Source organism: Ruditapes philippinarum, unplaced genomic scaffold, assembly GCF_026571515.1.
Source record: "Ruditapes philippinarum isolate M1 unplaced genomic scaffold, ASM2657151v2 ctg242_1_1_1_1, whole genome shotgun sequence".
In the NCBI taxonomy this organism is placed as follows: domain Eukaryota; kingdom Metazoa; phylum Mollusca; class Bivalvia; order Venerida; family Veneridae; genus Ruditapes; species Ruditapes philippinarum.
In genome coordinates this window covers 75,146-207,152 of record NW_026855075.1, presented here as the reverse complement: position 1 = coordinate 207,152, position 132,007 = coordinate 75,146, and the positions used below count along the sequence as shown (strand labels likewise).

At 32.0% G+C, this 132,007-nt stretch overlaps 3 protein-coding genes across 3 annotated transcripts; 2 read left to right on the top strand and 1 right to left on the bottom strand.

Moving 5' to 3' along the window:
• The first annotated feature begins 11,142 nt into the window (after positions 1-11,142).
• On the top strand, positions 11,143-17,377 carry LOC132742026 (segmentation protein even-skipped-like). The gene is made up of 3 exons (XM_060730304.1): positions 11,143-11,584; positions 15,182-15,342; positions 16,486-17,377. Exons 1-3 carry the CDS (start codon positions 11,296-11,298, stop codon positions 17,125-17,127), a joined length of 1,092 nt encoding a protein of 363 aa, XP_060586287.1. The 5' UTR covers positions 11,143-11,295; the 3' UTR covers positions 17,128-17,377.
• A 43,828-nt stretch (positions 17,378-61,205) lies between these two features.
• LOC132742025 (homeobox even-skipped homolog protein 1-like) lies at positions 61,206-66,863 on the bottom strand. The gene is made up of 3 exons (XM_060730303.1): positions 66,389-66,863; positions 62,078-62,238; positions 61,206-61,813 (listed from the first exon to the last, which is right to left on the bottom strand). The coding sequence occupies exons 1-3, from the start codon at positions 66,657-66,659 to the stop codon at positions 61,217-61,219; spliced, it is 1,029 nt and encodes a 342-aa protein (XP_060586286.1). The 5' UTR covers positions 66,660-66,863; the 3' UTR covers positions 61,206-61,216.
• Positions 66,864-81,987: 15,124 nt separating this feature from the next.
• LOC132742024 (multidrug resistance-associated protein 1-like) lies at positions 81,988-129,966 on the top strand. The gene is given in 34 exon segments (XM_060730302.1): positions 81,988-82,132; positions 83,666-83,842; positions 85,438-85,569; positions 85,967-86,095; positions 87,501-87,626; positions 88,531-88,592; positions 88,937-89,074; positions 94,923-95,168; positions 95,611-95,732; positions 95,735-95,823; positions 96,064-96,160; positions 96,493-96,716; positions 97,400-97,537; positions 98,280-98,426; positions 98,790-98,874; positions 99,247-99,313; positions 99,678-99,804; positions 105,625-105,801; positions 106,586-106,753; positions 107,214-107,400; positions 107,907-108,015; positions 108,820-108,961; positions 109,444-109,675; positions 109,990-110,134; positions 118,838-119,003; positions 121,019-121,109; positions 121,374-121,482; positions 122,103-122,226; positions 122,996-123,097; positions 125,598-125,744; positions 126,459-126,617; positions 127,310-127,476; positions 127,936-128,130; positions 128,801-129,966. Coding segments are annotated over 34 exon segments (4,683 nt in total). The 5' UTR covers positions 81,988-82,087; the 3' UTR covers positions 128,913-129,966.
• Positions 129,967-132,007: the final 2,041 nt, after the last annotated feature.

Here is a 132,007-nt window from a genome sequence, read left to right as displayed (position 1 = left end):
ATTAAAAGCATTCATAAAAATTAAAACGCTTTCAAAAAGTTTTTTCCATGAAAATGGTAATCCCTTTTTTCAGTTTTCCCTTCAAATCAATATCCTCAAAAACAAATTTAAATAGGGGTTTTTCTCCCCCGGGGGCCCGGTACATTTTTCCCATTCAAAAACCGGTTTTTAAAAGTACAAAATTTTAAAAAAATTTTTCCAAAATAGTACCCTTCTTTGTTGTTTTTGTATACAACAGCCCTACCGCCCGTAATAACGCCAAAGTTTAAAGAATAAAAAGAGATTAGTGAAATTTTTAAAAAAATTTAATATTTTTTTTCAGTCTTATTTTCAGGAAAAATTTTTCCCAAAAATAATTTTTGCAGAAATTATATGTTTTAATTAATTTTATAAAAAAAATTTTGTTAACCCAAAAACCTATAATGCATTGCATAAGAGTTTTGGCTTAAAACAAAAAGGTTTTTTAAAATTTTTTTTAATTTTTCTTTTAGAAAAATAAAACGGGTTTTTCCTGAGATTAAAACCCTGAAAATTTTTTAAAAAGTACGTTGGGTTTCCCCCTTTTTTATTTTTTCAAAATAGAAAACCGCAACATTGTTTTCCCCTTAAAACCCTTGTAATCTTGGACGGCTGGTATAACGGTTGTTTCCCTTGGACCAAAAACACTATTATCACGGTTGTTTTTTTGTTTTTTTTTTTGGATAAAAAAATCTTGTTTACATACACTTGTCTAAATACATGTTGTAAAGAAGAAATGAATTAAAACTTTTATAAATTTTAAGGAAAAATGAACTGCTTGTAATTTCATTTTACTGTTGGCATGATATAAGGAGATCTAAACTCTGGATAGTTCTATCTCCATAAAAATTCCTTAATCATTACCACGCCAAATATCTTAAATATTTCATATTGGACAAAACCATTTATCATTTTAAGATTCATGAAAATTTTGGAAATACATTTAAATTTGAAGTAAAATATTTGAAGTGAACAAAGGAAGTATTTTCACATCGCAACCGGCACTAACAATGCAAGTTAATTACCAAAATAGATGGAAAAAAATGCAAAATTAGCCCTAACTGCGTTAGTCACGCAATAGAAATATGGTGATTAATATTGCAAAGTGAGCCATACATCGCACCTAACATGGTGGGGGTTCTATGTTGTTGTTTTTTGTTGTTGCTGTTTTTTTTTTACAAGTCTTACATTGGAAAAAATATGTGCTATTTGAATACGAAATTATTTGCCTGGAATATTGTGTATGTTTATTATTCAAATATTGAAAGTTAAAACGAAAAATTAGGAATTACCATTAGCGGGGACCCAGTATTACCGTAAACAAATGCCACGTGATCACCCTCCCTGACTATGTAATGACTAAATAGCGAACAGTGCAGACCACGATCAGACGGTCACAGGATGTGCTAGCTGGCATTGGTCTGCACTGGTCGCATGGGTAAAACCGACATGTTGCCGACATTCATTGCTAAGTCATGGATTAGGCATTTTACGTAGATTATACCGTATGCGTAACTGACTCTAAAAAGGAGAATATATTTGTACTTGTAATCACGAAGTTTATATCGCAAAATAAAAGTAGTCCTAATACTTTCTATATATCCCATAATTCTTAGATTTGCTGCGAAAATGACAACCTATTCCTGGCAGAATTATCTCTCAATAACTACAGAAATTGTTCGCTTCACGTTGTAATCACGGGACAAATTACAAGCGGCTACAAATGGGGTATTAATCATACCAAGATAGCTTTTGTGACATTTTCTCGAACCCTGGAATATCGAATCCGAAACTAATGCCAGTTTAAGATGGCTTGATCTCCTGATAGTGTCCTTTCTCCTAATTGTGAAATCCTCTGATTTACTTGGACAAAATAAGTAGCTATTCTTAAGACTTTAACGGACATTATTTGGTCACAAAGTAGTCAATTCAAGCGTCGTTTGCTGGAATCGTTTCATTTAATGGGCGCCTAGCGAATAATTGTTATGTCTGATCAACTAACCGACAAGGAAATGACATCTAAATGATGTAGTTTCTCGTAGGAGTTGTTTCCCTTTAGTTAATACTATTATATCGTGCTATTAAACGCAACATTAGATTGCTTAAAAAACGTGCAGATTTTCATCCTTATTTAATAGAGGCCTATTATATATAAAAGACTTTTTCTTCAAAATCACGCTGTTTCCCCCATAAAATCTAAACTAATGCCAGCTTTTTTACTTCCCAAATTAGCAATTTTAGCGATAATTTTTCCCAACAATCAGGAGGCTAAGACCTCTTCTCTTCCAAATTAAGCGAGAAAAAAGAGAAAAAAAACCCTGACATCATTGATTCTATGATATCTAGGAAAATGAATCAGGGGGGATATAGGGTAGGTACAATAACACTCAGTTTGTTTAATTTACAAAAACATGAGCAAAATAAATATGTAAACATATAAAAGAAATAGGTCACTGTGATGATTTCAATGCGGGAGAAAGCTTAAATATAATTGCCATAATAACGATATACATGTAGACAACATATTTCAGTTTTTACACAAAACTTTTCATTAGTTTATGACACTATGACAGAACTAAAGTGGACATCTGGACTGAAAAAAGTACCTTAATGTGCATGTATGTGTGCCGCTTTACTTAATGCGTATAATATTTATAATTAACCATGACATTATCTACTTTAATATATATTAATGTGTATAATTACAAAAGGGGACTTTTGCATTATTTACGATTATTGCTTAAGACAGACCATCTGTACTGCGTAGTGTAAAAAACGCAGAAAAATAATTTGTTTTCCATACCTTGATACTTTATACGGTATGAAAACGTGTTGATGGAACAGGTTATTATTCTATGAATGTCTATTTTCACCAGTATTATCTATCAAACTGTCAACATGTTCTAGAAGAAAAAAAAGTTTAATGGGACGATCCAGAAGAATTTACCACACTATTTTTACAGAAATAGTTATAATGGATACATAGTACATAAAAGATAGACTGGTTATGTTAGATATGTAAAAACACTTATTATTTGTGAAGAAATGACTTAATGGTAGATTTAATCATTGCAATAGTTATAGATAGAAAGAAGTGGATGTAGATTTGTTTTAGGGAGGTGGATATAGTCGAGCATCCGTCCTACGCCCCCTCACTCCCCACCATAACGTAAAACAAAGTGCCCCGATAATGTTGTTATAACTTTTGCTGCAACCCTTTTGTTTACTTACATTTATGTATGATTGTGCATCATTGTGAAATGTTGTTTGTGTGTACAGATAAAAAACAATAAATTATAATTACTCTTAAATTCAAGAATATACGCAATTATTTCACAATTTGGTAATTGCGTGTTTATGGGTTTCATGACAAGACTTCTCTATTTTTTAAGCTACAATGTAGTTATATACTGATAACGATTTTGAACTATTTGAAACTGATAATTTGACTTGATAAATTATTTATGATTATGAAATCCTTTTTTAACGTATGATGCAATTTAGAAAAATAAGTTGTGTATGTAGAAATGGAGTTTAAATTCTATTTAAAAATAGACCAGGTGAAAGAAAAGACAACTGGTTGTTACAATTTTTGCATTCCTGCTGCATTCCTTATTCTTTTTTTTTTTTTTTTTTTTTTTTGGTCCATTACGTTCCATTATCTGTTCATGATGTGAGCTCTTAACGGTGATGCTGTCAGACTGACCTGTCCATTAATTAATGTTCGGACATTATATACATGTCTCATCTCACCTTAATACGTCCAGCTCGATGGTCGGGGAAAAATTTCATGTCCGTAGTACAACGCATTTGTCATAATGTGCAATTAACATGGTTTAGTACATAGCATTTTGTACATTGTTTCACATTTATTTTGACGGCCGTTGATATATTATAATGCACGAATTTCGCGCGTGGTTTCTCTTAATTGAGTAGATACGGGTTTTGTTAATTAAAAGTACATTGTAATAATTGTTGCATAAAAATATGTTGCTATATATGGTGCGCTGTGGTAAATTGAGTATGGTTAGATAAAACATACAAATACAAAAACAAAAATGAAAACATAAAAAAACGATATAAATGACTTCAATATAAGAGTAATAACCTCAAATCAAACAGACGTATTGTTAAAGGCACAATCGTTATGCCTCAGAAATCCATGTTTAATAATGTTATAATAATTGATTTTGAGTATATTAAATGTTTATCAACTGAAGAAAGTAGCGCTGAATGTGCAGTAAATTGTCATAAAGGTAGTAAAATGTAAACAAAGTAGTATTTAATTTCAGACTTCCATACAAAATACTCATTCAAGATGATAATACGCATTGCCAACAGAGCAAAAGAAGTAAAAAGATGGTTCATCTGTGTGGCAAATGAGTATTTTTGAAAACTGTAACAAGATACTAGGAAATAGAAAGTTTCTTAACAATAAAAATGAATGCATTTCTGAGGCAAAATGGGCCTTTAAGTAACGTTATTTTTGTTGTGTTGCTGTTTTTCCCATACCGGTCTGTTAATATGTAATTTGGTCAATACAGCAAATCTGTAACAACCTGCATTTGATAAATTATTTACATGTTTTTCGTTTCTCTAAACTCTTAAACATGAAAATGAATAAAAGCGATAGACAGACTTTCTGTATGATGATGAGAATGTGTCACAGTGTCACGGTAGGAATCTACGGAACCCGTGCATGCACGGACGTTATGTATCACGCACAATGGTCATCCTGTTTCTTTAACAAGAATAAAGAAATATTTTCTTCTTTTTTTGTGATTTTTCTCCAAAAAATTCATCATTACCTTAAAAAATGCACGGTTACCTAGTGGAAGGAGACGATAATCTGAACTGGCTATCACGCCTCCACTTTGAACGATCTCATTTTAATAATGAGTCAAATTGAAACTTTCTTGATAATGTATTAGTTTTAATCAACTTTCTTTATAGGAAAACACCACCGCTTTTCTCTCTTTTCTATCTCCAAAAGAGTTCAAAGGCCTAAGGAGTTTTTATGACAAAGCGTTATTACGAATTAGGCCTTCTAAACGACGCTTAATTCCTTTACTTAGATGTTTCTATCGCCTAAGATCAAAGCGATTTTCGCATTTTCAAAGCGAATTTAAACACATATATAGTAGCGTATAGACTCATCTAAACAAAATTAAATTTAATTCATTTATTTTCTCTTTATTCCTTCTTTTAATTTCAATTTCACGGGTGTGATCCGGTAAACAGTAAATTTATTTTGTCAATGTGTCGCATTTGAGATGCTTCTGCTAAATACCCCATATAATTTTATGTATGTTAGATTAATGCTTAATTTCCCGACTTCTAAAGACTACTGTATCCATGGTTAAGACTTATTAAACATCCATTTTTGACATTAAAGCCCACGGTCGTGTGAGAATATATTGAATTCGAAGCAAAATAAGCAAGTTTATTGGCTCATAATTTGTTGTTTGGTCATTTCAACGGTCTCACTTAATATAAGCAGGGTGATAAATAGCCCGTAAGTGCCCGTATGTAGAGAAAATGAAGTCTTGAAAAGAGAGTGCACAAAGGTGTGTCCGACTGTATGTAAGAAGTTTCGTGCTAGATGGTGCAGGAACCTAAGACTTATTCCATTAAACTGGGCAAATATCCTGTTACAAAAACAAAACAAAAACAAACAAACAAAAACCAAAAGAAAACAACAGAAAAAAAAACGCAGCAGCAAAGAAATATAAAAAAGGCACTAGACCACCATCACTAACTTTGTGTTAATATATTAAATAAATTAAATCAGCATTGGAAACATAAAGATTAAGCAGTATTTAAATAGCACCAGAAACATTATACATGTACCACGCTCAGGTGAAATATAGATAGAAACTCCATAAATGTTCACATACAGTGACGGAAAAATCGCCTGAAAAAAAGTTGCTGTACCAGAAATCTTCTAAATTAATTTATGCTAGATTGAGACAGAATAAAATGTTATTGTCGTTAACAAGCTAAAATGTTCGATTCCCGGGCTGGTCAACTGTAATTTCTAATAAGACTTTCGGATAGAGGTCCCGTGTATGAGTGCTTAAACACTTGGCACGCTGAAGAACCAGGAGAAGCTTCATGAATTGGGGCATCTTTTTGTATCTTGCACTATCCTCCAAAATCTTAAAAGTCTTTCTGGAGAACTTGTCCACATTGGCAACCGGTGACGAGTAAACACACACACGCACGCACGCACGCACGCACACAAGCTGAAATACTAAAGTCATCAACTGATGAGGTACGCACTAACATAAACATAGATGAAGTATGGAAAGTAGGATGAAATGGATGAAATTATCTTTCTATAACAGATTCACACAATCGGGAAAATTCCTTCTTGACCACCCAAACAACGTAAAAAAGAAAAACCACCCGCAGAATCCCTGACCCCCGGGGGCAACATCATCCGGTCCATTACCATAACATGATCATAAAGATCGAACACAAAACCCTATTGTTATATAATTAACGACCCTCACGTAACAATGTCCAACATCTGTTTGAAGTACCGCAAGGGTTTTTGTTAAAACATATTGTCCTTTTAACGTCAATGTCCCATATTACACGACAGGGGGTCCGAACAGTTAAAATTTATGGTTTAATTGGTTAAACTCATCAGGGGAGAGAATTCTTGTTTAAAGTGGTCCACTAACTGATTCTTTTCGATAAAATTTCGATGTGTTTAACAGAGATAATGGCTGATAAAGGGTATATTAGCCGAGCAATAATATAGGGCCCCATCAGGAGTAGGCTCATAAAATTTATTGCGCTTTTTGAATTCGGCGTTTTGATTATAACAGTGGCAAGGGCTGTAGAGTAGTATCAATTACTGGCAAATTGATAGATAAAGAAATGCCTTAAGTGTTTTATTATCTGTCTGGCAAGTATCACCAGAACTACTGATATCCCGCCAAAAATAAATGAATAAAATGAAAAATACAGAATATATTGTAAAGTATTTATATAAATAATATTAACTTAATTTTTGTTATAATAACTACTTGTATTAAAATGCTTGTATATGCATACGTGTATAATATGCTTTGTTGCTTTTTTCAATTTAAATATATATGTATATCATTTACATTGTCAAATTGAATTAGAGAAAAACAGAATCCCTAAAGAACGTCCAGAATGACAAAATTGAAAATTGTTGCAGACTCGCTTTGATTGAGCCTGTTCATGGACGGTACTGGTATACAAGTTCAAGCTACCGTCCACGCCCACTACAATCGACTTAAGCAGAATTCAACATTAAAACATGAAAAAGTTATTGGAATTCGAGATCAATCCACAAGAAGATTTCTTTCCTCCCTTTTCTTGTAGATGTACTACAAGACTCTTTGTGAAATATGCACATCTATATCAGCTGCATTCAAAATATGAGAAAAAAATTCTCATCCAAAGAAACAAAGTGATAAAAAAAACGTCTTTTGTGTATTGGCGTCTCAAAAAGCATCATTTTAAGGCACAATATACATGTATTTCAATTTGATCAAAATAAGTTCAATTTAATCAACCTACAATTTAAATTAACCAAATAGCTCAATTTGACCAGAATATACATGTAGTACAGTTATCAAATAGCTGTATAGTTCAATCTGATCTATTTATATACTAGTATTCAATTTGATTACAATATTGTTCAATTTTTTCAAAATATAGTTCAATTTTATCAGTTATTTATATAATACAATTTTATCAAAATAAAGTTCAACTTTATCAAAATAAAGTTCAATTTTATTAATATAATGTTCAATTTGATATATACAAAGTTTTATTTCATCATTGTCAATATATTATCATAATCTTATACATTATATTGTAGATGTACTTTTGGAAAGAAAACATAACAAAACAACAGTGATAATAGTCAGCATCCGAGTTTGTTTTAAATAATCTTATATTTTGAAGGACATTTGTTTATCCTGAAAACTTTCAAGTTGCAGACTAAGTAATTTTACCAAAAAAAAAAAATCAGTCAAGATGATTTCGTTTCAGGGGCGTTAAGTCATTTACCGAATTTTTGTTGTCTCCCTTTGTCTGCGCGATACTCATGTTAAGTAAGGGTCTACGGGATCAAATGTCATTCACTTGAATTGTATCTGGTTATTTCTGATTAGTTCATCGAGAATGTTGTCAATTTCGAGACTTGTGCCCAGCCCAATAATGCCCTAGAAAAAGTCTTTTCTTTTTTATTTCTCAAAAACGGTTTATTATTATTTTATTTTTTTTTTGTTCCTGTTTTAGTTTCCACTCTGTAATTCATTGGCCCTTTACCTGCTTCACTTGGTAGAATAGTTTAAGTGATTTAGTATTTTGTATGGAAGTCAAAATACTTTTTTGTTTACATTTTTTTCTACGTTTGTGACAAATAATTTCACATTCAGCACTACTTAAATTTCTTCACGTGATATGCATCCAACATGTTTTTAAACGATTATCCAAACATTTTACAATTCATCTTTGCCCTTTATTTAAAAGAAAAACTTAGTTCTTGGTCCACGTAATTGATCATCCATTTAATTATCGCAATGTTCGAATTGTGTAAGAATGCCAAATAATTTGAATTTGCTTATTTTTATCAAACATAAACTTCTTAGATCTTCTTCACAACTAAAGTATTATTGTAAGCTTTTATTATATATATCTGAACTTTCTGATTGAAATAAGCAATATGTATTCATATATTTAAATAGTGAGCATGATTAAGAAAAGAAAAAGTAAACGGAAGTAGGAGGGGATCAAACCAGAGTTCGGTCATAAACGGCGGCTGTTGTAAAATTACTTTAAAGTTGTGTAGATCAAGATCTGTATGTTGTACAAAAGAATTATCTAACCAGAAAATTTCACCATATTTTACAGCCTGCTCTATCAAAGGATGTTGTAAAATTAATAACAAGAAAATGTGCTAATTGAATAACTTTCATTCATTTCATTCCGCCATCTTGAAAAGATCTTATCACGTGATTAAATCATGTGATCTGCTTGTAGTTAAATTTTATCAACATTTTAATCAATGTTAAATTTTCAAATAACAATATGTAATTGGTGTTAATTGGCATGTAAATGTTCTTTTGAACATGCCGATTTCTTTTTATTGAAAATAATGACCACAGGGGATAATTATCGTGTGACTGCAGCGCGCGCACATTTTATGCTGAATAGAAAATAACAACAATTCTAAGTATCTATGCTTAGATATATGTTTGAGCTCGCAGATTTGAAGTTTGAATCTTTTCTTAACCTCATCACCATCTACTCCTTTTTTTCCTTTTCCAGCAAGTTGTCTTTATTATATAATATTTATATTACTTGACCATCATTTGGGAGAGCCTAGCCACCTAAAGGTCCTTCTTCTACAAATGAATTAATATTTGACTACTTGTTACTCCAGATCTGGTGGAAAATTTAAGCTGATTATTACTGCTTACATGTAATGTGTCAATATTCCAAACAAAAAACAACAGCAGCAGCAACAACAAATGTATACATTACCAGTGACTGACACTATCATTATTTATTCAAGACTGTGCAATTTATATTGTACAATAATATAATTTCCACTACAATGGCCCTTCAAAGTCCAAATGATCCAATAAACCAAAGTGAATGTCAAGTCCACTTATTGTCGTTTTCTGTTTAGAGAATATTTTAACCTTGCAGTCAAAATCCAAAATAAGTGTCCGTGTGTGAATTTTTGTTATTCATTATATTTTGCTAAAATTATTAATAAATAGAATAATTGAAATATAATGTATGCATATTTGTAGGCACAATGTATATTACCAAAGTATTTATGTAACTTTGTGCAACAAATGTGCCATTCTAAAAAAATGAAATGTATTTATATTCTCTACTACTGGGGTATTCTAAATTAGTATATTGATTGGAACTTTCAAAAAAACCTAAGTTAACCCATTTACCTATTTGAACCGAGCATGTCTAGCCTTTGAACCAGGCCAGCATGCACATCTATGCAGTCTGACCAGGCTTTATACTGTTAGGAGCTTCGGTTATATATTTTTATAGTGAAATCTCTAAAACTCCAAATTAACTGTTACAAAATAAAAACAGGGACATTCCAGTATATAAATTCACCAGGTTGATATTATTGCGCCAATAATTCATCAAGTCTGAACGCCGTATTAGCTTGTATTAACCTATCTTAGACAAGTTTCATTAAATTATTTATAGTCACTTATATTGTGGAACCTCGACGTAGAATGATTTAAATTTACATACATGTATATGAACTCATATTTCGTTCAATTCTACCAGACATATTTCCAGTCCGGTCTTAATGCATTAAATTTTATTCACATATAACGAAATGAATTTAGAGGAAAAAAATGTTTAAAATATTCATTTCGGTATATGTATTTTATACCGAATTGTTTTATATTCCACTCGAATTACAGCACATTTATAATTGTCATCAATTTCAAGAAAGTTAAAGCTTTAAAGAGCAAAGCGGACTTCAATAATATGCAAATAAGTACAAAAATATAAGAGAAAATACTCTGTATAAAGTTGTTATAGAGAATTTAATTATACAGAAAAAAAACTCATCAAATTTGTGCAAATTCTCTTAATTAAAAAAAAAAGGTGTTTTTTTGCTATTGATCTATTATCACACTTTTTAGAAGTGCAATCGATAATGTCTTTGGTCAATCTCTTATTTCACGTAATTATTAATTGTAAAACATTTTTTCTACGAGATTTTAAAATGTAATTATAAGATACGCTTGTTTTTAAACATTTTGAATGGAATATTAATGAGACTGTTTTCGTGTAATTAGTCAGTAGACCACATATTAATTTTTACAACCTCAATATCGTGTGAATTACGTGATAATTTCACTTTATTACATGTAATGAAGCTGCGCTCCGCTCATCGATGAAACAAACACCGCCCCCTACGGCGATACTCGTCCATTATTGGCCATTAATTGTCTGTTAGATCGTCGCTGATTGGACAATCATTGATGCGCGAGGGGAAATGTCTCGTTCTGTCATGCGCAGAGCACCGCCCACGATTTTACATAAAAATGGACGTTGTCATTCAAAGGTATCATCATTTCCTATCTAGTATCATATATACAAATAGTGTTTGAAATTGACAAAAAAAAACTATCGAAAGTTGTTTGATATAATAGCGTGACACTTGTGAAAAGATATATCAGTACATTGGACTAAACATATAACTTGGGTGTTAAATCAGAAAAGTGCTTACTTATAATGTTAACTATGAATTGTGAAATATCGCACACAGACTCCAGAACAGACGAACACTCAGATTGCGGAAGTGATTTCGAAAACACATCACACGTTGCAGACTATAGATTGGACACTAACATGTCTCTTACAATGCCGACGAGTGGTCGTGGAATCCGTCGGGATTACGATACTCTTGTTTCGGATGATTCGTCGTGTGAGGGTGACACTGAGCAGAGCCCGCCGGTGAAAAGATTCAAAAGTGAAAATGAAGACCCATCTGACAGTATGTCCTCACAGCATTTCTCTAAAGGTATGTATTAGATTTATAATTACTACAAATTTCATAAATCCTTCAAAACTAATATTTTGGAATGGTCTTGCTTTGATTTTGGATGCATCCATCATAAAATAGTAAATATTTTACAATAGAAATTAAGGATCTGAGCAACCACTTGCACAGAATATGTCAAGCTAAAGACGGGTGGTATGAGACTAATGGACAGTGGTCAGCATTGGATGAATTAATCATAGCTTTACCAAGATTTAGAATTACTATTTCAAATTTAAACTGTCAAAAATGTAAAATTGATATTTTGCATATACTATAATAGGGGGAGGTATATATTTCTGTGATCAGCATTGGAGAGAATTAATCATAGATTTACTAAGATTTGATCAATTTTAGAATAACTGTTTCAAATTTTAACTGTCAAAAATGTAAAATTGATATTTTGCATATTTTGTAATAGCGGAAGTATATATTTCTGTGTCCAGCATTGGAAAGAACCAATCAAAGATTTACTAGAATTTGATCAATTTTAGAATGACTGTTTCAAAATTTAACATTCGTATACGTAAAATTGATAATTTACATATTTTATAATAGGGGAAGTATATATATTAATGTAATCGCATTTCAGAGATATCAGATAGTCTCATACTGCGTATTCTTCACGTTGTTTTAGCAACAAAAATATGTTCAGTTATTTTTCATGATTAATAGTAAACGCTTCAAAGTACAGTAGCTTGTGAAAAGTATTGTAGTATTGTACAGCCTCAATTTTTGACGTGTTTCATACAAAAAAAATCAGCCTCGTCTAGAAAACAATACTTTTTCTTTATTGATTGATTTGCTATCAAACTGTTCGGGTTCCCCATGTGCATTCTATACCAATGACTTGGTAGATATCAGATTTTAATGCGTATACTATTATATTTATCTATTCTTTCGATAAAACGATATCAAAATTGAGATATTTTTTTAAGTTTATTGCAATTGAACATTCTTTAATTATCAAAATTGGAACAGTGAAACATTATATGAAAGAAGAGTGCTCTTCGTGTCAAGGAAAGAAATAAAATCTACAAATAATTATTTTAACATCATTTCCTAAATATAAACAGATTTTATTTATAAAAAATGTTACTACATGAGACTGTCTTATAATAAGTTAAATATTTTATAATGTTCATATTGAAAATTTCAAAGATAAGTCGGCGGGGTATGGATAATGTAAAATATCTAAACACCTTTCTCTCTGACGCCAAAATTCATTTAGTAAATTAATTATTTCTCTTTATTTTTCATAAATTAAGATTAATTTTGTAGATTATTCAGATCTATATGGGTATGCTTTTTGGAAAGAAAATATCAAATTCCCTGTGAAAATTTGAATTAAAGAATCAGAAATGTTCTGTTACATATTTTCTCCTTTTTTAAAGGCCCATTATGCCCCATATTTTTTGTTGTCCTTTAGAAGGGACAAAAATCTGTGGAATAATGTTTTTTAATCTTTTTAAAGCATATTTATTAGATGCTAATTATAGATAATAAGAAATGTTGAATGTGAAATTATATGTCATTGATACCTCAACGTAAACAAAGAAGTATTTTGATATCAATTCAAAATTCTAAATCACTTAAACTATTTAACTGTATGTTCAAAAAGTATTTTTCGGAAAATGTTACAGGACCAAAAAAGGGTTTATGAGAAATGAAATATTGTTTATGTTAAATGAGTCTTTAAATGGCTCGTCTGATAAAACAATTTACACAAATAAAGTTTGGCAAATCAATCATCAATATATCATAAGGCAAGCAAAATCTTTAAATATTAGAAGATCTAACCCTACTCTAAATTCTCCGCAGTTTCACTCGGCACTTGAACGCTATTATTCCGTTTACCTTTAAATCTTATTACATATTAGTTGCCTGGCAACTATACAGAATATAGTAATTAGTAAGATTTCTTAATTTACAACAATTGATATATTATCACACTTAAAGAACGTTTCTCACGGTCATTTACTTGCCAGAATATATATATTATGAAGACACAATCCCATTACCACAGGTCCCAGACCAATTTCTCTTACAACCACTCATCAACCATTTGAATATTTTATTATTATAATAACTCGACAAATAATTACTAGGGCAAATTTTGGACAAATTTCCGTATATGTCTTTGTTGCTACTGATTTTCGAGTCGTTATGGATTTTTATTTTTCAATTAGCACGTGCTTGCGAGCACGGTGAAGATAATTTCCCAAGATTTGACCAATCTTTCCCAGTGTCATTAGTTAACGCAGGTGAAAACGATGTGTTACATGGCCTAAGAAGCCTGGGAATACAAGAAAATTAGGGAATTTTACCAACCTTTCGAAATAATTAATGCTCTGGGCGCAAATCTTGCTTACGGGGATATTTGCTAGATAATTAATAATAAGGATTAATTATTAAGACACCGAAATATGTAACATAGGTGATAATAAGAAAATTACTCTCAAGTATGTAAAGTTACAAAAAGTAATTGCAATTGAAAATTAGCAATGCTAAACAACACAAAGGAATGCATCGGAAAAGTTTAGAAGAAAGTTGATTGAATTAAATAGTCGATCAATTATAAGTGATTAAAGGTGATTGGCAAAGAATAGATCAAAACCATTTTCAATTTCGCCGGTTCAATGATCCGTGCATGGCGACACATTATAGCAGACGACAATAGCACGTAAATGGACAACAAAAAGGCGCGTGCTAATGTTTTCTTTGATAACAATAAATCCTTGAAATAAAGATAGGATCAATCGATTAGAGGTGATGATTTTAGGAAGAGGGGTCTAATCCCTTTGTATTTTACTCTCAGGTCTAAATTATTTTATTTGACCGTACACAATATACCAAATGAGAGTAATCCTTCAAAAAGGAAGACAAAATGGCCGTGGCGTCCACTACAACGATTGTGTATTCGTTTGTCTCCGCCAATGTTCGTAAGATAACTAAAAACTGATTGAATACGTAACGTGAGTTCTTTAATCTATTCATTACCCGACGATTGATACTAATTAACTTGTTTTCAACCTGTTGCCGCTCATATCTTCATGCAATCAAGACAATCTGATGTTTTTGTGATGAACCGTGAATAAGATGTATGTAATTTAACAGGCGCCATTAATATAATTATCCCCCCTGCTGAAACTCTTCTTTGGTGGAAATTCTTAGTTCCGGACAGGTCTAAGAAGTAGCTAAATCGGTTTCAGATGAAATCATTATCGTCTCTAAACGGTCTCTCGAGTACAAATGAAGATGAAAATGACCGTCCGTAAGGGTTTTATAGCTATTAAATTGGCTTCAATCTGGACAGAGTGCAATCGCGTTATTTCTCTTCATTTAACACGAAGGTGAATATATTATACGCGAAGATAAGTTAGATAACTGGTCAAGATTAAGATTTCTTTAACTTGATTTACAGGATTTTAATTACTTAGACATACTTTACATCCCTGATCAGCAATCATTTCCGAAAAACAAAATAGTTAGGATTTTCGAGAGATTTTCGTTTAAATGTTTTGATGTTTTGATAATTTAAATCTTAAAGAATTAAATATTTCTGATTCTTTTCTTCAGATTCTCTCCTGGATGACAACGGCGTGAGACGATACAGGACGGCATTTAGCCGAGAACAAATTGGCCGACTGGAAAAAGAGTTCTTTAAAGAAAACTACGTATCCCGACCACGACGATGTGAACTAGCTCAAGAACTCAATCTTCCAGAGAATACCATAAAGGTAAAGATCATTTATGATAAAATATCCATTTAGTATTCGACTAGCTTAGAAAATTTGAGACAACGCTTTATATTTAAAAACTGGGACCCAATAAATATTTATTTTTGGTCCCAGATAGAAATATTAGAAAAATGAAATTAGATATAATAAAAATGTTGTTAGTTATTATTATTTTTAATTTTCAACAGTATTGCTTATATATTTACCGCTGGACATTTTTTAAAAGTTATTATAGCAATTTAAGGGGTTTTAATCTATTCCATCAAAATATATAGTAAGCATCCATGTGAGACAAAAAAAAACAAAAACAACAAAAACCTATTAATGTAATTAATAAAATAAAATTTTGAAATAATTTTCAAACTTTAAGAGAGAGAGAGAAAAAACCACCTTGCATTTACAAGATGCATTTAGCATGTCTAAATCTTGTGGGAATTTTGAAAATGTTTCTTCCCCTTTTCCTTTGATGACCCATTTGGCGACGTTTAATAAGGCTAATTTGTTGAATATCACGTTTTAACATCGAAATTTGGTTTTGTCTTTTTATTGCGCACATTCAAAAATTAGAGAATTTAAACATGGCCATTCCCCTTCTTTGAGCTGTATGATAAAATCTTTCAATTATCAGGGTAAAATGTCATAAATGGTGCGAATAATGATTTTATGGGATTCATAACTGTTTGTTAATTTTATTCCCGAAAATTTGATGGTTGCCGTTCATAACCGAGCGTCTTTTTGGCTTTAATTTGAATGTCGACATATGTGCGAGTCTTTTTACATTATGAATAATTTAACAGATTTTCTTTTCGTAAATTATACGTAATTATTGAAAGCCCATCAAAAAAATTATCGCTGTAACTACTACATAATTTCAATATGTTTTGATTTTAGTTGATAGTGAAAAAAAAAATTGATCGTTTGAATGTATAAAATTTACACTTTCTTAGATAGTTTTCGTCGCATTAAATGGAAGATAAAAGTAAAGATAAAAGTTAAGCGCAAACAATTAGGAGACTTTCTTTTCTTTGCCTTTAATATTTTCGAAGTTACGCACAAATGAATTAATTGAACATGTAAATAATAACAATAAGATTTTTTATTTTGATTTTATTTCTATTTTTTTATTTTCGTATTATTTTCTAGGTATGGTTCCAAAACCGACGCATGAAGGACAAAAGACAACGTATGGCTATGGCTTGGCCCTATGGCATCGCTGATCCACATTTGTACGCCTACCTTGCCGCAGCAGCTGCCTCCTACCCATATGGACTCCCTCAGTCATCACCAGTCGGTTATTATAATACTCTCGGACTTTCTCGTCCATCTGTACCAACAGTATCACCACCTGTGACGTCACCGAACATTGGAACGCTCGGACAATATCCATTTCCAAATCCACTGCGCCCGAGACCGGAAGCGCTTCCGGGAATGTCGTCTGCGTTTCTCAGCCGATCTCCTACCATGTCTCATCATACTCCATATCACAGTTCACCTCTTCTCAGCGGGCACACTGTACACAGAGGCCACCCATTAGACGGAAGCCCACAGTTGATGAACACAAGTGGTACACTGAACTCTAGCGGCGGATCAATATCTCCATCTCTAGAAGACACTTCGATAAACTCTGTCCACCATGGAATAAATCCACTATCCAGCACTCCATCCTCACCGAACCATATATCACCGAATTCCACTTCGCCGGCATTACCTAGCCCACAAACCATTACCAAAGCGCCCTCTTCCGGCCAGACGAGTACTGCACCAGCTCTGTTCCGCCCATTTTAACAATGTGAAACGAAAAGCATTAAACTGTGTGAAACAAATTTATTTACTTACAGTAAAGTTATGACAGCGCATAATAATATTAATATTTTAATGTTTTCAAACTGAAGTATGCACTTCTTATTTACAGTGCACGTGCACAATGATGGTATACGGAAGCTGGGTCATACGAGTTATTTTTTTTATTTGTTAAACTTTGTTAACACTTTTTATGTTGTTATACGTGTAAATAAATTCTAATTTGAAAATTTAATATTTTGTATGTTTTTTTTTTCATTTATTTTTTAATTATTTTTATTGTGTTCAATGTACAACTCCAATTCAGTGCTTAAAATAAATATTACGTTTCTATTCTATCACCATTTCAAACGAAAACTATCATTTAGCTTTATAAAACTATAAGATTTTAGTTACAATAAAACCAGAAAGAATTATATTAGTCCATTCAAAGTCTGAATATTTTCAATCTGACTAACGTTTCGATCTTCTTATGTTTACATGTGTATCGAGTCCCAATAATTTAAATATGGATGAGGAAGAAAATGACATTTTTATATTAGAATCGAAATGTTTCCAATGACGATATTTCTAAACAAAATTGTGTGATATACCGATAATGCATATCTGCCATTACCTCATCCCGTTTTTCCAGACCAATCATTTTTTTATGCAAAAGCGAAAGGACAAAAACTGAAAAGCCCTGCAACGCCTTTCACTCAATTCGGCTAAGAATGGTACAGAAATCGACTTTTGATATAATTTTGAATATACACAAGTCTGGACTGACACTGGAAACCGTTATATTACGTATGGGGAAAATAAGACGAAAATGTTATCTTATAATATTGTAATTGAAATGTTTCCAAAGATGGTTTTTTTTACTAGATAGAGTTTTATGACAGAACGATCCATTTCTTCATACGGCAAGACCTTTATAGAAAGGCCAGGGAAAGTATAGAGGGCATGTAAACCCTTTAAAATGGTTAAAATTCCAAATATTAATAAAAACATGTTAATACAAATGCTTGTCAATGACCTGCAGTTAGAGATTGTGTACAAGTTAGAGATTGTATACAATGTGGTTTTGATGATACAGAGGTGATCTTTTACATAAGGTTGAAAAACTTTTCTTGAAATTGCAAATACTTCTGAAACATTATTCAATCATAAAATAAGTTCTATGATATTTAATACAGTTTCAGAACACGGACAGAAAACCTGTTTTTAAAGGCCATCATTTCATTTTCAAATTTGTTTAACTTATGAGCAATGTGACTTGATTATATAGGTAACAAATGTCAGCAAAACATTTCAAAATTACAGTTAAGCTAAGTTTTACCCCTAGATCTGTTTTAGTGTAACAAGGTCTTGAAACTAAACATTTGCATCTGATTTTTCGGTAGAACTCTACGCTGGGTTTCATAATCCATCGGACAATAACGAAATAGAGAATATGATTCTTTCCCCTTTTCTTTCATTAAGATAGAAATTTGTATCATTTTGATGTAAGGATTTATTTGGTTTCTTTCACAAAATGTTGAAACATGAATCACTCTCTGACTTTTGCACGCTATATTCATTGTACTTTTGATCTACCTATGTTAGACTATTTAAAAAAGACATAACTTTTCGACAGACATCTAAAACCGATTTTATGGAGACATAATCGTAAAATTTAAAATGTGATAATCGATTCCCGCCGTTTTTAATTTTACTTTGATGAAAACTTTCAATTTGTTAACAAATTCTTATCCACCTTGATCTACGTACTGATTACATATTGAAACTTATTGCGATATTGTAACCTTTGGCAAAAAGTTGTTTTTATAACCAACAGACACTGCTTAATGGTTTATTGCCCTCTATCATGGCGAAATCATTGTTATTATCCGCCATGATCTCTTTACATCTTAAACACCGCTCATTGCCTTATGTACCTAAACATAAACACGTATGTTCGAAATTCCTAAAATGTGTAATTTAGAATAGGTGGGCAGTAAAATTTACAAAATATCAATTGTGCATTACGTCGATAAAAGGCCCGCAGTGAATACTGCTGAAAATTGATAGTCCCGCACTGATTGTTTGCTTCGCCGTTTATTGGTCAGTCGGAACAATGTTAATTATCCTTTATTATCCACGGAGATGGTCATCATCAAAGAGAAGGTTATATGGGCTTTAATCACATTAGTGAAGATAAAAGAGAAATTTGACTTCTTCCACTTGTGTGGTGTAAATTAAATCATGCCATGATGACAATTAACGACGTAATTACGTCCCTTGGGAAGAGTTACCTGCCTTATCTCTTACTCAACGTGGAAAAATAGGCCTAGACCTAGGCGATCGCTTTATTACTAAACTCTTTTCTACATCTGAATCATCTGATATTATAAATTCATTTCTGCAGTTTATGTTATTCTCCCCGTCTTTAAAATAATATGCGTTTCTTAAAATATAAAATGAAAAATGGTACAGCTTAGTGGTACACTTTGATCGTTGTCAATTTATGGTTGATTCCAACAGGGAGAATATTACTCCATGATTTCATAAGATGTGAAATAAATGTATGTTTGGTAAAAAATAAGTTACTAGCATATTATGAGGAATACCTTACAACTAATCGTAGATGTTGTTTATATCAGATAAAATATAGCTCTGTGCTTGATATAAGGAGATTCTATATATTCAAATCATTAAATATAACTTGTTGGGATTGAATTTCTACTAAACAGAAAGGTTACATTTGACTTAGGTTAATACATGTATATGAAATATATTGGCCAATGTTTTTAATGTGCTATAGAAAATTAGAAGTACGGATTTAAACAAATAAAAAAACAGATAAAAGCAATTTAGTTTGTGTACATTATTATGTATGGACCATAGTTTTCTTTTTCTCTTCTAGCGTTCGTTTCAACTAGAATTCAATATTGTACAGTAGTAAAAACAAGTGTACACAGTTCGTTATATCAAATCAAACAATATTGATGATCAAATGAAGATATTAATCACCAATCCGTCTAATAAACTCCCCTTTTTATCCGAACTATAAACAATACAATTCAATTGTCTCGCAGTTAATCATGATCGCGAAGATTGGCGCATATCACACCAAAACAACTGCAGTTAAGTTATTAATGTCGGAATTTAAGTTTAAGGACATGTAAAATGCGTTGACTTTAGTTGTGTGATTCGTCTATGATCAATCATATAAATAATTAATTTTCAACATTTTGTTTATAGGGTTTTATATCGCTGCATAATTATGAGTTTATTTCCCTTTGATCAAAATGTTTTTAGAACGTATTAATAACCGACGTGAAACTGTCGCGCGGGAATGATTTAGTGTACTATTCTAATTTGAGGAGGATGTGCTCAATGGCAGATATATACATATTTTTAGCAAATTAATTAAAGGCCCATAAAGTATTAAATGAATCATTCGTCTATTGAAATTATATGTAAATATTTGGAAAAAAATATTTATATCTATGTTTGATGAAAGACCTAGCTTTACTTTAAAGACAAGAAATGCATTGTAATAATCCATAAAGAGTTTATTAGCAATAACTGGAAATGTCGAAGGCAATTTGCAATAAATTGAAATGTCGAACGGATGGGAGATTGTCAACTTAACAATGAACGATTTGTCCCAGTTCACCAGCTAGCTTTATTGTGTAAGCTTCATTCTCAATACCGGCAATCGTCCGGCATGTTACAAAATAATTTTCGATTGACAAGTGTCGCTGTCGTAGAGAGAAACACGCACTGTGCCACGGCCATAGTTTCAAGTACGATAACTCGGTAGTCGTTCGTTATTTATGTTTAGGAACAGTATAAATATTCATCTATCTGTGACCTCCGATATGTATCGATGAATCGGTAAACTAGTATGCGATTTGAAGACTGTCTACGCCCAGGCGATTTTTGCCGCGGCCGTAACTAAATCAACGAATTAATCCATACTATTTTCCATATCTGATTGCAGGTTGTCGACGTTTCAAAAATTTAGTACCGGGGTCATAGTTTGAACAAGGTTATGACTCTGTCGTAGAGCCAGTACTCGGCCTCTTAGTCTTAAACAGATTTGTGCCGAAACCATAGTTTGAAAATGAAAAGTCTTAGACTCTAAGGAATTGGGTTTTTTTTATTTCATGGTTGATTGATCTTTCCTGTTTAGAAATAAACTATGATAGTTAAACAAAGCATTTAAAATGAAATGAAAAGAGCGTATTCTTCTTCAACATTTTGTGGTTTTACGAATTCAATATAGATACATGTACATCTATCTTTTTTTTTCTTGTTGTTGTTTGGTCAGGGCAATTTTAACAAAACATGGAAACAACTTAGGTGGGTGATTTCGATTAATATAAAACCTTAAAAGTTTGGCGAACAAAATTCAATACCAACATTTCTAGATAAATGTACTTTAAGCTCAAATAGAAATAGACTGTTTAAGTGACTGGTACAGTAATTGTTTTTTAAACTTTTAGAAATGGTAAAGTAACTTTTTGTGAAACGGTAGCGTAACTGTTTTGAAATTGGCCAAGTTAAGATAAGATAAGATAAGTTTTATTTCAAGTCGGCAAGTTTTCAACAGTACAACATAAGCTCTAGGAGCTTTTATAACCGACTGTATATAACATAAAGTATAAGATCAACAAAGATAAAACAGCTACAATAAAAAAATGATTAGACATGATATATATACATCACATACATAAATTTAAATAGACCTTTTTAGATATTTTTATAAAAATGAATCAGATGCTAAAAACTAAATGATAGTTAACCCAATTCTACATCATTAGCTTGTATATTAAACTATGCTTACAATGTCTAGTATCTAAAAATTTTACTTAAAATTCAATAATGTACCGATTTAACAAGTTATTTTTTATTTTTTTCAGGAATTGGTAAAGTTGTTGTTTTAGAAATGGAAGAGTAACTGTTTCAGTTTATTGGCATAGTAGCTGTTTCAAATATTGGTAAAATCACCGTTTTAAAAATTGTCCAAGTTACAGTTTCAAAAATGGAAAAGCAACTGTTTTAAAGTCTAATAAACCAGTACTTCACTATTTGTAAGATAATCAATTGTTTCAGAAACTGATAAACTTCCTGAAATTGGTCAAGTACCATTTTTCAGAAATAGTAAAAATTCGGTAATATATGCTCTTCTTGAAGTTATTTCTTTTGTTTACTTGAAGTATTGACTGTTACACCCATATGTGGACCACAGATGCGTCACTTGGAGTCCTTCGTGTAGTCATATAGGTATCCTATAACAATAAATGTCATCAGGAAAATTACAATAAATTTGACAAAATAATTGTTTGACTTATTAAAGTGAACTAAAAAAATAGTGATAAGTAGTGAAATTGACAAAAAGTCCTCAGTGTCAATACTGCTGACACTGACGTTACGCGACGTAACGCCAGTCACTGGACGTTACGTTCATATCAGGAGCGTACTAAGACAGACATTGAGACAGATTTTGTGGCCAAACCTGTTATCTACGTCTAGTAAGGTGTCGGTGAAAACAGTTAAGACAGGTGTCAATTATCATTTTATTATATATTTTACGACCATTTATTTTAAAACAGTCATTATAATATGAATCATTACTATAAACTTCCACAAATTTTTTTTTTGATATATCATTTGAACTGATGTAAGCACTACTGTGATGATCCGTGGACAAACCAAATTTAATATCACAGCAATGCAGAGCAAAGCACAACATTGATTATTCTAATATATTCAAATCTAAAAATCACACCAGTTGTAGTTTATACCCAAATCTCGCTAAATATCTTGCATGGATTTGTCCATCTTTCATTTTGGAACAAACCATTAAATTTCCAAGGAAAATTTCATAAGCAGATCATGATCAGACGACAAGGTTGTTCGGTCTGCACTGCTCGCATTGGTAGAATTATACAGTTGCCGCCAGCAGGCTTAAGGTAAAGTAACAATTTCAATAGAAACCTTATTTCACAATTTCCGAGGGCTCGATTATAAATATTGAACATCACTTATTGATAGGTGTGTTACGTTCATTATATAACTATATATAGTGACTACATTATTTATAATGGCTAGTATATAACGGGTATTTGAGAGCACGTGCTGTATAAGAACTGTGTCGCCATCGTTACAAATGCATCCTCACAAAAGTTGACAAGGTCATTTGTTAGCAGAAACAATTGAACACTTAATACGAGTCCAGTTTAAGCGTGCACCGTAAGAACCACGTCGCCATAGTTACGACGGTCCTCGCGCCAGGCAAACAATTAGTACAACGTTTACGTCAGAATCGGACTGTAATTTTTGGTATTTATCAAATAAATGACAACAATGGTCACTATTTTGACGCCTATGGTGTTGGTAGCTTGTGTTAAAACATAGATATGTTGTAGACTTGTTTACCATTTTCTTACATATACGTATATAGTCCATGCTGTCTAGTTGTTTACTTACTTGAAAATTTATGGCTTTAAAGTAGATAATGTAAAAAAATCTGTTCATTTACTTAAACCATACTGTTTGTAAATTTCAATAGAATCACATGTTAGTATAGTTTGTAAGAATTTTTCAAATCGTAATCAGGAGAAGATTTTACCAAGAATTGCTATTAAGGCACTTATTTTAAGTTTTCCAGTAACTGAAAATTGAGATGGACAGTTAGATGTATTAAACACTATTTGTATAAAAGTACATATCAATATTCAATAGGTGAAAGGCCTTTATGCGACTTCGTTTCTACTTTCTTACAACTCTGAAGCCACAGAATCATTGCATGTAATATTTATCTTGATATCATTTAATCTAGACCATAAATAAATTTATCATTCACATCCTATATTGGTTTAAACATATTTATTAAAGCTCGACTTGCAATTTATATTAATCAGTGTCGTGTCCGCTTCCTGGAACCAACCAGTACTGTTGTCATATGAAGAAACATGGTCGTGACCCGAGTAGGGCTCGACCCCATGATATCTGGCTTGAGAGGCCGACAACTTAACCACAAGACCACCGCTCCCCTCATTCTATATACTTAGACTTCTGCATACAGAATTAGAATCACAGAAGGAAAAGCTGTCGTAACCATAGTTTGAAACTAAGATATCGGGGCATAAAGTATTCAACTGGTCACCAATCCCCCTTATTTCCGAAAAAAAGATTGTCCGAAACCAAGAAACTATCAAGACAGAAATGCGCACGCGTCGAGTAAGAACATTGTCTCCAGTAAAACCCGTTATGAACGTCCCGATCTAGTTAACGTTTCATTAACGACATTTTTCACTAAATGTGTCAACATTGACTGTAATGGACAATAATTAAATGACTATAGTGCTAAAATTGTAATGATATGTCGATTTTATTGTATTGTGATCGATCACTGACATTTTAATTACTGTATTTTGTAATGTTTATATTCATAATTTTCAAAAATCAATAAAAAAATAAATAACATTAATTGAGTTCTTTTCAAATTTTTGCTTAACAGGAGTTAAGACATATATGAGCTTGTACTGAAAAGTTGTTACGCTGATTTTTAAAAATATAGTATTTTTAAACGATCCCTTTTATAGTAAGAGTACACTTATGTCATTTACCAGATGGTTCATTCTTTTTAGAATAGATGAATAATAACAATTTTTAGTTTTAGTGTAGATTGATACATTTGATTGGAAAAACAAACACATGCGGTAACTTGTATTCATCGCAAATGGTTTATGTTATTGCGAAATAAGACTCACAATTGCCGAACCTCCACGGACATACCCGACTGTTGCACCGGAAAAGGAGCGTGCCAAGTCAGATTTGTGTCGCCAGAATTACAACGTTCCGCGCGCCACGTAATAATTAAAAAAGGCGTTAAACGTGAAGGACAAATCGTGTTTTCAATATTTGTAAAACAATCACTGCCAATAATAAAGGCAAAGGGCATTACATTTGACGCTTATGGTGCAAAGGTTATTTTGTCTATAAGAAAAATATGTCAAAAATTCGATAGTCAGAACTTCTATTTGTCGGGTAATACATGTACGTTATTTCATACAGTTTAATACAGTAGATATTTTCACTGGAAAACAATTTGAATATCAAAGGGCAATTTCGCTTGCCTGAAAAAGTTGTTTCATGTTTTATATATCGACATCAATACATTAAAGTATATTAACATGTATAATTGTCTCAAAAATATCATTTATAACAAAAAGATTTAAGTTGCGAATGAAATATGGTTTACTAGAAGATCGTTGTTCGCACGCGCCAAGTAAAAAATATTGTCTCCCTAGTTAACGTTTCAGCAAAAAACATATTGCACTAAATGTGTCAACATTGACTGTAATGGACAATAATTAAATGACAATAGTGCTAAAATTGTAATGATATGTCGATTTTATTGTATTGTGATCGATCACTGACATTTTAATTACTGTATTTTGTAATGTTTACATCATAATATTCAAGAATTTATTTGATTTCTTGCTGAGAATTCCACGTTATGTCTTTATTATCATTATAAGTATCTGTTTTATATTTTAGATATGATTTTTTCACTCAAACAAGTAAATTTTAAATAGTGTGCTATGTGCGCCAAATTCACGCTGGTCATCGTTAATTCATCGAAGCCTGGCCGGACTGATTGCCGAACATTTACGGAAATACCCGATATTTTACAACGTAAAAGAAGCGTGCCAAGTCAGATTTGTGTCGCCGGAATTACAACGTTCCTCGCGCCACGTTAACAATTAGCATCACGTTAAACGTCAGGGACAAATCGTATATTTTCAATATCTTTTGAACAAAAACTGCAAATTATGACGGCAAAAAGTGTATTTCTGACGCCTATAGTGAAAATATTATTTTGTTGTTAAATTGACGTTATATCTATTCAATAATACGTTTAATGCATTCAGGTCTTTTTTATTGTAAATAAACTCATTTTATGGGTATTTATTAAAGAGCTTTCGTCTCCGTAAGGCATTACATATGATGTTTAAATGGAACAGTGCAATACAACCTGTTTGCCCAAATAAGTGACGTTACATGCCTTTTTATACATAAAGGCCAATCATAATATTTTTAAATATTGTATATGTTATTTTATTGCTTGACTTTGACACAATAATATATATAATCATACCATGGATGACGAGCGAAATGCTCAAGTCTAAAAAATAAAATTCATGTTCAAAAATGTATGCAAAATGCTGTTGTCCGATCTACTAGTATATCAACATTTTGTACGGCAACATGAACAAAAGCCAAAAAAAAAGAGAATACACTGGTCTCAAAAGTACAAATAAAAGTGCATAGATTAAAATTATGGAAGCTATAAGGTCATCAGCAAAAATATAGAAACAGAGCCCTTTAAGATTAATGCGCACGTGTAAAATAAGAATCTTGTCTCCAATAAAAACCCGTTACGAACGTCTTGAGGTATAGCTATCTTTTTAGCAATAACATTTTTCACTAAATGTGTCAACAATGACTGTAATGGACAATAAGTAAATGACTATAGTGCTAAAATTGTAATAATATGTTGATTTTATTGTATTGTGATCGATCACTGACATTTTAATTATTGTATTTTGTATCGTTATCAACATAATTTTTAAGAAATCATTTGATTTTTTTGTTGTTGAGAATTCCATATGACTTGTTTGGTTATTTTTTTCATATTGAAGATATGAACACTTTTTGTCCGACAAGTAAATTCGAATAGTGCGCTCTGCTTAAAATAATTTGAACTGCTCTCGGTTAATTCAATGAAGGTTGGCGAATGGTTGCCGAACATTTACGGAAATACCCGATACTTTACAACGTAAAAAGAGCGTGCCAAGTCAGATTTGTGTCGCCGGAATTATAACGTTCCTCGCGCCACGTTAACATTAAGCATCACGTTAAACTTCAAGGACAAATCATATTTTCAATATCTATTGAACAAAAACTGCCAATTTTGACGGCAAAGGCAAAGATTATGACGCTTATGGTGCAAAGATTATTTTGATAAAAAAAACTGAATGTCAATAACTTGGGTGTCGTCAACAAAGTCCCAACATGTATCAAAATATTACGTTTTTAAGTGTCTTCGTTCTTTATGAATACGGTTGAAATATAAGTGTACAGTATTAAACAAAGTCCAATAAACATATTCTTGCTTGGTAAGTTTCTTATAACTATAATGACGGCGAAAGTATATTTCTGACACCTATAGTGAAAAGATTATTTTGAGGTTAAATTGACGTTTTTTATTCAATAATACTGTTTATGCATTCAGGTCTTTCTTTTAACTGCAAAGAAAACTCATTTTATTAATAATAATTACAGACTTTTCGTCGTTGTAAGGCATTAGATATGAAGTTTAAATGGAATATTGCAATATGACCTACCTGTCCAAATTAGTTAGGATATATGCTGTTTTACATAAAGGCCAATCATAATGTATTTTCTATACTGTATATATATTATTTTATTGCTTGACTTTGACACAATAATATATATAATCATACCATGGAAGACGAGCAAAATGCTCAAGTCTAAAAAATAAAATTCATGTTCTGTTCTGTTCTCTGTGCTAAATTCAGTTGTCCGATATCAACATTTTATATGACAAGATGAACAAAAGCAAAACAGAATATAATGGTCTCAAAAGTACAAATAAAAGAGCATAGATTAAAGTTATGGACGCTATAAGGTAATCAGCAAAAGTTTAAAAACATAGTCCCCCTAAGATTGTTGCGCGCACGCGTCAAATAAGAATCTTGTCTCCAGTAAAACCCGTTACGAACGTCTTGAGGTAACTTTCTTTTTAGCTAAAACATATTTCACTAAATGTGTCAACATTGACTGTAATGAACAATAATTAAATGACTATAGTGCTAAAATTGTAATGATATGTCGATTTTATTGTATTGTGATCGATCACTGACATTTTAATTATTGTATTTTGTATTGTCTGTAACATAATCTTCAAGAAAATTTGATATATTTTTGTTGAGAATTTCATATTCTGACTTTCTAGATTATTTTCTTCATTTTTAAGATATGAAAACTTTTCGTTCGACAAGTAAATTCGAATAGTGCGCTATGCTTAAAATAATATAAACTGCTCACGGTTAATTCATTGAAGGCAGGCGATTGGTTGCCAAACATTAACGGAAATACCCGATACTTTACAACGTCAAAAGAGCGTGCCAAGTAAGATTCGTGTCGCCGGAATTACAACGTTCCTCGCGCCACTTTAACAATTAGCATCACGTTAAACGTCAAGGACAAATCGTATTTTCAATATCTATTAAACAAAAACTGCCAATTATGACAGCAAATGCAGTATAACTGACGCTTATGGTGCAAAGATTATTTTGAGTTAAAAAATCTTAATGTCAATAACTTGGGTGTCGCAGCCGATTTGAAAATATTACGTTTTTAAGTGTCTACGTTCTTTATGAATTTATGAATACACTTGAGATATTGAGACTTTAGTATTATATTGTCCAATAAACAGATTCTAGTAAGGTATTTTGTCTCTTTTTACTTTTTTAGAAAATAAGCTCATATTGCATTTTATACTGTGTAAAAAAGATATGTACGATCACCTACTGCACATATTAACAGGGTTTTTTTTACGAATGATTGTGTCAAAACTTTGCTATCAAGTTTGCACCTAATGTTTTATGAAATAAACGTATACACTTAACAAAACATGCTCATACATGTATTTGCTTACGAAGTTATATTACCCTTCTTCTTGAATTGATGTTCAAGAAATGATAAATATGCATTAACATTTTGTTTTAATGTCAAAGTGATTTCTTTTTAATTGGCGAGGACAGGCAAGCAGTATGAGCAGTATAACTTCATATAATTTGTATGTTGTTGCGCACGCTTCAAATAAGAATCTTGTCTCCAGTAAAACCCATTATGAACGTCCCGAACTAGTTAACGTTTCATTTACGGCATTTTTCACTAAACGTGTCAACATTGACTGTAATGGACAATAATTAAATGACTATAGTGCTAAAATTGTAATGATATGTCGATTTTATTGTATTGTGATCGATCTCTGACATTTTAATTACTGTATTTTGCATTGTTTAAAACATAATTTTCAAAAAATCATTTGATTTTTTGTTGTTGGTAATTCCATGCTATGTAATTTTTCATTATTTTCTTTATATTGAAGATATATTAAGTCCTTTTCTCCCACAAGTAAATTCAAATAGTGCGCTATGTTCGCAAAATTCAAACTAGTCGAAGGCTGGCGAATGATTGCCGAACATTTACGGAAATGCCCGATACTTTACAACGTAAAAAGAGCGTGACAAGTCAGATTTGTGTCGCCGGAATTACAACGTTCCTCACGTTAAACGTCAAGGACAAATCATATTTTCAATATCTATTGAACAAAAACTGCCTATTATGACGGCAAAGGCTGTATAACTAACGCTTATGGTGCAAAGATTATTTTGAGTTTAAAAAAATGAATGTCAATAACTCGGGTGTCGTCGACAAAGTCCCAACATGTTTCAAAATATAACGTTTTTAAGTGTCTTCGTATTTTACGAATACGGTTGAAATATAAGACTACAGTATTTAACATGTCCAATAAATAAATATAGCTAGGTAATTTGTTTCTTTTTACTATTTTAGAAAATAAGCTCATATTGCATTTTATACTGTGTAAAAAAGATATGTACGATCAACTTCTTCACATATTATTTACAATTAAGTTGTTATTTACGAATGACTGTATCATTACTTTGATATCAAGTTTGTATGTACTAATTTTTTTGTAACATAAATTGATACAATAAACAAAAACATGCCTTTATTTCTTAATGAAGTAATATTACACTTCTTCTTGAATTGATGTTCAAGAAATGATAAATATGCATGAACAGTTTGTTTTTATGTCAAAGTGATTTCGCAAGCAGTGCGAACAGTATTCGTGTAGTTTGTATTTGTTGCGCACGCGTCAAATAAGAATCTTGTCTCCATTAAAAACCGTTATGAACGTCCCGAACTAGTTAACGTTTCATTAACGGCATTTTTCACTAAATGTGTCAACATTGACTGTAATGGACAATAATTAAATGACTATAGTGCTAAAATTGTAATGATATGTCGATTTTATTGTATTGTGATCGATCACTGACATTTTAATTACTGAAAATTTCAGTGCCTCATTGCGTAATATTAATGTATTGGTCTGTGCATAACTGATAATGAAAATATTCTGTAGACCTAAGCCATTTTAACAAAAGAAATTATTCGAATGGGAAACAAACAGTTTCAATACATCAATATATCTTAATACGACGAAAGACGAAAATTGTCAATCTACCCAAACCCTGTCTTACAAGTTTCATATATTCTTTCTTTTCCTGCAAATTAACATAAGAAAGACAGCAACCCCTTGTCGTAACCCGTTCGGTCGTGTAAATAAATTTGAATACATAAAATATTTCAATACGTACAAGAATATAGTGGGAACCCTAAGTCCACCAACGCTGCAAAATTGAAGGCTCAGTTTGATTGAACCATATGTGGATGTTGTAACAAACTAGTTTTTATTACTTTAGATAACGATACATATAACCATGAAATTTCGTCAACTTTGAATGATTAGTTGATGCCAACAGCTGGGTACAATAAAACGCCCATGTTTAAATTAGATGACGCCAATTAAAAATGTTAATCAAATTCTGAATACCAATATAACTATATTTTGTCAAATTTATTTTTTCTCTATGACAGAACATAATAGCACTTTAAAGCATCGCTTCAAGCTTAAATGGCAAAAATCGTTAGTTTCAGACTTACATAAACATTTTTATGCATTGTATCCATTTTCTGTTCTAAAACTTTCAATTTTAGCAATCAATGGTCGGACAACGGCGAAACAATGAACAAACAAATAATTAAATATAGTTTACTATTGATAGATAACATTGTGAGGACCATTGTTTTCATTTGAGTTATTGTTTAGGTAAAAAAGTCAAGCAACAAAACCACGCATCTTGAACATTTTCAGGCGGTCACGTGGTGAATTGCATTAATTTATTAAGACTTATGATGAACAATAATTTGAATAACAATAGAATAAGTTATTGTTAGTATAATTAAGCTGATGATATATGCCGATACTAAGACAGCAAATACTAACAAGACTGACAATGATTAAAATGTAACTATCAACCAGCTGTCATATAGTTGCATCACTATGTCATCACCTTTGGTAAGTAAATAAATAATACATATAAAACTGTCCATCTGTGTGCATATATTTCTATTATCTTGTTATAAGTGGGAATATAATTGATTTTGCCACCGGGAATAGACTAAATGATGGATCGGGGACCAGTTAATGATGCTTCTGTGACGAAAGTCAACTGGACGGTTCGAACAAGGTTAGAGGTCAAAACATGTTGGTCCATTTGTCCTCGGTTAGATTTCCAGACAGGTTTTGTCAGTCTGATCATGATCATTACATCGTTACCATGTCAACATGTACACGATTCTTACACGTTTTTAATATCGGTACATAGATTGTTTTATTTATACTGTCAATAACATCAGATTCGGTCTCTTTCATATCAATCGTCAACACATAAAGAGATGAATTGTGAACATGTATTTGCATAACTAAAACATATGTATTTGCATAGCTAAAACACATGAACACTTTTAATGTATTGACAGGAAAATTTATAATTGGGCTTTCATTCTTTGATCCGTTTGCCGAAACATTTCAATCATAATGACATCTGTTTATATTTGAGCATTTATAACTCTTTGATCTCATTAAGCCACGTTATCTGTCTACATTAGGGAATTGAGGGAAAAAAGGTAATTGTGATCATTAAAAGGTGTTGTTGCGTAACGTAATAAAGATTAATTACTTTACATCCTTTTTTTTATAAAATGAAAATGCTTTTAAATGCTTTTAAAATTTGTACATCATTATAAAAAGTTTCTGATGATGGTATTTTTTTCTTGCTATTATAAATACGTATACAAGTACGTAGGTACGTGGAAATAAACCGGACTTTGCAGGTATTAGAAGGCTTAAAGCTAACTTTTCTGCTTTAAAGGGCATCTAGTGAGTAGGTTTTTTTGTTGACACAAAAGGACTGGACGTGTGTTTTTTCGAAATTTGTACAGTATATCATTGGATGTAGTACTGGACTAATTACAATAACCAATAAGTGCAATATCATACGCTCAATCCAATTACCAATACAATCATTTTTATTGTACAAAATGATCAAAAACTGAAAAGCGTTTAAACGCATTTAACTCAAATCAAGCTTAGAATCGTACAAAAATCGAGCTTACATTTAATTCTGAGTATATGTTTTATTATCGTCTGCAATTTTTTTACTGCTTTAAACGCCCCTGGTAATCTATGTAAGAATGACTTTTTACCATTCGACTTTATTGGAGATCCTTTCTGTTTTTAGGTCCTAGATTTGAAAAATGGTCTAGCTTTAGTTTGTGTCAACGCATTTAAGATCTTCAAGAATTGGACTTAGTTTGGATAAATCTTTTACGTCCAGTATGAATAGTTAGAATGTTTTCATAATTTATTTTAGATATGAATGTCAATATGTCACCGAAATATGCCCACTTATCATTTTGAAAGTCAGCATACCTATGCTTGCTTGGGGGTATTTCAAAAATATTTTTCTTCGTTGATAATCAACCACGCCCGTATCAACCATACCATTGAAATACATGTATTTTGTTAATGGGCTTGTAATTTCACGGAGTAAAAGTGATGAAGTAGTAATAATATGCTGATGTTAAGCTCATTCTTTGTATACATTTTCAATATATGGCTGGTGTATAACGAGAAACATATACATGTGTAAGTTAAATATTTCATCATCATCTTTATTATAATTTTTATCATCGTCATCATCATGATCACCATCATCATCACAATCATCATCATCATCATCACCATAATCAATCATAATCATCACCATCAATTATCATCATCATCATCGATCATCACCATCACCAACATGATCGTCGTCGTCGTCATCATCATCATCATCATTAGTTTACATCGACAAGTCTACAGAACTACCTTCTGAATATCGATAAACAACACAACCCTTGATTCTGAATTCTGAATTTTTAAAAGAACAAACGGGCCATGCCACTGACCTACCCTGAGCTGTCACATGACAACTTCCCCACGTTAAAGGGTGAGTTGCAAATGGTTTCAAGTCTGTGTGCATTACCTCCTTGGACGTCGAGGCCGGGGAGTATAACACAATTTTTTATTACAGAAATGTCATTAAAATGCTCCTTATTTGTTTAATTATAGTGAAGAACACCCATCGAAACATATGTCAAATAACAGATTATAACGACATTAGAAGCTCGTTTGTAAAAAAAACTCCATTACATAATTATTTATCATAATCACAGTCGCTAATGTTAATTACAAGACGGATTGCACCTAATTTTCATTACCTAAAAAAGAACAACAAAAAATCTTGCCCAACATAATGTCTTTTGAAGAATGAAAAAATGTTTGAAAATTATCAAAATATTTGCTTTCTGAAATGATCGACTGTGTTTAAATGTTGTTGTTTTTTCTCTATATATATTTAAGTTCTCTAAATCGTTATCCACAATCAAGGTGGATACATAAATAATAATGATACAAGAACTTTGCACATCAATTTATAACAATTTTCTAAACAAGAAAGGTTTTTTAAAAAAAGTTACACATGGTAATAAACCTTGTTTGAATATGTGGCAGAATTTTAAAGTCATTTTGCGTTATTTGATATTCTTAAAAATTTTGTAAGGATTGAAATGAACAAATGAAAATTCAACTTATATTCATTTCTTTCCTGTAAAATTTAAAGGAAGTCAGATGGTTAGCAGACGGCCTTTGGCCGAAAAATCAATACTCTGCTGTAAACCATTCTCGAAAGATTACCATTTTTTATGCTTGTTGAAATCACCTCCAGTTTTTCTTGACCTTAGAATTTATTTACGATATTCTAGTTTCAATGGTGATATTCTAGCGTTTACTGGCAATATTTTACTATTCACTGACGATATTCTAGTTTTAATGGTGGTATTTAATGTTCACTAACAATATTTTAGAAATCATTGGCGATATTTCAGAAATTGTTGACGAATTCTTGATTCACTGGCGATAGCAATACATTTTATATTTCAGGTGTTCAAATAGAAACAACTTCTAGCGTTTGCTGGCTATATTATACATGTAGTTTAAATAGTGATATTCTAGCGTTACAAAATGTAAATAGATGGCAATATTTTAAAATTCATCGGCCATATTCTAGCAATCACTGGCGATATTCTAGTGTCACCGGCGATATTTTAACATTCACTGTGGTATTGTAGCATTCGCTGGCGATATTCTAGTATCACTAGCGATATTCAAGTGCAAGATATTTCAGCACAAGCAAACATCCATTTAGGCTTAGGTTCAAAAACAACTTACCAGAACAATTGAGCACAGCATTTCTCTGCAAGAATCGCTTTTACGTGATGTTTAAGGCAAAGAAGGCCACATAAAGATTTCTTATCAAAACATGCATCTATGTGATATAAAATAGACCATACCGTGGCGGGAAACTGGTACAAACAGTTTTCACGATAACAAATATTTATTTATAAACGTGTACAAAATTTGATAAATCATTGTGAATTTCTTAATGTGTATTTGTTTTTAATGTTTTTCATGTTTCACATAATTGCTGTTCTCTTTGTCATAATTAAACTTCTATATCAAAAGCGGAAATGAGTGATCTATGCCATAATTATAGATGACAAAAACATTAGTTTAACATTGATTGTTTCTATATAAGATGTGTAAAATGTGGTTTATCAGTTGTAAGCGTCTAATGGAAATGGATTAGTACATTTTTAATTATATATATATATCAACGTTTTTGATGATGCTTTTTCAATCCTGAAAAAGTTGTTTTTCCTTTTGCGGCCTATTTCGGTTGTCACGATTATAATTACTTCGAAAATAAATGTAATTTCCTACGTTTTCACATGCAATCCGTGCATGATGTCTCGACTTTGTAATTCCTTTTGAAATCTCTAATTTCTGACAGAAAAAAAACCCCACAACAATCAAATATGACTATCGCGACACACACAACGCATACACGATGGTGAAAATTCGAAATAACGAAATCACGATGGTGAAAAGTCCAAGGTACGATGATGAAAAGTCGAAACTACAATGGTGAAATGTCGAAGAAGAAAAAACGAAATCACGATAGTGATACGTCGATATAATTTCGTGTTTTCACCATCGTACTTTAGTCCCTTCACCATTTCGACCTTTTTTTAAATAACCATCGTACTTTCGACTTTTCATCATCGAACCTTTGGCTTTTCACCATCGTGATATCGTTATTTCAGCACAAGCAAGCATCCGTTTAGTCTTAGATAAAAAAAACTCACGAGAACAATAATTTTTTAGAACAGAAGTTCTCGTGATTTCGTTATTTCCACTATTCATTATCGTGGTTTCGACTTTTAACCATCGTACTTTCGACTTTTCACCAGCACGATGATGAAAAGCTGAAATAACGAAACCATGATGGTGAATGGTCGAAAGAACGATGGTCTAAAACTATATCCACCTGCACATCCGTGCGGTCTGTTCATGGTTATAACTGTTCGTTTTTTGTCAGATTATAATTTGAAATTTTACCTTGATTTAATAAATGGTTTTGTTAAAATTGAAAGACGGGCCACTCCATTTTAGATATATAAAACATGGTAAGGATTAATGTATATGCACATGTTGAATTATATTTTCTAATGCGCTTTCCATTGTTTTGTTTGTTTGTTATTTATTATTATAATTTTATATCATTTTGTTTTTGGTCACAAAAACTACTTAGTAAATGTATCTACTATTTCAATCTTTTAAACTGACATTACTTTGCAACTTGACAATTTAAAGAAAACAACAACATCAACAACAATATCAACCCCAAGCATTGAATAGTGGTATCATAATTACGCATGTGTCAACATTGAATGTGTGCATTGTGGTGGCGAAATTTCGTCATGCTAAGTGTATACGTATTGTGTTAAATAAAAATAAAACATGTTGTGATTTAAAGGATAGTCATTAACTTTATCATTAGTGTGCACATATGTTATAGGGTTAAAAAGAAACACTGTATCTTATGTTAATGAGCAAACAGACAAGAAAATCATCAATCTTGTTTTAAAGTGTGGTTAAACGGTCATAACCAGATTAAATGATTGAAATTGATCAGCATGTTCAATGCTGATCTAGTTTGTCTCCATTCAACGTTTTACATTGCTTTGATTTAAGATACAGTATATCTAAAATTAACATTTGAAGTAAATTCAACAATTCGCATACGGTGAAGTTTAGAGTTTTTTTTAGTGACATCAACTCCTTTATTTTCCTCCCTTCCTCTATTCTGCATTTTTATTGCCTTTATTGAAACATAACAAAAATTAAGAACATGTGAGGTAAATTCAACATTTCGCATACGCTGAAGTTTAGAGCTTTTCAATGACACCAACTCCTCTCCTCTTCTCTCTTATCTGCTTTATTCTGTTCTGTTCTGTTCTGTTCTATTCTTTATCGTTCCATTCCAATTATTAACTTCCATTTTTTTAACAATTTAACATAAAAGCCGCCGACCAACAGCAAGAATTTAGATAAACCAAAAATCAAACCATTTTTACAAGGACAGTCTTTTACTAGTAAGAACATGATTATTAAGTGTATATAAGTGGTATGTAACATTTTGTGGCGTTTTTTTTGTTCGCCATATGAACAACAGTTAAAATTAATAACAGAAATAGTCCCCACTTATCATAGGTGTCAACACTGAAAGATCGCCTATAGGTGCGAGTAAATAAATGACAGCGTTTAAGGGAAAAGACAGCCCCTCAAATATCAACTTGAAACAATTTAGAAATTTGACAGTACCAATTATTTCAATAATGCCACTTTTAAGAGAACAAATGAGAAGCAGAATATCATTAGAATGTTATTAACAACATATGATGGTTGTTTTGTGAAGGTTTAGAGATATGCCTACGCTGCAGTCATGCTTTCAAAGAATGCTAACGCTGACTTTGGTTTTAATGAATGTATGCTGTACTGATAGATCTAACTTTATACCTTACCAAGCATAAGTTTCGTCCTTTTTTAATATTAACATAAGTTTAGAAACAGTTTGCTATAAGTGTTTAAATAAAGATAATAGTGTTTATTTACGGAGAAAAAAGGAAACAAATCGATATTGAAAACTAATGGAGAGAAGGGACATCTTTGTTCACTCCATGTTGTGCGGACACACCTTAAAACCAGTTCAAATGTAAATGCAATCTGACTAAAGTTCAGATCAAATTAAAGTTATTTCTTGAATTTCACCGTATTTCGCCTTCATTGTGATTCGGATTTCCCGAAAAAGCTTTTGTTAGCCATACAATCAAACCGTTCTTTACAGATAAGCATTAGACAAATTATTATAATATCGCTGTCCGTGGAAGCAAAACAAATTGTTGATTTCTGTTAGAAAAAAATGTTTCAAAGAAACTGAGAATAATAGACTCAATTTTTAATGTGCAAGGATTTTTTTTGCCAGTTTACCTGCTGGCTATATTGACAACACGACATCGTGGAAATTATCTACTCTGAATTGGGTTCCCAGCGTTTAAAATTAGAAACTGCATCCCTTTTCAAAATTGTGAAAGCTTGCCGATGATTGGTTGTTTGAAAAGTCACGAGAAGGTAACCTCCTATTGGTGCCCATCATATCCGTAGTGTTAATTAGGAGCTGATTTTAATCAAATTGAATGTAAATTGGTTTCTACGTAGACAAAATTGGCATCCGGTATGACATACGGGTTAATCTACCAACGCTAGCTGGACAACGATATAGCTACTTTACATTAAAGAATTCGCCCGACTTTAAAACTTGGAATACATTGAGGGAGAAATTAAGACAATCAAAAAATTAGCTGGACTCTTAAGATAAAATAATTCACCCTTTTCCGAAAAAACACACACACAAAAAAAAACCAACAACAACAACATAAACAACAAAAGATGAGCTCTTCACCTGAAGGAGAGATCATCCCAATCAGAAAAGTTAAGTTGGGCCACTTGAAAGTATTCACCTTTAAAAAAAAAGGATGTGTCTTTCTACAACTTAGTAAACTTTCCTACTGTCCTATTACAATTAATACATTCACTTTTATGATACAAATTGGACCTTTCTTTAATTTGTCTCTGCCAACTTCGTAAGCCACAAATGGATTCTGTCGCTTATCTGTTTTCAAATACATAATTATACTTTTAAGCGACGCGTGTAACAAATGAAGGTTAAGTAAGTATTATGACTGGGTTCGTAAATTTTGAAGGTATACTTTTATGAAATATTAAACGGATTTTCATGTTGAAATGGCTATTTTTGGACGATGCATTTTCATTTTTGTTTTTTTTAACAGCAATTATTCTCTTAAAATCTGAATTGTTTTATTTTCCTGGCGTTAAACGATGTTCAAAAGTTTGGTTTGTCTCTGAACACTTCTTACATTGTCAAGTTAAGATATTGAGCTAAACGGAAACACTGGAAAAAATCTACAAAGATATTTAAAATGAACTCCACCGAGGTCCAAAAGCCTTTAACATACATCATTAAAGCACTTAAACAGACAAATATGCAAAAGAAAATTACTAAATATAGTAAGAAATATATTGAAAATCGTATTTTATGCTATTCTTAATCCGACTTCAGTAAAAAAAATGCGTTGAAAAGCTTTTCGATATCGGGTAATTTTTCACCATTAAAATAATTAATCTGGAAAACGGAGTGATACTTTCCACACAAGTAATTGGTCGTTACCTACATCAACTGCAACATTAATCTCAAAAATATATTTCCAGTCTCATCATGTCAAAAATTAACCTCAGTGGAGTATCTTTAAATGCTTTGTATTGGCTAAGAGAAAGAATCCATAAAGAAAGCCCAAAAACGGCAAAACTGAAATTATTGCAGACTCGGTTTGATTGAGCCTGATCACGGACGGAACTGGAAAGAGCAAGCAATATTCTACGATCCAGGCCCCCTAGCACCGGCTTAAGCAGTATTCTGATTTCAGTAAATGTTAACCTATGGAAGCGAAGATCAACAAGGAAGAGCAACGTGCACGAAACGAAACGCTCATTGACACCCAATTTCAAGCTATACAGGACCACCGGAATGTCACACAGTAGAGCACCAAACAGGACGAAGTCATTGTCTATTGTAACATTTAGCTGTATGCCAATTTAAAACCTTGTTTCGCTGCTATATCAATTACCCTGCTGTAAAATTAAATGTTTCCTTAGTAGTTGAATATCACGCAATCTCTCTTTATTTGTATTAACAATCCTCTTTCCGTTTACTTAACAGCTATGCATTTGCAAGATTTATGGTGTTTATTTTTTGCACGTAGTGCGACAAGGGGCAATTTCGTGTCCTCTTCGTTTTGATAGTTTCATAGCGCAACAACAACAGCAAGATTAATCTTGGTCACAAGAGCAGGCAGTTACTGTCTTTTTGTTTGAGCTACAATACTTTGAATATAACAAACGTTTATAAGTACCAGTTATAGCATTTATGGGTTGGTAGTTACAATAAGATTAATTGTAAATAAGATATACTGTCATTTAGTGGACAATCAGAGGAATATGCTCCTCTACTTGTAAATATTAGAGCAAGAAAAAGGCTTATGGCGTATTTTATTTCAGTATGGTTATATTTTTGGGGTATTTCTGTGTTTTTGTTTCCAATTCTTTTAGTGTCGCTTGAGCCAATGCTTGGGTGTCGTTAGAGCAAATAAGCCAAACCGTAAAGCAATGAATAAGAAGAAAATATAACAATTCTGGCATATCATTTTCCAAAAAATTATATACATAAAGATTATTCAAACATAGCTTTAAACAAAATTTTGAGAAAAGAAGTTTAAAGATAAATGCGGAAACAGTGTTGGCGGCCATATTTTTAACGGATACCAGAGCAAAGATTAATGATGGGGAGTGTAGGAGAACGCAGCATCAATCAAGAACGCTGTAGGGCAGTATCTAGAAAACACGGGCAACATCACAAAGACAATCCTACTATTTTTAAAGTTATAATAGGAAAAAAAAAACATGTTCTACAATAAAATACTGCATGCAGTTTGTTTTCAAGTACACTAAATGGTCAAAAATAATATGTTAGCAATGACGTCAGAATAGACTGTGATTGGTTAAAATGTAAGGGTCAACACTGGAGAGCAGCATTCACGAACAGCGTTTCTTAAGTCATGTTTTACAGTCGTGTAATTAATTAAGCCTAGTGTGGTTGTTTCTAAAATCAACATTTAACCACTTTCATGTTTCCAAGTTGAAGTCTGCTTAAGCCGGTAAGGGACATGAACGGTAATTTGCACTTTCCAGTACCGTCCATAAACAGGCTCAACCAAACAAGCCTGCAACATTTTCAATTTTGTCGTTTTGGATGTTCTTTATGAATGCTGTAATTCTCTATTTTGTAGATCTATATTCCTAATCTTTCGACAAAGTAATCTGTTAAAAGATTTAGATTTCTTTTTACCTTATTCAAATACTGACCCAACTTAAACACTGACGCGATCAACGCCAGTTAAAATATACCGTTCGTTGGCAGTTTTTCTTTGTTATACTAACCATCTCATGCAGATTTTAAAATGGCGTTTATAATATAGTAACACGGGAAGAAAGGAAATGTACCATTATGTTTCATTACTCTGACCATGAACATAGGTTAGACTATTATTAAAAACTGTCTTCACATCAAAGGAAAGCAAATTAGATGATAAACAAAATTTTCGCAAATGATTGCAAAAAAATCTCAAAATACTGTTTCCAGAAATCCCATTATGTGTAAGTGTCTAAATCAAGAAAGAAAATGCGTGTTTCTTTCACGCCTTGTCCAATTGCGTTTCTTACACGACAAATGTGAATTCAAATACAAATTAATTTCGATATTATTTCCTTGTGTTTTATTTCATCCGAAAGTGTTTTCTTGAGACAAAACATAATGATTTTGACAATAGTGGTCTCGGTTTGTTACCTTAAATTATGTTAATAATTTCTAACATTAGTGAGTTAATGTCCAAATGACATATCTGTCAGCTCGTCTTAGTTTTTACTACGTGATATTTTCTGATGGTTTATGATTATACTTTATTGAATCGCACTCGATTATTGCATACGGAATGTGTTCGAAAAGATCATGCGGCTGCTGATTACGACAGTCGTTCTTGATATTTAAACACAATAATAAATCGAGCAGCGCTGAAGGTCAATTTAAAAAAGATCTACTAAAAGTCAAACACTGAAAGAGATTTCCGTTGTTTGATATCGAAATGCAAAATAGATTGAAAGCTATAAATCGTTAGACTAAGGTAAGGATTATATAGTTTTTCCTTCTGTCAAATGCACAGTTTCAGCTACATATTGTCCCTGTCATCATCGTTGTCAGGAACTTTCATCTTGTCATCATCGTTGTCAGGAACTTTCATCTTGTCATCATCGTTGTCAGGAACTTTCATCTTTTCTTTCATCTTTCATCATCAGTTTTAGAATCTGTTCATCAATTCTGTATTTGAAAACACAACAGCAGTCTGAAAAAATGACCAGGAAATTATGTGTTTATACATATTCAGATATCTTTGTCACAAGCATTTGTCAATGGTCATGTCGGTTGCTTTTTAAATAACATCAAAATTGAATCCGGCAATTTTTATTTACCAAACCGACACCGTAAACCGTAGTGATTCAACGTTATAATTATAATTCGTTAGTGGCTTCTGATGAAGTCTCTATACTGCCTTGTCGTTAATAACCATTTACTAACACAGCAACGCCAACTTTTTCACAACAACAACACTAAAAGATGACAACATTGGAATCTTAAAAATGACTTGTTTTCCTCATACAATTTTTTGGAGCTTGTATACACAAAATAAAAACAACAGAATCCCTTAACAACAAAACGGCAAAATTACAAATGTTGCAGACTCGGTTTGATAGAGCCTGTTCATGGTTTTACAAGTTTTTCTGTTTTTAAAAAAATCTCTTTTCCCTCGTTTTGGGTATCATCAGGCAGCTTGGGTCATCCCTTGTGATAAATAAATTGTTAGTTTTCAACAACGCTGCCTGTGAGATTCATATTACTAATAAATGGCTTTTCTGTATTGGGGAGTACAAAACGTTTTTTTTTTTTTTTTATCTATATGTTTAATAAGGACCATACTGCCCTGTTGGTCACAGAAAGTAATCGCTCCGGACATAAAAATCATTTATGCTTCCCTAAAAAAAAAACATTTAGAATTGATGTTAATGCGATTTCCAAAAACAGTGATTTTTGAAATCAGGAGTAAGTGCATGCGACCGCTTTGACCTTAATGAATAGTGAACTTTAAAAGAAAGAAAGTAGAGAAGTGCCCTTTTGTATATTTTAATTCCAAAAAGGCAAGAAAGAAAAGACTGGTTCAAACGTTACCTTTTAGGTATGAAATGACCGGAAATGGAAAACATGTAAATCAACCCCTTAAAAATAAACGCTTTCACAACTAGTTTCACCTTGTGGTCTGTCTTCTGGTATGTTTTGAAAACCCACATTCATTTCCTCAACATTTGAAAGTGCATCAAAGCACATGTAGTGTAACAATATTTCCTTTATATACTATAAATATTTCTTAAACCAACAATATTTAGTACTACTCTGCACGGCTAAACAAATAAAATTTCTATAGCTGCCAAGCCAAGCACGTGAATTTATATTTGTATATTATATATTAATATATACGATCGTCCGTAAAGAGGGGGCATAAAACAGAGGTAGTGATTGCAACCGTGAAATGTGTCTTATGGAAAATAATTAACAACCGCAATAAAACAATGCTGATGATAATATGAATTCTCTATTAACACTTAATTAATTTTCTAACTACAATTTTTGCCTGAAGCAACGTATTATTAATGTTTAACGATTTGCCGAAATGAGTCGAGGTGAAAAGTCGCACTTTCTGTCGCGATTAACAATGTTTCAAACCTATCTCCCTTCAGGAAATGATTCTTGCGGATAAATAGTATTCACGGGCTGTCACTTAATGAAGAAGAGGTTAAGACTTTAATGCTATTAAAATTTATTTTCCATGTCATGTTTTCAAAAGCTATATTCCTTGGACGGGCAAATGACAAGTCAGAAAAATGCGAGTAATAATAGTCTATCTGGCGCGGAACAAAAGCTGTACTATTTGACGATGATAATTAATTGTGATTTTTCTGTCAAGAAGTCTATATGTAGATCATGGGACTGAATGTGAGCCCACAAATTAGAATAATTTATTTGGCTGTTTTATCAAATCAGTCCAATTTAACCTTGTCAGTAATCATGCACATACAATGCAAGGACTTATGTGCGTGAAATTACAATTACCTAATAAAGAGGGTGAATTTTATGAAGTAAAAAAAAACACGTTTCAACAATATAAAAATAATTTTGTATATATTATACCATGTTCTTAGGACATAAAAACTAAAGCTATTTGCAAAAGTAATTAAGTAATAATAGTTACAAGCGGTTAGGCAAGGAGGTATTTTGTGGTATGCATTATTCATGGAAAATGTATTGAGTTTCGAATAATACCGATACGCAGATGGTTACACAGTTGGAATGAAAAAGATAGGGCAGTTCATTCACTAGAAAAATAATTGAATATAATAAAGTAATAATAATAATAATAATAATAATGATAATAATAATTAAAATATTGATAATAATAATAATAATAATAATATCTTTATTTAAAGAAGGTAAAACATGAAGATATACCATCGTAGAAAACAAATAACATATCTTAATTTTAAATGTGGCCTTCTAAACAATATATAGAAACACAACACAAAACATCATAAAACAATAACAACTATTTCATCCTATAACTTTTTTGACAAACGCTTCTTTTAGATATTAAATATCATTTACACAATTTTCATTTACAAAAATTTTAACAAATATGCATACTAGTAATTAGTATTATAACATAATGACAGAGTTATAAAGATATTTATTTGATCTGAAAGATATGTTTTATACTTATTTTTAAAAGATGTCAGAGACCTAGAAGAATGTATATTAGATGTCATTCTATTCCAAATCTTTGCACCATTGTAACAAAAAGTCGTTTTACCATAGTTTGTGTAAGTTCATTACAATAATTCCTTTTTTGTGTTTCGTTCATAATATCATGCAGTTTGTTTTATTTGGATGGATTAACATATTGTTTAAATTGCACCATCGATCTATGGCATTCACAAATTTTGTCGAAGTTTACTTTCGACTACATTCAAATCATGATCAGAAACATATATATAGTAGAATCGCCAGCATAAAGATCTATATTACTATTTGTAATACCTAAAGCAATATCATTAATGTATAATAATAATAATAATAATAAGGGGTCCAGAATAGATCCCTGAGGAACGCCAGAAGTTCAAGTCTGCTTTTGGACATGGTACGTCCAACCTTAACAGCTTGCGTTCTATTTGACAGATCAAATTTGAAAACATGGACAATTTTCTCTGAAAAATGATAAAGTATTTACTTGTGTAATACAATTTCATGGTCGATAAGATACTAAGCTTTTCTTAGATCTAAAAATACAGTTCCAACATATTTACTAGCATCTACCCTTACCACCTTAAATACCTTTAATGGACTTATCCATCTTCAAATCAATTCATCATTTTTAGGGTGGGGGTGGATCAAAATATTATCAGACGGCCCATGAGTGCCGACAAATTGTGGTCTGCATTGGTTGCATGGGTACGGCAGAGTTAAGATTTAATGTATTTTTCTGATAAGACCTATCATCATATAACTCTAACACGAGCATTTGGCCTGAGAGTATGAGTTAAAGTTGAAAGCAGGTAAAATATCGTATATATTCTCATAAAACAAAAGTCTATAAATGTACAGAGAAAATATAGGTATAAAACAATATCCTTTTCCGATGACGTCACAACATTCTCTTTGAAATGGTTGCCTATCATTGGCTGAACGCGGAGCGGAATTAATTTAAAAGATAGCGGTGATCTTTTGATATTTACGACAATCATGCTTAACATAAATATTTGTAATAAAATCAAAATATTTAGATTTATATAAAACGGATATCCATTTAGAACAACTCATGCTCGATGATAAAGTAAGAAAGAAAAAATCGTTTGTTTGAAATCTTTTACAACTGAACTGTCATTTCTCGTTTGTTAATTTATTAAGTCAAATATTAATCAAATCATTAACCAATTTGTGCAATTAATCTGTATTTTTTCAAGTAATTTTGGTATATAAAGACAATCAAAAACGGAATAATTACAACATTTATTGTTTTCCTTTGAGAACGAATGTCAACTTTGTCAAACCATCAAATATCAAAGTTCGCGCATACAACATACTCTTTTTCGAGTGGATGCCAATAAACGGAAATTATAAACATAATAAACAGAAATGATTAACATAATTAACGAAAAGTTCAATATTTTTTTATTTTACTTTTTTGTTTAAAGATATACTTTAAAAGCTTCCTTTTAGAGAGCACTTAGTGACATTGAATAATACCGCTCACATTTTTATTTTTATCATTCGTTAATTAAAGATGGTTAGATTGTATGACAGTTCTAAAGCATTATCATTAATTAATGAATAAAATTACATATGATTACTGTCAAAAAGTTAAAATGTTGACATTCTACAAACTATGTGTAGTAATGATATTAATTAATGACTTTAATTACACACATAATGAATTCATCAAGACTTTTAATCTATGTAGGTCTTTGTTGTAATTGAATATACGGAAATATATTTATATATTGTAACCCGTCTGTACGGCGTTAAATGGGCGTTCGATTTGAAACTGACAAGACATGCATATTGTGGTATGGTAACAGTGTGGTTTTGTAAATGATTGTTTACTTATTAATTGACTGTTTAATTGGCAAAATGAGAACAATAAATATGTCACATTCACAAATATTCAAATAGGTCCATTTACTTATATTTAAAAAATAAAGAAAATTAATTCGCATTTGATTACAATATTATACAGGTGTTGCTTGAACTTTTTTATGAACCGAGATATTTACCTTGTAATGCACAGAATTGAAACTTGTCTGTAGTATTATGTGCTCGGGAAAGTAACAGATATGCATGTACCTAACTGATGGAATTTGGAATAGAGAGAGCACATAATATATCTACAAATACATCTATTATGACTCATGATATAATTTGTAGCACTTTCATTTCAGTAAATAATAATTTATTGTCATAAGTCGATTTCTGTATCTGTTCATACTTGAACATTTTTCAAATTAGATATTCATCATAACTTTCTGATATTTAGTAATGACTTAATAAACGAGTTACCATTCCGGCAAATATCGTAAAACAATGGGCGATAGACCGTAAATTTACCAATCCGGTAAATACCGAAAAAAGGATGGTGATAAGCCTCGGCAATCCACCGGAAGTCATGGTGAATATAGACTGCCTACGGCCGAAAAAAAATCAACTCGTACATTATAGGGGATGTCATGACATTCAAGGTCAAAAACCAAAGAGAAATTTAATTCTTTCCCCAGTTAAAACATATGTTTGTGTATATTTTTTTCTTACAGTCTGAGGATTTTGTTGAACAGTAAGAGATTCTTTATAAAACAACGTGCATAATTGTTTTGAAATAAAAAAGACTGCAATACGAGAGGGTCCTAATGATAGAAACTACTCTAGTTCGTAAATACATAACTGATTTAGAAACGCAATGATTTTCATTCGTTTTTATTTCAATTCGTTTTTATTTCAGTTTGTTTACTTAGTTTTCGTGTCTAGTGTTGCAGGTAAACAAGTTGTGTATTTTATACATGTTTTTATCTTAGATATGTTTTTATTTCTATATAAGTATAATATTATGAAATTATCATTTGTTAACATCATTAAATTAATAATCTTACAACCAAGGTCGTACCAGATAACTGCTTAAATAAATGATCGGTAGATTAATAAATGATGTATCACTATATTTTAGCAGTGTGTGTAAATATGCACATTACATTACAGCGTCCCTGGAAACAAGCACTCGTGCACGTGCCTTAGAAAATAAGAAATTAGTGTGTGAGTACTCTAGGTTTAATAAGGATGTCCGTGTGGTCACAAAAAGCAGATTTCGTTGTCTGGTACGGACGGACGGTGGGCACCCTAGCACACATTCCTAGTCGTCTCTGTCCACTCCCGTCGTCATTAGTCAGGACACCTGCAGCTGGTCCACAGTTTTCTTTATTCCCGTCCCAAGTTCTTCAAATCTTCTGCCGATGCCATGTGCCTTCTCTGCGACGTGCCCGCTCTGGGGGGAAGAGAGAATATATGAATTAAGTAGATGTAGTAGGTATTTTATATGATTAAATACGGTACTGCAAAACATATGACTTTTATTTGTTTTAAGATCGGTAACATAACTTATATGCTGGTGTGTGTCTATATAAAGGTGTTACTATTATTTATTACCCATATAAGTACAATTTAAAATCATTTATGTAAAAGAAGACGAAAATCTTCGTTGAAAAAAAGGTTCATTATAAATAGTCTGTCAACTCATTATTAAGATACCAATATTAATTTTGTTTATGATTTTTATCGTCTGGTGAGTACAGTTGTGTCTGAAAACTATTTATTAAATGTAAGCATCAATCAATCGGCGGAGGGATATCATTATTGACTTGTCACTATCGTCAAATATAAGTAAAATTAAATTGATGAATAGGCGAATTGCGATGATAAACGTCCGCGTTAGAAAAAATCACAACAGTTGAAATTTGGTAGTTATGTATTGTATAAGACTTACTCCCTGTTGCCGATATGACATTAAAAGCATACAAACGCCCCCTATCTTTCCAAGAGAACAATATTAAAGTCTGTTAAGATAAAGTCACTGTGTTTTTTCGAGACTGCTCACTGGCGTAAAAATAATTTATCGGTTTCATAAACATAATTTAACATGCTAATAATGATAATTCATGTCTTAAACGTCTTTTTCTTTTACTTGGCGCTCTTTTAAATGTAAATGTTTGTTAAATGATGATTACAAACATAAATTAGACTGTCTCAAATTAAGGTGAATTAGCCGAAGAAATGTCCCACGATTCAAACCATGAATTTCATAAGAGTATTTAGCATATCAGTCAGATTTACGGACGGTCCGTGGTTCTGGTCACGCCTGCAATAATGCTAGTGATGCGCCTGGACTCTTTCGGGAACCTTTTAATGGAGAGAATACACTATCTGCATTACAGGGTTTGATTGTAAATCGGGGGAACCGGGTTCGATTCCCGAACGGTGCAAGTCACTTCCTTTGCTCTGCTCTGGTATTTTCAGAAGTTATCAGTTCCTTGCGAAAGTGAAAGTTACTAGTACTGATAAATTGCTTGACAGCTTGCCCGGGAACGCTGCGGTGGCTGAACTTAGCTCTGGTAAATTCAATATGACTCGCTGCCACCACCATCTGCATTCCAGAGAAGGTTTATAAGTGTCTTAGAATAATAAAGTGTAGGCAAACATGTCTTACACCGATGACATAGACAGGCCATCATCGTCATCAGCAATCAAAGGGTTTGAAGCGGTTTATGGGACACGTCTGCTAAATGGCTTATCATACAATATGGCTGGGTAACCCGCTGGATATCTGTCTCAAGTACCTTTCACTTGTTGACATAGGCGTGACTCGAACTTTACCACTCTCATTTACAGCTAGTCGCGGTAATGTTTGTATTGATGTAAGGAATAAATGACAAAATTCCTCAATCAGTAGTTATTGATCTATAATTAAAATATGTACATGACACTCCATGAGCAATATACAGTCAACATAACTTAAATATCATGGGGTTCATTGCGAACGAAGTATTACATATACTATAAAAGAAACTTATAATTCTTAAATATGGCTTATGACTGTACATTTTGAAAGATCCATGATTCCTTTTATCATAATAAATATTTAAAACAGAATGGACTTGGTTTTTTTTCCAAATGTGTACATGTATACATTTTTATATGAAAGTCCAAGTGTTTTTTAACGTCTAGGATATTATAGTATTTGAATATTTCACAAAATTAAGATTAAATGTAATATATAATGTAACATGTAGTTTTCCATAATACCATTAATGACGCCGGTCATATAGAAGCAATTAAATTCAAAGAAATGTAATTAAAGTATGTAAATGTATTGTTCTTTTATAGTTCATTGGTTTGCTTTATTAGTAACGACAAAGATTTAGAAAGACCATGTTTTTTTAATATTGCATTTCTCTTGACTAAACTATGATACATATGTTCCGGTACTAAAATACTGAATAAATAAGAAGGAAAATTTATAATTAAAATACATGTACAATTATTTCAATTCATTATAATCTAACTGCATGAGATTAACACATTTGATAACGAACCTATAGATTACGGTTAGTGACAGTTGAAATATTTACAATGTTTCTAGCAAGTAAGTGATAAGTGCTCGTGCCATTTCTGACAGTCCATGCAGATGACCACCCACTGGTTCCATGTAGATAACGTCATAATAAACACTGTCATACAATAATCTTATCAGCTCGGGCATCATGCTTCCAAATAATACGTTTTCCGGAATGTACGGAAATAACCGAAGTTTTACGATTGTAACGTAACAATCGGAGAATATCTAAATTCTATTTTAAAAATGCGGATGTTCCGTAAAAATTCGGAAAGTCTCGTCTATCGATACGATGCAGATAAAGTTTATTTTCTTCCTATATTTTAAAAGAGGAGTGATGCGTGTGAATTTTTCCCGTTTGCTTTTTGCGCGTTACGTGCATTTTATGTATTTACTCGTTATTCTATGATATACATGATATGGGTATAAAAATCATGGTGATTTAGCAAGATTCCATGCTTGACAATGGCGACCCGCCCTTTTGCATAGCAGTGCCAAATTCTGAGAAAAGAGTCACGTGATATGTCAAAGAAGCTACGTTTCCAAATACACCGGGTTTCATTTAAATGCATAGATGTTGTTGAAGAAAATCATACTTTTTAACTTTGTAAAAAAAAAAACAACAACAAAAACATTTGCATACTTGTGGCTTATTAAGATTGTCAGGAATTGCTGTACAAGATGTGAGACGGCCATTTTTTTTAATGAAGCGTACGGGTTATATTTTGTTCACAATAATTTCATTAAATGAGGGACATAGATAACATATTTTGTACATATCTGATTAAATGCATGTAACGTAAAGATTTAAATAATTTTGAAAAATTCTATTTATAGAACATTGAAAAAAAATATGTAAGATATGAAAGAACGTAATCGCCTGCTATAAGCATGGAGTTATTGGACCAAAGTATTACCGAATATTCTTGTATTCAAAATTTAAACTACGGAGATAACTACTTTTGGAGAATACGCAAAATAAATACTGAAGTGCATAAACTACTCGAAATTGTTTGCATGTGTAAACACGCCAATGGGGACACAAAGATCAAAGTCATCTTAGATAGTGAAACAATTTAATTTGTCATTATACAGTTTGTAATGGAGACAAGATAAATGACCACTTCTCTACTTATTTGCACCTTTTCCACTGTTAATGATGTTTTTAAATGATCCGAATGACGTTTTGTTTGATAGCGGGACTTTAAACGATAAATAATAATGATGGTGGAACTACTTTTTTGACAGGTTACGCAGTGCTAAATATTTCAGGACCTTTAACACCGCGAATTAATTCATCAACATGTCTACTATTTTAAAGAGATACTTTACCCTATTAAGTTTTAAATTCTTTTAAATTTGCCATGAAGTTAGCGTTTTTGTCGCCGCTGATTGGAAAGGCCGATATTTAATTACTCATTGGCTATTCAGAACAGATACTAATGAATCTTAGTCGTGTTGTTTGACCCCAAAACACGCAAAACCCTCGAAAATGTAGTTTGAACTGACCTATCTAAAGTCTCGTATTTCCATCTGCTGTCACAAGACCCGAAGACCCACGACCTCGGTCGGGTTACCCTAAATACGGATCATGTCAGCGACAATACATCAAACAAAAATTAAAAGATGATACTTTTAATTCAATTATTTAATAAAAAGGATTGGGCCCATAAAACTGCGCGTGTTAGAAAGGTGTTTGAAATGCGTGAAATAGCTACTTAATCATAAAACGTTGCCGAGTCAATTTAAAGAGATTATTAGAGGTTTATTTTCAATATCTTACCGCGAATTTTCAATTTCATTTTTAACGGTTTTTAACTCTTCAATCTCATTAGATTTATGCAATTTTCCGCGTTCATTATTATTGTAATACGAAAAAATTGTCAGGGTTAAGATGAAAACAAAATATATGAACAAATAGTAGTGTTTCAAAATCAGTAAAGCCAACCATAAAAAATATTGTGAAAAAAAAATCCATTCCACACGAACTTCATTTTTGATTTTTCATTTTCATCTATACATTAGTTACTTTTTGACTAAGGATCAGAACAGAATAGAACTGAATTTTTTTGTTTTTCTGTTTTTGACTAAGGTCACAACTCCGTTTGGTATTCTTTATATTTTATTTACTAAATTTATATACATTTGCCAAACTTTTGCCATCTCAAAAGGTTAAAGAGTATAAACAACGCACTTTTTATCTATGACTTTTATAACATATTACATATCTTTGGTTGTTTTTTCCTCCTTATTTTTATCTAATATTTTCACAAAAAACATCCCCAAAATATTCAAGATGTTTCGTATATTCCTTCTATAAAAAAAGGATAGACATACTTAAAAAAAAACTTTTTGATTTTTTGTGTGTGAAAAATTACGAAGCTAAATTTACAATTTTAATCAATTATAAGCGAAAAGCTATAAAATCGGTTTGTAAATATATTTCAATGAGTGTACACATTTTTTTTACCTGTAAGGTTAACGAGTTTACCTTAATTGAATTATCAGATTATTAAAGTATAATTTTCACTAAGTGTCGCCATTTTCATTACGTGGTACAACCAATGCTATAAACGTTACGACGATACAAATTTACATGCATTTATAAGGATTTTATTTTCATAATTTACGTCGATTTTTCCATAATTTACTGACTTTCAATGTTATCACCATGCATAGAAAAGCGCCACCCTGACTGTAGAGTCACTTAATGAGTTTTTTGCAACATGCCCGAACCTTCCGGAATCAAAGACAACGGTGCGTACGTAAGAATAGCTCATCCATCATAATCACTATATAACGTCGCCAATGAATGTTGAAAAGAATATGAAGTCTTACAAATGTTCAAAGAAAAATCAAATTATGCACTAAAGTGCGTTCTAGGCATTTTTTACTAATTAAATTTTGGTGGTTGAAACTTATAAAATGTTTGGTTTTGTTACAAATTAATGGCTTTTCAACATAAACGTATCACGAAATTAATTAATTATGCAGAATTTGAGATGATGAGGACGTTAACTGGTGGAAGGAAATGCAGCCGACTTCAGTAAAGCCATTAGGACTTTTTGTTTTCTAGATGACAGTGGTGGCTGCCATCATCTCAAATAATTCGCTTCAATTATTATAACATGACACCAAAATTTAAATTACTCAAATTTACCTTTTACAAAACGCTTTTAAAAACCTATACATTTGTATTTTGAAATTTTTCACAAAAAAAATTAAAGAGAAAGAAGTTGCTTTTATAGTTTCGCTGGAAACAAAGAAATGTTGAGGTTTTTTTTTCTTATAAAGACAAAAAGTTTTCTAGTGACAACTCAAAGAACCACAAAAACTTTAATCTTTTTACAAGATCCTGCCTACGACGCCATGGGTTGAAGAATAAACTGTAATTATTACTAAAGATGCGTTCATTAAAGAACGTCTAAATCTTTGATATTGCCAAAATTAATGCTTATCTTTTCATCTTCTTCATGGTAATTCCCTTTGACGACATTATTTCACAATATAATTCATTGAAGATGATCAATAAATGGAGTTTTCAATTTAAACAACCACATTAAACTCGTCGGAGACTCCCGACAAAAATCTGAGGTTATAAAATTGATATATTTATAACATGTTAAATGAGCTCACGTGGTGTTTTATGAAAGACGTCTATTTTTTTACTGGATATCATCCCCTACTTCACAGTGATGCGATGGTTTAAAATATACACATTAATTTAAGATAAAAACACATGTCATTATTCTCGCGAGACTGGACGAGAGGAAGAAAAAAGTGACGAAAAATTGTAGACAAATAAGTGGTTAATATAAAAAAGAAAATACTAAAACAAAACTAACCAAATTACAGGCATGGTTTATTGATATTTATTCAGAGACATGGATAATATAGTTATCTACATCTCTGCTTTATTGTATTGAAGACTGAATACAGTTAAAGGCGGTGCTAGGGTGGGGTGTGAGAGATGTTTCACTTTCTGTACTCTCTCAATAACAGACTCAATCAAACCGAGTATGCAATATTCACTTGTTTTACTTTGTTTTTCATTGCTCTGGAGGTATCTTCTACTTTTCAAAATTTTAACCTTAATTCATTTACTAAAATATAATGTTTAAGCATAAATTATACTTTACGACCATAAGGCAATGATGAAGCAATATGCCCCTTTGTTATATGAATGTTATAAATGGTCTATGTTCAAGGTAAGGGTTTCAGTAAGAAATTATACATATGAATTGCGGCAGTTTCTATAGTCAAACAAATTGCTGTGATTTAATCTAAATTAAGGACACTTTGTCTTCCATTCTAATCCTATTTTATAAGAGTATTTGAAATGCTTTGTGTATATTGTAAATTGAAACATGTATATATATTTGAGAAATAAAATATGTTTCAACTGCTCTAATGGTTCAATGCCTAAGGTGACATGATTGCTCTTGTATGTTTAGAATTCGGGCCACCCCATTTCTATATTGTCCTGAAAGTCACTATTTCATATTGAGTTACTTTGATTTAAAACCCAACTGGAAAAATGGAATTTTTGTGTTCCACAAAACAAACTGGCAAATATGCATGTACCAGCAATATCCTTTGCAAAATTTCACGGTTAACCAGAAACATCTAACAGGTCTGTACAGAAAACACCAAATTTGTTGCAAAACAACCCAGATCTTAGGATTTCAAAACAAGAGGTGTTTCAAATGTAACTCTTTTGTTTACAAATCTATATGCATTTTTATCTGTGTCAGAGCCATATTATTTCATGCCATTAGCTTTTGTTGTCGTGTTCGACAAAGCCAAAACGAGGAAAGTATTGAACCATCAGTTGACCTCTTTTATTCTTATACATGTTTGTATTTCTATTTAATGATTTTAAAACTGAACTGATTACTTTTGGAACGCTATGTTTCATACACTGTTAATAATGTGGTTACATTCTTGCTTGCGTCCATCATTGCAATCACACCGGTCGTTCATGAGAACATATGGTCGTATCTATTGCGCGTGGGCTACTCTCACTAAATGGTTTTCATCCCCTGATTAACGATAATAGCGTTTGGACACAAACGGACAGTGACTGAAATTAAGTTGTCAGGAAATAATTATCCCAATTATGAGCCTATAAAATCCATCATAAAGGGCAAGAGTTTGGCCATTTCACTATAATCCATTTACCTTCAAACAAAACCTTTTGCGGTATTTCGTTAATAAACCTGTCCTCACGTTTTTGTGATTCTTACAAGTGACCGGTAAAAAAGCGTGGCTGAGGAGATATAAAAACAGAGTGAGTACTTAATACTGCGCATAAAAGTCATTTTCTTATCACAAGTCGCTAATCTAGGGACAAACATCGGTCATTAGTTGGAGAAGTCTCTGATTTGTACGTATTCAGATATTTATTAAAGATGATGATGACTTGTGTTTCCCACACAGCGACTTGTTGACATGTGAAGTATTTTATTTTATATTTCCTGCTATACAGGTTATCAGGACCGTAATCGGATATACCCGTGTAGCCGGTTTTACGCCGATCAAGTCATCATTCTTAATGGACATTAATGAAATTATTGCCTATTTTATTGAAAACTATTTTTGAAATGTTGGTATTTAATGAAAATGCGAAATTTTCCAATAAAAAATGACAAATTAATATGAGATTAATAATGTTAAACATTTTTATGTATTGCTTTATTAATAAAATAAGAGATAAACATTAATTTACAACAGAAAGCTATGTGAGGATTTCGAATGAAACATGTTTCTACTATATATATGTAAATAAAACAACAGAAACAAATAAAATAGATATGATACAATTTGTGTGCGGTAAGAAGGAACTAATCCTGAGAAAAAAATAGAAGAGATAAATGGCCGAAAAAAATTAAAAGGCTGCCAATGTTGGAAGGAAAACATGGTGTCATAGGCAAAAATTAAAGGCTAAATGTTTTGACTGGCTACAAATAAAAGAAAGAATCCCATTGACCATTATGTTTTAAGGAGGTCCTGGGCGATAAGATAACTGAGTGACCAGATCATGGTGAAAGGTTCAGAATCTGGAAAGCAACATGACCTCGAGGTTGTATAACTTTTTTCTAAGTTCAGACTCAAATCTCGAAATTTTCATTGGTCAATGTGCATTTTGAACTGGTTTCTGACCAATTAAATAATGGATATTTGACTTTGAGCTCAGAAAATTTCTTTATAGCCTTGGACCCTGAACAAGAGCATGTGATAAATAGTATAAAGATAGAAACGAACCCGAGAATGTCCAATAAAACTAGGAATCCTTAGCTGGGCAGGCTAGTTTGCCACCATGGCCGCTTGGGCCACTACTACAGGGAGAAATTTGTGAGCATCCGGGGTAAAAGGAAATGTGCTTCCTACCGAAATGGTTGATTTAGAGAGCATAATAAGATCACTTCTATAAAAGAAACAGTCATCTAAATCTTTATAGTTTGTATACACCACATCAAAGAGACGTAGTTAAAAGAAATGTGCATTATGACAGGATTTTATAGTGAATAAAACACCTTAAACTTTCCGTGTTTTATTATTAACCCCCCAATGAAATATTGCCAAATTTAGCGTTTGATCAGTTAATGTCATGTATAAAATACCATTAATGTTTTAATTTCATTTCAAGTTTTCTAGAGATGATAAATGGTGCGGAAAATATATCATTTAAGAGCAATGAAGTAGATGTTCACTAAATGATTTCATTTATGATAAACCAAATTTATTTACTGCAAATTTGTCGCAAAATTTACCACCAAATGAAATAGCATTTTTTCTCAATGGTTAAAATTGTTTAATGAATTAAATAAAACATGACAATTTCATATGAATGAAACATGGATTCGTCTGAGCGGATCCGCATATTGAAATAAATGGATCTCGTAGTAAACATTGAGCTAAACTTGTTTTTTTATGTACATTTATGATATATCAAATCCTTGCAGTAACGTAACATGCATTGTGTGCATTTGAATACATAATTAATCGGTGTCAACTTGTATTAATTAAGATGCAACATCTTGGAGATTCACTTACGTTTGAACCCTTTTGAACCATTGGTTCATGTACATATATACGTGTATACATAATTGGCTAGCAAGTAATTTTCAAATAAGTTTAGTACCCCTATGAAAATCAAAGATTTAAAACATGGATATTATAAAAAAAATCGGATTATCCGGGCTTCGTACTTATTTTCAAACTCAGCGATAAAAGTTGAAACAGTTTTTGATCGCATGCGCAATAAATTTAGCAGTTTCTTTTTGAATTATCAAACAAGCTGATATACAAATTATTATAGTGGTTGTAAAAAATAAATTCTGTAAAAAATTTCCCACATTTAAATCTTCCTCTCTTAAACGCTTGATTAAGGAAAGGATTTTGTTTTTGTAGAAGAATATTCAATCAAGCGTGACTTAACATCAAACCTGGGTCCCAGATCAAACATACCATGATATAGCTGATTTCTTTGATATTTGGTAATAGTAACACTGTACGTTTTTCTACGGTACGAATTATTTACTAAAATTAGTAAATTACACTTTGATTATATATATGTTAATTTCCAGTATTGAACGCTACATTTTGTTTTAACTTGAAGATTTACAAGCGTTCCGATGACAAGAACAATGATCATTCAAACATGGCCGAGACACTGATTTAAACGCGTCGGAAGCGCTTGTTATTACGATCGGTCACGTGATGGTGAAAAACAAAGTAGTGAAATGATATGAAAAATTAAAAAGCAATAATTCAATCATCAAATAGGCTCTAACGGGGCTATATGACTTTAAACCGTTCATTTCACCATTTAGATGTCGGTAAGATATGACATAAGTGGCCTTAATAATGGAATGGCGGTGTAGTAATTGTCATTATGATGTAAATCATACGTGACACCGGTCTAATAATATAATAATACAACCAATGAGCTAATACTGGAACAAAACAAAATAATAAAACGTAGGGCTAAACCGTTTTTTAAAAAAATAAAATGGTATCTGAAAAAAGAAATTTGATAATTTTATTAGGGATAAGTTTCCCCTTAAATCCACCATTTACAAAACATTTGATTTGTAGTTGTCTTTGAAAAATAGGTTCTTAACAGAAACACTGTGTCCAAATTCACTGATGTTGATCTGCAAGAAATAATATTTATAGAAAATTATTTAAAAAAAATAGTATAAACCCATGGCCAAACTAGCCAAATGCCAAAACAAACCTTTCCTTTGCGTTTTATTATATACGTATAGCGTTGGAGTTTGTAAATTTTAAATGGCAGTCTTGTACTGTCTGTAAAAATAAAAATAACCAAAGAACCTTCCATAGACCATAACCAATCGAAGAATTTCCCACTCAAAGAAATTCCAAATTGTGGCAAATTTTGCCCTCAATGGTTTTAAAACTTGTTGTTTTTTCCTCTCTTTTTTATCAAGGGGAGATTGACTCTATAATCTTTCCTGTCACGCTTTGTTTTTTCAGACCAAAATTCACTCTTAAATGAAAACTCATTTTTCCTAATGTCTAACATTTTAGGCATGCGCAAAAAGAATTGACGTTGCATAATGGTTAGAGATAAGATTGAATGTCAATACTATCATAATATGCAGTAGCAAATAAAAATGTCAACATTTTTCTAAAACAAAAACAAAAACAAAAAATTTAAAAACTTAAAGATATTATTTCTAGAAATGAAGTAACAGGGAATATTAATTATAAACATATTCCACCACGTGCAATCAGTACAGACCAAGATCAGCCGACCATGGTCTGCACTGGTCGCTTTTTAGTAAGTACAATTATGTTTTGAAATTATCTCTAAAAATGATACATGATTTTGTCTACATTGAAAGATGGGCAAGTCCATTTAAGATATACTGCAGGGTTATATGCTCTTTTTATACTGTCGGACAGAAATAATAACGAGATATTTTTTACAATTATTTTACTTCAGAAATAAAGGAGACTTAAAAGACTATCTTTGTTAAGTACACATTATTGTCTTTAATTCACATATACAGAAGTACAATACGGCGGAAATTTCAGTTTAACTTTTAACAAGTTAGAAGCGGTCACACTAATACACAAAAAGAATACGTAGTTTTGTCATCAACTAATATAATGCGAAGAAAAATAAACAACAAACAAGAAAACCGTGTGCAACCATGTATTTATATATATAATAAATATTTTCAAGGTTTTCTGATATACATATTTTTCTTAATTGATATTTAGAAAATGATGAACCAGCAATTTTGCTAACAAATGGTGGTGTCGGTGCTGGTTGGGTGGGGGGGGGGGGGGGGGTGGGGGGGGGTGGGGCTGGGGTAGCTATACTTTACATCTTTTGTTCATTTCTATTCATTTATTGATGTATTATCAAAGCTGTGTTTATTGATTTATTTAATAAACTATAATAAACATTTCTTATTCATCTGAATGTTTCTTTAAATGATTATTATTTGATTGATTGATTGATGATTGATTGTTGATTGATTTACTGATTCACTCGTTCGTTCGTTCCTCATTCATTCGCTCGTTCTTTCCTTTGTTACTTTATTCATTTATTTGTTTACCTTTTTATTCATACATTCATTTTGAATAAAACAATTGCACTGTACCTGGGGCCACATTTCCTCCGTCGTGTGCCCGGATGAAATATGTCATTATGCACCGATTTGACGCTATGGCGTTACGTGTAAAATGTATATTTGACATGAAATGAAACTCAATCTTGGCGTAATTCGAGTCACTTCTCAAATTTCGAAATAACCTTTTTAAAAACTCATTTAAAAAGAGATAGTTATCATTTGATGGACGATATTTTGCACAGCATTGTATCTGTCCAAGCAAATAAAAAACTGCAAATATATATCAATTCATTGAATATAATATTTTAATAAATTTGTAAAATTTTGTCAAGTTTCCAAATCTAATGTGTCAATATTTGATGAATTTTGTCTATTATACTTTTTTGCGTTATGTTACATTAAACTATCTTAATCACCAGATTATACATTTAAATTAGGAGAAAATCAAACCTATTTTGAATTTTGTAACTCATTTACGATTAATTACTCCTATAATTAGGAGAAATGACGCCTAATTATGACCTTGCAACTCATAATAAAAAGTTCTTAAAGCCTAATTTAAAAAAAAAATGTATATGTGCGCAATTTAAAAAAAAATTTATGTGTGCGCAATTAAAAAATGTAAGTGTGCGCCAAGGCAAAGATTGAAACCCAAAGGAGTGAAAGGTTCGAAGTCAGGTACCCTGACCAAGCACGGACGCTGCACGTGCTTTCTAGACTCAAATTAATCAGAGAATTAAAAAAAAACCTGCAAGAAATCAGTTATTTGGTTACAGAAACCAAATTGATGTAAGTTCTTTCTTACAAATTGTAACTGATCAAAATTCATCCAATTTTTAGATTGTCTACGTTAAAAATGGCCAATTTAAATTTACAATAATTATAACTAAAAATTTAATGAAATCTCGAAAATAATATTATCTATGTAACTTTCATTTCGTCCTAATGTTTTTTGTTTTTATTCTTAGAGGAACAGCTGTAACTTATATGGCAAATAAAATGTGTAATGAACAGTCATGTTTAGCATTAACAGTCCATTTATAGTTTAAGGATCTCAGTATGTAAATACATTCTTTCGGTTGGGTTTATGGTAGAGGTTATATGGCCAGCAGTACTGATGGAGGAGGATCTCAGGTGAGCCTCCGTGCATTATTTAAGGTACGAGCGAGCACCTGTGTAGAACCACCGACGTCCCATAAGCTAGCTGGATAGCTTCCTCACGTGAAAGAATCCAAAGTCCCTGTCGGGATTCGAACCCACAGCAGTGAATGGCAAGTGGATCTTAATATATACAAAAATGGAATAGTAGACTCTATAGAATCTGGTTTAGAGGTACATATGTTCAGACTTAAGATGACTTTGGGCGCTTAAAAAAATTCTATTTTGTAGAAAATGAACTCTGGGGTTGGGCAGGTAGAGTTTAAAATCGACCAACAACCATCAGTCAAATTATATTTCAAATATTACACACATTCCTTGTACACATGTATATTATACTATCATAATGAGTAAAAAAACGAAACCAATTTTTATGATTTAAATAAATTTTTATTCATAAAAAATCTATTTCTGGCAATAACAAATATATTATATAATCAGAAAACTGTACAAATTTGTGTCTCCCTGCAATTATAGTATAAAAAATAACTAACATACAAAAACTAGAAAAAAAGCGAGTAATAAAATATATATACACAATGTTCAAACTTCTTTGTGTAAATGGAATGTTTACTCTCCGACTTTGTCAAAATATAACAATGTATCGATATTATGGTTTAAAACATTTGTTTATATTCGGTGAATTTATAATATTTTTTAAATAACAATGCACTCATTTCATCAAAAGTGTCTTAATGCTTGCTCATTTCTGTCTTTTGAAAAAGAGGATTTAATGGAGCGGACATAATTCCTGTCGAGAGAGATGTTGTAAGTGATGGATGAAGACCCGGATGAAAGCTGCTGTGAATTGAGGTCGGGAAGCTTGGATGAAGTCCGCTCGATAATGAACATGTTGGGAGCCCACATGGGCACCCAGATTTAAATCCTGGGATGGAAGATGGCATTGCACCAAGGGTTGGGTTGTCGGTTTTGTATCTCTGAGCTAAAGAAGTTTCAATTGAGGTAGTTTCTGAAGTTGCAGACGACAGTCTATCTAGAGCAGACGATGCACTCAGTGCCCCGTGGAATGGAGGTAAAGTATCAAACATGGGTTTGAGTGGATTTTGTGGTGCCAACGGTGAAAAGGCTGATGAAGTTTGTGTCTGGTAAAGCCCCGGAAGCGGAAGTGACGGATACGAAGGGGCGGCTGGGTTAGGTAAAGCGTATGGATACGAAGCGGCGGCTGCGGCGAGGTAAGCGTAGATTTGTGGATCTGGAGGAATTCCGTATGGCCAAGTGACTGCCATTCTTTGGCGCTTATCCTTCATGCGGCGATTTTGAAACCAGACCTGTAATTGAAAATAAATAAAATAAATCAGACTGCTAGGGATTTTCTTACACCTTCGTATAAGTATAGTATTATAATTAAAAAATAAATTCGGTAACATATGAAACAATACAGATAATAAAAACGTTACCAAAACAAATAATTCCGAAATAGATATTTATGTTTATCATATTTTTATATTACCATTATTATAATCAGTTTATTATTCTTATTAATATTATTATTTATTTCGATTCTATTTTTTCTTGTGTAGCTAAAAGTTTACCTTTATTGTGCTCTCTGGAAGGTTCAACTGTTTTGCGAGTTCACATCGTTTTGGTCTGGAAACGTAATTTTCCTTGTTAAATTCTCTCTCCAAAGTGTTGATCTGTTCTTTGGTAAATGCCGTTCTGTATCGTCTAACACCGTTATCCAATCCGGACAAATCTGTAATCAATAAAAAAAAAACAATTTAATTTTGGGGATCAATTTTTTCATATTCATTACATACATAGAAAATAAATTGTAGTGCTTATCAGCGTAAATATCTCTTTCTTACTTCCAATTTTTGATATACAAATGTACATGTATCAGATTTTAACAATTTGATTTTAAAAGATAAATAAAGAACGAAATAAAGTTAATAGAATTTTAGTAATTACGTTAAAGTAAATTTTCATCAAACATTTATCAACGGAAGCAGTTAGCATACTTTGGAATGCTCATTATCAGATTCGGTTGTTAATTTTTGCATCAAAACGTGCATGTCTTCATACATTTTACGTAATTGAAAATGTCAGAATTTAAAAGTCCATATGTTATCTGCATGTTAAAGTAAATCTAGCCGAATAATTTGACAAGTGTACGCTGTACAGTACATTGTATTCTGTTACAGCTTACACATCATCTTTCATAATCACATTCTTTTAAACAGCGTATTTTGTTGCAAAACATTGTATGTCTACAGTCATAACTTAGACCTCGTTGTCGATGAATTTAATATCTTAATTATCATTACTTCGCAATTCTGCAGTTTATTTATATTCTAAATAGTCTGACCTTACGTTTTTTTTATATACCCAATTAGATTCGTAATTGATGTCATCTGTTTTGGTAACGTGTTTAAATATCAATTCAATTTCTGTACTTTTTGCATTGGAAATAAAATAATGGGTTTTAGGCAGAACATTGCGATAGAATATCGGAGTGTTTGGTAATGTAAAAGATCAGAGGTTAGCCATTTATTCTAAACAAGACCGCGGCCAGATCTGACAATCTCGTCAGTGCGTAATGAGCCGAAATGATCGCCGCACTATTTTTTACAGGGGTCGTTACGAAAGTTGCGCACTTCCGGTTTTTCTACTGATAATTCATTTCAAGTATACGCTGAATATTATGAGATAAGATATTTTAAATTTATTTAAGAACTCATGACATATCAGAAGGTCGAATATTATTAAAGTCCATAATATATCTCTGTAATTTTTCCTACGCGTTCGTTGAAATGTATTCATACGCTTGTATTTTTTTTGTCTATGAAGACTCGGACCGGACTTTTTGCACGCCCCTCGGTTATACAGATTAGTTCATTATGTATTTGATTGATATATACACTGCATGATAGGAGCGTATTAACTAAAGCATAATTACTTTAAATGAATATTTCTGCACATTCTAAATCATTCAAATTACCGCCATTGTAACCTATGGCCTTCTGTTTAACGTGGTAGCGTACCGTAACAAATTTAATTGTTAAACACACTGGAAAAAAAACTTTGAGACATTATTGTTTCAACCTAGAAAAAAATGTCCAAAAATCTAGGTTACATCTTACTTGTTTCTTTCGTCTATTTTTGTCTTTGTAATAATAAAAATATGTTGTAAACAGTTCATGAAAAATAAAACATTCCGTAGTCTTAAAAATAAATTGAAAAACACGGTTTCTTTGTTTCTGTTCTTTACTGTTTTGTATTTTATTCTTTGCACTTAATCTGTTTTGTATATACAGTTGAATTCGCTTTATAGAGCCTGAATCCCTATGACGACCATTTCCCTTTTTTTAAAAGCATTTTTAGGTTTTCTTTTAATTATATGAGTTGCGATTTCGTGTAATTTCAATTACAAAACTATTAATGTCTCTGCGGTATAGAACTTTGGTTATTTTTAGAATGTGACGGTAACAGAAAAAACATATCCATTGATGTTTGCGCGTTGACACGTAATTTATGACAACTTCATTAATTTACCGGCATCACAGCATAAAATTGTGTAAAACGTGCGATTATCACAATTTGTTATTCCTACGGGGCACAAGTTTGTCAATACAACGTCATTTTTCATGAACAGACGTCAAAATATGACGAGAATCCATTTGTCTTCATACACATATAGTCCTCACCTGGACCCTTTCACTAAGAGCGGCCCTTTCTTTTATAGGGGCAGAAAGTTACCCTTCAGGGGTAAAACGTGAAGGCTGAATTGAAACAATTATGTTTTAGTAAATGATGATATTAATTATGTCAACTGAAACAAAAGCTCCATTATAATGAAATAATCTTGACAATAACGAGTTTGTTAACGATGAAAAGGTCAAAGGTTTCAGCAGCTGATGTCGCTTAGACTTCTTTTTTGTAATTAAATTTTTGCAATGGCCATTAATGGTAAAGAAGTAACGATACTTTAGGTATTTAGATGAAGAAAAACGCTAGGAAGTTGACATGTTTTTGCTTGGATTTTTTTTCTCCGTATTTTTATCATTCCTTATGAACATTTCTCTTCTTTTTTTCAAGTAAAATATTTTAGATCTTCGTGATCAAGCAATTTATTATTATTTAAAAATGTACAATAATAGTCATTATGATAAATAAATAAATAAATAAATAAATAAATAAATAAATAAATAAATAAATAAATAAATAAATAAATAAATAAATTAATTAAATAAATAATTTTTTTATTAAATGTCCCATTACATGTTTTTTTTGCGTATATTATCCATTTTAACATTTGCTTTTGCATAAAATGTTCTGATGTAGATTTTAGATATTCAAAGCATCTGAACTGACAACCATAGCTGGACGCTTATGTGTTTATTTTTATGTTTTTAATTTTTAAAGTAATAATATTAAAGAGAGGAAAAAATACAGTTCACTTTTCTTAATTTGATGATTAAGAATGAGTAAAATATGCAAATTTCACGTTTATGCTAATTTGATGCTAAGTAGAGTATATATTTTTTACAGAAACAATTATTACCACAGAGCAGACGACAAGTAGAAGACATTATATGACAAAGAATTATATGGCATAACGGTAATTAGAAAACCTCATAAATGTCTGCGAAGACACAGAAAAAAATGAGGAAATTTCAGATTTCAAACAATTATCCTTTTGAGAAAATCGCTTTATTGTCCCATAATAACACAAGCTGATTAATTTAGATTTATGAAATTTAATAATTTGTGTGGGTTGTCGGTTTACCAAAAATTATAGGGCAAATACTTGTCTTTTATTGGTTTTTAATTATATTAATATATACTAAGTTTTTTTGTCAAAAATTTAATTTGTTCATCATCTAGGAAAACAATGGACTTCATATATATAGTAAATGAAATTTCTAGTACATCAATCAGTTGTACTGCAACATTTGAAATATTAAATAACAATTGCTATGTTTTTCCAGGGTATTTCAATTCTTTATTTGAAAGACACTGTTTTTTTCCAAACAAAATGCATATTACAAATCGAGTAAGTGCTCTGCATTCTTCAACCATCATTCGCATTATATTGTTTTTATTCGGTAAAAATAGCTGATTTCACATCGTTAATATATGAACATCACTGTGGTACAATAAAAGAATGTAAAATATTAGAAAACAATTTCATTTTTGACTTAAAACCGCTTAAAGTGGGTGTCTTAATAAGTAAAAACAAGGAGTTTCAACCTAAAATCCCCCGACTTGTTTAATCTTTTTTTTCTATCCACATCAAAGAGTAAAAATCAATTCGTCATTAAACATCTAAATCACATAAAAGTAAAAGTATAAGAAAAGTTAAAAAGCGTGTTATTTGCCTCGGATGATAATGTTAACAAGCATTATTTATTATTTACATTGTCAGATTAAAGGATTTTTCACGAGTGTTCGATTAATTGCGCACAAACGTTTTTTGATGCGTTACCCGCGCTTCGTTTGTGTGTGTTTTATTATTATTATTAAAGTACTTTTTCTATAATTTTCTGTCTTATATACATATATTTATAACATCTATTTATTATAAGTAAATGCTAAAACGTGTATGATATTGTTGTCATTGAAGTTAATTTATTTATTTCTATATAAATGTTTGAAGTTTACAATAAATAAGATGGTTTCTTTCAGGAATAAGATCACATTAACTCACAGACAATATATCAATCTGTTTGTAAAATGTATGAAGAATGTATTTCTGTTACAGAATATTATAATACATTTGCATGTTACTCATCAAAAATGTTTGGTTCGCAAGCTGAATTCGAATGCGAGGTCCATCCGGAAACTAGATTTGAGTTTATGTTAATGAATTGTTAATTATAAATGTGAACATAAATTATACATACCATTGTCAACATTTGGATTCCTGTAGTAATGTGTTCCGATAGCATCCTTCTCGCCGTCGTCGGAATGATCGGAGTCCGTCGGCGTTGTCTTCTCTAAGCTCGAATCATGTTCTGAAGCTGTTGAACATGGAGACGAAGGCGATGTTGGACAGCTTTGTCCTCGTTCTATGGGTGACGGAATTGTCGGGTATTCCGTCGGAAAACCAGGCCGATGAAACGGCTTCTGCTGAACTGAGATATCCGACGATGGGGTGACAGTCGGCGAAATCATACTCTTATTGTAACTGATGAAAAATCCAAAGACAAATATAAACACACAACAAATGTCACTAAAAGTTCCGTTTGCTTTTTATAGTAAAAGCTCAGCGTCTAGTAAAATGTAACTGTTTTTCACTTGAGATACACCTGTACTAACTATTTAGATCCGCTGTGATTCTGATATTGCTACAAATGAGCTGTGTGACAAACCGTATGTCGCTCTTGTTATTAAAGCACACCTGAGTTTTACGACCTTTACCTGTTTTCCATTAACAACCAATCCGGATGCTCGTGGGCGTGGCTTAATTCCGCATCGAATTTTCTCAGTGGTTGAGACAGATAATTATTGTTGTAGTAGTTATTTATAACTCCGCCCCTCAGGTAACTACCTTTGATATTAAATAAAATGATCAGGGTGGAGTTTTTACACACACATTTTCTTTGATACGTGTATTTCTCACGCAATATAGTAATTAGTGAGTTGTAATAGTCGAGTCGGCATAAATTAAGATTGATCCCGATCTGTGAAAGTTCCATATCTGATCATATTGCCTTCATATGCTACTTATCACCCTTCTGTTATTGTACTGGGTGTAATAAAAGCCGTAATGACCCCCTTTAAGATGATAATTAATTCTTATAGACGGATATAACCTGGTTATAGACTGACCACATGAGGAGTTGTGTAGATGTCGTAAAATTTCGTCCTTCTCTTTGATATGAAATCTTGTTAATTTAGACAAAGGAATATCTTCTTTCATTTGGTCATTTCTGCAATATTATGCAAATTATAAGAGGGTAATAATAAATGTTATTGAGTTTATTTAATAAAGTAATTAGATAGTTGAAATGGTTTATTTACTGTCATCATACGTTATAAATATGCATAATTCCGTTATATCTCGGCTCCAAACTGAAAATGTGTGTAACTGTAAAATTTCTTCACTATGAGGGTAGAGTCTGGGTGGATGAAAAGGGTCAATAATAACAACTGGGGACTACAAACGGACATTTTCAAGAGCACTTCAAGCCTATAAGTACCAATATTATTTCAAAGCTCTCAATAAATGGCCAATAATTTCAGGAATTTGAGAAACCCTTCTTCATTTCTCTAATGCTTTCATCTACATTGTAATAAAATCACTTGACTTTGAACCGCATAATAAGTGGACACCCGTGCCGCAACAATTCTTTGATATTGTGTGTGTATTCCCCTAAAAGGATATATTGTCGTCTGCCTTTAAAAAAAACTTAAATTGAATTCTGATTAGAGTATTTGAAATTTCTAACGGGATATTAAAAGATTTGACCCCGAAATCGGACATAGACTTTAATAACCCAGGTAACGGTCTTAAATTAACAAATGACCTCTGACCCAGAGGCCTTCGACGTTCTATTTGTCGGCAACAATAAAATTAAAGATTTAAGGCGTAAAATAACAACATATCTTTATCATCTATACAACAATTACAAGACATTTATGTTTGTAATAAAAGCAAGCAGACCCATGATTTAACTGAAATAATTTATATCACAGATTGCCGACGATTAATTGTATAAAGAAAAGATAGATTCTCAATTTCATTTGTAATCCAATGATTAAACTTTTTTGTATAGAAATCTATTTTACACCTATCTATAGTAAATCCCTTAATTTCGTTCACCGAAATAAAAATAAATAAGGATGTCGTAAACGAATTAAATGTTTCTTTGAAGATAGCCGCTAACAAATATCTACTTATTCTGGTTAAAGACAAATTACTAAAGCTTTAGAGTAGGGTAATGCGTCATTTTTCCACCCCGTCGCGAATTTTATCCCCAAATACAGAAAATGGGTGTTTCAAAAAGAGCTAACGCGATTCAGCGTTCGGAGTCAATTTCTAAAATTGTTTCCCAAATGAGGCGTGTTATTTGAAAAGAAAAAGACATCAGAAGATTTCACTTTATTTTAGAGCGATTTAACGACTGTATAATACTAGTATTAGATCGCTTTTAGGAGATAATTTCAAAAGTTTGTTCTTTTCATTCGACTAATACCTTTCTTTTTTCTCGTTTTATGACAGTTCATCAATGGGCATAAACGTCTTGTGAAAATCTGTCAGACAAAATTAATTTACACACTGGCTGCTGTCAGCCGGCGAAACTAAACAAGAGTTATCAACGACGGACAAGCCAGTATCCAATGACTGTAACTTTTATTTGTGAGTTGTTGTGATAAAATGGACCCATATAAAATGATGTAGAAGCAACGGGAAATAATAACATGTGTTTATTATATTAAAAAATAGAAAAAAGAATAAGTTCAATTCCAACTAAAAAATATGCATGATACTAAATAAATCAAAGAGTAACAATGTCATTAGTCCCATAATTAATATAAAAATCCATCTCTTCTTGTTGCAGATTCAGATTTTCTTTATAAAAGTGAAAATAATAGTAAAATGTTAAATTTGAAATAAACACCTTGGTCCTGGAATAATTGTCTAGATTGGCTTCTGAAACAGGAGAACCTTTTGCACTTTTTAAAGCTTAATATAACAACTTTTTCGTCAAATATTTCAAGACTCTATCAGTGAAAATACGTAATAAGGTTCAAATAAAGTTGATTACACAACTTGTTTTCTCTCTCTTTTTCTTTCTTTTTAATAAACAGCTAAAATATTACATATAATGGCTTCAGGAATGAGCACTTAAAAGTCATTACATATGTTTTGAATGTAAATTCAATTATAATCTTGTTGTTTTGTCCTACCCGACTTTTATTCCGTATATTCAGCACGTGAAATTCTTGCTTGCATATGTATATTATAGCGTGCTGATTTTTCGTGCGCGTGTGTTTTTTTTGCTTGTTTTTTTGTGGGTTTATATAAACTTGTCAATTGCACTCTATTTTCATCTGCTATGGTATTAATTAATATGGAGAAATTGTACATTTGTCGATGCGTGTGTGCATTTGCGAATAATACATTTGTGTCACTGTGCAACTGTCATGTATTTTTTTTTAGATGTGAACGGGTGTTTTTTTTCGTTTAAACATCCCCTTCATTTAGGTAATTGAATGTACAATAATTGTACCAGTTTTAGACTTTTAACAGTCAATACTTATTAAGAAAAATACGATAATTGAATTAAAGGGAAAATATCCATGAGAAAATGCCCGAGGATAGCGTCCTACCCACAATATTGTAAGTACGGATGATAGCGGCAAGATGAAAGACCGAGGTGTTAATAATTATTACTAATGTGGCCTTATTAGTACAAGTTGTAAAATTTATGGTATTAATTTTAACAGGTATTTTAACAAAAGAAAACCCATGTTTATCAGATTGAATCTAAAAGATAATTGTTTCGTACAAAAATTCGGAAGTTAGGTGTGTAATGATTTGGGTACTGCACCCAACGCCGAAATCGGAACAACTCGGCTGTCTCCGACAATTTCGTAAGGTGGTCGCCCGAGGTGTTCCGAGTGCCAATGCCATTTTCATCGTCAGGACACTTACATCATGTGACTTAACGTATCCTTGCGAATATCGAAATAATAAATATCACATATCTGCACTCAAATTTCAATGGTTAATATTTGAGTAACATTAAAATACTCTGACATATAGATATGCATGGCATATGAACGTTAAAATGTGTTTTTTTTTCTCAAAACATAAACGAACGTAAACCGATTTTTTTTTCATGCGACCAGTGCCGATCAAAATCAACTGTCACTTCTGTGCCGTCTGGCCATGGTCTGCCCTGTTCGATTTTCAGTCAGTGTACGTTTTGAAATTTTCCCTAAAATGGTAAATGGTTTTGTCCAGATTAAAAGAAAACAAAAATAATGAAATTTAGTTATATGCTGCTGTGTGATCTGGTCATACATATGTCATTATAAGTACTTATATAATACTTCTGTCAAAGGCTTGTGAAACCAAAAAATAATTTCTTTATACATGTTTAGTTCTTGAAGAAAATATAACCGTGAACAATGCACAACTTAGACTATACATGTACTTACTTTAAGCATTTAGCATTAACACGAAGCTAATCAAAAACCTTATTTGAAGTAAAATCAACTGTAAGAAAAAACAACTCCATTTAACGACCATATGCAAAAAAGTCAGTGTACGGGACATGGTGTAAATATAGTCATTGATAAAAAAGGGGAAACTTTGCAAAGCATTCCGTTTTTTTTTCCTTCAAAATATATATGTGTTTGACTGTTTGATGATCCGACTATATCAACCATTTTCCTGCTGAATATGTGAAATGGATTTCCCCAGCTCTGAAGCAGCTCTGAAGTTGGAACAGTACATTAAAAATTCAGACATTTCGACATCAAAATTAAAAATAAGAAATGAAATAATAATAATAATAATAATTTAGAAAATAAAAAAAAAATAAAAAAAGTTACAACAGAATATTGTAGAGCCTGGTCAGACTGAACGGATGGACAAGCTGTCCTGGCTCTATACCAGTAGCCAAGGCAAATCTATTTTAGTTCCCACAGGTGAGGAGTTGAAGATAATCAAAACTTATGATGACCAAAGCAGCCCTTTCACCCACAGACCGTAAAATTTTATTAATTTGATTAAAACTGACCAAGACAGAAAAGAAAAGCAAAGCATTTTGTATATGGAAAATTACAAGTCACAAATGTAAACTTCCAGAATTTATAGTTACTGGGAAAGTTCTTGTCTCAGACTTGAATATATCTGAACCCGAAACCCATGGTGCGCTATCAGACGACACATATACCGGCACTTACGAACAAACAGACCAAGAAAAAATATAGAAAAAAATGTATTAAAATATAAGACAAGTTGTAGATCTTCATAACGGAATCAATACCTATGGTATTTCTGAGACTTCTTTGTCGGTTAACATCAAAGAGAAATGATAATTAACCTGATTAGCATCAGCTTATTGTTAATTAGCAGAACTAAAGCACAGTAAGTGTGTAATAATTGGATTTGAATCAGTAAGTAAAGATCATAGTACTACCTACAGTAAGTATTCTTCTTTTATTTCTTGGAGAGAGAGAGGAGGGGGAGGGGTCCATCCGTCAAACGTGAAGAGCCTCAGAGGAGCATGGACCACACGGGCATGTCACGTCCTTCCATTCCTTACAATTTTTTTTTATATAAATTATACAGAAAACAAGGCAAAACATGTTTATGAACGTCATGGAGCTAAATATATATATCTGTGTGAACGTGGATAATTTTATCATGAATGGGTAGAAAGGAGAAAGAAGGACGTCATTTCCGCTCTCTAGCCAAACTAGAGAAAATTGGTGCAAAATTCATCGTCTTATTAATCTGCCAAAACAAAGCATCTCTCCTCTGTGATGGTTTACAAGTAAACGTTGTTTCTCTCCAAGGTCATGGCTCTCGGTCGCATGGTCTATATGTAAAAGTCTCGTTAGCCTCGCTTGCACGAAATCTCTGATAACAATTAAATTCAGCTAAGTTCGGTAAGTCAACTTAGTAAATTCTGTAATTCAATATTATATAGTTTACTTATTAAACCTTTTTACCATGCAAAAAAGAAAACGTTTAATTGAGTACCTTTTGATAGTTTTTTCTTAGTTATCCACGTATTTATTTTAGGTTTAAGACAAGTAACTCCAAGAGAAGACCGACGTGGTCCTGTCGAGTTGCGTCCCTTAGTTAAAAAAAATACACGTAATGCCTTTTCAATACCCTCGATCGAATGAACACGAAAAAACCCATACTATATAGTCTAGATTACTCTCAGACGATTTGTATTTTTTGTCTAAATCTACGATAAATTCTTGAAAATATAAAGTTCAGCAACCTTTGCATAAAAATGACTTAAAAATGGGATCAAATAATGAAAAATTGGGCTTGTTTATATCAAAATAAGGCCCCGCAAATGTGTTCGCCACCTGCGTACTCTAAGTGTATAAGAAAGTTTAGACCTGTTTATTATTACATAAAATGTAAGGAGTTAATTCTTTCCTGCCGTACGCTGTGTAGTCATCATTTTGCTACTAATTTTCTACAATGTTTGGCTTTTAATGATCATGTTTTTATTTAAAACTGCTAAAATCTGTTTAAACCACACCATGTTTAACACGTTAGGGGTAAAATTTACAAAATCTGCTAATAAATAGATACAGGATCATAGAACCAAGTGGGAAGTTTTGATTTTTGATAGCATTTTAAGCCTTTGATGTAACCGCCGATTGAAAAAACATAATGTCAGATTATTTGTATGATTAGCACACTGCGAAAATCGCGCGTGTACCCGGTGTACATACAAACCTCCTTTGATAAGAATTTTTGAGACAAAAACACGTTATCTGTTTATGTTTGCTGTTTAAGTGAAGAAAGCCTGCAGTAGGTCGTTCCCTTTAAAAGGCTATTTTAACAAATACAACGAAATATATACGAGAACGTTCCCCCAACGGTGGTGGTTGTGTTGGTCAGTAAGCCACACTGAATTTAACAGAGCTCAGTTTATCCATCTATACATTTCATATATTTAAACTCTTTGCACGTGGATTTTCCACCATACCGTAGGCCTATATGGTATAAAACAGCTTCTCCTAACCTCACTATATTTGCATCGAGTTTCATTTTAGATAACTGTACAAAATATATGCACAGTTTGTCCCATTATAATGGCATGATGTTAAAGATTATGTGACAGATTAGTTATTAATTCAAGCTAGAGACAAAACTTCATCTCAATGCTATTATATATTACTTGTGATGCTAAATCTTCTAGTGCTAAGGCCATGAAGGCCAGCTATAGTGCTAGAGGGGCGTGGGAGACGTTGCACTTTCCATTAAGGTAGCATACTCAAGATATTAACCGAGTCAGTTGTTTTCAACGATATTTAAAAATGTCTTCAATGCTCTTCATGGCTCTACTCTCACAAGAATGCCCATTGCTTTCTTAATTCCTGTAAACAAAATAAAAAAATGGTACAATTCCAATCATTTTTAAGTTCTGTCTGTATGAATAAACGGCGACAGAATGGAGTATCAAGAAAATTAGTAATGTTGTATGAAAATTGCCGCAACACATAAGTCTACACATATTTAAAAACGGGGCAAATGGTCGAATACGACAAGGTATAGAATGGAAATTAGATAGAAAAAAATGTAATGTCGAATATTGACGAAAACACTTAAAAAATACAGGTATATAATAAAACGAAAGTAGACGGGAGTAAATGGGTGCAGTTATTCATAATTTATTCCAATTCATCCTGTTATATAATCAATTTGTTATACAGTATTACATGTATAATTATGCAACTCCTTTTAGGAAGTCCAGATAAATGCAAACAATTTAAGAATTCTTATTTTTTATTCATAAATTAGAAATTATTTTAATTTTTATTATATTCTGTCCCGGTGCTTTCATAAAACGACCCATTAATACTGCCATATATCAACACAATAGGAACACATCATTTATTTTATGAGAGAAAATTGGTCTTTATAAACGTTTCTAGATAAAAAGAAATAAACATTCAGTAGCGCTAAAGTAAATAAGTTTGTAGGAAAAAAAAACAAACAAACAAAAAGAACCACACACAATTAACAACAAAATGGTCACATCTTTAGCATGCACACCGTCAAGGAAGATGAATATCTTTAATTTACGCCACTAAACTATGAAAAAGTCATGTAATATAAAGAACAACAAATATTTTATGATATCATTGCAAAGTTGTTTGCAGATGCTAATGTAAGGGAGACAAACGTTGAAATGCTTCGGATAAGTTATACACATCAGTTATTTTCCTTATATTATAGGCTTAAGAATAGAAGGGACATAACTGCGAAATTTTGTTAGGAGCATTGCCGCGAGAGTTCTTTCCCTTTGTTTGTAGGTCTCCATTTGTATTGTAAAAGATGAAACTTTAGAAGATATTTTAAATTGTTTTTGCATAATTTAGTTATATCATTTAGAAACGATGTTTGAAAAACATTTAAAACCATAGATTTCTGAAGGTATAAAGTCATTTAAAGTGAGTATTCGTGTATCCAGTCAAATAATTAGACAGCTTCATGGCTCGTTACTTTTGACCAGTGACATCAAATTCTTTTATGCTAGTAAGCTATTTACCTTGCATACTGTACAGAAGGTCAGTGGTTCAACTTAGCTGATTGCTCATGCATAGTGATACAGTCAGTGAAGGCAATCTGAATCACCTTATGAAAAGCGTCTATAGTTTGCGATATTTTGGAATGCTTTAAGTTGTAACATTCATATCCATGTGACATAATCACCAGGATCACAGGAACTTGAAATTCTATCAAATAACCAATGTTAATGATAATATCCAAATATACCCCCTATATACTATAAATAATATTATATGGGGGTGAATTTTGATTATTATCATTAATATTGATAGAATTTCAAGTTGCTGTGACATAATCTAGTAGTAAGTTAGTAACACTAACAGGTGTCATTTCTTTTCTAAACATCGCAGAATTGTCACACTGCTTACCAAAGCTTTCTTGAAATCTTGACATTAAATGCTAATGAAGAAAAAAAAAAGAAAATAAAATCAACATGAAAAAAATTAAATTGATTATTTTAGACATTAGAAAAGCATTTAAACTGTAACTACAGAAAAGGTCATTTGAAAATATTAAAGCCTTCATTTAAAACAAAGCTTATTTAAACAACTTGTCATTCAAGTAGTTCTGGATCACTCAAAACATATATTTCCTTACACACAAGTGCTGATTTTATAAAACTTATAACTGATTCTTTTGTCTATGGAAACATTAGGAAGGTAGGGCCTATCATTTTGTTTTTATTGATGAATAAAAAAGAAATTAAATGATGTGATTTGGATTGCCTACATATACTGTACATTGAAGAGCACCAGATGTTCACAAATAAAGGTATTCATATCTTCTCATAATTGTTCTTCATTTTCAGAAGAATCAATTATATAGGTAGTGAAAATTTGTTTACTCACATTGACCATTATTTTAGGAAAACTACCAATTTCAGTACTGTACAATTTGGAAAAATAACATTGTTATTTACCTGATTAGATCTAATTAGGAATTTAACAATATTTCAATTAAATTGAAATGCAAAAAAAAAGAATAACCATTATAATAGAAAACTACCAATTTCAGTGGAGTTAGGAAAAATTCATGATTATTTACTTAATTACTTATGTAATTAGGAATTTAACAATAATGGTAATATACAAAAATCAAGATTGCTGTGGTGTAGAGGTCAGTATAATTATTATCTCTACATATTTTTGACAGAAACACTTAAATCTTTCAAAGAATTACTTGTTTGACATCAACATTTTAAAAAGGTCACAAAAGAGAATCAGTTTTAAAATAATGACTCGAATTAATTTTCTCTCATTGCATTGAGAAAACTGTGGGAATGTTTTTGTTTTTCTAAAGCTAATTTCATAGAGTAAACCAGCCTGTGTAAAATGTTTATATGTTCATGATGGACTCAGATGGTTTTTTTATTTGTTTTAGATAATTGGGTCAGTCAGAATTGTAAAATGCTTTCAGCTTATCTCTTTCTGTCAACTTGTATGTTTTTAGAGTACATTGTATCATGTATGTACAATAATACATTTTGTAATTTGATCTTTTATTTAGAACACACTTTTGATGATACTAGATATTGAGTTCCTTTTTATACACATTGTAGTTTTAAAATGAAACCTAAAAAATTTTACTGGTTTTATATTTAATATATAAAAAATTGCATAAATGTATATTAATTCATTGCCCGCAATAATTTTAAGTAACATATTTCTAATAAAGGACTTTTCTTAGCAATTAATACAGTTCTAAATTGCACCTTTTATTTGGTATAAGTGGCCACTTAATATTCTTTTTAAGTTATTTCCCTTTGTTTCCTTTCTTGCATAAATTTAGTCCAGACCATAACTAAAGAAGCTTTAAGAATATTAATTAAGGATAGGGTTACATATTTTTAAGAGCAAATACCTGTCAGAGTATAGGTAAATTCAATTGTTAGATGGAGTAATCCAAACATTGACATTTCTGTAATTGAGGACTTGTCCCACACAACAGATCTATTTGCACCAGTCGGAGTCTTGGTACTTGGTAAAGTTAGGAAAAATCCCTAACATTGATAGAAAGGAGTGCAGTTGACAAGAATGACATCTCTCCATATCATAATTTTATGATGAGTTATTTTTTTATTGCTTTGAGTAACAGACTTCAAAGGTGAATAACTCTCTTATACCAGCTTTGTACTTCTTGGGTTATTGCCCTTTGATATGTCATTGCAATGCTTCCCAATCAAATCTGGATTTTCTTTACTATCTTTTTCATATCTTTCTGTTTTAAGTATCCTAGACGATCTATGTAAAAATTCCAATTTTATGTTTTTTAAGCTTTTTGGATCTCAGTAGAGTTGCTTTAACAAATTGTTTCCTTAACAAATTGTATTTGATTTACATGTATAACTATAATATTATTTATGTATTAGCTAAAAATGTCAACAAATATATAAGTAAAGGTGTTCATAGGTGTTCCGGTCAGCAATGACATATCTTGATGAGTTAAATACACAAGATACAACTGTTTTGCTATAACTGTGTTTTAGCAAACATAGGTTTGTCAATATGTGGGTCAGTTACGTTGTCGACAGAAGAATTTCAGAACATTTTGCTATTGGCACAGTAACATAAATTATTGCTAGATGTAGGTGGTTGACCCATTTATACAGGTACCTGATATTAAAACCACACGACTTTATGCTGCTTTGTACTAAGACTAAGTAACATTTATCTATTTTCTTAATTGACCAAAGTTTTAAAGTTTTAAATGCTTTTAAATCTCCTTAAAATTTTGAGTGCATGATGTTTTTAACCACAAAAAAAAAAAAACAGTAAAAAACAAAACAGTTTATACATGGTATTTAAGCTGTGTTGAAGTTATTGGAAAAACTATATTGAGTTTAGTTTTTATCAGTCCCCCACTTGAGTGTCTAGTATGAATGTCCTAATTTTTGACATTTGATCCTAATATTTCATGGTATATGAATACACAATCTAGTATATTTACATGTATAGTGTATAATATATAGAGCAAGAAATAGACCTGAAATAAAAGGTCCCACTTTATATAAGCATGCAGTAATTCATTCAGTGTTGCATATTATTATATGTGATTTAATTTTTTGGGTAAGTTTAAAACATTGGATTTTAAACCCTTTAGTGTTGTGTATAACGATTTGGATTACATTTTTTTATATACACATACAGGTGAGATATGATATATCTGTGGTTATTTAACTACCATTATTTTGTGTAAATGAATTCATTAACACTGCTTAATAAGACAATACAACTGCAATATTTATGGATTTTCCGGGCCTATCAGGTAGGGAAAAATCATAATGTGTCAATGGTGGGGTGGGGTGGGGACAAAATCAGCTGAGGCTGAAATTATTATTGCTAATCTTCTAATATTTCACAGTGATTAAACCTGGATATATATAAGTCCAGCAACGTATTTTCATTAGTTTATGTATTAAGTCCTCATATAGGTATTTTTTAATAAAATTTTAGGGGAAAATATTGTTCTTCAAGTAGGTGACAAAAGTTCTTTTTATCTGGGAAATGGGACCCAATTTTGACTTTAAAAAACACTGAATTTGTATGACTTTTTATATCAGTAGGCATTTTTTCAACTGTATAATTTAGATGTATGTACTTTTATTCAAGATGGCCATTATTATGCATGTATGTTATATTACTTAGTTTTTCTCTATGATTTTGTACTATTTTTCCTCATAAAAGTTACCTAGGGTCATATGGGGCACCTGAAGATATTTTCTCTACCAGTAAAACACAGCCACAAAATGTCTATAATGAATTTAATTGGGCAATTATACTATCACTGCACTGAAAGACATTTGAAGCACATCACTTACACTTTTTAATATACTTGAGTAATCATTATCGTGGAAATTGACACAATATATATAAATCCCAACACCTCATGCTTGTTTTGTGCATGTTTCATTGCAGTCAGATAACAAAAAGGTATTGTGTTGAAGGTGTCTTTCAGTACATGTATAATGGTGATACTGATTATCTCTAGGCTTTCATTTTAGAGTTGGGTCAGGACAAACTTTCATACTTTCTGACCGAACTCTATATTCACTTCAGTGCAATCTGACTGGATTCTTTAGGACATTTCATATATACTATTACCACTTACCACTTGCCTGCTGGGCAATAGCTGAATAGGTAACCATACCACCAGTACAGGCCAAGATCCAAACCAGGAATCCAATTGCCGCTGTTAGCTTTTCAGTTGGTTCATGTTTTGAAAATTTCCCTAGAAATGATGTATGGTTTAAATGTCTGGACTGAAAGAAAGATGGGCAACTCTCAATTTAAGATATTTAACATCATGTAAAGGTTTAGTTGTCTTTGAATCTCTTAAATTGTCTCCAAAGCATTCCAATCTCAATACAGGACAAATTTGGTTACATATACCCAGCAAGGTAAACTAATTTTAGATTATATCTGGGATGCAAGTAGTGTTAAAATGTAAAATGTTATTAAAGGTTATATTGAAAGATAAATAAAAATGTTCTACCTTTTTACATTGGCTTGACCGATTATGATATCATAATTATATAATCAGTGTAGACACCAATGATAACAAATAATCTAGGTATGAGAAACATTATGAGCAAACATGTAAACTACTATCTTAATTAATCTTCATACACACTCGGGATTTATATAGGCTTGATTCACTTTAAGTTAACTTATGAGGAATGTTTGATGTACGTTTGATGTACGTTGAATTTCACTCGCATATTTCATTGATAATATAAAGGATGCTCTGACTATGTCATTGCCACATTACTTGTAACTAACCAATTATACTGTGACTGTGTGATAATTGATACAAATTAGAGAGGACTAAATCTTGTAAACCAGACCAAAGTAAGTACGTTAACATAATAGATTTGTCAAGCTTTGAAATTCAAAGTTTTCAGGAATTTCAGAATAATAATAAATTTGAACTTCCAACAGTAATAGTAATATAATAATAAATTGTACACCTTAGTGCAATAACTGGTTAACTCCTATTAGATTTAGAAGGACTTAACCTGTTAATACACTAAGGGGACAAATTATAGTCTGACTGGTCAGACTTCAGATTTGCAGGCTTGCCTGGCTCTGAACTGGTACGTGGCACTTAAAACTTATCACATTGTGTTCCAGTCGGTAAAGGGTTAAGTGTATGATCCTTTAATCATGACCACCTTAAATATCTTAATGGACTTGTCCATCAAAACTATGAATCATTTTCAGACAATTTTTAATACAGGTAAATGATGGAATAGTAACTGGTGCAGAAGGTGGGCTGATCTTGGTCTACACTGATTTCTTACTCCATCAAGTTGATATACATGTACCCTGCAAAATTTAGTAAATTTTTATTAGCCCATCTTTGAACTTTTAATTTCCTTTGAAAATGATAAGATTTCAGTATGGAAAAGTAGGTTTAGACAGCTTACAGTATAAAACAGAGAAAAACAAAATCCCTAAAGAAAGCCTAATACTGCAAAATTGAAAATGTTGCAGACTTGGTTTGATTGAGCATGTTCATAGACAGTATTGGTACTTATTGCAAGCTGCCACCCAAGCCACCTAGCTAGCACCGGCTGAAAGTCTTGGTGACTATGAAGATGCGTCTAAGACTGATGACATTTAATCTAGTCCAAAAATGTTAGAATAACATTAATGTGTACATGTATTTGAAAGTTTTACAAAAATGGCTGTTGAATTCTTTGCATAGTACCTAAACAGTTTACATATCACATACATTTGGATCATTTACAAATTATGGACAGTCCTCTTTCATAAAAATATTCAATCATGTCTTTCCAAGTTTAAAAATTAGGTTATTATTTTGACCTTTGTTGGTGCATCAGTTTGTACGTCCATAAAATTGAGTTCAATGTTCCACTATTGAAACATTAGATGTAGAGACAAATTGTATGTAAATAAAGTACTCAAATATCACACATAAACAAAGTCGATCATTTTGCCTGGTAAACATTAAAATACATTTAAAAGTAAATACACTACACAGTATATAATGGATCAATTTTGTAGATTTCAATGTCTATAGATCATATGCAAAATTTTAACTGAAAAATGAAATGAAAGTGCTGGGGCATGACCAAGTTTACTGTAAATCTTTAAAATCCAATTCAGACTAAATTAATGAATATACTGAAATAGGATGACAGCTCTATAATGAAGAATAAAGGATCTTAATCAATTTTCTTTTCTTTTTTGAAAATGAAAAAGAGATGACATGTCTTGCATGCTTTCAAATTTAGAAATAGAATTTTATCATAAAGTTTTCTTTGCAGATGGCAGTTAAGTTAAGATTCTCTGTTAAGTTTAACATTATCTAAAACAAGATTTTTTTTTTATCTATAGATTTTATTAAAATCATTGTAATATTTTAAATTGCTCTAATATTCCATTTGTGAACAGGATATTGATTAATATATTCTGTTGTGTTGGATTTTTGGATATTTATTTATAATATTGAATGCACTGGATTTTCATCAAATTATTATTTTAATGACTTAAATAAAAATTATTCAAGACTCGCAATGTTTCTTTGATATTTTACTGATATTTAAACATATTTTAGAAGAGATCTATTACCAGTGTTTACCTTCACCCTTTGTGGTTGATGTGTTGCCTTTAAGTGTTAAAGCATTGGAATTGTAGCCACCATTTACCCCTGCATGAGTTTGTAACATCCTAGGTTAGCCAAAATCATCTTTCCTGTTTTGGTGCCATATGACCTTAATTTGTTGGTGCGCCATATAACCAAACAAAACAAACAAACAATATACAGTCAAAAATACTGTCACTCTTTTTATACATTCAGTCTAAATATACCGCAAAATTCCTATTAAACGCCCCCGGGGGCTTAACATTTTCCAAAAGGGGGGCTATTATTATTTCAACACAGTTTTTCCTAAATCCAAAAATCACTGTAAATACATTTAGTGTTAGCAAGTGTTGGTAATAACATTAAAAAGTGTTAAGGTTTTAAAGTTCATATTGTACATATTTGTGATTATAAAATACTATGGATTCTGAATGATTTGAATAAAATTATGGCTTTAATTATGAGTTCAGCACTGATGAGTAGATTGTTTTCCTTAACAAAAGGCCTGGGGGAGGGGCCTTTATTAGGGGAGGGGCGTTGATTAGGAATTTTACGGTACTTTGTTTCTGTGTTTACACTCTTTCTATACCCTGACACAATTTATACCCTTGTTTTATGTATTCCCGTCTCTTTTAACCATCACAGATAATTGTTTTTGTTTTTTTCAGGCTGATATGACTCAATATAAGTAAGATAGATCCAGAGAGCCGCCACAATGGTCCAGTCGTTTGATGAGTTTTGTGGAAATTCTCCTCTTTGGGTGAGATATACATGTGTATTTTTCTGATCTATGACAAAAGTGTCATAACTATTTTATTACACTCAGCATTGAGTTATACAACAATAGATTAGTTTGTTGTGACCGAATATCAACTTCAATCCACACGCCCCTTACTGCTGTTGGTCTGAATCTCTCCAAGGATTTTTTCATGTGAGGAAGCTGTCAAGCTATCTTATGGAACTTTGGTGGTTCTACTGAAATGCCCGCTTGTGCCTAAAATATTTTGCACATATGACCTTAATGGACTTCAGGGGCACCTGAAGTCTTGCTCCTCCAGAAAAGCGGAAAAGTCACCATTTGACCTTTAAAGTGTTGGGGCAATGTAAACTCAAGGCCACTCTATATTTCAATGCCTTGTTTCTGTGAAAGTTTCATGATTTTTATTAGAAGTTATTTAAAGTGGTGTCTCATAGTCATGCTACCAGTTAATTATGTATCGTTTAATGCAAAGTCATTGGATGACATCATGATTATGATTACCAATCAGTTATGCATATACATAAATTCTTGTATACCGAATTGAGGCAGGGATTGTCTCTATATCAGAGTTGTCATATGTATTTATAGAACCTAATAATATATTCTTTCCAGTTATAGAAGGTAGATGTAGAGGTAGAAAATACTTAGATACCTTTACATATTTTGCTATATCTTGCTTTGCATTTGCATTATATGCACAAGAGCAACTTGACAGAAAAAAAAACATTTTATGTACCAGCCTGATCTGTCTTTAATGCAAAATGACATATTAGTATATTGTGGTTGATGATTTGATTTAAAATTTCAGGAGGTGTATTATATAATGAAAGGGTTTCTTACTATAAGAGTATCTTGATTCATTGTCCTGTTTTTTTCGTTTTCACGGATTTTACTAGAACAGATCCTATGCAGTCAAATACTTGTTCTAGATCAAAATGTTTTTACCCTTATACCCTAGTCCCTAGCTATTATGTTCTGTTTAACTATAAATTAGTACATTAATAGCATAAAAGGGCATTTTCATATTGGTAAGTCTGATAGGTATAATCGAAAACTTACATTAATTATGATAAGGTTTTTTTGACATGACGGTACTGAAAATATTTTTTGAGATTAATGTTTCATTTGATGAAGGTCTAGACCAATAACTTGTGTGCAAAATTTCAGATCATTCGCTCACTCCCTTTTTCCAAATTTATTAGTCTTGTGAAAAATGACCCAAAATTGAAAAGCGTTGAATCATTATTTACTTAAATCGGGCTAAGAATTGCACATAAATATGATATTCAATGTATTTCTGATTATACATGTATTTCTTTATTATTTTTGCATATCTTTCTTTTTTAAGTGCCCCAGCTGATATTTGTAAGAAATTCAAATTTCATGTTTTTCAGCTTTTGTACCTTTGTGGGGTTCCTTTAATCAAAAACTATTACATGCATACATATATTTATGCAGTTTCTAAGTAACCATTCCTGAGTATACAGTGCTGTTTGCTGGTTGTAATTGTTATTGGTGTTTTATTTATTTCAGGATGAAAATTTGTTATTGAACAGCTCATACCCGCATTTTACAGACTGTTTCCAGGACACGTTTCTAATATGGGTTCCTTGTGGAATTCTGTGGTTATCTATGCCATTATATATCCGTTACTTGTTGAATGATGAGAGATCACCTCTACCATTATCTGCGCTCAACATTTCAAAAACTGTGAGTATATATGTTAAGGTAGTCATTTAGTATTTTATTGTCCAAAGCTAGAATCTGAGATATTTTTTGTTCTGGGTCAGAATCTTGCTTTGGCTACATACGTAAAATAGCACAATATCCCTACTCATAGTACAGTTAGTTTAGTTTATACAAATTTATTTTAGTTTTTGTTGGAAGCTATAAGCTTATTGAAAAACTCTTGTCCCTGAACCAAACAATACTTAGCAATTTGAGTGAAGTTTCTTGGTCATTGAAACAACAGCTTGCCCCTGACAGGGTTTGAAAGACCCATGTCAATCCTTAGAATACTAGTCCAGCAAGTTAACCACTCGGCCATGCTGCCACATAATATAATAAGATTACAGATTAGTTTGACTAAAGTTTTAACCTTGAATTTAAGGTTTTCAGTTTCAAAGCAGGGCAAATTCATTAAACAAATCAAGCAGGTTGGACAAAGAGTAATCAATTTTGGTTCTAAGGTAAGGGTAAGGGTTAATAGTTTGTAAATTTTAGTTTTTCTTCTTAAATGCTTTGACCATGTAATCAATATAGGAGCACACCAGCTTGCACAAACATACAGTCTGACTGTAAAACTGTTTCAGTTGTACTGTTTAGTGTTTGATTTTAGCAGGCATTTTGTATCCAATTCCCTCACATCAGCTATGGACAGTTCTAAATTAAAACCTTGACAAGTCCATTATACAATTTTAGGGTGGTAAGGAATATCAGTTTAACATTGTACTTTTTTAAGCAAAAATTTATCATTCTAATTCATACTTTTTTACAATGATAAGTAAAGATGACCTCTTTTAAAAAAAATTGCAAATCATTGCAATATTGATAACCTCAGCTAAAGTTTGTGAATCAATTTATTGAATATTTAATGCATTCAAAGGTTGAGATGTAATGAAATTATCAAGACCCTACAATATGACCTTAAAAGAACAAACAGAATATAAACTTACGCAAAGCTTTCACACTACCTTAAGCACCATTACCTGTAAATTGTATTTAATATTATTATATTTATATAAGTTGGGTTATACAAACATTGTATAATATTTACTTTCACTCTGATAATATTAAATACTTAAATTACCAAATGGTAGCTAGAATGTAAATGAGTCTGCTTAATTTAATACCAATACATTTCTTCAGATGTTCTTTTAGCCTTTAACTCTTTGATTGTTTGCAGCACTAACTGTAGGCCTGTGCCACCAATACTGGACCAGGCCAGCTTATATATCTCTACATATGCAGGTTCTAAGCAAAATGAATGCATGTCAAGCCCATCATGCAATTTCGGCAGGGGAAAGGATAATTTACATATAAAATACATTGTATTATCACTGTCACATACCCCTGCCGCTTTTGCGACTCCATAAAAATGGTATAGCACGGTAGTGCATATATTTTGACGTAACGTTATTAACGTTATACAAACATAGTGAAAAATGTGTTAAATATTAGTGTTACACTGTAGGCGCATGAATAAAAAATTATTCTTTCATACATTAAGCAGTCTTAAGTTTTAAGAAATTTTAATCACAAAGGTTGTGTTATATAGTTTAATGTTGTTTCTTTGTATATTTCAGTTTTTCTCATGGATATTATTTTTTGTGTGTGGTATAGACCTACTGTATGCCGGAGATAGTGAGGAAGATACGGGAAGTCATTACAATACCACGGCATACTATACAGCAGGCAGTATACGTGCCGCTACATTTGTAAGCGTTTAGTGTTTACATTTTGTATCTAAATATAGATCATGACATCATTATGCTCCGTTGAACAATATTTGTAGAGTTGCATTATCACAAAGTTTCATTATTTAGACAAAAAAAAAACAACAACTTCTGCTCTTTAATACTATTTAATGCTGCATAATGCGGTGGCATAGCATTTCTTCACAAATGCACAATGCTTATGTGTTTATGTTTAGAATTCTGTCAGAAACTGTTTAAATCCCCCGCCCCTAAAAAAAGAAAGAAAAAAAAAGAAAAGAAAAAAAAGAAAAAGAAATTAATGGAATATAAGCTTGAAAATAAACTTGATGAATTCCATGTCTTACCAGGTCATGGTGACATCTTTAACATTTATACATATAGTATGTTTTCATTACAGTTACTTGTGGCATTAATAGTACAGCTAGAGCGTAGAAAAGGGGTAATAACATCGGGGATAATGTTTGTGTTCTGGCTTCTTACATCAGTGGCTTCCATCATCCCATTTTACACAAAAATAGAAGAAAAGGTTTGTTTTATTTCTGTTTTATTTTACATTTGTGCAGTGTTAAAATAGATACATCAATTATTATAGTGTTGATAATGTTCCAGACAGCTTTAACCTTTTCCCTCATATAGACGTGTTTTGACGACTTTTAGCCCCCCCCCCTTTTTTGAGGCCTCAAACAGTGAAAAAATGCCCTATATAGGCCTAAAACACTGTTTTTCGTTTGAGAAATGTTAAAAAAAAAAGTGACCACTTTTTGGTCTAGTTAACATTTGTGCCAAGTTTCGTCAGTATTGAAGCATTTTTCATAGTTTCATAGCAGTTTGAAATTGTTATTCAATGAAAACGGCCATTTTTCACTATAAGCTCATGGGGTAAAAGGTTAACTTGTTATGGGAACAATTGCTTTGTTTTAACATGTGGCATACTGTACAACATCTGCATATCAACATCATTTTAGGAGACAATAATTTTGGTTGTTATTGGGAGGTGTTGTTCTAGAAAGGTTAACTTTTTTGTGAAGTTTTACTAAGGGAAAAAATCATGAACAATTAAGAACTCTACTTTTAAAACAGACCACCATTTAAATAATTCATTGGCATGTTGCCAAATGATTCTATTTGTAGTGACAAGATTCTTATGATTAGTAACAAACATCATATAACATAACCGTTTTTTTAGCACTTTAACAGACAAAATTTTGATTGAAATTGTCCTGATGAAGATCATATAAATGACCGAAACTAGTAGACCCAAATAAAATATTGTTAACTTGCCCTGGTGTTGACGTGTATTACTCGTTATCGCGTATTTACCAAGGGGAAAAATTGATAGTGTAGCCGTTAGGACAAAGGATCTTTCATTTCTTCATATGACACCAGTACTGGTTGGTTCCAGGAAGGGGACTCGAAAGTGATTAATATAAGTTGCAAGAACTTGTTTCCCAAATGAACTTTAATTCACCACAGGACCACTCGGTGAAAGTAACACTGTACTCACTGGCTGATTGGTTAACATCCTTGACCAGGAATCACTTAATCACTTAATTACTATAGAACATATGCTATGGAATATATCTGTGAACACAATATCCTGTTTAGATATTGTGACGGGAACCAGAATAGTAATTTACACATTACCAAAAGCACTTACAATACATATAAAATACTAAAAAGTTGTCAAAATATGCTAAAATAGTCCTTACTACGTTAGTCACGCAAAATAAGTCATGAATCGCATAAAACATGTAAATGATTACTTGAAACTTGAATCTTTTTACTTTTCTTAAAATCTTAGTACAATTTTTCTTAAGTTTGATTTTCTTGAAATATGGAGGCATGCAGCTTTAACAGAAGTAACTTTCTTCTCAAGCAAGCAAAAGTATTAAACTAAATTATACATTTGTTACTTTGTCATTTTTTTTCAGGAGTATGACGGGCGAAAGTTCCAGTTCACCATGTACTGTTTGTATTTTGCACTCGTTCTTATTGAACTGGTCCTTACAAGTTTTGTTGAAAAACAACAGAGACGTGGCTACCAAGCACTCGGGAGGGTGAGTGCATATAGGGTTTTTTGTTTCTTTCCTTTTTGTTGGTCTGACTTCTATTTTACATGCTGCTTAGTCTGCCTGCTTAGCACAATTGGGAGAGCGTCATATTTGTAATCCAGAGGTCCCTGGTTCAATCTCCTGACTAAACCAAAAATTCTCCCTGACAATTGATCTTGGACATTGAGTCGAATGGTCATTTGTCTCTCACGGCTTATTCAGAAATCATGTAGGATTAGAAATGGGTCACTTGTGGAGAAATTGGCAAGGACTGTTAGTTATCAAGCAAAGCTAGTTAGGTGAACTGACCACTGAGAAATGACCAAAAAAAAGATGTGTAAAAATTGGCATACAAAAACAAATTAGAAGCAAACAAAAGCATGCTGCTGCTCACATATTTATTATGTCAAGAGAAAATAATTTGAACTTTTAGCTTGAAGAGTTTGTATAATTGACTTGTCCTGCCTTGACCCTGGAAGTGTCCATGGTGAATTTATTTCGATATCAAACTAATAAAAGTGACTAGCCAATAGTATGTAGCCCTGTGAGACTATATGAGTGTGTGAGCTGATGAGTAATTATTGTTGCAACCACATGAGTCTAGAGCTTGTTTTTAACACAGTTGTTGTGTGTTTGTATAAAATAAATATATATATACAATTAAAACCACCCTTGGTTTACATGTCATGTGGATGCTACTATGCAGTTAAATAATTATGCCCTGTGACCTTGACTTATAAGGACCTTGACCTTCAAGGTCAAATTATCAAATTTAGCTAAAATTGCCATTACTTTGTTTTATTTATAGACATATTTATTTACACTTGAAAAACAACAAATTTTAGTCTAAGGTTGGGAATATTATAATATTGTAGAATTATAAAATATTTTAACTTCTATTCTATTATAGGAAGAGTGCCCAGAGTTGAAGGCTTCATTTCCATCTAAGCTGTCTTTCTGGTGGATAACAAAGTATGTATTTCAAACCTCCACCCCTTGATTTCATGCAATAAACCTGTCTAACTTTGAAATTTGGAACTGTCCTTTGTTAATTTTAGGGATGTCAAGATATTAAATCTAAGTAGCTGACAGTTTTGAATTTTCGGCAATATTTTTGTCATAGACATTTCCTTTGAATTTCAATTTGTCTGATGTGCATTGTAGGGATTTTCATTCTAGGTAGCTTTAATTCTGACTGTATGATTTTATGTAACAGACTTTTTTTGCTTTGTAATTTGGAATGTTTCATTATTTTTTTTTTAAGAAATGTTAATCTTTTTGGTTAACATAATTCATTTTGTAATTTACTTTTCCAGATTAGTGGTTAAGATTTATAAATCTGGAATAAAAGACGGTGAATTATGGGATCTTCACCCACGTGACCAGTCAGAAACATTTATACCTAAGGTGCAGAAAGCCTGGCAAGATGAACTTCGGAAGTTCAGACAGGAAGAGTGAGTATATAAATTATATATTGCTTTATTTCTATGTCATTATTTTTCAGAAAAACTAACATCCAGGACTTTAACTGAAAATACTGTACAGTGTACATGTATTTGTGAAAAGAAAGTGATGATGAAAATGATATGAGTTCCCTACTGCAGATTTATATCTAGATGTACTATGATACAATGTTTTAACACTTACTACTGCTAAATTTGTGTAATGACCTTGAATGTCCTATTTTGCTATAATATTTTAAGAAACATTTAGGAACATTTGGAAAATGAAAGAATATTTAGGAACATGATTTAAGAACATGAAAGAATATTTTTGAACATAAATGAACATTTAGGAAAATTTAAGAACATAAAAGAACATGTAGGGAAATTTAGATACAATGTACAGTGATGAATATTAAGGAGTATGAAGGGAACATGAAAGGAACATTTTGGAACATGAAGGAATTTCAAGGAACATGAAGTATTTGCTTTGTGAAACTCTCTCTCTGAGCAATGGTATTTTAAAAATGAGTTATTTTAAGAAATCAATTGGAGCTAGAATTGTTATGTCTTTATTTCAGTGATGTTATTCTACAGAATGGGTAGAGTATTAATTTGTCATTGCCCATTCCTCCCATCACTCACACAATGTTCCATATTTATATTCCTGATCATGCAAGTAAAACTGCATAAATTGCATGAAATGTTTAACCCAATCCACACTGAATATGTTAATAATGATTATGCAAGTAAAATTGCATAAATTGCATGAATTTCTAACCTATACACACTGAATTTATTGATTTAGACTTGTGAACATTTAAATCTGAATAAAGTTATCAATTATTTTTAAGGAAAATTTCAAAATATTAACTGACCAAATAGCAAACAGTGCCGACCATGATCAGACTGCACAGATGTTCTGACTGATCTTGTTCTGCAAGGGTCACATTGGCAATTTTAGTCCCCACCAGCCCGCTAAGGGTTAAAGAAAAAGAACCCATTTGATACCTGTAAAAGATTGTTGATTCCAATCGTTGAAATACCTTCAATGTTTTGAGTTCAGAATTGTTCATTGTTAATTGGTAGATAGTAATATCATAATAATAAGATTGAGTGGCCTAGAATTATTAAGCCTGTTTAGAAAAAGCAATCATTCAAGTAGGCCCGGATTAAAATTAATGGCATAAACAGTTCATTCCCAGCAATCATTGGTTGACCTGTTCAGAATAAATAGACGTTCAGGCAAGCCTGACTTTAGACTGATGGCATAATCAATTCTTTCCCAGCAATCATTGGGTGTGTAGATCATTCAGAAAGACATCTGAAATTTGAGCAAGGTTATTTTTAAAACTAAGTTATATAATGAATTAGTAAAATCTGTTACAGCTAAGAAAACACTGTTATGCATATATGTATATTTATTTCAGAGCTATAATTCAACACAAAGGGTAGAGTATAATTTGTCATTGCTAGTGATTGCCATCATGTGATTGCCTGATCATCTCTCATACATTCATATTTATATTCCAGGTTATGATGCATTTTCATATAAGAAAATTTTCATAAAGTTTTTAAAAAATAATGTGAATCCATCATGATACTTACGAACATGTACCTATTCCAATGCATTTTGCATGCTACCAAAAGAATGCTTTATAAAGTACTTTGAGATTATGACTTAAAACATGTAACTCATAAACCTGCATTCTGTTTTATGGGGGCTGCAAATTTAGACCTGTCTTGAATTTTGAGTGTTTCATTATAAAATGTTTCATATTCCATTAGTTTGTTATAAATTAATGTTTTAGTCCAGGTGAGTAATTAGATTGGATAATGTAAGATTTAAGAAAGAGGAAGATTTCATTAAGAATATATGATATAGTTGGTTAGTAGTTTTGAGAATTATTTGCAATTGCATATAAAACTTAAATCGATTCACAAAAGGCCATAATTTTATTAAAATCCATGCTAGCATTATGAGCCTTGGAAAGTGACATCTTAATATTTGCTCAAAGACATGTATGAAGTTACAAGCAAATATTTTTAGTGGTTCATAAGATAAGATGTTTACAAAGAAGGTCACATAAAACTTCAAGCCAAGTGATACAAGATTGAGGCAAATACCTTAACCAATATGCCATTGCTACCCATTTGTTAGTTTTGTTTATGGTGTGGTACAATTTCGTTTGTCATGCTCATCTGCCATCGTAATATACAGACAATGCTAGTCTCAGAATTAGAGTTCATTTGAATCTGATAATGTGATATGTACAACCTCTGCAGAGAAACCACCTTTGATGGGCAAAAACTTTGGTTGATGTGGACAGCATGGATCCAGACCAGCCTAGGCATACGCGCAGTCTGATCAGGATCCATGCTGTTCGTTATCAGTTTCTTTACTTGTTATAGGGTCTGTAAGCGAACAGCATGGATAATGATCAGACTGCGCAGATGTGCCGGCTGGTCTGGATCCATGCTGGTCGCAAACACATTATGTTGGTTTTGTCTAGACGCGGCTCAAATGATATGAAGATCATGTCAATTTTGTAACACAAATTTTATAATCTCACAAAGCCTTGTCACACTGATAACCTTGTTGAAAGTAACCCAGATAAGAAGTGTAATCTTGTGGTAAAGTATTAAAATTGTAATATTTACAATATACAGGTATGTTGATATATATCTTATGTAAAGAGTAGAGGCTGTAAAGAAAATTCTACATCATCAAGCAATTGTAAAAGAAGGCTAAGGTCTACCAACATTTGCCTTGAAATAAAATTCTTTGCCCCAGTTACTTCCCTTTATCAGAAATCTTTGTAAAGTAATCATTGCCTGGCAACCAAGAGTAATTTCAGGATGACTGACATTTTTTGTGCCGCACTATGGGGGGCGCATTTAGATTTACCCTTGTCCGTCCATCCATCCATCTGTCCGTCCGTCAGTCCTCTTTTTGTGTCGCAAGTAGCTCAAAAAGTAATTTACCTAGAGTCATGAAACCTTACAGGAATGTTGATCAGCATGTGAAGTTGTGCACCTGGGTATTTTCATGTGGATATATTTAGTATTTTTTAGAGTTATTGCCCTTGACTTAGTAAAAATTTACAATATTCAATTTGTGTTGCACGTAACTCAAAAAGTATTTGACCTGTAGGCCTGAAAGTTTACAAAAATGTTGGTCAGCATGTGAACTTATGAATTTGTATTTGTAGTATTTGTCCTTTAGTTTATAAAAGATTTTTAGTTTTCAACTTGGGCACATGTAGCCAAAAAAAAAAATTTGACCTAGAGATATACGATTGACAAATCGATTGAGTGGGGGTCACCCGTGTCCTATGGACACATTTCTAGTTTTATCTCCTTTTTTTCAAATGTTTGTATGGTTAATTATGTTATAATTTCATTCATGAAATAAATAGTAAAAGAAATTATGAAAACAAGTGACAATATGGCACAAAAATGATTGGACTGCTTTCTACTTCCATGTCATTACATGTTAAGTAAATGATGAAAAATATATTTATATTTTTGATGACCAAAAAAGCTAAAAGACAAGTGTGATAATATTAATTTATCTCTATAAGTTTGGAATGTGTATTTTCATTTATTTGTTTCCAGGGAAGTTCCAAAGGGCTGGTATTGTATAGGAATTACTTCTTTTAAACACTGAAGTGTTATTCAGCATTTTAACCCTTCCATGGCAATTAAAAAAAGAATTCCCATCATTGTTGGTTTATAATCACCACAAATAAATAATGTTACACTTTTAGTTTCAATTTGAATCACTTGCCCCCCAACCCCACACACTTTTTGTCCCCCATTCTCACTCATGTACATACACCATTTTAAGTCCTCAAGAATTTTTTATGCCCCCACAATGTGGGAGCATATAGCGTTGCACTTGTCCGTCCGTCTGTCAATACGTCAGTCTGTCCGTCCGTCAGTCCGTCCGTCCGTACGTCCCAAAATCTTGTGAACGCAACTCCTCTTAAACCGGATGGCAGATTTTGCTTAAACTTACAGGGATGAACAACCTTAATGTGTAGATGGTAGTAAAGGAAGGAATTTTTGCTGCGATCAAATTTAACAGAATTATGGCCCTTTGTTGATTTTTTCACTAGATACTATGTAGAAATTTTGTGAACGCAACTCCTCTTAAACCGGATGGCAGATTTTGCTTAAACTTACAGGGATTAACAACCTTAATGTGTAGATGGTTGTTAAGGAAGGAATTTTTGCTGCAACCAAATTTAACAGAATTATGGCCCTTTGTTGATTTTTTCACTATAATTACTATGTAGAAATTTTTGTGAACGCAACTCCTCTTAAACCGGATGGCAGATTTTGCTTAAACTTACAGGGATGAACAACCTTAAGGTGTAGATGGTAGTAAAGGAAGGAATTTTCACTGCGACCAAATTTTACAGAATTATGGCCCTTTGTTGATTTTTTTCACTATATACTATGTAGAAATTTTGTGAATGCAACTCCTCTTAAACCGGATGGCAGATTTTGCTTAAACTTCCATGGATGAACAACCTTAATGTGTAGAAGGCAGTAAAGGAAGGAATTTTTGCTGCAACCAAATTTAACAGAATTATGGCCCTTTGTTGATTTTTTCATTATATACTATGTAGAAATTTTGTGAACGCAACTCCTCTTCAACCAGATGGCAGATTTTGCTTAAACTTCCAGGGATTAACAACCTTAATGTGTAGATGGTAGTAAAGGAAGGAATTTTTGCTGCGACCAAATTTAACAGAATTATGGCCCTTTGTTGATTTTTAGTTTTCAACTTGTGGCACATGTAGTCCAAAAAATATTTGACCTAGAGTCATAAGATTGACAGAACAGTGGCGTGTTGGGGCATCCGTGTCCTATGGACACATTTCTAGTTGAAACTTGTTTTGTAAGGATGCTTCCAATGATCATCATGAAGTTATAAATTCAAATTTTAAAAGTTAAAATTCCTGTCACGACCTTATATTATTTTTACTGTTTGTCTCAAAATTCCTTTCTGGCAAATATCACATATTGTATATTGTTAACAGATCATACTATGTTATGTTTATCAATATTTAAAATCAGAGCCGTCAGCCTATGAACATATTAGTAACTTATTAAAATCACTATCTGGAGCTTACCTCTCGTCTAGAAGGATTTGTTTAGGTTGATGGTTTTTTTTTTTTTTTTTTTTTTTTTTTTTTTTTTTTTTTTTTTTTTTTTTTTTTTTTTTTTTTTTTTTAGGTTGATGCACAAATTCCAGAAATTCAAAGTTTTTTCTGCTCTATAACATTCAGTTCCAAACTAGGAATAGGTTTTTGGCTAATTTCAATAATGTTTGTTAGAGAAGTTGCTTTTCACATTTATTGAAAAAATAAATTAGTTACCTGTAATAGCTCATATGGAATAGTTGTAAGAGTGATTGCCAGAAGGGCTGCTTAGTAATGTTAAGACATAGAAAATAAGGCTTTGAACAGACTTTAAATCTACACTCAGTTGTTACAATTAAATATCCAAATCACATAGAGCATGCATTTTGACCAGTCACAAGCACCCATTTACCATGTTTATATATTTCACTGACACAATAACTAAATAAAAAAGTAAGTAAACAAGGATCGCAGAAGCTTAATTCTTTGATTGAAACACATGTTCAGTCTGAGAACTATTACACATACTACAAACACATGGAAATACAAAGCAATTTTTGTTTGTTCTTTGAATAATTAAAAAGGAAGTACATGCAATAATGGTTGTATGGTATGTGAACTTTATTCAGGGGTAGTCTCGTTAATTAGAATTTGTGTTTGATCCAATTCTTAATTAAAAATAATATTATAATATATAAAAATTTCAGGGCAAGAAAAGCACATCTTCAGGAAACAAGCTTCATGCGAGATTCAGAAAGGACACCATTGATTAATGCAGGTGGCAAGAAAAAATATAATGGTGAAGGGAAGGAAGATAAGGATGAGAAGAAGAAGACCAAAGGGCCATCACTCTTTAAAGTTCTTGTGAAATGTTTCGGTGGTCAGATCATGATTGGTTGGATGTGTAAATTTATATATGACTTACTACAGTTTGTCAACCCTATGATACTAAAGTAAGTACATTTGTATTAAATTAATCAAGATCAGCCTGCACATCTGTGACATCTTAAATGGACTTGTCTATCTTTTAAACAGTTTATAACTTTTCATCATTTTTTAAGGAAAATTTCAAACTATCTACTGACTGAGTAGTGAGCAGTGCAGACTTTGATCAGATGTCAAAGATGTGCAGGCTGATCTTGGTCAGCTTTATCATTTTCTAAAGAGCAACCATATAGTTTGACCATACTTTTTGCTGTAGCTTTTGGCATTAAAATCCTGTATAATAAATAAACTGTTCCACGCAAAACTCATAACAAGTGTATAAATCCCAAGAGTTTGATTGATTAAGAATTTAATTTGAGTTAGAGATAAAAGTTCTAAAAAGTTTTAAGTCATTCTTTCATGCTTTATGTGTTTTTATATTGATTCATTATGTTTATTTTATCATATTAGTCTTCTAATTGGCTATGTGGAGTCGAAGGAATCTGAGGGTATTGTGTATGAATGGAGGGGTTACGTTTATGCTGCTGGTTTATTCATTGTGGCCGCCACACAATCAGTATTTTTCCATCAGAATTTTCACATCAGTATGACTGCTGGTATGAGAATGAAATCTGCGCTAATCTCTGCCGTCTACAGCAAGGTATGCTCAATTTTCTCATGCCTGTTGTTTTAAAGCGGCCTTCAGCCTTTGTTTTCTGTTGAAAAAAAACAATTCTGTGTTGAATATCAAATAACGTAATGTCATGCATGTGTTTAATATAATTTACTTATAAGCATTGGAAGCACTACAGAAATAATTGTAATTATGAAGTTTGTTGTTATTTCTTAAATATTTTTTTAACACTGCACAAGGAACATTTATGACATTTTAATAATACATGTATTATCTTAAATATATTTTAGGCTTTGACTATGAACAGCGAGGCAAAGAAGTCATCAACAGTTGGAGAAATTGTCAACCTGATGTCTGTAGATTGTCAGAGAATACAGGATATAACAGGTATGTTCTCCCTGATATCACTATATAATTTTGTATTACAAACTTATCCAAATTTGATTTTATACCGCTTCATTGTAATATTTAGGGGTTTCAGTATTAAAGAACTATAATTTTGACTGAATTTGGAACAGTACATTTTCAGTTTTAGGGGTTTCAGCATAAAAAAGGACAAAAATTGAGTTACTTACAGTAAAGAGTAGGAATGCATTGATGTACAGGCTGACCTGGTAAAGGCTAATCATTAGAATTTCATTTCTAGCTGGTTAAGAGTGTCAGTATAATACACAGTATAACATTTTGGTAGATTTCCTTATTTATTATTGTTTTGTCAGGTTATCTCTGGATGTTGTGGTCAGCCCCTGTGCAGGTCATACTGGCCATGGTGCTACTGTGGAACACGCTTGGACCATCCGTGCTAGCGGGCCTGGGTATAATGGTACTACTTATGCCGGTTAATGCTGTAATCGCAATGAAACAGAGAAAATACCAGATTACACAGATGAGATTTAAAGATCAAAGAATCAAATTGATGAATGAAGTGCTCAATGGAATTAAGGTACAAAATAATTCTTAAACTGCTATCAAACCATTAAATAACATAAGTCTATTTTAAAGTATCACATTTGGCATGATAAGGCAAGTTAAAAATCCAAACAAACAAAATAAAGTATCACATTTAAGAAATTTTACACATTTTTTTCACCCCTTTCACTCATAAAAATGAAAACTAATTTTTGATTAGGTGTCAAAATTAATAACTTCTTATTTATTTGCAATATATTGTTGTATATTTTGTATGTTTAAATTTGAAAATAGGTAGTATATGTTTGGTTGTTTGCAAAAGATAAATATCATATGAATTACAATAGATATACATGTACTTAGAATATTTGTAATATTTAATTTAAAATTTGTGGGAATTAAACTTAAAATTTCCCAGAAATACACTACAAATGCTCTGTGCCAAGATTATCTATGCTTTTGTAGGCCTTATTGTAATTTGATCTTTTTCCAGGCTTTGCATGTTGGATAAAGGTAGATAATTACAATGTGTTTCAAAATTAGTTTTGAAAAATCTACAAATGAACTCATACTACATGTCTTGGTAAAATTTTGTTAGTTTTAATTAATATGTAATGACTGTTACCAATCAACAATCAAAACAATCCTCTTGTTTTGGAATTGGCTGAAATTTATATATAAAAAAAATACTTTACAAAGGATGTCTGGTTTTTACAGGTTCTAAAGTTATATGCTTGGGAGCCATCTTTTGAACAAAAAGTTCGAGATATTCGTAACAAAGAGCTGGCTGTGATAAGAAAGGCGAGTTATCTGAATGCTGTCAGTACATTCTTCTGGACATCGGCACCTTTCTTGGTATGTAATGTATCTTCTCAAAGTGTTAGAAATGAATATAGGACATTTGTCCCTTAGAACATTTTGTACCCTAAACATTTGCTTCCTTCATTTGATGTAGCAGAAATTTGCCCCTGCATATGTTTTTGCAGAAGTTTGCAATTGATTGCAAACTTCTGAACGGCAACAGAAGAACGGCAAATGTCTTTCTTGACAAAATGGGGAGCATAATTCCAGCTGCCAATAGTTTGAGGGTCTGAATGGAGAAATAATAATTATGCTATGATTATGTTTATTGTGGAGCTTTCGCAGCCATTAGTTATTGGTTAATGTGGAGGCTGATTGAAATCACTTTTGCCCTTACTGCTGGGTGTTGGATGCTCACTTGTAACATTGAATTCTTTTATGTGAGAAAATTATTAGGTTGCTAAAGTCAATGGTTTCACCCAGCTGCCTTATTGTAGTGCCTGAAATGGCGCAGGGAGGGAGTACAGCATCGTTTCCCGCCATTTTAAAGCTGCAACATCATCATAAGACCTTAACAAAGTAATCCTGACTTTAAATCAAACATATATGAAGGAATTCTAATTTCTTACTTCATTGAAGATATTTGAATTCTTTAATAAGTATGGTACCATATCATATTTTCATAAATTGTGCTCCAGAATTGTGTTAACTAAAATGTAACAAGTATGGTGTTGTAATGATAATTATTCTACCAAATCTTTAAGTAAATTAAGCTGTATGTATTATATTAATTTAGGTGACCCTGGCGACATTTGCGACGTACATTCTGGTAGACAACACCAACTATTTGGATGCACAGAAAGCATTCGTTTCCCTGTCTCTATTCAACATTCTGCGGTTCCCAATCAATCTTCTACCAATGATCATCTCCTATGTTGTACAGGTAATTTTACATTTTAACCCTTAACCTACTGGCCGCAACTGATTAATACCTATACTTCCAATGCAGACCATGATCAGACGGCACTTAGGTGCTGTTGTATCTTGCTCTTAAAATAGTCATACTGTAATGCTTTCCCGCCAAAAAAATTTCTAACATCGGCCTATACCGTAAAAAATCAGTCATTTCAGGAACGTTATTTTTCACAATATTCGGTATTCAATAATTTTTAACCTTTAACAATCAGAATTTAGTACAAGACAATAAAGGATGAGTTATTGTATATAATCTAATGCCCAAAGTTTTCTATTCTATTACATGTACATGTATTTCTGTTCTCTTATTTATAAAATGATTGTATTTCAGGGTAACGTGTCTCTGGGCCGCATATGTAAATTCCTACAATCAGATGATCTTGATCCAGACAATGTTACACATACTGAAATTGCTGGTAATTATCAGAATATTCACACTGTTCAATATGCAATACTGTACTTTAACTACTTTACAGTTTTATATGTGATCCAAGACTGGATGTTTATATGTTATTTTACAAATGTAGCAAAGTTTTTTGGTTTGCTTTTCTCTATAACTTTAGGGCAAATATCAATACATTTGGAGAAAATTGCAAAATGACTGTCAAGAAACTGATGAATCTAAACTAAAAATAACTACATATGTACATTGTATTTGATTGTCAGTTACATTATGAAAATTTCAGGAAAAATCCTTTCCTGATTATTTTGAAAATAAAATTGTTTTTCAAACATGAGGAAGACAAACTTGTGAAGTTGTTGAATAAAGAAGGAAAATTTCGTTTCAGATCATGCATTGTCTATTGAGAGAGGAACATTTGCATGGGGCAAACATGACAAACCTACTCTGGAAAAGTAAGTTTTTATTTTACTATTTGACATTTCCCCTCTATTTTAAACTATTAAGTATATGTTCTAACAAGATAATGTAATGGTTTATATACATGTATACATATTATTTACTTAATATTAAAGGGATTGTTCATTGACTGTTTTTCGTTCAAATTCTACCAGAGACAATGAATTTTAATGTATGAGGAACCTATCAAGCCAGCCTACAATTGGGCAGGGTAACTTTTTACATCCTGGAATAATGTACAAGGAAACATCCAGGGGTGAAAGCTAGAAAGTTCTAAAATAACACTAAACAGTGTGACATAATTTGACTTAGAACTTGATCAAACAAAATGTGGCTGTATATATTTGTATATATTTACAGTATAGATCTGGAGATAGGTGATGGTAAACTTGTAGCAGTAGTTGGTCAAGTTGGTTGTGGTAAATCATCTCTCATCTCAGCTCTACTTGGAGAAATGGAGAAAAATGAAGGCAGAGTTAAAGTCAAGGTATGCCGATACAGTCATGTATTATAGTAAAAAATTCACACTGATTCTCACTAAGTAAATCCATGTTATTGTAAGTCAAATAATCTCAGTCTAAATGACTGCAAGAATATTCTGTTGTAGGACAAAATGTTTATCATGCCAATCTCAGTGTATGTTTTAAACACTTTCTGAAAAATTACCAAAAACTACTTTGAAAACTATATTTGAATGTCGATTTTTCTAATTTCCGTTACTGTCGCCGAATAGCATTTACAATATTTAGCGCCGAGTAGAGACCATTTTTTTCTATATTTCCGAGCGCTAACATTCTTAGAACGGTCACTATAACTTGTTAAATAAAGTAAACATCGTAAAACCTGTCTGTATATGTCTACAATAATTATCTGTGCAAGCAGTTGAACGTCGCCATGATTTGACAGTTCATAAAATTGCCGTTACTTGTAAATGCTAACCAGGCTTAAACAAGAGGAATAAAGAACTACTCATCGGAAAAACATGTTAAAATACTGAACAACTATGTTATTATGCGCTGTTATATAAAGCGTTTGCCATTTTTAAAGATTACGTCAGCCAAACACAATTTTAGAACGTAGTTTAATTTTTAAAGTAAATTAATAAAATTTCCGTTATGATGAAAGAATCATTTAAAGGTGTTACATACACAGCTTTTGTATTTTATTTTGTGAGATATGATTGGATATGAAGCCAAAAAAAAAATTAGACCAATGTCCATTGCCTTTTGTGAGTGAAATGTTTTAAAATATTGCGAATAAAAATTTCCGTAATTAAAATATCCGTTATCGGAATTAAATGAAATGCGTACCATGAATTTTAAACACGCGCGGCAGGTATTTTACGAATATTTATGACTGTCATCGATGACGTTGTATACACACATTTGTTCCAAGGACTAAGAAAAACAAAATTATTAAATAAAGATCGATATATCTTGGATTTTTAGAAGATAAAGGTAAGTGTGTTTTTTCATTCTGATATTAAAAGAAGATAACTATATATGTCTTTGACTTTTCTTCAGCAAGCACACATTGATAGAGCTACAGTTTTACTCTATAAATGTAAAAGCTGGAAAATTTCTGTAAATTTTTTGAGAATGACCTTGTCAGTGTGACAAAATTTCCGTGATGTTTTTGTATCGGAAATTTTATAAACATTATGAAGATTTGGAGCATTTAACGCATAACTAATTTGTTTTCTTTCTCGTTAAAACATATTCTAAACGCAAGTATGTCTTTTGGATGGAACATACTGGTAATTCAAAAAATAAAAATTCAAATATATTTAACAAAAAAATACGTATTTTACGCTGTCTTGTAAATTTCATGTTGAAAACGATCCCATTATTTCAGTGAAAATGTTGTTTTTTTTAACAAGAATGCATGTTTTTTCACTTCTTAGTTTTTTATCTACTTAAACATTTATTAAAAACATTTTAATCAAGTATAAATTAATCAACGAGTTAAAAAATGGAAAGAAAAAAACTTGGTAACGGAAATTTTTTAAAAAAAATGTAACGGAAATTTTATTTACTGTTTTATGTTTTTTTCTTATTTTAGGCAAAGTTATGGCCAAAAGCAGAGCCGAAATTCAACGTGCGTACAGAGAAAGGCAAAAGCAAAAGAATAAAGATGAATATTTAAGACAAGAAAGAGACAGAAAGAACAGAAGTTATGTTCCAACTGCAGAGTTTATCTGAAAAATGATAAAAAGAAACGTCGCCAGAGAAACCGAAATAACTTGCGTAAGTTCTATGAAAGGAAACGACAGCAACGGTCAAGGAAGATTTCTCAGAACAGTATCGGCAGCTTTGAAAGTGCAAATGAAAACAATGAACCAGGACCTTCCTCTGACAGAGGCAGATTAAGGGTGAGACTTGACTTTGGAAATCGTAGTGAAGGTAAAAGGAAAGGAGCAATCAAAAGATGGAAACGTGACATGTCCGATGCTTTTTCTAGAATAAGATTATTAGAACAAGAAAGAAAGAAACTATTAACGAAAGTCAAGACCACTCAAAGAAACATGCAAAGAATGAAGCAGAAACTCAACAAAAGCAAAGAAAAAGAACTGACACCAAGCAAGCAAACTGAACAAATAATGAAAGAGGCAAATCTAAGCGAAGAACAGAAAACCAAGTTGAGGAAGACACTTCTCACAGGAAATGCACTAATGAGAGAAATCGCTGAATCAAGAAAACAAACACCAAAGGGGAAAATGACAGCTGTATAGTATCGGGCAGAATAATAAAAAAGTACAAATGCATAAAAGCACTTGCTGATAAAACTGGATGTGCCGACACAAGCTTGGTAAAAGTGAAAACAAAAAGTACCTAGTTGAAAAAGCCATAAGAAGAACAAAGGTTAAGCAGCAAAGTAAGAAAGTCGTAGATTTCTTAAAGTGTGAAGATAACAGCCGTACTTTGCCCGGAAAAAACGACGCAAAACGACTTAAAAAGGGTGTAAAGTACAAAGTCATGTTTTAACCGATTATTTAGGAAATCTATATATGAAATACAAGACTGAAAATTTTGGGTCTTCCCTTTCATTTGCATCTTTTTGTAGATGTCGACCAGACTACATTCTAAAAACTGCATTTACTAGCAGACTGTCATGCTTGTGCACGAAGCATCAAAAATGCTGCACTCACATTGAAAGTTTTGAAAAAAGCAGGAATGAATGTTGCAGCCAATCCCGAGAAAGCTGTTGAGAACATGCCAAGTGCTGAAACAATGATGAAGGATTTAGATGACATGGTGTCTGTCAGCCAGTGGGAAAGAGTAGAAGTCGAGGACAGAGGCAAGAAAAAGTCTGTAACTAGAATTGTAGAAGTCAATATGGAGAAAGATAAATATATTAAGCATGCTGAAACACAAATGAAAGAATTTCGAGAGCACATAGACAGAATGAAAAATCAATATGAACAAATGAGAACTCTGAAATCAAACTTACCTGAACACCATATGATAATCCAAATTGACTTTGCAGAAAAATTACTCATGCCGATCCCTAGAAGAGGTTCAGAGCGCTTATTTTAATCAAACGTCAGTAACAATACATCCAATGGTAGTCTACTTTAAAACAGAATCCGGTGAATTAACTCACAAAAGTTTTGTAACAATATCAGACGAATTATCGCACAAGGCTGCAACAGTTGTGGCATTCATTGAAGATTTAATGCCAGAGTTGATGAAGATTGACAAGGACCTTCATACACTACATTATTGGAGCGATTCTCCATCGAGCCAGTATCGAAACAGGTACATATTTAACTTGATAGAAAATCACAAGCAAAAAATTCGGAGTATGGGCAAGATGGAATTATTGGGGAGAGCGGGCATGGAAAGGGGCCCTGCGACGGGTTAGGTGGAAGCTGCAAGAGACTTGCGGATGAATATATTAGATCAGGAAAAGCAATTATACAGGATGCTAAAGATTTTTTATGATTGAGCTCTTTCCTCAAATATGAAAAATGTGGCATTTCGTTTCGTTGATTCTAAAGTTTGTCAACAAAAAGATAAAGAATTAAGCCAAACTAAACTGCAACCTGTCGCAGGGACCATGAAGATTCATGCCACTGTCTGCCAAGATACAAATATTTTAACTAGGGAAACTAGCTGTTATTGTGCCCATTGCCTTGAAGGTGTAAATTGTAACAGCTGGAAATCAACCACGACTGTCAAAGGTGAAGACAAGAAAACAAATGCAAAAAAAATGACAATGAGGGCAAGCAACCAATAGAATCAGAGGTGGATGAAAATAGTAATACGAAAGAGACAAATATGAACAATCCTAACAATGACCAAAACCCAATTCCAAAATAAAGATAAAAATGTAAACGTAGGTACACATCAATTAAATTACATGTATACTATTGGAGACTTTGTTGCTGCCGCTTATGAAAATAAATGCTTCATTGGAAAGATAGCAGATGAAGATGAAGCAGAGTTTGAAATTGACTTTATGGAGGAAAGGAAGAGCCTTTACCAGTGGCCAAGAAACAAAGATATTTTGTGGATTAAAAGTCAGATGTTCTTTTTAAAGTAGATACACTGAATCCCACTGGAAAGAGTGCACAAATGTTTAAATTTCAGATGAAACAATGATAAAACTCAGGTCCTTTAAGCAGTAAAACTTGTGAATGTTTACTAGAATATCAAACTGGTAGATTTGCATTGAGTTAACAGATTAAAAAGAGTGTTTTGTTAATAGTTTCAAGTTAATACATTTGTACAGCTAATGAAATCACAATGACAAATATCATTTTTGCTGCTTCATAAATTTCCGTTACATGTAAATTTCCGTTACTCACTTTAAATATTAGTAAGATATCCTTTGTATCTAATACAAATTTATTTGTTTTGAAAAGTACAATTATAGATAATTAGCTGTTGTTAACAATATTTATAAAAAATGTTGCTATGAATAAATTTCATATTCTAAAAGGTCATTTGTACAATTTTGAGATGGTCAATTTCAAACATAGCGAATGACCCATATTTTTATTTTTATATTCACATTGTTTACATGATATGCGCCGTTTTTTGTTTGTACGTAAATCAGTACATAAAATTAGTTATTGTTCACGATTATTTGGTTTTTGTCCTTGTATTTAAAGAAGTCATAAAAAGTTAAATTTGAAATTTCCGTTACGTATTTACCAGTTTCATTATTTACATTGAAATAAATAATACATTGCAAATGGCTTGATAAAATTGTTAATATTTGATTGGTGATATGTTGAGAATGATATTACGCTTATGATACCACGTCCTATGTGACGTGCATAAAAGCTACAAATAATGTTGACTTAATATTAAGAAAAATACAAAGAAATTATGATGTTTAAATTAGCATTCCGTGTAATTCTTATGTTAAGGTATGTTTATAATCAAATATACAATATAATTGTTTTTAATTGAAAGATAACCTTTACCTTAGTTGTTTTTATACGAAATATGTGGTTCAATAGTTACAGACAATGTTAAATAAGATGACTTCTGAATTAGTTAAAAAATAGATAAATAATAGTAAATTTTTAATACGCCGACACCCATTAAACATAGAGCAATGTAATAAAAAAACTAAACAAGATATGCATTCAATATTTTTTATTCATATTTCACATATATCAAAGAAACGAATTTTCACTGGTATAAAGTTATTTTACACACATCAATTTTTAGCATTTTCTGACTGGCATGGATCTTCTTAGTGAGAATCAGTGTAAACAATTGAGGTTGTTGTAAACTATCGTTAAAAAAATCTTTTTATTAGTGAAAATGTGAAAAACTAACTTTTTCCAGATTGTATTGTTTGTAATATACAAGATTAATATAAAGACTGAATCTTTTATGTAATCTGTTAAGTTTGTTACTTATGAAGGTTTTAATGTTTTCTTTATTGTTACATTGTACATAGGAAAGTTTAGCCTACATTTTTACTGTGATCTTTATACTATATGATTATGATTATTAGCAAGGTATTTATAAAAGTTTTAGCGCGGAGGAAGGTAGTCTAGTACTGTAGTAACTCTCCAGGAACGATGGTTAGGAAACTACCCGCCTATATGACTGAAATACTGTTGGAAAAAGGCGTAAAATGAAACAAACAAACAAACAAAACAAACAATTTATAAAAGTTCTCAGAAGTTGGAATATCTTTGAACATGGTATGAAGTTATAAAGATTGTATATAGTAGTCTGAACTATATTTTTGAACATTTACCATTGAGTGATCCATATCTGTCACATTATATACTGGTATTACAAGAGTGTTTATTGAAAGTATTCATTTATTGTTTTTCTAGGGTTCTGTAGCATATGTCCCACAACAAGCCTGGATACAGAATGCTACTGTAAGGGATAACATATTATTTGGAAAGGAAGTAGACCAGAACAAATACGAGCAGGTTATAGATGCCTGTGCGCTCAGACCTGACCTTGAAATATTGCAAGGTGGTGACCTTACAGAGATAGGAGAAAAGGTAACAAAGTTTTGATAGTTTATACAAACTTATTTTAGTTTGATTGTGTTGGAAGCTATAATCATATGGAAACACTCTCAAATCTGTTCCCGGAACCAACCAGTACTAAGCAATGAATGTAAAGTTTCTTGCTCAAGGAAAAGAGTTCAAAATGAAAATTTTAAGAACTTAAGAGATTCTTTACCCTAACCATTCTAAAATCAAAATTGAGTAGCCTTATGGGGTGGGGAGGCTTAGTGGTTGAGATGTCTGCCTCTCAACCCGTGGATCATGGGTTAAGGCCCTAAAAGGGTCAGGACCATGTTTCATTATATAAGACCAGTACTGGTTGGTTCCAGGAAGCGGACTAGAAAGTGATTAATATAAGTTGCAAGAACTTGTTTCGCAATGGAGCTGAAATAAATATGTTTAAGCCAAAAGTGAGAAGCCTTTGTCACTGGTAAAGAGTCGGGCCAGCTTGCACATTTGTGCAGTCTAACCAGACTCTAAACTGTTTGCTGAGCGAATTTACATTTTCATCTTCTTCTTCGCCAAAAATGATAATGAACAGTTCAAAAAATAAAAGCTGTACAAGTCCATTAAAAAATTCAACAGTTTTTGAGGGTTAAACAAAAGTTCATGGTCACATTGTATGTTTTGTTTGCCTTTCTCCAGTTTCTTCTTGGTTGAAACTTGACAAGTTTTATCATTTCAATATTTTATGCAAAGACCTAGATTTATGATAATGGTATAATAAATTAAAGTTGGTATTAAAAATATATCGTTATTTATTTGAATGTTGCAGGGTATAAATTTATCTGGTGGGCAGAAACAGCGTGTTAGTTTAGCCCGTGCTGTGTACAACAATGCTGACGTTTACCTACTGGATGATCCACTTAGTGCCGTTGACTCCCATGTCGGCAAACACATCTTTAACAAGGTCATTGGATCAAAAGGTCTTCTAAGAAATAAGGTCAGTTAAATGAAATTGTTTGTAAAGCATTTTGATAATCACAACAGAGTTATGGACCTTTGTACATATATTTTAGTCTCCTGTGTGATGATAGTTCTGCGTTAAACTTGTATTCGAAATAAAGTATTACTCATACATGCCATAACATCTCGGACTATCCATGAAATTACCAAAGGTGACTGTCCCAGAGGCGTCCGGGGGATGATTTATGTCCCATTAGAAATAAAAATCTGAAACAATCTACTTTGTAGCGGAAAATAATAAATTTTTTTGCAGTCATATTGTCAAGTAAATTATTCTAGAATGCAAGACATTCTTTCTTAGTATAGCAGTGTTATTGAAGTTGATTTAAAGATTCATGCCTATTTTTACTGATATTATCAAAAAAAAAAAAAAAGACAGTTATCTTTTTACTATTTTTTGATGAGGTTATTCATTTCATGTTTCTTTAAATTAATAGACACGTGTATTGGTGACTCATGGAGTACACTGGCTACCGATGGTTGACACTATAGTAGTAATGGTAGATGGTCGTGTATCGGAGCTAGGGTCGTACGAGGAGTTGATGTCACATGATGGGGCGTTTGCACAGTTCCTAAAAATATACCTTACCCAAGATAATGATGATGACGATGATGACCCTGAAGGTAAAACAGAAAATGATTTGAAATAGTTGCCCTTCAAGGCCATATTTGTGTATACAACTGTTTCTTAACTTGTTAAGAATAGATAAGGAGGTCTTCCTCCATAGCTGGAAAGTTGCCATATGACCTATATTGTGTTGGTGTGATATGAAACCCAACAAAAAGAAACAAGATACCACTTTAAGTCTTTACTACTGTGTATAAAAGATGTTGCACTTCTCATTATTTCACATGAACTTACTCAATAAAAACTAGTCTGTGATTTTTGAATTATTATTTTGTTCATCGAGATGATTTCATTACTCTTGAGGAATCTACACTTTCTAGAATTTAAAAGCAAACAATGATTCTGATATAAATCATTGAGAGGGACATTGAAGGTAAAGGTCAATTGTGATTTGACCTTAAAAATAAACTGGAAGCTTCAATAAAGTTTTACCATCAGGCTCTTTATCTTTGATTTTGATGGTTTTTGTACTGAAACATTCTGGTATACTGGTTTATTTCAGTTCAAGAGATAAAAAGTAAAATATTGGAGAGAGTTGATTCGGTGACATCCGGCACAGAGGGGACAGGTGTGTCTGGTGATGATGATGTTGTAACTAGACTTAAACCTAGGTGAGTGACATTTTAGTTTATCTTCAAATAAAATACAGTACAACCTCTCCTGAGCAACACCCTCTGAGAGACTTAGATTCTGGTTCTTGCTAAGAGCTAAGGTAGATAGATCTCATTGGATAGAACTGGTTCAACTGGTTCTTGTTTTCAATTTGAATGCAAGGAATTATGAGGGTGTATATATGAGGAGTTATATAACGTTGCCCATCCAAATGATAAACAGTAATTTTATCTAAGCAATAAAATCAGTGCTTGGGATATATTATTTGGATTCTAACTTGACATCAACACATAAATGCTGCCATACCTGATATTAAGCTAAACTGTGCCTGACTTGTTTTCTGTACTTTATACTTTCAGCATGTGGCATTTTAATGGTTATGTCACATGTCTAAAAATAGAATGTCAACAGGGATTTTATTGCATATTTACACACACTTCTGGTCCTTCTATATTCAATAGGGAAATGAACTTCGTGTTAGAATATAGATTAAAAATAAATGGAAAAAAAAGCAGCTTTGTTCACCTTTATTTTGGTATTTAAGAAACCAAGCAATTGTGTTCATCTTTAAATAAATGTTTTAAAAATTAGGTAAAAGCCTAATCATATTTATGTGAATGTATAAAAAATGTACAAATTATGCAAAGATATTGTGTCTGTGATTTTATATCTGAAAAAGTCTGAAAAAGAAGTTTTTTTTGTCATAATATTATATAAATGGATAGATTACTCAGTTAATATTTTTGTACATAAATTCTTCTACAAATCAAATAATAATATGGATATTTATGTTTATATTTCAGCGGGAAGACATTAAAGAAGAAGCCTCCTCTAGAACGTACAATATCAACATTAGACAAAGGGGTTAAAGCTGAATGGAAAGAAGATAAGTCTAAGAAACAAGCTGATAAACTTATTGAAGCTGAGAAATCAGAAACTGGAAATGTAAGTTTTGTTCTGTGTAAATATACACACACCTCTCTATTTTGAGTCATTGTCCATGAAATATTTCTCTGCCGATATTTTAGGCATTATGTAGGGTGTACATGAAATATTTTGTATATATGTAAAATAAAAGTTTTGCTGCCAGGATGTCGGTGGCCGAGTGGTTAAGGTCCTTGACTTAAACCACTTGCCCCTCAATGTTGCAAGTTTGAATCACAGTGCGGACTTTAGATTCTTTCATGTGAGGGAGCTATCCAGCTAGCTTACGGAACTTTGATGGTTCTACTTAAGTGCCTATTCTTGCTTGAAATACTGCATGGAAGGGCACCTAAGGTATTCCTTCACCAGTAAAGTTGGAAAGTCGCCATATGATCTATACTGTGTTGGTGGGACGTAACCTCCCCCCCCCCCCCCCCTGCCCCATCCCACAAAACAAAATTAACAAATAACGAAGTAAAATTTAATTACTTTGACTGTTACAGGTATCCTGGAGGGTGTACATGAAATATTTCTCTGCTATCGGAGCAGTAGCCACATTATTCATATTTGCCCTGTTCATCCTGTACCAAGGTGGGGGAATATATTCAAGTATCTGGCTGGCACAATGGACAGATGATGACTATCTCAAAAATCCTGACAATGTGAATACAACAGAATATCAGAATAGGAACTATAAATATTTGGGAATATACGCTGCTCTTGGTGTTGGGCAAGGTAAGTATTTTTTTGTATTTTCATCAATGTTTTTACTTATTTTGGTAATTCCTTAAAAAATGACACTCAACATATATATTTTTGTGTGCACGAAATGAATGACAATGCCCTGTTTACAACTATATACTGCATTTAACTATGATAGTGTTATTTGAAATTAAACCAAAAATACATTTATGAGGCTGCCTTTTTTAGACAAGAATTTCATGTATGCGTAATTTTTTACTTTTTTAAAATTTTCTCTGTGAGCGAGTGAGTGAGTATTACATTGATATAAGCTGTACATGTGATATATGATACATATCTATTTTCAGCAATTGTGATACTGATATATGCCATAATCTGTGCTATAACAATGATAAGAGCTGCTGGAATTCTACACAATGGCATGCTTGCCAACATCCTTAAACTTCCCATGGCATTCTTCGATACAACACCTCTTGGAAGAATTGTCAACAGGTAATGCATGTAACTGAATGTTTGTCCTTTTTTTTTAATGCATGATTTGTATATTTTAACGTTGAAAGTTGCATTAGATTAAACACTGTCAAACTTGTGATTCGAGGCCATCACAGAGAATGTATAAAATTTGTTCACAACTGGCCTTTATGTTCATACATTCAGACATTTCTTCTTATTCACATGCTAACTCATTGTCATGATTGTTACCAGAAGAGTTAAATTTCATGATTTTATGAAACAAAAATTACATACAAAAGAATTAGCTGTGTTCAAAATTGCACATCCCATGATAAATTTGATCTTTTAAACTAAACACTGGCTTAATACAGCTAAAATGTTTCCTGTCAATTTAAATAGGAAGGTATTCTGTGACTTCATTTTATTTAAGAAATACCTTTACAATTATAAGTACAGCTTTTTATCATAGGCACTTGGTTTCAGGGCAAAGACCTTTTTATTTACTATTGTTTAGTAAGAAACAAGTGAAAAACAGCGGGTATTTAAAAAAAAAGGTACTTTAAATTACGATAAAAAATCATTACATTCAGATAAATTTGACTGCTGTAACAGGGGTTATTCTCGTCTGATTTGTTTTGACGTGGGAGGGGAACCTTTTACTTTTTGTGACACTGTCTTTATTGGAACCTTATCTTATTGTAAACTCAAGATTCTGGTTTGCTCTTGTTTATTTTCTTCCAGTAAATTTCTTAGTAAAAACGCTGTAACGAAAGTTGGTTCCACAAAATAATTTTATTTCAAGCAAAGCATATATCAAATTTTTACAATCATCACAGTAATATAATATCACAATAATATAATAAGAAAGATTTAATATTGGGAATTATACTCGCTTATGTCTTACAAATGAGAGGACATAGAACGGAATATCTATATAAATTTTGTAACTATAAAATCAAAATTATTTAAGAGATTTTCTGTTAATACATTAAGATAAAATATTTATACATGAAACACTATATATAAGAACATTGTAGAGAACTATTGTAATATTGAAAACATTATTAATATTGAAAACATTATACAGAATCTTTATTAAGATAGAAAATATTGTACAACATATTTGTAATCTTAGTAAATAACAAAAATTATAAATATGAAAATAAATTAATTTCTTACCTGTAACGAAAGTTGGTTCCACAAAATAATTTTATTTCAAGCAAAGCATATATAAAAATGAAACCTAGGGTTACCCTTATATATGCTTTGGTTGTTAAGCTTGGTTTCCATGATGACCATAGCAACTTAATCCAGACAGCAATGAACCAACATGTTACAGGACAACAAATTTAATTACGTATAAGGTGTTAACAACCTTTTATCAATTTAGAATTACATTGAAAAGAAACATAAAAGGGGTATCACTAATTCTTACACTTAAGGGGTATTTGTTGAACAATATGCTTGTAATAAACATAATAAACTTTTATAAACATTATATACATCAAACTACATAAAAAGAAATAACAGTACATAATAAATGATAAAAAGAATTTATGCTTATACAACAACTACATTAAAAGAAAAACATGTACATAATCGTTGTCACACTACTTACAATTAGTTAAAAGGGACTTTGTCCTTAAACCAAATGCCTATGCATTCTATACTTTAAAAGTTTATTGTGTAGCCCATAAATTGTACATATTGTCAGGTGCCCAAAGTTTGTCCCTGTTCTAGAGTCAACACAATCTCTGTTTGTCACATTCAGTCTCATGATATGTTTTGCTTTGTCTGCCAAATTTTTTATACTCAAAGCGTTGTATTAGACAATACAGTGTATCAAACTGTGATGGGGAAATGGTTATGGTAACGGATCATGGACTAAGTGAAATTTATAACAATGCAGGTGTTTATCAAGGTAAAAAACAGCAACTTAAGATTGTTTTCATCGACGCACCTAAAGAAAATGACAATAGACATTGAACGTCTAAGCAAATGAAGTCATCATTGCGTTGACACTATTGATTTTGGCATTTGAATCAAGAAGAATATCATAAAAAACAAAACGCCATAAAAAATTGTATGCATACTTATACATTGTAGTTAACCTTCTATGATGTAGAAATACATTACTATTTGTGCGTGTTTCGGTTCTTTGTGGTATATACAATATAGTTTACAAAGTGTTCTAAGCCAATCAGAATTCAGGAAATTTATTTGCATTGTTATAAATATACACATACTTTAGTCTTATTACGTTCTGTGTTATCTTGAAGGTGTTTTTAGCAGAGTACATAAAAAAGCAACACATATACGAGAAATAATTTTTAAGATGTTTTTGTTTGGTGAATGGTAGCTTTTTCCTTGGTTGATGCTCTATAGATATGAGCAGTAGTGCTAAACTATTTTATTTTGTTAATTTATGCTAGAACACGGTGATAAATATATATATTGTTACTTAAAGCATAAATGGATGAATATTTCATTTTTTTTTCCTTAATGAGAATGAGAGAAGATCCTTTTTGGCACACTAGTTTAAGCCACTTAGAATTATTTGACCATCACTCCCTGAGAAAATATCAAAATATAAATTTACTGTCTACTGAAAAGCATGTAATAAATTATAAATTCTAGATATTTGTTTGTTTTGTTGGGATTTGGATTAAATCTTCCTGTATATTGAAGCCATGAAATTTAATGAATTTAGAAGAGAATATATTGTAACTTATCTCTTAATCTGCTGAATTTCCTGAATAGTTTTGTCCAACTTCCTTTTCAGAACAGTCCTATTTTATTTTTGTTTTTAGGGATCATATTACAAAGAAAATTTGGAAGTCAGTCAGCCAATAGTATACAGCTTGGTTAGATTGTACATATGTGCAGGCTAATCAAGCTCTATATTGAGGACAAAATTTAATGCTTTGTATATTTATAAGTTATAAAGACTTTTTGACAGGATATATGACCTTATATAAATCATGGTTATATTGCAAACAACCATTTATATATGGCCATATAGCCTGTCAGAAATATTTATAATTCAGCATGCTAATATATTTTTAGGGGAAAAAAAAAGAGATTTCTTCATAAATTGACAGCAGCCATGTTTATAAAACTATATAAAAGTCATGATTAACCAATGAAAAAAAAAAAACTGTAGTATTTTAAGAAGTACAAGATCGGGTTATATGTACATGTAGTTTAGGGTAGTACAGGTGTCTAAAGAAGTTCTGCAGTAGATGTCCCAATTTTTATATACTAAGGATGGGATACCGTATAAGTGGTTTTTTCTGCGGGCTCCAAATTCTGCGGTTTTTCCAAATTTTGGCATGTTTTTATTTCTGCGGACTTTATTTATGCGGCACAGTCTTTGGACAAAAGGTGATTTAAAATTTTCGGTTCATCTTATCAAAGTCTAATTCACATTACTGTAACTATTTTATTTGCATGTACACATCCGTAATAAAATTTTGTTTATCGTCATCACTGCAAAACTTTATTATAGTAATTACAAATAACTATATTGTTTGCTTGCAAACAAATATAATTTGCAACAATAGACAGCATGCATCTTTTGATATGCATGAAATGACGTGTGAAAAATATACCCCGGTAGTATCTTTGATTTAATAAAATTAATAGAAGTTTATCTTAAATCAGACAACAATTAATGTATACGACGATTATTTTGCAGTATAAGGGTTAAAATGGTTTTAATGATTTAGTTGATAACAACGTTTTTAGCGTACAGGCAAACAATATCTTTTTCATAAATTGGCATAATTAACAATAGGTACATCCTTACAAGCACATATTACATACTTAGCCGAAAGCAATTTTATAAAACTCGATGACCCGTTATAATCTGTAAGTCGTTATTTCTTTAGATGAAACAGGTCATAATTTAGGACATATATCGTTAAAAAAAAAAAAAAAAAAAAAAAAAAAACTAGGAGAAATTTTCTGCGGGTTTTATTTCTGCGGTGCTGAAACTGACCACAGAAAACGCAGAAATATAGTCACCGCAGAAAAAACCACTAATACGGTATATGGTAGCAATTTAAACCTGTATTGAAGTGATATTATGGGATTTACTGCAGAACTACTTTAATTTGTTTTGTCATGTAATATATGTAAACATTATAAGCAGAGAAATCCTTATTTTCACCCACAGATTTTCCCGTGATGTAGAAACAATAGATAACAACCTACCAGCAAACTTTCGTACATTTCTCATGACGTTTTTTGGAGCTTTAAGCTCTTTTATAGTGATAAGTTACAGCACGCCTTACTTCATGATTATTATACTACCACTGGCTTTCCTCTACTACCTAGTGCAGGTAAGTTGGTAAATGCAGTGTATATAAGAATAGAAAGCATTGAAATATGTATACATACATATATGGGTAATTTCTGGTTAGTTATCCAGTTAAGCTGGTAAGTTATCCAGGAATGCCAGTTAGATGGATAGACACACCATTGAGATGTAATAAACAAATATTTTGAAATTTGTGTAAATTTAAGACAAACAAACCAACATGTTCAAGAATGTTTCATTATACCCCCACAAACGAAGTTTAGGGGGGGGGTATATAGGAGTCAGCTTGTCGGTCGGTCCACGGTTTCCGAATGATAACTAGAATTTGGAATGAGATATTGTTATCAAACTTGGTATATAGCAACCTTATGTAAATACCCAGGTTGATATTGCATTTGGACCCCCTGGGGTCAAGGCCAAGGTCACCGTTACTAAAATAGAAAACTTGTTTCCGGACAATAACTAGAGTTAGATATGAGATATTTTGATCAAACTTGGTGTATAGCAAGCTTAAATGAAGACCCCGGCTGGTATTGCATTTGAACCCCCTGGGGTCAAGGCCAAGGTCACCGTTACTAAAATAGAAAACTTGTTTCCGGACAATAACTAGAGTTAGATATGAGATATTTTGATCAAACTTGGTGTATAGCAAGCTTAAATGAAGACCCCGGCTGGTATTGCATTTGAACCCCCCTGGAGTCAAGGTCAAGGTCACCGTTACTAAAAAGAATAAAAAAATGGTTTCCGGACAATTACTAGAGTTAGGAATGAGATATTGTAATCAAACTTGGTGTATAGCAAGTTTATATGAAGACCCCAGTTGGTATTGCATTTGAACCCCCTGGGGTCAAGGTCAAGGTTACTAAAAATAAAAAAAATGGTTTACGGACAAAAACTTTACGATAGCAAGCTTATAATTATGAAGACCCCGAACGGTATTGCATTTTGATCCTCTGGGGTCCAGGTCAAGGTCACCGTTACTAAAAAAAGAGAAAATTGGTTTCCGGACAATAACTAGAGTTAGGAATGAGATATTGTAATCAAACTTTGTGAAAAGCAAGCTTATTTGGAGACCCCAGTTGGGATTACAATTAATTGAAATATTTCTTTGTACACAGTTGATAGTTTGTGTTGAAATTTTTCTTCAGACTACTTATTTTTCAAAAAGTTGCTGGTGGGGGTATTAATCACCTTCAGTGATAGGTCTAGTTGATATTTAAGGTGATTGTCTTGAAATGAGGCCATTTGTTAGCCTTGGGGTGCTTTATGCAGATTTTACAGTACCCTTTTATCATCTGATATACAACACTGAAATATCCAATTCGGAAATTATGTTAATATCCATATTAGTACATGTATTATATTTCATTGTTTTCTATGATCACAATGTTTCATTGTACGAAACGTTGTTGCTAGCTTCTGCTAGCTTCTGTTGTAGTATTTAGCATTAGTAGAAAATCATAATGCTTTACAGGAAGAGTTACTCCCCTTACTGTGATTTAATTTTTTTTTTTAATTTTTAAAGAAATATATAAATTATATTACGAAAAAAAAAGGATTTTTTTATTAAATCTTCGTAAATTGTTTTCTTTTCTCTGTAATGAATAACATAATTTTTCATACTTCTAAGTTGAATGAATGTTTTGGGAGTAATTCTTCTTTAGAGTACATGCATAAGCAATATAATAGCTGTAGAATGGAAATTGTTGCATGCATGAAATATTAATGTTTGCATGTTTTGCTATTATTTGCAGGTTTTCACGGGATGTCGAAACTATTGACAACAATCTTCCATTTAACATAAAGGCTTTTTTAAGAACATTTTTTGGTGCACTAAGTACATGTATTGTGATAACGTACAGCACCCCATACTTCGTAACCATACTTCTACCCCTCGGAATTCTTTATTACCTTGTCCAGGTAGTAACCTTGTATCAATCTGTACATGTATATAAACAGTTGAAAATTAGGGGTACAATATCCATGTTTTTAGTAGGTTCTGGTCATAGATTGGCTATTTATGGCAAAATACTAACTGTATAAGCTTTAGCTAGGCTTTATGATTTGTTGTTGTTGTAATGCTTTTTATGCACCGGTTTGAAAAAACGGGTTTTAATATAGCAGCGTCCAATTTTGTTCAAAGCAAATCTCCTACATACATGAAGGAATTTTAATGAAACTTCATAGAAATGTTCACCACTATGAGAAGCTGTGTCCGGCACATGAACCAGGCCTCTAGGTTAAAAGTCAAGGTCACTAAGAGGGATTTCTATATAACTTGGAACAAATGTTCACCATTGTGAGGCAGAAAGTCGCATGCAAAAGTTTGGTCCCTGTAGTCAAGGTCACACATAGGGGTCAAAGTTTGGATGAAAATTGAAAATGTGTATTCAGACCATTAAGTCATCATTTATTGAGGAAGTGAAACACAAATAGTCATTATCATGACTTCTGGTATGAAACATGTAATTCAGGTTAATATATGCAAGGTCAGGGTCACTAGAGATGATAAACTATAGAAATTTTGTCCAGAGCATATCTCCTCCACGCATGGTGGTATTCTAATGAAACTTCATACAAATATTCACCACTATAAGAAGCAGTGTCATGTACATGAGCTAGGTCTCCAGGTCAAAGGTCAAAGTCACACTTACAAGTTATTGAGAAAATAAAAATGCTTGTCCAGAGCAAATCTTTTATGCACAGAGGGATTTCAATATAACTTCAAAATTAAGGTACCTGCAGACAAGGTCAAGGTCACACATAGGGGTCAAAGTTAAGATAAAAATATGAAAATGTGAATTTAGATCATTTAGTAATCAATTACTGAGGGATTGAAACACAAATGGTCATTATCATAATTTCTGGTATGAAACATGTAAATTAGGTTAATATATGCAAGGTCAAAGTCTCTAGAGGTGATTAAATATAGAAATTTTGTCCAGAGCAAATCTCCTTCCTGTATGGTGGGATTCTAATAAAAAACTTCATAGAAATGTTCACCACTATGAGAAGCAGTGTCACTGTTAGTGGTGTTGTAGTATTTAGCTACTGTTGTAGTACTTAGCATTAGAAGAAAATCATAATGCTTTACAGGAAGAGTTACTCCCCTTACTGTCATAGTAACATGTTTCATTTTTTGAAAAAGATATACCGGGTACTAGAAAAAAATTCCTCTTTACGTAATTCTTTGTTACTTGTTTTCTTTTCTCTGCAATGAATTCATAGCTTTTACTACTTCTTAAGTTGTAGTTATTGACTGTTTCGGGAGTAATTCTTCTATATAGTTCATATACATTCGTATATAAAGCAATAAAAATGCTGTACATTGAAAATTGATGCATGCTTAAATATTGATGTCTGCTTGTTTTGCTATTATTTGCAGGTTTTCACGGGATGTAGAAACTATTGACAACAATCTTCCATTAAACATAAATGGTTTTTTAAAAAAGTTTTTTAGAGTTCTAAGTACATGTATTGTAATAACCTACAGCACCCCATACTTGGTATCCATAATTCTACCCCTCGGAATTCTTTATTACGTTGTTCAGGTAGATACCTTGTATCAATGGTTAGGATATATCTGTATTATGAACAGTTGAAAATTAGGGGTACTATATCCATTTTTTTAGTGGGTTCTGGTCATTATATAGGCTAAATACCAACTGTTTAAGCTGTAGCTGGGTGTTATGATTTGTTGTTGTTTAAGTAACATATTAGACCACTTTAAGATGTTGTTTTCATTACTTACTGTTGTAATCATACATGTATAGAATAAAGGTCAAGGTCATTTTTTTAGCTAAAATGCAAAAATATGGTCTCAAACAGCTTGTCCTCACCATACATGTAACAATCACTAGCTGGTGGACTTTCATATTACTTAACACAAATGTTTACAATGAGATGGCTGGTCACATGTAAAAACATGAAGCTAAGTCAAAGGACAAGGTCATATGTTAGGTCAAATGCAAAAATATTGTCTCAAACAGCTTTTCTGCACCATAACTATATCACTAGTTGGTGGAATTTCAAATAAACTGGCACAAATGTTCAACATCATAAGACAGTGTGTCGCCAGCAAGAAGCGTTCAGCTAGGTCAAAGGTCAAGGTCTTACTCTAAGGTCAAATGCCAAAAATATTGCCTCAAACAGCTTGTCTGCACCATAACTAGCACTAGCTCAAACTGGTGGAATTTCAAATTACCTGCCACAAATGTTAAGCATCATAAGATGGCATGTGACATGCAAGAACTGTTTGACTAGGTCAATACTTAAGGTCATACCTCAAGGTCAGATGTGACATAGGACCTTAGGCATCTGGTATTAAATTAGTTGGACTGAGAGAAGCCTTTATCTTTGATATTGATTTGTATAAATATAAGAAAGTCAACTTCATGTAGTTGTGTTTTTTTTCTGCACAGATTTTCGCAAGATGTTGAAATTATTGACAACAGATTGCCAGAAATATTGCGCGCTTTCCTCAATCAGCTGTTTGCAGTTATAGGAACGTTCGTAGTGATTATTTATAGCACCCCATTGTTTGTAACGTTCCTAGTGCCAGTGCTAGTTGTATATTATATCATACAAGTAAGTTTGGAGCATGGACATATACACAGGGGTTGTTCCTAATTGAAATGGTTGATTGTGCATGACAATAAAAAATCCTCCTTTTTAACCCTTTCCATGCTAAATCTCCATCTTTCAAAATACACTATTGGTTAACTTTCACAAATTGAATAGCATGTTGAGCAGACCATGATCAGACAGCATGTTAGCACTGGCTGACCTGGATCAGTTACACTGGTCACATGAGTAGATTCAGTTGTTGCTAGCAGGGTAATAGTCTTGCCCATCATTCTTGGTGTATTTTATAAGTATTTGTTCCTTGTTGCTTTTCTAACAAACATTTTGAGGAAAGGTTGTATGTCTTATAGCATGATGATGACATGACTAAAGTTATCTGAAATGAACAAAATAATCTTGAATGAAAATTCATGTTTTCTCTTTGTTATCCACAATGTCTGTACTACTTGTATTACAGTTCAAACCTCTTGCAAAGCAACATCGTTTGGGAGACAAAGAATTTGGTTGTTGCTGAGATGTGTTGCTATTCATAGATGAAATATATTGTTGAGTCTTACTCTGGAAAAATTGATACTGTTCCTCACCTGAGTGCAGTAAAATGTTATCTTCTATTAAATAATATAAGGAGTTAACCCGTTCACTGCATTAAGGTGACATATTGTTGTAAAGAGGTTATTGTTCTACAGAGGGTTGCTATGCAGAGGTTGTACTGTACATATATTTTAGAATTGAATTTGTCTTGAATTAAGATAATAAAATCATAATAAACTTTAACATTGAAAATTTGGCAAAACTCCACTCTTTTTATTCAAAATACATAAAATATTTTGAGGGTTGACCCAAAAACTGCAGTAAATTATATAAAATCAACCCTGGATTTGTACATGCATGTATTGAAAAGTGGAAAATGCTTTTGATCAAAATATTTTTCAAAACATTTGTATGCATAAAACCTACATTTGAAATGTTGTGTTAGAATCGACAATATAACTATGGTGCAGAGTATGTTTTTTAGTAATTGAGTGAATGAGAGAATAATAAAGAATGAGAGAATGATAAAGAATGATAAAGCATGTTCTATATTGAGCATTCCACCCTCATAGGTGAGAGGAATAAATGATTCCATGATTGAACATGAACCCATGTGTAGAAAATAAACCATCTAGTACATGACATGTAAGTAGAGCATGGCCAATATGAGGGGTATACAGCCTCCAGGGCTTAAAGCTTGAACTTATCTGAGGAGAAAAAGCCTCCAATACATTAAGAAGGGAATAAGCCTTTTGGATATGGGACATTACCTTATGTTGGGGAAAAAAGCCTCTGAAATAGATAAAGAGCATTTGTCAATATCAAGAAGTATAAATCTATTTGGGCAGGATAAAGCTATGGTATTTAGGGAATTTTCCTAAGGCAGATGAATAAAACCTCTGATATATAAAGAGAGTTGAATTAAGCTTCTGATAATGTGATATATAGGAATAAATCTATTGTTTTTGGTATATAGTGAATAAACCCATTTGGGGAGAATTAATTATTTTATGTAACGAAACATAAATCTTTGTCCACTGGTATATATGAATATAGGGGAGAGGAATTAAACCTCTTGAAATGGAGCATGAGTCTGTGAGGGAAGAATATAGCCTATGGTAAATGGTGCATGACCTCCTGTCTATATATTCTTTATGTTTTGCATTAAATAATCAAAATGATCTTATCTTAGTATATTTTACCTTCATTCATATTTTACAAATATACTGTACATTAAAATATTTTTATTCATTATACTCAAAACACCCATATTTCATTTATGTGCATACATGCATCTTAATTGGGTAATTGACTATGATTCAATTCATCACTAAAAATAGTGAATTAATGGAATTAATGTATTTCTGTGTTTATATTTTAGATTCTGCAGAACAAAACAAAATCGAGAATGCTTAAGTTAATTTGATATGTCATATTTATAGTTATAAAATATTAATATAATTATTGTATAATATTGTGATTCACAGAGATTTTACATTCCCACCTCAAGACAACTGAAGCGTGTGGAGTCAACAACAAGGTCACCTATCTACAGTCATTTTGGAGAATCTATTTCTGGTAAGATACAATCATTTACATTACTTGTTTTTAATATTTAAAGAATTTTTTTTTATTTGTAAGGTATAACTTGCTGAAAAAAGTTTTAGATTTTTTCAAATGTGGATTGATTGCCAGAAATATTTCAATGATACATCAATATTGTTATTATAGATGGCAGCTTTAAGTCCAGTACTTTTACTTAGAATATTGCTAAAAAGAAACTGCATATATAGCATTTCAAGTTTTGGGATTTCACTAAGTATGAAATCTATGTGTTTTCAGGTGCTAGCACAATAAGAGGTTACAGATTAGAGGAGAGATTTATAATGGAGTCAAAACATAAAGTGGACACCAACATGGTCTTCTACTTTGCTGGCATTGCTTCCAATAGGTAATTACTGCTTAACTGTTACATTGCAGCTGTGGGCTATTTGGAGGTCACAGGTTCAATCCAAGGCCACAGGGCATACCAAAACGCTGGTTAAAATAACACTTAAAGCTTCCAAGTTTAGTATTCAGGAATTTAGGACTAATGGGATAATCATGGGACGAGTCAAGTCCAGTGTCATTACATTATGACTGGGTCAGATATTATGTCGCCGCTGAAGGCATGATATTTAAGAGAAGTGGCACTGTAAAGTTGGGAATTATGCTCACTATTACACATATACAAAGATGTCTTCATCAATGAAAGATCACAGAAATCCTGAATTCCAACACTTTCTTTCCTTTTACTTTCTTATTGCCATGTAAAATACATAAAAAAGAAACTTTAATATTACTTGATTTATCTGAGTTAATAAATGAACAAAATAAAAAAATTTTTTTTATCTTAAATGCATGTATATCGATCAGAATTTGCATCTTTTTTTAAAGTTTTACAGAATAAATTACAAAAGTCATGTGCAGAGACTGAACTTTTATTTTCATCTTAAATTGAATGGCTACTCCTTAATAGTGTTTGATGAATTATTTATATAAACATGAAACATGCATTTTCTTTACTTTCAGGTGGCTTGGCTTTCGTTTGGAGATCTTGGGTAATTTAATAGTTTTTGGAGCAGCCATATTTGCTGTAGTTACCCCTGGCAACACAGGAGGTCTTGTGGGATTGTCCATCTCTTATGCATTACAGGTACTACTTATTATTTGTAATTAAAAATAAGCAATAGACGTTTCCATACATATGCCTTTTTTAGTACTCAGTGATTTTTCTCACTTAAGTACTTTCGATTTTGGGAAGAATTACTGCTAAAAATTGCTAAATTGGGAAGTAAAAAAGCTGGTGTAAGTTCAGATTTTTGGGAAAACTGCATGATTTTAAAGAAATTCAATTGGAAAGAGGCCTTTTATTGGCATCTGTTATATAAGGTTAAAAATTACCGAATATGCTAGCACTTTTGCAGATGGCCTATGTCTGTATACAAGAAACCATTTCACACTGTCTTAGGGAACATAATTAGAGATCTTATTTTTTTTGTTTCTGGAAAAAATTGTTTTCTGGTTTTAAAAAAAGCCCATGGTATTCCTTTCAGCTAGCATCTTGTTTATGTCATGGGTGTACATAATTATATGTCTAAATTTTTCAATGACCACAGTAATGTTGTGTTATTACATTGAAAAGTTTCAACACTTATAATAATGTCTGCAACACAGTATAAAATTATAGCACCATTAAAATGCTGAACACTGATAAATCTTGTATTTCTGGGAGCAAAATACATATTTATCATTTTGTTATTTAGTTTCATGTAAATGTATAGATCTGCAAAGTAATTGTATCTTTTGCGAACTTTAAAAAAAACACAATTTATAGCTTTAAGTCAAAGAAATGACTGGACACACATGATTTATAAACAAATGTTTCAGTTCAACATTCTCTGTCTTTCTCATTTTGTATACAGGTAACAGCAGCACTGAACTTTCTTGTACGTAATACAAGTGATGTAGAGACAAATGTTGTGTCGGTGGAACGTGTGAAAGAATATACAGAGGCTGAAACTGAGGTAAAGAATATATACTTATCCTTGATAGGAAATATCATTATAATCAGAATTACTGAAGGGGAAGTTTCTCATAGTAGTTGTAAAGACATCCATCCCTATATAGATCTATTTTGACTATTTACTCATATAAAAATCTTTAAGGGATACAAGAGTAGGATAAGTTTGTTTGAAGATATGGGGAAAATAATTTGTTAAGTTTGGATAATTTTCGCAATTATTCATTAATGACATTTTTGGGAGTTTTCATCAATATTTCATTTATAAGTTATGTAACAGTTATCTAATTGTAAGTGCATTTTACAAGTGAAGATATAATTAAAGGATAGAATTTTTGTTTTACTAAATTTTTAAGATAAAAATGGCCTATTTTGAGTTTAATTTTAAATATCTTTGATGGAAAAAGTTATTAAAGGTATTTCAAAAGTGATTTTTTTCATATTAGTTTAAAGTAATTTTTCATGGTTTTCTTCCCTACATGAATGTATCTCATCATTAAATTTTATCAGTGCGGGATACAAGAGTTTTAATCTAATAAATAGTTTGTTTGAAGACAGGAGGCTCTGGTATGGAGTGGGAATATTTTTAATTTGCATGTACATTGTACTCTGATAAATTATTATTTGAAACAATAGTTTTTATACCCCCAAAAACGAAGTTTGGGGGGGTATATAGGAGTCACCCGGTGGTCGGTCGGGCGGTCGGTCGGTCGGTCGGTCCAGACGTCCGTTGCATTTTCCTTGTCCGGAGCATAACTTGAAAACTAATGGTTGGAATTCAATATAACTACATACAATGGTCAAGCACATTGAGAGGAAGTGCAGTGCACAAGAACCATAACTCTATCTTGACTAATTACAGAGTTATTGCCCTTTGTTACTTTTCCTTGTCCGGGGCATAACTTGAAAACTACTGGTTGGAATTCAAAACAACTTCATACAATTGTCAAACACAATAAGGGGAAGTGCAGTGCACAAGAACCATAACTCTATCTAAAGTAATTACAGAGTTATTGCCCTTTGTTGCTTTTCCATTGCTTTTTTTTTGTCCGTTGCATTTTCCTTGTCCGGAGCATAACTTGAATACTAATGGTTGGAATTCAATATAACTACATACAATGGTCAAGCACATTGAGAGGAAGTGCAGTGTGTAAGAAACATAACTCTATCTTGACTAATTACAGAGTTATTGCCCTTTGTTACTTTTCCTTGTCCGTGGCATAACTTGAAAACTACTGGTTGGAATTCAAAACAACTTCATACAATTGTCAAACACAACAAGGGGAAGTGCAGTGCACAAGAACCATAGCTCTATCTAAAGTAATTACAGAGTTATTGCCCTTTATTACTTTTCCATTGCTTTCTTTTGTCCGGACCATAACTTGAAGACTAATTGTTGCAATTCATTATAACTTCATACAATGGTCTAGCACATTGAGAGGAAGTGCAGTGCACAAGAACCATAACTCCATTTTGACTTATTACAGAGTTACTGCCCTTTGTTTCTTTTCCTTGTCCAGAGCATGGCTTTAAAACTACTGGTTGGAATTCCAAACAACTTCATACAATGTCCAAGCACAATAAGGGGAAGTGCAGTGCACAAGAACCATAACTCCATCTTGACTAATTACAGAGTTATTGCCCTTTGTTACTTTTCCATTGCTTTCTTTTGTCCGGACCATAACTTGAAGACTTATTGTTGGAATTCATTATAACTTCATACAATGGTCAAGCACATTGAGAGGAAGTGCAGTGCATAAAGCCCATAACTCCATCTTGACTAATTACAGAGTTACTGCCCTTTGTTACTTTTCCTTGTCCAGAGCATAATTTGAAAACTACTGTTTGGAATTCAATACAACTTCATACAGTTGTCAAGGACATTAAAAGGAAGTGCAGTGCACAAGAGCCATAACTCCATTTTGACAAAATACAGAGTTACTGCCCTTTGATACTTTTCCTTGTCCGGAGCATAACTTAAAACGTACTGGTTGGAATTCAAAACAACTTCATACAATGGTCAAGCACAATAAGAGGAAGTGCAGTGCACAAGAACTATAACTCTATCTTCAGTATTTATAGAGTTATTGCCCTTTGTTCTTTTTCTTTGTCTTTCTGGACTTATTACAGAGTAATTCAATTAAACTTCATCAATAACCAACCACATCAAAAGGAAATGCAACATACATGAACCACAATTATCTTTAATTGCCCACAACCATAACTCTATGTTTCAATTCTATTACAAGGTATTCTGTTACTAGTAACATCCTCATTTCCAAAGAAGACTTGTGGGGGTATTAATCACATTTAGTGATAGTTCTAGTTTGTTTTATTTCAAAAATCTTGACAGAAAAATATCCAATCTTGGCGATTTAGCAATGTCTTCTGTTGTTAATTCTACACACAGACACCATTCTTGCTTATGTATGTTTGTTATCATACTTTTCAACATACTAGATATTTAAACACAGTCATGATGTTTTATTTCAAAAAAACTACAGGCTGATTGGGTGTTACATTTCCATCGACCACCAAAAGACTGGCCAGATCAGGGTAATGTAAGATTTAACAACTATTCTACTCGGTACAGAGACGGCCTTGACCTTGTGTTGAGGGGAATATCATGTGACATAAGAGGTGGAGAAAGGGTAAGTTTTCTGGATATAATTTGATACACTTGTTCATTTGTATTTATAGCCATCTGAAGAAACTGGACTTGAAACCATAAAATGTAGGAGAATGCACTTGGTATTGATATTTGAAGAAAGTTACCATGTATATGATGGGCAAGGTGTTGTTTTATTTACAAAACCTAAATACATTTGTATGGCAAAATAATGAACATACTGAAGCTCAGCAGTCGCCTTTTCTCGTCAGTATTACTATACAAAGTCATGTGATTCCCCTGTGGAAATGTCACAATTTTATTTTCCTTTTCGACACTTTCATGCAATAATGTAAATGTATACGCAGTTTTATCAAGTGATCAGGTGCCATAATGAAATGCTTCAGGAAATTCACTTATAATCAGTTCCCCAAACTCAACATTGTATATTTTTGAATTCCAAATGTTGAACTTTTTTAAATCAGGAAGCAATCTGTCTAGCTTGTATAGATCAGTGTCAGAAAACAAATTTTAAAAACAGTGTCTGGAAAATATAGGTTAAAAATTGCTAAAATTTAGTTTCATGTTTTTTCTCTTTCTTTTTTTTTAAACACCTTTATGGCCATTATCGTGTGTTTCAAACTGATCAAGCATGTTTTTTTTATCAAAACTGGTCCTCAGAATGATGCTCTAATCTGGTGATGGTTATTTCTTCCTTGTATGTTATTATTTCTGTCATTTGTTTGGTGTATTATAGGTTGGAATAGTTGGAAGAACTGGTGCTGGGAAGTCGTCACTGACGGTGGCATTGTTCCGGTTGATCGAGGCTGCTGGTGGAAGTATTGTCATTGATGGACAGAGAATCTCTGATATGGGTCTGCATGATCTACGTGCCAAACTTACTATCTTACCCCAGGTATACTTTGTCTCTCATTTCATTTACTTACAGGATGTTGATTCTCAGTTTTCCCATGTGGTTCTACTCAGGTGCCCATGTGGTTCTACTCAGGTGCCCATGTGGTTTTACTCAGGTGCCCGTGTGGTTCTACTCAGGTGCCCATGAGGTTCTACTCAGGTGCCCATGTGGTTCTACTCAGGTGCCCATGTGGTTCTACTCAGGTGCCCATGTGGTTCTACTCAGGTGCCACTGTGGTTCTACTCAGGTGCCCGTTTGTGCCTGAAATAATGCACAGAAGGGGATCTGAGGTCGTCCTCCACCAGTACAGCTACAAAGTGGCCCTGATGACCTATACTGCAACATAAAACCCAACCAAAGAAAAAAAATCCTGAGACTGTATTTTCATGTACTATGCATTCTATGGCTTTGGATAATGATATTTAGTGCTGAAAATGGTATAAACTAGCAAAATAGTCATTAGTGACAGGGAGTTAAGATATTTCCGTATAATATGCTGGAGAAAGTATTAAAATACTGATATCATGATAAAATAAACTTTGTTGTACCTTAGACTAACACATAATAGATTTTATTTGAAAAGATCCCAAGCAAATTAGTTAATGTTAATGATGTGATATACATATTGCTTTAAAATCAGTGAAAAATAAGTAATAATCTAAAACACTCATGTGCATTTCATGAATCTTTAGGATCCAGTGCTATTTTCTGGGACTTTGAGGATGAACCTTGACCCTCTTGACCAGTATAGTGACCAGCAGGTTTGGATGGCCCTGGAACATGCACATTTAAAATCATTTGTGACAGGGCTTGAAGATGGCTTACAGCACGAATGTGGGGAAGGTGGTCAAAATTTGAGGTAAGAATGTTTCAAGGTTACCAAGATACCAAAAAACTGTCCTCAATCCTGTACATTTTATTTTAGAACTATCCTTTACATTTTATTTTATAGTGGCAAAACTATCCCTTACATTATATCTTAGAGCTATCCTTAAAATTTCATTTAAGGATGGTAATTAGAACTATCCTTCACATTTTATTTTAGAATGAGCAACAAGATTCACCGATTTCAGTTTTCTGATTTTAAAATGACCAATGCAAATTCTTCTTATATTCAGTCCTTCTTTGTTAATTTTACAGGAAGTCAAACTGATAACAGACGGACTTCATTCGAATAATAGCACTTATGGGGCTTAATGGGCCTTTAAATCAAACTTAGTTTTTAGCAAATGTGTAAAGTAATTTTCTAAATACATTTGTTCTAAGATTACATTATGCTGGTTTATATACCTACTTTGATTGATTTGTCTTGGTTTAGTGTTGGACAAAGACAGCTGGTTTGTCTAGCACGTACATTGTTACGCAAGACGAAGATTCTCATCCTGGATGAAGCTACTGCTGCCGTTGACATGGAAACGGATGATCTCATACAGAATACAATCAGGGAGGAGTTTAAAGGGTGCACCGTTATAACCATAGCTCATCGTCTCAATACTATTATGGACTATGAAAAGTAAGTCAACGTTTCTTTGATATTGTATAATATGGTCACCTTAGCGCAATAACTGGTTAACTCCCTATTAAGTTTTGAAGGACTTAATCCATTATTGCACTAATGTGACAATATGTTGATTGGGTCTTTATGTCTTTAGAACACTGTCATGGTCATGTTGCAACTTTTCAACTTTTACGGATGGAGGAAAGACTCCAATATGCTCCAATCCAGTATTTTTATGCTTGGGCTTGCACCTGTGTTGAAAGGCTGACCTGCAAGCTAGATATAGCTTTCTCACATGGAAGAGTTTTCTGCCCCTGATTTGATTCAAAATCAACCAGTGAGAAGAAAGTGACCAGGACCCAGTTGTTCAAAACATTGGTTAGTGATAACCTATGGATATAATCATTATCCACTGGCTAAAATAGTCTGTTGGATAAATTCTGTTGTTCAAAAGTTATCTAACGGATAAAATGTGTTATCCAGTGGTTAACTTAAACAGATGTTTTGAACAGCCCGGTCCAATAGTCAATAACACTGACCTTTTACCACTCTGACACATTTGACCATTTTAATGTTTATGGTAGAGAGGAAAGATAGGTGGGGTGCTTTTATTTCAAATCATTCAATAAATGTTACAAATCAAACGTGATAACAGTGATATTAAACTACTTTTATATTATTTCAGAATCATAGTTTTAGACCAGGGTCTCATACGTGAGTTTGACTCTCCTGCCAACCTGCTAGCAGACACATCAACTGTTTTCTATAACATGGCCAAGGCAGCTAATCTTGTATAAACCGTGCCATGTGAAATATGTACTATAAACATTCCTCATTAATGCCTATTATTTTATGTGAAGTCATATTGAAAGCTGTGGTCAGATGAATGTTAAAAGTAGCATCATTATTTTATGTCAAGTCATAACCACAACGGTTAGATGAATGTTAAAAACACAACGATGTTACCTATTAAATGCCATAAATGCAGCACGACTGTGATCTATTGATAACTGAAGGTGATCAAGAAATCAGTGTTGTGATTGAGATATTTGGAACTATTAATGTTAATCTATTGAATGTCACAATTACAAGGAATGTCTCATATAATATATTGTTATACAAATGATGTCATAAATGCAAGACTGTAATTTATTGAATATCACAAATATCAGGTTAAGATGAATTGAATGTCACAAACGTGTGTCTGCAAGGCGTATGTCATAAATACAAGGTTTAATTCATGGCAGGGATGTAAAATTGAGATTTATTTAAAGGGTATAAATCTATATCTTATGAAATATTTTTATAAAATCTATCAACAGTAAAATTATATTGATTCCATTATTATATGAATGATTCCCGAAAAAGTTGTAACATAGAATGTCCCTGTTATTTAACATGCATTTGTAACTAGGGAAAATTCTACATTATCCGGGCTCTTGTTTCATATCAAGCGCTGAGAAAAGGAGAGCATGGTATCCTACGGACAGCTATTGTTATATATTAAAAAAAATAATTGTGTTGTGTTTTGATATAAGCTTGAAAACTATATTCCTTTATTCTTGGTTCAAATTTTCTACTCACTGATGGTGAGCTTTATATCATTTACATTAAATTACATGTAATTGTATGTGTCTGTTGTTTGTGTTTTCATTACCAGCAAAATTGTGATAGTTTACAGATTTTGAACTTTATATCTATATTATATGTAATTTCCAGATTGTTTTCTTTTTTAGGAACTTTTTCTATTATTATAGAATTCAAATATTACTCAGTGTAGTCAATATATTTGTTAGGTATTCAAGATTTAAAAAAGGTAGATTTATTCTTTACTTTTGTTTTTATAATATTATATATATATATTATCTATATAAAAGTTATTTAAAAAAATCATCATTTGTGTTTTTATTTTGCTTTACCAATATATAAAAGAATTACACAGAAAGAATATTCTATATTTTATAAGTCACTATTTATTTTCTGACAGTAATATACATTCTGCCTTTGTTCATCTTTTGTTAAAACTCCCAAAATCTTTGATGGATGGATTAAAAATTATTATGCACATGGATTAAAAATTATTATGCACATGGATTAAAAATTATTATGCACATAATGACAAAATGTCGATCACATCCTCAAAGGTCATGGTAACATATTGTTTATATCTGGTCAACAATTCTGTCATTCCTGGATGATTTTTAAATTATTAATTATTATGAATAAATGTGTTTGACATAATGACAATGTGTCATAAGCAATAATAAGGTCCCTTCCTCAAAGGTCAAGGTCACACTTGTATTCCAAAGTCAAAATATGAATTTTTGTTGTTGTTAATAATATGATTTAAGAAACAGTTTAATAATTCAATGTCAAGGTACAATATGCAACCTGATACTGATACATTGGATAATCATTGTAACTAGTAGATTACCCTATTTATTTTGGGGTTACTTGGTCAAAGGTCACAGAGGCCTTAAATATCAGAATGGTTTCCGCTCATTATCTTGAAAACTATCACTAATTAGTCTATATATTTCACATATTGATTGGATATAACAAGAAGATGACCCCTATCAATTTTGGGGTATTTAGATCAAAGGTCAAGGTCAAAGGGCGCTTAAATGTCAAAATGGTTTCCATTCATTATCTTTAAAACTACTTGTTATCAAGTCTTTGTGTTTCACATTTTGATTGGTCATCACTATAAGATGACCCCTACTGATTTTGAGGTCATTAGGTCAAAGGTCACAATAACCTAGAATGTTAAAATGGTTTCAACTTACTCTCTTGACACCAATTTAAAGTTACCAAGTCTTCATATTTTACATATTGATTGGTTGTAACTAAACACTTCAAGGCACCCATTTATGGCATTTTCTATAACAAAATTACCAATAGGCCTAGTATGAGTGAAGGGCTTGAGAGGGAGGCATATGTGTTGTTTGACATTTCTTGGTAACTTATATTTGTAGTAATCTGCTTAAGATTTTCCTTTTCTAATATACATAAATAAATAATTATATTTATCAATCAATATAAAGCTATTCATAAGAATTTAAAATGGGTGGAGGAACAATCTTCATATATACAGACAGGTCAAATAGGCCTAAATGGGGGAGGAAACATCAGGGGAGGAACTGGTATGGTTGAGAATAGTCTGTCTGTAAAAGATATACAAAACATATGCAAACTAGAAATGTGTCCATAGGACACGGTTGTCCCCACACTCCAATGTTTTGTCAATCTTATGACTCTAGGTCAAATATTTTTTGGGCTATATGTGCCATAAGTTGAAAACTAAAAATCTTTTACTAAGTAAAGGGCAAGAACTTTACAAATATAGAATAAATCCACAAGCAAACCCCAAGGTGCATAAGTACATGGCTGACCAACATACTTGTAAACTTTCAGACCTAAAGGTCAAATATTTTTTTAGTTATGCATGAACAATTTGAAAATTGCAAATTTATACTAAGTCAAGGGCAATAACTCTAACAAAACTGAAAAAAGTGATGTTGATCATTATTCCTGTAAAGTTTGTTGATTCTAACTCAAGCACTCGAGGAACAAATAACACAACATAATGGAATGGTTTTTACTAAGTCAAGGGCAATAACTCTAGAAATACTGGATTAATCGACAAACGAAACCCAAGGTGCACAAATACACATGCTGCCCAACAATCTTTTAAGTTTCAAGACTCTAGGTCAAATACTTTTTGACATATATGCGACACAAGTTGAAAATTGTAAACTTTTACTAAGTCAAGGGCGATAACTATAAAAATACTAAACATATTCGCATGAAAATACCCAGGTGTGCAACTACACATGCTGATCAACATTCCTGTAAAGTTTCATGACTCTAGGTCAAATACTTTTGAGTTTCA

Bases quoted from the DNA above. Each gene is read 5' to 3' on its own strand.
- LOC132742026 (XM_060730304.1), top strand. From the start codon at position 11,296: ATGTTAACTATGAATTGTGAAATATCGCACACAGACTCCAGAACAGAC. The intron at 11,585-15,181 runs GTATGTATTAGA...TCTTTTCTTCAG, and splicing joins CTCACAGCATTTCTCTAAAG to ATTCTCTCCTGGATGACAAC. The intron at 15,343-16,485 runs GTAAAGATCATT...ATTATTTTCTAG, and splicing joins TTCCAGAGAATACCATAAAG to GTATGGTTCCAAAACCGACG.
- LOC132742025 (XM_060730303.1), bottom strand. From the start codon at position 66,659: ATGATTTCGCCGACTGTCACCCCATCGTCGGATATCTCAGTTCAGCAG. The intron at 62,239-66,388 runs GTATGTATAATT...TATTGATTACAG, and splicing joins GAATCCAAATGTTGACAATG to ATTTGTCCGGATTGGATAAC. The intron at 61,814-62,077 runs GTAAACTTTTAG...TTTCAATTACAG, and splicing joins TTCCAGAGAGCACAATAAAG to GTCTGGTTTCAAAATCGCCG.